At 45.1% G+C, this 102,515-nt stretch overlaps 2 protein-coding genes and 1 long non-coding RNA gene across 6 annotated transcripts; 1 reads left to right on the forward strand and 2 right to left on the reverse strand.

The window, feature by feature from the left end:
• Positions 1–5,503: 5,503 nt before the first annotated feature.
• EGFL8 (EGF like domain multiple 8) lies at positions 5,504–37,294 on the forward strand. Its single transcript, XM_087928537.1, has 9 exons — positions 5,504–5,767; positions 6,595–6,731; positions 11,301–11,420; positions 15,350–15,462; positions 21,040–21,135; positions 24,453–24,617; positions 31,977–32,053; positions 33,332–33,473; positions 36,137–37,294. Exons 1-9 carry the CDS (start codon positions 5,546–5,548, stop codon positions 36,184–36,186), a joined length of 1,122 nt encoding a protein of 373 aa, XP_087784663.1. The 5' UTR covers positions 5,504–5,545; the 3' UTR covers positions 36,187–37,294.
• LOC148126744 (uncharacterized) lies at positions 33,155–35,177 on the reverse strand. Its single transcript, XR_015742524.1, has 2 exons — positions 34,851–35,177; positions 33,155–33,551 (listed from the first exon to the last, which is right to left on the reverse strand). It is a non-coding gene; the product is annotated as an uncharacterized LOC148126744 (long non-coding RNA).
• Positions 37,295–39,048: 1,754 nt separating the features above from the next.
• Positions 39,049–101,201, reverse strand: AGPAT1 (1-acylglycerol-3-phosphate O-acyltransferase 1). Of its 4 annotated transcripts, XM_087928547.1 has the most exons (8): positions 91,327–91,721; positions 89,272–90,328; positions 56,717–56,906; positions 52,841–52,974; positions 50,811–50,986; positions 44,746–44,841; positions 42,890–42,962; positions 39,049–41,071 (listed from the first exon to the last, which is right to left on the reverse strand). In XM_087928547.1, the coding sequence occupies exons 2-8, from the start codon at positions 89,279–89,281 to the stop codon at positions 40,929–40,931; spliced, it is 822 nt and encodes a 273-aa protein (XP_087784673.1). In that variant the 5' UTR covers positions 89,282–90,328; positions 91,327–91,721; the 3' UTR covers positions 39,049–40,928. The 4 variants fall into 4 exon arrangements, with proteins under 4 accessions (XP_087784673.1, XP_087784672.1, XP_026577021.1 ...); XM_087928546.1 differs by lacking the exons at positions 89,272–90,328; positions 91,327–91,721 and adding an exon at positions 101,141–101,201; XM_026721236.2 differs by lacking the exon at positions 89,272–90,328 and having other exon boundaries at positions 91,327–91,720.
• Between the last annotated feature and the right edge of the window lie 1,314 nt (positions 101,202–102,515).

Raw genomic sequence — 102,515 nt, forward strand, 5'->3', positions numbered from 1 at the left:
TTAATACATATTTTTAACAGATAACAGATTAACAGAGTTGAAAGGGACCTTGTAGTATCATCTAGTCCAACCCAAGCAGGAGACCCTACACCATTTCTGACAAATGGCAGTCCAATCTCTTATTGAAAGTTTCAACTGATGAAACTCCCACAACTTCTGAAGGCAAAGTTGGTTGATTGTTCTCACTCTCAGTTTCCATCCATCCTTTTACGGATCTGATGGATTGTCAGCCGCCTTCTACCCACCTGTGGACTTTCTGTCCTTGACATGATAGCGGAGTCCCAATATCTCAGGGGCTGCCACTAAGAAGAAAGATTCAACCTATTCTCCAAAGCACCTCAGAGCAGGATGCAAAGCAATGGATGGAAACTAATCAAGCAACCTAGGATAAATTTCCTGAAAGTTAGAACAATTAATCAGTGGAACAATTTGCCTCTAGAAGTTGCGAATGCTCCAACGCTGGAAGTTTTAAAGAAGAGATTGGGCCACCATTTATCTGAAATGGTATATATAGGATTTCCTGCCTAAGCAGGGGGTTGGACTAGAAGATCTTCAATGTCCCTCCCAACTACGTTATTCTATTATTCCAGCTCCCAATTTTGGGGGCACCAGGGACTGGTTCCGTGGAGAGATTTTTCCAGGCCATAATATTGCGTGACTGATTTAACAAATATCTTGCTGAGCAATGGAAATTCTCTTCCCAATTAGGACTATCAAATAGATTAAATCCAGCAAGTTAAGACCTCGGCCAGTTCCCTAGTTCAGAAATAACACAGCAGGCAATACAAGCTTGATGTAGACCAAAACAACATAGATTATATTTAATTTGCTGTATATACCCCAAAAGAAAACACTCTGAATTTGACTATAACTGTCACTGCAAAGATGGGCCAGTAAACAGTTCATCAGTTACTTAGAATAACTTCATTGTCAGTTTAAATGCACACTAATTGGCATACAATAAAATGAAATTTCGTGGCATAAGATCAGCCTGATTAATTATCTAGAGTAGTATTTCTCAACTTTCTCAACTTTAAGATGGGTGGACTTCAAATCCCAGAATTCCCCAGCTGGCATCTTAAGTCTACCTCTATTTTAAAGTGGCCAGGGTTGAAAAAGTCTGATCCTGAGGTAAAATGCTTCAGCTAAAGATATAAGATCAGGAGAGAAAATACAGAAGTGTATCAGAAGAGAGAACAGTGAAGTAAAAGCAAAGGTCAAAGTGGAAATTTTCTTAGTCGACTCAACTTCTGTTGCTAAACTTTTTCCATGCTGGGCTGCTGAGATTAGCCTCCAGGGTGATATCTCTGCTATTTCTAGTTATTTCAGGAAGTAAAACCAAAATAGATGTTTACTCTGATGCTCTGCCATTGCTCTTTCACTGTGAAGTTGCTTCCTTGATATCAGTCATATAAATCAGTGCCGTAACTTGATTTAATTACTTATTAAACTTGTATGCCGCCCGGCTTGCTTAATGTAGCTCTTAGGAGTCTAGGTGGCTTACATTGATTAAAATGCTCTACAGGTAATCTGTAACTTGCAATCATTCGTTTAGCAACTGTTCAAAGTTACAACGGCACTGGAAAAAGGGGGCTTACAGCCATTTTCCCCACTTAACGACTGTTGCAGCCATCCCCATGACCACGTGATAAAAATTCAGATGCTTAGCAACCGACTCATATTTATGATGGTTGCAATGTCCCAGAGTGATGGGCAGAGGTGGGATTTAGCCGGTTCGGACTGGTTCGGGTGAACCAGATGTTAAGTTTACATCTGGTTCACGGAACCAGTGGTTGAACCAACCGGCTGGCTCCTCCCCTCCTGCCCCGCCCCTCTCCTCCCAGGGACTCCATGCGGTCCGTTTTGGATGCAGGTAAGTGTAGGGTCTGCGTGGAGGCTCGGAAGGGCAAAAAATGGGCTGAACCGGAAGTTCTGGAAGTCTGGAAATGGGCCTGTTTCTGGCTTTTGGAGAACCTCCAGAGCCCAGAGAAGGCCGTTTTCGCCCTCCTAGAGGCCTCCGGATCCTTGGGAAGGTGAAAAACGCCCCGCCCAGAAGTTCTGGTAGGCCACACCCACTATGGCCACACCCACCTGGGCAGCGAACCGGTTGCTGGGATTTTTGAATCCCACCCCTGGTCACCTTTTGTGACCTTCTGAGGGGCACATAACATGGCTTTCATCGCTTGCTAACATAGTTATTTTGCATTTTAATTTGATTTATTTTCACTCTTTTAAAAGGACGTTCAGGTTTATTGGCTTTTAACATTCCTAAACTGATAAACAGGCTGGAGACTAACTCCAGAGAAGAAAATTGTTTGTTAGTACAAATTGGGATCTGGTTTATTTCTTTTGTGAACTCCAAACAACCTTTTTCCTTACAATTTCCCCCCTTCTGATGTCAGACTTCATTTTAATGAACACGTGTGGTATTATGGGATGCAAATATATGACATGTTTGACTACATGTAACTGATTTTCTATGCAAAGGGGAGGTTACTTTTACCCTGTCCAATCAACTTTCCTCTTGCATTTTCTTTGTTGTGTTAACTCTAACAAAGGAAAGTAATACGGGGCGGGAGGTTCTCTCTTTCCTTTTTCATAGAGAGATTCCACTTTATCAGCGTTCCCTAATAAACTGCTTTTAAATGATCTTCTGACTCAGTTGCTTATATACCATTTCAGATGTGACTGTCCGGTCCAGAGGTGGTATTCAACCAGTTCTGACCAGATCTAGAGAACTGGTAGCGGAAATTTTGAGTAGTTTGGAAAACCGGCAAATACCGCCTCTGACTGGCCCCGCCCCCATCTGTTTTCTGCCTCCCAAGTCCCAGCTGATTGGCTGGGTCTTCTTTGGTTGCCCTGCACAGGAGAACGGAGCTGGAAAGCAGGTTAGTGGAGTGGGAAGAGAATAGGATTTTGCAGTAATCTTCCCCTGCCATGACCACCTAGCCCCGGTCACCAAGCCACGGCTACAGAATAGGTAGTAAAAAAAATTTGAATCCCACCACTGGCCCAGTCTTTTCTTAAAAACCTTCAGTGATGAAACACCTACAGTTTCTGAAGGCAAAGCTGTTCCACTGATTAATAGATTTCACTGTCAGGAAAATTCTCCTTAGTTTTGAGGTTGCTTCTCTCCTTGATTCGTTTCCATCCATTGCTTCTTGTCCTGCCCTCTGGTGCTTTGGAAAATAGATTGACCCCCTCCTTCTCTTTGTGGCAGCCTCCCAAATACTGGAAGACTGCTATCATGTCTTCCCACCATACTTATTTTCTCTAGACTAGCCAGTCCCAAATCCTGTAACCCTTCTTCATATATTTTTGACTCCAGGCTTTTAATCACCTTAGTTGCTTTTCTTTGTACTTTTCCCCAAAGCTCAACATCTTTTTTATAATGTGGTAACTAAAAATGGTTGCGAGTCATCAGGACTCCTGGTATGCTAAGGTTGTAAGTTGAGGACTACCTGCAGTCTCCCACAGGATTTGATTATTCTAAATTACTTCACTCTGATTCTCACCCCACTGGTGTGTTCAGCTACAAGTCCCAGAATTTCCATACCACTTGGATGCAGGTAAGTGCAGGGTCTGCGTGGAGGTTCGGAAGGGCCAAAAATGGGCTGAACCGGAAGTTCTGGAAGTCTGGAAATGGCCGAAAAAAACAGGCCCGTTTTGCCCCATTCTGGTATTTCCGGAAATAAGTGACGAAACGGGCCCCTTTTTTTTCAGCCTCCGAAGGTGGCAGAGGCTTCCTGTGAGGCCAGAAAATGGCCCAAAAATCAGCCAGGAGGCGCACGCATGCACAGCAAAGGTAAGGGACACTTGGGAATTCTGGGATCTGGAGTCCATTGTAGCTAGACTAAACAAACTGTTGTAAGTTAAAGACTATCTGTAGTAACCTTCCCTTCTCCTCTTCCCCCTCCCCCTCCTCCTCCTCCTCTTCCTCTTCCTGCTTTTCCTGCAATAACATCTGCAAATGCATGCAGGAAAAGGTCCGGAGACCCCAGAAAGCTTTCAGGACTGAAGTGGAGGCCACAACCTGGATTTCCTCACTCCTGGCTCTGGGGCTGAAGATGGGCGGATATACAGTATCAGCCAGGGACTGTCACTTGTTGAGAAGATGGAAAAGAGGAAGAAGAGGAGGAGGAAAAGGAAGAAAACAAACAGATAAGGCTGATGAAACTCACGGCAATATGACCAACAACAGGTAAAGCTGCCCGCCTGTCCATTAACTTAGATGCCAACCATTGAAACTACTGAAAGGACTTTCTGCTTTTGAACAGCTGTTGGGCCAATGAAGCAAAGCAACCCAGACCAATGGTCTCTGAAGATCCCCCTCTCTGCGTTCCCCAACGGGGGATTCTCATGTTGATTTTCCATCTCCTCATCTCAAGAAAGGCAATAGGGCGTCCCACAGATGAGGCTGGCCAGCCGCCACACATGTGTATATCGTAGCACCCAAACCAGCTGCTGTGTTGTTCTGCCTGCCATCTGTGCGTGGGGGTGTGGAAACGACTGGAGAAAGGCTTCACACATATGTGCCCCACGAAACACACCACAGGGGTGTGAAAGAAACAATGCCCTGGGGCAGAGAGCCCAAAAGCTTGCCGCTTGAACGGGATGAGTGTGTGGGCGGCAAATCTGAATGTTGGCTTCTGCAGAAAATATTTTGGCACGGGACAGGGGTAGCGGAGGTCAAAAGCCGGCCAGGTGTCCCCTTTCCCTTTCTCACTTGGTGGCCCTCCTCTTCAGGGAAACAGATGCAAAGTTCCTTCAGACCCAAAACAAAACCCATGCGGTCTCTTTTTCTTCAGCCCCGTGTGAAATATTCAAAATCCCCTGTAAAATTGGCAGAGCAGAGAGGAAGCCGAAGGATGCCCAGGATTTGAGCCAGCCACCTGGGGCCTTTCCTCCCAGTTCGGAATCGATGCGGTCCTTTTGCAGGCTCCAGCCCAGCCTGAGTCTTCACGGTCTGGTTTTGAGGGCCTGCCAGATCGGCGGTTGACGTGAGGGCAACCTCAGGCGATAGTGGAGCGGGACTGAAGCCATGCTGAAGCTTAGCGGGCTGGCCCACCCAGACTTCCCTCAGTTCTTGCATTGCGAGGCCTTGTGGGAGTCAAAGCGTCTGGCTGGAGATCCGCTGGTTCCTTTTTTGTTGTTGTTGAAAAGCCGACAGCTGTGGGTGATATTTTCTGTCAGGGCCTGAAACCAGTTCCTGCCTTTGTCCTATTGTGAAAAGCCACCACGGTTCGTTCGCAAAGGCCTTTGCCGTGCTCCCTCTCTTGCCGGTGACGCCCTGCCCTGCCATTTCGCACCTCCCTCTCTTTCACACCCCAAATATCATGGCCTGGGGGGCTCTCTCTCTCCCCCTTTCTCCCTCCAGAACGCCCTGCCACCCCCTCCCCAAGCCCCCTGAGCGTGACAATGGGCCCATGTGTTTCCGTGGGGGGGTGAGGAATTCAAAGGGGGCGGAAGGGACAATGGGCCCCTGTCTGGGCCACTCGCCTCCTTGGCGGGACCAGGGTCGGAGGGCCATGACTCATGCCAGGGGATGAAATGCCAGGGGGCACGAGGGGGCTTTGCCATGCTGCAGGGGTGTATGGAAGCCATCCAAGAGAGGTGGGGACTTGGCAGCATCAGTTCACACACACACACACACATACACACACGCACACCCCACCACCATCCAAGCCAGCCTGAGCCGACAACTTCACCGCAGTCAGCAGCTTCTGCTCTGGAGTCTCCAGGCGGATACGGAGAGCCACGGAAACAGGTAGCCGGTGCAAGAGGGTCTGTGAGCGTGCGTGAGAGCGGCTGGGCAGCATTTTAGGACACGGATCCTGATCACGCATGTATATGTATCACACTGCGAAGTGGGCAGGAAAAAAAAATTGTTAATATGCAGGCGCTGCTCCTGTTTTAGGGATCTGAGTTGCAAATCTCTGGATGACCAGCAGGGGCAGCAACCTTTGAGTGCTCTGAGTGGCTGTGTGATGGCACCCTCTAGGGGTCATCCAGAGTCTTGCAGTTCAGCCGTAAGTTGTTTTTTCCTGCCCTCTCCGCTCTTTTGCCTTTAATGGGAGCTTGAGAACTTGAAACTGGGGCTTCTTCTGGGCTGCAGAAGGGAAGACCCTCTCTCTCTCTCTCTCTCTCTCCCTCCCTCTCTCTGTGTGCGTGAGATGTCAGCATTCGGGTCATAAATCACGATGGCAAAACTTGGGGTCTATGTAGTAAGTAGGAAGGGGGAAATCTCAGCTGGCTGTGTTATGTGAATTTTGAGTAAGATCCTAACAGAGGAACTTGATGCTCTGTGTTGTCATCAAATTTCCTGGGTGTTTTGCAAATTGTGATACGCACACACACACTCACTCACACACACACACCACGGCAGAGCTATGGTTTCTGGAGAAGTCAAAGGATGACTGAGAGGCCCTTCTGAATTTGGGGGGGATTCCATGGAATCGTTTTCTGCTGGCTAAGCATTAGGAGTGGGCCAAAGAGACAGGAAATATAGATTCCACCCCCTCCCCTTCTGTCTCTGTGTTGGCTTTGTCATATTTTATTGTTGTCCTGCTGAACCCTTCTTCTTCGCTCCCACAGGTCCTGGGCTCTGAAGGCTTTCCTGCCCGCTGGGAAATGGGGAGGCTAGCCACCATTCCCATTGTCCTGCTTTGTGGGAAATTCCTTGTTCTATTCCTTCTGAGGGAAACGCTCGGCCAGAGCAAGCAGCGAGAGGGGTAAGGCGATTTAGAAAGAAGGGAACTAAGTAATATCGAGCTCATACAAGCAGCCTGAAGGTTCAAGCACTAAGCAATTCCTCTTTATTGTTCTTGGGGAGCATCTGAAAAAAAATGTATTTATGCCTTGAAAACAACCGAGAGACACGTTTGCGTAAAAACACACAACCCTGGCGTGAGGTAACCACTCGTTCGGCTGTGGTTGGCTGCTGTTGGACTTGGTGCCCGTGCTAACTCAGCAGATGAAAGTAAAGATGCAAAAAAAAAAAAAAAAAGGAAGTCCCTTGCTTTTGACAGGAACTAGTGTCTGTGGAATTCATGGCCACAAGAATATCCTGAAGATTGGAGCACTTTATTCTTTTTAAAAAAAAAAGATTCATCAAATAGAAGAATGATGGATAATTCTTTTGTTGCTCTTTTTCTCTTCTCGTGGCAGAGCTCTTGCTAAATTCTTTTAAATAGAGGTAGTCCTCCAATTATGACCAGTCAGTTAACGAATATTGGAAGTTCTGATGGACCTATCTGGGGGTGACTTACAATCCAGATTTGAAGTTCTGATGGCCAACTCCCTGCGGTCATGTGCCCATACTTTGGTTGCATGCAGGAGTGGGATCCTGCCTGTTCCACTTCTGGTTTGATGATTGTGCATGCACCCGTGGTGGGATTCAAAATTTTTTTTTACTACCGGTTCTGTAGGGGTGGCTTGGTGAGCGTGGCAGGGGAAGGATATTGTAAAATCTCCAGTCAGAGGTTGTATTTGCCGGTCCTCTGAACTACTCAATATTTCCTCTACCGGTTCTCCAGAACTGGTCAGAACCTGCTGAATACCACCTCTGGGAAGGACACTGCAAAATCCCCATTCCCTCCCCACCCCACTAACCTGCTTTTCAGCTCCGTTCTCCTGTGCCGGGCAACCAAAGAAGACCCAGCCGATCAGCTGGGACTCGGGAGGCAGAGAATAGATGGGGGGGAGGCCAGTCAGAGGTGGGATTTGCCAGTTCTCTGAACTACTCAAAATTTCCACTACCGGTTCTCCAGAACCGGTCAGAACCCGCTGATCACCACCTCTGTCGTGCACACCTAATGCGCATGTGCAGCTTTCCCCACACCAGCTGAGGCCTGTAGCACCAATCAGCTGAGAGGATAAAGAAGAGAAAAGCGCAGGGGCAGGTGGCAGAGCCGATCCTGCGCTTTTCTCATCTTTCTCCTGTCAGCTGATCCTCGGAAGCTGTCTTTTTTACGACTGGTTGGGCCGAACCAGTAGCCTACCACCACTGGTTGCATGGCAACCAGCCTCCATTTACCGCTGCTTGCGGTGTCCTGCCGTCACGTAATCATGTTTTATGACAGTTTTGATAAAAACTGCCTTTTTTACTTCTGATTTGGGCAAAACCGCTCTCATGGCAAACCGTTAGTTTGCTCAATGACCGTGTTGTTTGTTTAACTGCGGTGATTCATTTAGCAACCGCCACAAAAAAAGGTCCTAAAATCAAGTCAGTTATTTGACCACTTTACAATTATCATGAGTGATGATAATACCTTGATGAACAGGCTCCATTACGGTCCTAACTTGAGGACTCCCTGTCAGATCCATGTATCTGTCATTTCTTCCCTGTAGTAGGGATAATTGTTAACTTTACAATCCATTGATTGTTTTCTTGGCAAGTTTTTTGGAAGTGGTTTGGCCCTCGCCTTCTTCCTACAGCTCTAAGAGTGGTTGGCCACTAAGTTACTTTGTGCCTAAAGGCAAGATTTGAACTCACAATCTCCCACTGTTCAGTCTAGCAACTTGGAACATTGCTGTACACATTCCGGCTCTCATAATAGTGGCCATTTTTTAAATTAATGATTGATTCTGTGGCATCAGATGATAGACCTTGTCTCAGAAACCCAGGTGGTCCTTGACTTACGACCACAGTTGAGCCCCAAATTATTTGTTAAGTGAATTTTGCCCCATTTTACGACCATTTTTGCCACAGTTGCTAAGTGAATCACTGCAGTTGTTAAGTTAGTAACACGGTTGTTAAATGAATCTGGCTTCCCCATTGACTTTGCTTGTCAGAAGGTTGGCAAAAGGTCATCATATGAACCCCCCTGGGACACTGTAACCGTCATAAATATGAGTCGGTTGCCAAGTGTCTGAATTTTAATCATGTAAGCATGCGGATGCTGTAATGGTCATAAGTGTGAGACACAGTCATAAGTCACTTTTTTCAGCGCTGTTGTAACTTCAAACAGTCACTAAGTGAACCATTGTAAGTCGAGGACTAGCTGTAGTAACATTACTCATAGAAACTGCTTTATATTACTTTGCTCCCCAAGCAGGTAACTATTTAAAGGTAGAAAAAAATTCTGCTCAAAAAAAAATGTTAGTTCTCTGTTGACTATTGTTCCCAACTACTAATCGGACTTTATATTAGCACATCTGATACTCATAGAGGAACAGTAATATTTATTTCTCTGGTATGGAATTTTCACTGAGAATAAAATTAGTTAGAAGGACATAAGTTGCAAATTGCTACGAAAAAGTAAATCAAAGCAACTGGGTATTAAAAAGAGAACAGACCAAATCGAGCCCAAAGTTGAAAACGGATTTTTTTTCCCCCCTCTTCAAGAGACTTTAATAAACATTACATGAGGTAAATAATTGTTTCTATTCAACCTCATTTCTGTGGCAAGTAGAACTACTGTCAACTCGTAGAATATTCCTATGCCCGTTTTAGTAGTTGCCATTAAAAAGGGCGGGCAGGGGGAGGAAGGAAATTTGGAAGAGCAGTTTGAAAGAGAAAGTACATTCCAACTCTTATCTTTAAAAGATTGTAACTGAAATACCAGAGTTTTTGCCCGCAAATATATTTAATTGGAGAATGTGAATGATGACACCCAGCCTGTTATGGTACTCAATTGGAGAATCTGATTTCTGAGACACCCGGGGGGCAGGGGGGGACAGGGTCACAGGGGACTGCGAATTATGTATGCCAGAGTTGGCTTCATACAGGGCAGTGCCGGTAGGTTGCCTCAATTAAATCCTTTGAAGTTTTTTGAAGTTTGGCTCGAGAATCATGATTTAATTAGGGCGATTGCTGGAATCCTGACAACTACAGTATTTTTTATTTACCTCATCAATCTATGAACAACGCAAAACCTTTCTCAGATACAACCATCATTTCTTGAGAGCTTGTCATCTCTTACCTACCAAAGCAAAGGGTTTCCTGTCCCTGGAGATTGTCAAGAACAGATTGGACAGCCATTTTGTCCAAAATGGTATAAGGTTCTCCTGCTTGAGCAGGGGGTTGGACTAGAAGACCTCCAAGGTCCCTTCCACCTCTGTTATTCTGTATTATTATATATGGACCCCTAGATTTAAACACCTTTGGAAAAAATGTGTGTGGAGATTCTCAGTCATCCAAGTTATGGTTGTCCCAAAGGTGCTTTTTCAAGAGGACTTCCTCTGTTTTTCCTTGAAGACGTTTCACTTCTCATCCAAGAAGCTTCATCAGTTCTGACTGGATGGTGGGAGTGAGGGATGGAAGGATTATATCTGCAAGTCCTGCACACGGGTATGATGGTTGGGGAAGAATCCTTCCACCAACCACCTCTCCCTTATTCAGTCAGAACTGAAGAAGATTTTTGGGTGAGAAGTGAAACGTTTCTCCTCAAGGAGAAAACCGTTTGAAAAAGCACCACCAGAAAAAAAGATTCCTGATGTTGTTTCTGGATTTGAAAATCCTCTAGAAGGAGCGAGAGATACTTTGAATAGGGAAGCTCTCCACAGAGTTTTTTTTTCCCCCTCCTCTTTCTGTACCTGCTTTTCTCCGCTCCAAACCACACACTTGAACTCAGAGCTTCCCTTTTCCCAGGTGATGTGGGAAAGAGAAAATGAATAATTGCTAGAGGGAGAGAATTCAGGGGAGAGGGTAGTAGGTTTGGTGTCTGTTGGATCAAGTCGGGGTTGACTCCTGGAGGCCGTGTGGACCAGTGGTAGGGTTCAAATCTTTTCACTACCTGTTCTGTGGGCATGGCTTGGTGGGCGTGGCGGGGGAAGGTTACTGTAAAATCCCCATTTCCTCCCCACTCCACTAACCTGCTTTCCAGCTCCGTTCTCCTGTGTAGGGCAACCGAAGAAGACCCAGCCGATCAGCTGGGACTTAATGGAAGGCGGAGAATAGATGGGGGCAGGGCCAGTCAGAGGTGGGATTTGCCGGTTCTCCGAACTACTCAAAATTTCCGCTACTGGTTCTCCAGAATGGGTCAGAACCTGCTGAATACCCACCTCTGGAGTGGACCAGTCCCTGAAGTTTTCGTGGCCAGGTTTCAGAGAGCTAAGAGGAGACTGACTGGCCCAAGATCACACAGGTGGCGTTGGGCCTAAGGCAGGACTAGAACTCACAATCCCCTGGTTTCTAGCCTGGAGCCTTCACTACTCTATCAGACTGGCTCCATGAAGAAGAATTCAGCCAAGGGTTAAAACGTTCTCCTGCTGTTCTAGTTTTTTTTTTTCTCACCAATTCTGTATGGATTAGAAAAGAGAAACCTGCTTTTTCAGTGTCCTTTCATTTCTACCCGCAGACGAGTGTGTGCCCGGAATATGTTGAGAATCCCCTTAGCCTACAACGAGACGTACGCCAAGCCCCAACACCAGCCATATTTGACGCTGTGCCCAGGACCTCGCGTGTGCAGTTCTTACAGGTATGATCAAAGTTTTACTCAGACGAGGAGCCAGGAAGGATCTGTGGGTCCTATAACTGTGGCAGAGGAGAGAGAGAACTACAACAGGCTAGCTTGGTGGCTCAACAGTGAGACACTGATGAAGTGGGCACAGCGGCGCCTGCCTTTTCTGCATTGCCTGAAAAAAAGTACATCTTCCATCCCCTGTCCTTACCACTTTCTACAGACGGACGACCGAGAACATCCTGTCCTATGGCATTACTGTCTGGTTTGGAAGCATTATTGCTTCAGGTAGGAAGGCGGTGCAGAGAGTGGTGAGGACTGCGGAAAATATTATTGGTAGTTCACTTCCTTCTATCCAGTACACGGCATATAGGTGATGCTTGAGCAGGTTTGCGCACTGCGCAGGATTGTCTGGGACGCTACACATCCTCTTCACCGCCTGTTTTCCTTGCTACCTTCTGGGAGGAAGATTCGTGGTATCTCAAGCAGAATATTGAGATTCGGTCACAGTTGTGTTCCATGTAGCATCCACCTTTGTGAACGTTTCCTCTTTCCACTATGTACAGTATTTGAAATGGACAGTGATTTATATATGTGTGTGTGTGTGTGTGTGTATGTGTGTGTGTGTGTGTGAATGTACCCTGTTTCTCCAACAATACGGCTTCCCCCAATAGGAAGTCCCAGCATGTTTTATAGGCATGAAATGAAATTAAGCCCCTCCCCCCAAATTAAGGCCTATATAAATGGAGGGGAATGGTGGGGGGGGCTTGCCGTTAGGAAGTACTTTTGTTGCACACCCGGATATGGTGCTGCCTGCGTTGACCCCGATACGAAGTGCCCCACCAACGCCGAGGTCAACATCCAAGCCGTCACTGCCCGCCCGAAGATGTAAGGGGGGGGGAATTAAGTCACCCCCAAAAGACGGCCTAGCCATGTTTTCAGGGTTCAAAAAGAAATAAGACCTGGCCTTATTATATGAGAAACACGGTATGTATATTTGCATATATTAGTATAGATGATAGAGATAGATAGATAGAGAGAGAGAGAGAGATAGAGAGAGATAGATAGATAGATAGTGAGATGATAGAGAGATAGATAGATAGATAGATAGATAGATAGATAGATAGATAGATATAGATGTAGATGTAGATGTAGATGTAGATATGTAGATGGCATGTTTATACATGTGTTACTGATATATACTTTCTTTTGAAAGCAGGCAACAGAATTTCATTTTGAATGTGGGCCAGTGTGTTCACAGTAAAAAATGACAATAAAGGTTATCTTATCTAACATGGCATTCCTATTTAATGCCATTTTTTAGATCAGCTACCCCAATGCTTGTCCAGTCAAGTGTTCTACCATTCCCACGTAATACTTCCAATTATAACTGGATTTTGCGGGGTTTACAGAGGAAGCACTCCAAAGCAGCAAGGAATAGATTGCAAGAGCTGTGCAACATTTAGTAACGCTAAGAAGAAGTTTTGGAGTGTGCAGGATTGTGTTTCCGATTGCCAGGGAAGGCCATTTTGTCAAGCAAGCTCTGTGCTTGTTGTTCTGCCTCTGCTTCTGTTTTGTGTCTGATGTAATAATTGCAGCCTTTTTTTTTCAAACATGATTACTTTAGAGCGGTGATGGCTAACCCTTTCAAGTGCTCTAAGCACAGATATGTGCGTGCATCTCCAAAATGCAATGCGCGCGCACTCTGCACATACACCTCACCCCCGTATGCGTGCCGCACACACATGTACACGTGACCCCTGCATGTGCGAAGCAGAGACCCGAAGACCAGCTGGCCGGCGGGAGGTGTGCATGAGCATGCACGGCGGAGCTGAGCTGGGGCAACGGCTTGCGTGCCCAGAGAGAGGGCTCTGCGTGCCACCTCTGGCACGTGGGCCATAGGTTCACCAACACTACTTTAGAAGCATATATATGATCATTTGGATGTACGGACATCCCTCAACTTACAAGCACAATTGAGCCCAAAATTCCCATTGCTAAGCAAGACAGTTGTGAAGTGAATCACTGCAGTTGTTAAATTGGTAACATGGTTGTAAAATGAATCTGGCTAATCCATGGATGTTGCTTGTCAGAAGGTTGGAAAAGGTGATCCCATGGGATCCTGCGATGATCGTAAGTGTGAAAAAAGTCATAAGTCACTTTTTCCAGTGCTGTTGATCAGTTAGCGAAAGGTTGTAAGTCAAGGACTAACCTGTAATAAATGCCGCTTATACAATTGTTTAAGACAGCGGTCCCCAACCTTTGCAGCTTGGTGGCTCGATTGGTGGGGAAGAGGAGAACTGGGCTGTGCCAGTAGTGGGAGGGCATGCGCAGCTCAACTCACTCAAGTGGTGGGCCATGTATGCACAAGAAGCTTGACTAGTTGAGCCGCATGCAGGGGTGGGATTCTACCAGTTTGCACCTATTCGCTAGAACCAGTTGTTAACACTCTAAGCAGTTCAGAGAACCAGTTGTTAGAAGAAATTACTGGCCTAATCCTGTAAGGAAGCAGGAAGGAAACATTCTGGTTTTGCTTACAGAATCTGCCTCTCTGTTAACCCTTATTACATTCTTGGCAGGACTAGACTTCCTGTCTCAGGAACTTCTCTGGAATTTTTGTCCCCTCCTTTGCTGATACTTTGCTTGTGTGGAGTGACCATTCAAAGTTACAATGGCACTGAAAAAAGTGACCTATGACCATTTTCCACACTTACAACAGTTGCAGCATCCCCACAGTCTTGAGAGGCCAGGTGAGGAGATGCGTGCCTCGATGTGAGTGATATTGAGTTGGCCACATCCAGCCAATAACATGACCCCCAAGCCATGCCCACCACCTAAGCCACGCCCACCAAACTGGTGGTTAAAAAATTTGAATCCCACCCCTGGCTGCAGGCATGTGTTTGTGTGGCCCACTGCTCACATGAGTTGAGTTGCGTATGCATGTCACTCATGCTGCCCGGTTGTGAATAGGCCCCGGCTCGGTAGTGGGCCGTGGACCGGGTGTTGGGGACTGCTGGTTTAGGATACTAATTAAATATCCTCTGTTTTCCAATTATAAATGGTTGATTGGGACAGGTAGGACTTTGGACTGTTAGACATTACAATGGCACTGAAAAAAAGTTACTTCTGACCAGGGATGGGATTCAGCCGGTTCAGGCCAGTTTGGGAAAACTGGATGTTAAATTTACATCTGGTTCACCAAACCGGTAGTTGAACCGACTAGCCGGCCCCGCCCATCCCTCCCTTCCCCTCCCCTCCCAGGAGTCTCCATGTAGCCCGTTTTGGAAGCAGGTAAGTGCAGGGTCCACACGGAGGCTCTGGGAAGGCGAAAAACAGCCCTCCCAGAAGTTCTGGAAGTCCAGAAACGGGCCTCTTTCTGGCTTTCTGAGGGCCTTTGGAGCTTGGGGGAGGCCGTTTTTGTCCTCCCATAAGCCTGAGGGAAGCCTCCGGACTCTGGGGAAGGCTAAAAACAGCCCTCCAGGAAATTCTGAAAATCAGGAAGCAGGCCTGTTTCTGGCTTCCGGAGGGCCTCCGGAGCTCGGGGGAGGCCATTTTCACCTTCCCAGAGGCCTGAGGGAAGCCTCCGGACTCTGGGAAAGGCAAAAAAAATGGCCCTCCCGGAAGTTCTAGTAGGCCACACTCACCATGGCCATGCCCACCCAGCAACAGGACAGATAACTGGTTGTTGGGATTTTTGAATCCCACCCCTGCTTCTGACTATTGCAGTGTCCCAGCAGAAACACGTGTCCACCCTGAAGCCATTTTGGAGCGTCCAATCCCAATGATGGTCATAAGTTGAGGACTGCCTGTAATTAGCAGCTTTGGGGCTTCCTTTGCTGTAAGTGTTCCTGTGCAGGAACATAGAATAAATTTACAGAAAATAGATGGGGTTATTTGAGGTTCCGCCTACTCTGCTCAGGAGAATGAACATGGCTTCTCTTCTGTAGGACGACCTACCGGGTAGCCACGCGACAGGTGCGGAAGGAGATCTTACAGGCCCATATCATTTGCTGCCCAGGATGGAAGAAACGTCACCTGGGGGACACAAAATGCGAGGAAGGTGAGCAATCAAATCCCCGTAGAACAATTTCTGATGGACTTTCTACATGCTAAATACAATAACAGATGGTTAACGGAGGGATTTGAAGATGAGTGGAATGCTTAGTTTAACCTATTGACTGCTCTTTCTTCTGTATATCTCTATCTACCATACCTGTCAACCTATCAGCCACTCTCTCTCTCTCTCTCTCATCATCATCTATCTATCATCTGTAGGCCTTTCTTTCTTTTCTTCTTTTCTTTTTTCTTTCTATTATCTATCTATCATCTATATATCTATAGCCCTTTCTTTTCTTTCTTTTTCTTTCTATTATCTATCTATCTATCATCTATCTATCTCTAGCCCTTTCTTTTCTTTCTTTTTTCTTTCTATTATCTATCTATTTATCTTCTATCATCTATCTATATCATCTATATATCTATCTGCCTGCCTGCCTTCCTGCCTATCTATTTTATCTATCATCTATTTAATCTATTTATCTATTTATCTATCTATCTATCTATCTATCTATCTATCTATCTATCTATCTATCTATCTATCTATCTATCTATCTATCTCTCTATCTATCTATCTATCTATCCATCCATCCATCATCTATCTATCCATCCATCCATTATCTATCTATCTATCTATCTATCTATCTATTAATATATAATATAATATAATATAATCTATCATCTATCTAATATAACCTATCATCTATCTAATCTGATCATCTATAATCTAATCTATCATCTATCTATATAATATAAAAGGGCAGGACAAATTATTGTTTTTTTCTTTTTTCAGCAACAAGCTGGGTAGATTCTATATGTTAAATCTTAAATTTATTTAGTCTTTAGATGACTTTCTCCTCTTTCTTGGTAGACCAATTTTATTGTTATGGTTGTTTGTTAGTGCTAGATATATGTTTTTGTTTTATTTTGCTTTGTTTGCTTTTCGGGTTTGTATTTTACTTTTGATGATAAAAAAAAAAGAAAGATACCTAAAAACAAAAACAAAAAGAACAATTTCCAATGTACCCTTAGGGAGGAATTATGAAGCCCTTTCAGTGCTGGCTCTGATAGCAGCTATCCAAGCTTTCAACAGTGGCCATTGCCAGCTAAATAAAAGGGGATATTTGTAGAATATTTGTAGCTCTGGGTTGTAAGGAAGGGTCCTTGGTGCTCTCTGAGCTGGGTTGTTTATTGCTGGTGTTTCATTACTCAAACTAGGTAACATCATCAGTGCTAATTATCTAATTGAGACTAAGAACCTCTTAATTGCACTAAGAACCTCTCATTTCCAAGATCAGCTTGGAACCGAAGTGGAGTAAAAATATAATTTTACCTGGAAAGCAACTGGCTGAGCTTTCACTCCTGAACTTGATGGACAAAGCTTTAAGGAACTTGCTGGGAGTGGATGTACAGGTAGTCCTTGGCTTACGACCATAATTGAGCCCAACATTTCTGTTGCTAAGCGAAACATTTGTTAAGTGAATCTTCCCCCTTGTACAACCTTTCTTGCCACAGTTGCTAAGTGAATCACTGCACTTGTGAAATGCAAGAGCCGTGGTGGCGCAGTGGTTAGAGTGCAGTACTAAAGGCTTACTTCTGCTGACTGCCGGCTGCCTGCAATTTGGCAGTTCGAATCTCACCAGGCTCAAGGTTGACTCAGCCTTCCATCCTTCCGAGGTGGGTAAAATTGAGGAGCCAGATTGTTGGAGCCAATAGGCTGACTCTGTAAACTGCTTAGAGGGGGCTGTAAAGCACTGTGAAGCAGTATTTATTGAATTTATTGAGCCGCCCATGGCAACTTGAGGCGACTTACAGAATGTAAAACCATATTTAAAATTAAAAATTAAAAAATAAAAACTAACAAAAGGAATCAAATAAATTCATAAACTACAACAGAACAAATTCTGGAAAATAAATAAATAAATAAATCACCCACCAACTCCCACCCCCCTGCCCCGATGACAGCAGATCACATGATCTATATTATATTTGTGTGTGTGTGTGTGTGTGTGTGTGTGTGTAAAGAGAGACAGACATCCCGCTCTCTGAAACTAAAAATTTATATTGTTCACTAAGCTGTCATTAGCCTCTGCTAACATCGTCAGAGTTAGCAAACAACCATTAAGCCTTTCTATAACATTAACCAATGGCCATTGTGCGCATGACTTTCACAGCAAAAAGAGCTTCCCATCACACATCACAAGCAAAGCAACAAATGAATCTAGTAGACAAACCAAAGGGCCCTTTAAGACGGAAGTCCATCGGAAAGAGGGAGGGAACTAGAGAGAACGCTGTCAAAGTCATGCACACAATGGCCATTGGTTAATGTTATATGAAGGCACATATCTTTGACGATGTTAGCACAGGCTAACGGAAACTTAGTGAACAATATAAATTTTTAGTTCCAGAGATCGGGATGTGTATACATACATACATACATACATACATACATACATACATACATACCCTGTTTCTCCAACAATACGGCCTCCCGCAATAGGAAGTCCCAGCATGTTTTATAGTCATGAAATGAAATGAAGCCCCTCCCCCCAAATTAAGGCCTATATTAAAACATGCGAAATGGGGGGGAATGGTGGGAGGGGCCTTGCTGTTAGGAAATACTTTTGTTGCACATCCGGATATGGTGCTGCCTTCGTTGACCCCGATACGAAGTGCCCCACCAACGCTGAGGTCAACATCCCAGCCATCGCTACCTGCCCACCCAAAGATGCAAGGGGGGGGGAATTAAGTCACCCCCCCGAAAAGATGGCCTAGCCATTTTTTCGGAGCCCCCCCACAAAAATAAGACCTGGCCTTATTATATGAGAAACATGGTATATGCATACACACACACACATATATACCCTGATCTCTGGAACTAAAACTTATATTGTCCACTGTTGTATGTATATATATGTGTGTGTGTGTGTGTGTCTAAGTGCTATGGCTATTGCTATCAATACATGTTGTTTGCCAAGTGACCTAATTTTCATCAAGGAGCCACTGCAATGGTGACAAATCCAAAGATTGGTGCTATTGCTATTAATAACACAGTTGTTTAAGTGAGCCTGGTTCCCCCGTTGACTTAGCTCATAGAAAGGTCTCAAAAGGGGATTACATGACCCCAGGAGACGGCAACCGTCATAAATAAGAGTCACTTGCCAAGTGCCTGAACTTTAATCACGTGACCCTAGGGATGGCATGCAACCGTTGTGTGAAAAATGGTCAAATGAGTTCCTTTTTTTTCAGTGCTGTTGTAACTTTGAATGATCACTGAGTGAACTACTGTAAGTCAAGGACCCCCCTGCAGTTGCCATCCCATTCAAGAGCTGTCTTTAAGCAGGACCGGGAGGGTCAGGAGTTTGCGATCCTACTTGCAATCTGGTGCCAGTTTAGGAATCCCTACTAAGCCCTACTAAGCCCTTACTTCCTGGTGGCTACAGAGAAGTTTAGCAGCAGCCTTGGGAGAGGACGGGCCCTTGAAACCTCTGGTTGCATCAAGGGTGGGCTGCTGGGGGTTCGCAGGGGTTCAGGAGAGCCCCTAGCTAAGATTCTGTGCAGTTTGGAGAAACCCCCCCACACACAAAAAAAATCCTACTCCTGGCTGGCCCTGCCCACCCCACCCCGAGTCCCCAGGTGGCCCATTTTGGATGTCAGCTAAGTACCGCATGGAGGCTCGGGGAGGGTGTATAAACAGGCCTCCTGGAAGTTTGGAAAGGCCCAAAATGGGCCCGTTTTCGGCTTCCAGAAAGCCTCCAGAGCCCGGAGAGGCCTTTTTTCGCCCTCCTGGAGGCTCGAGGAAAGCCGCTGGAGGCCAGGAAGGACAAAAGCCAGCAACCTTCACCCAGCAACCTTCTCTCAAATTTTGGAAGCCCCACCCCTGGGTTGCGTTTAGAGCAGCTGATGGATTCAATGGGGCTCCGTGGTCCCCTTCCCACCCCATCGATGGAAGCTGGCCATGCAGGGGCCAGAGGAAATCTTTGCCAGTGTCGGTTGTTGCTCTGCAGGATCTGTTTTTATTTTGGGCTAGAGAATCTTGCCCCAACCGAATATTTGTATCTCAGGCTTGAACAAGTGGGGTCCTGGGTGCTCTCGGAGCACGCTTGTTTTTTCTTGCAGACGTTTCATTACCCAACTAGGTAACATTATCAGTGCTAGAGGAGAGCGGGTGAGCGTTTCCAGTGGCGGTGGTATTCAGCCGGTTCGCACCGGATCGGACGAACCGGAAGCAAGGAATTGGTGTGGGTCGACGAACCAGTACTATGTTCTGGCTGGCTACATCCCCAACCCGGTCGCCTGGTTGCCACTGGCTTGCTTCCCCGGCCCGCCCGATGCTCGCTCACCCCCGCCCACCTGACGCTCGCCCCTTAAAGTATTTCTTTCTTTTTTTCCCCTCTCCCGACAATCAGCTGTTCGTACGATCAGCTGTGCCGGGATTCCCCTTGCTGAGGCCCAGGAAGGCAAAATATGGCTCAGGTCCCACCACCCTCCATTTTTTGCCTTCCTGAGCCCCCAGAGGAGCCTTCTGGGAGCAAAAACACCCCCCCGATGGCTCCTCTGAGGCCTACAAGGCCCCCAAAACAGGTGGGGGAGGGGTGGCTGCCAAAAAAAAAAAAGCCATGCCCACCCAGTCACATGCCCACATCCACCAAGCCACACTCCACCAAGCCATGCCCACAAAATTGAATCTCACCACTGATTGGTTCCTTGATTAGGCTCAGCAACGGAAATTTCGGGCTCCATTTTGGTCTTAAGTTGTGGGCTATCTGTATTTCAGCCCGGTCAACTAATTTTTCTTTTTTTAAAAAAAAAAGGGGGGGGGGGAATTCTCCAAATAAAACTTAGAATAACTTTTTTTTTTTTGAAAACAGTTTTATTGATTTTAACAACAAACAAAAACACATAAAACATAAAAACATCATCCTTTCCTTCATGAGTTTACAGACAGTGTGTCAGTCGGTTTACCACTTTTTTTTGTGCATCCATTTCATAGTCTCCATTGTAGTTATATTACATAATAGCTCATATTATCAATCAACAATTATATAGCCTGATATCATTATTAAACAATCATTTGACTATAATTTTATTAGTTCATACTTTGACGAGATAACTATAGTTTATTTAATTTATTTTATAGCAAATCATAAAGTCAGACCAAGTCTATCTTAATAAAATTTTATAAAGGTAGTATCAAAGAAAAAAAAAGAAATATGTATTCATTGCTTCCAAAGGTTCTAAATATTCTATTATTATATTTTATTATCTAGCCATTGATAGAAAAGGTCCCAAACTTCATAGAATTGTTTGTCTTCTTGTTCTCAAACTTAGAATAACTTCGTTGTCACTTTGACTGTACCCAAAATCGGCATACGTTAAAATGAAATGACATGGCATACAACTCTCAAAGGATCTCCGCCTCTAATAACCTTTGTAAATATGACAAAACAATCAAACAAACAAATACAAAAGTATGCATGTACCCGCAGAGCTAGGAACACAAAGCAAGCTCTCTTGGGATTAATGAACAGGCTTGGTGCGTTACTTGTGTGAGCCTTCCCCTCTCCTTTCTCCCCCCCAGCCGTTTGTCACAAGCCATGCCAGAATGGAGGCAGCTGCATTCAACCAAATAAGTGCCAGTGTCCGCCCGGCTGGGGTGGACGGTATTGCCAGATTGGTGAGTGGAAGGCCGGGGATTCACTTCCTGATCCTGCGTCTTCTTCTCTCTTTTGCTCAGATTTTCTGGGTCTCCTTCTTCTCATACCAGGCCGATAGGCGGGTTTCTCTTTTCAGGTGGGCCAAATCTGACAAGGGAGCAGTGGTTTTTTTTTTTTTTTTTTTAAGAGCGGGGTTCTAGTCCTTATGACTATTGAGGGCTCTGTAGAAAATGTATGTAGCTTGCCTTCAGAAGTTGTGGGAGCTTCATCACGGGAACCTTTCTGCCCTTTGTCAGAAATGGGGTAGGCCGGATCTCCTGCTTAAGGTGGGGTTGGACTAGATGACCTATGGGATCCCTTTCAACTCTGTTAATCTGTTAAAAAAAATACAACCAGTTGCATAGAAGGGATCAAATCGCTCTCACAAGATTATGGTCCTTAATGCAGTGCTTCCCCAACCAGGTTAAATTGGGTACAAGTGATTTTTCTTTTGAGCATTGACATACAAACACTTTACTCATCACAAGTTTTTCCTGCAATCAAACAGATATTATGGAGGGTTGCCCCCCGCCCTCAATCAATTAAACTTTTCCAGCCATGACTTGTGTGTGTTTATGGAGAGCTACAGGTAGTCCTCGACTTATGACCACAATTGAGCCGAAAATTTCCGCTGCTGTTCTGACCCAACCGGGATCCCAGAGAGCAAACACAGACAAAGGCAGCAGCCCCCACCTTTTAAAGTTTAATAATGAATTCTGTTCCTTTACAGATAAAAGGCTGCTTTCCACTAATTAGCTCCGGCAAGAAAGAGGCTTGCCAAATTGTTCATTAATGTTGCCAAAAACCCAGAGATAAGAACTAATTTACAAGATTCTCCAAACATGAACTAAGATGTCCACCAGTTGAGCTTCAGAGCTTCTTTGCTTTCTGCAAAGAACGCTTTTTCAAACCTGGCCTTTATCCTCTTGAGGGAGGGGCCATTACCTTGCAGCCTTACTCCCGAGTCGCCTGTGCTGCTGTAATTGTTCTTTCCTCTGAGTAATCCTTCGTACACGTGCACTTGGCACAGGCTCCTCGGGAACCTCCTCGTCACTGCTCCCAGCCCCCACAATCTCTGAAGGCAGCAGTCCACTCCCTGATGGTCCTGGCCCCTCATCAGAGTCCTCACTCTCCTCAGCCATCTGCACCTACTGCCGGCTAACCACAACAGCTGCTAAGCAAGATAGTTTGTGAGTTTGCCGCGTTTTTACAACGGTTCCCACTGCGGTTGTTCAGTTAGTAACACGGTTGTGAAGTGAATCTGGCTTCTTCGTTGATGTTGCTTGTTGGAAGGTTGCAAAAGGGGATCACCTGACTTTAGGACACAGCAACCGTCATAAATATGAGTCAATTGCCAAGTGTCCAATTTTTGCTCTTGGGGGACGCTGCTACGGTCCTAACTGTCAGAAACTGTTTCAGTCACTTTTTTTTTTCCCAGGGCCATTGTCACTTCGAGTGGTCACTAAACGAATGGTTGTAAGTCAAGGACTACCTGTAACAAGAGTTTAAAAAAAACAGTACAGCAGTGAAAAACCAGGGCATTCTAGGGATGAGGGTTATCTGGTGAATAGCCCTTTAATGGCCTAACCCAGGAGTGTCAAGCTCGATTTCATGGAGGGACGCCTCAGGGTTGTGTTCGGCCTTGGGGGCCGGGTGGGCGTGGCCAGGGTGGGCATGGCCAACTCGACGTCACTTGTCGTCAGGGGCGCCTGTGGAGGCCCGAGCGCCCTGCCTGCTAAAACGGAGCTCGGGAGGCTGCGACCAGGGGTGGACTGCTGGGGGTTCGCAAGGGGTTCGGGAGAGATTCTGTGTGGATTCAGAGAACCCCCAAATCCCACTCCTGGCTGGCCCCGCCCAGCCCACCTCGCCCCTCCCAGGAGTCCCCACACAACCCATTTTGGATGCAGGTAAGTGCAGGGTGCGGAACAGAGGCTCAGGGAGGGCAAAAAACGGGCCTCCTGGAAGTTCAGGAAGGCCAGGAATGGGCCTGTTTCTGACTTCCAGAACAGTGGCCACCAATCAGTAGGCCAGGGACCACTGGTGGTCTGTGAGAAAATTTTGGTGGTCCGCAGAGAAATGTCACCCCCCTCCCCAAAGCAATTAATCCAGGCTGTGTGGGAATATAAGGCTGCATCGCCCACAGGGCCCATGGGAACGCAAGGCTTGCATCGTTTGCATTGCGAAGAACATGAGGTAGTGAGGGGAGGGAGGACAGGGTGGAGGGGGGAACTTGCCTCACTTGCCCCACACGCCTCACTTGGCCATCGGGCTCCTTCTTTCCACTTCATTCTTCTGCTTTTGGCTGCATGCAAGGAAAGCAGCAAAAGTCTTTCTTTCTCCCCTCCAAACTCCACCAGAAATGAGTCTTTGGGACCCTGCAAGGCATCCTACTCCAAGAGGCTACGCCGGCGTGACAAGTCTCACAAAGACTCATTTCTGGCAGAGTTTGGGGGAGAGAAAGGAAGACTCTGTTGCTTCTGCTGCTTTCCTTGCATGAAGCCAAAAGTCTCTCTCTCTCTCTCTCTCTCTGTCCCCACCCCCACCGAGAACGGAACTGGAGACGGTATCCTGCGATCCCAAATAAAGAATGATCGACCGGTAGAAAAATGGGGTGGGGAAATATTCCTTCAGACTTTTGGGGGGATTTTCCCAGGGTCTCTGGTCCACGAGACTTAAAATTATGAGTTTGGTGGTCCCTGAGATCCAAAAGGTTGACAACTCCTGTTCCAGGGAGCCTCCAGAGCTTGGGGAGGCAGTTTTCGCCCTCCTGGGGGCTCGAGGAAAGCCTCCAGAGCCAAGGGAGGACAAAAACGGCCCCCTGGCCGTGGTGCAGGAGGCCAAATAGGCCACGCCCACCATAGCCATGCCCACCCAGCAACAGGGCAGAGAACCCTTTGCTAAAAGTTTTGAAGCTTACCCCTGGCTGCGACGGCCTCCTGCAACCCGCTACCTCTAACCCTCTTGAGCTCCAATTTTGCTGGTAGAGGGTTGCAGGAGACCATGGCAGCTTCCTGAGCTCTGTTTTCTTTGGTAAAGGCACCGTGGGCCGGTCTTTTGCTGTTTTCATGGCAGCCCTGTGGGCCAGATCTAACAACCCCACGGGCCAGATTTGGCCTGCGAGCCTTGAGTTTGATACCCCTGCCCTAGCCAAATACAATGGTTACCATTCTTAGTCAGGGTGATGCGTGTATCGGGATGAATATTGTCCCAGAGGCAAAGATTTGGCCAAGATGAGGATATCCCAGTTAAAACTCACCATTCTGATCCCTCTTCCATTTGTGTTTCCGGGTTTGTTTAGATGTGGACGAGTGCGCCACAACGGTTGCTCACTGCGCACATGACTGTCTCAACACCGCCGGCAGCTACAAGTGTCAGTGTCGGGCTGGGTACGCCCTTGAGTCAGATGGCAAGAGCTGTCGCCTGCTTCCCACCGGCCAGGCCGTCCCTCTGCTCGGCACCAAAGGTGGGTGTTACGATAACCGAGAGCTTGCAGTGTGAAAAGGCTGGGTGTAAAAGAAACAATGGATGGAAACTGGTGAAGGAAAGAACCAACCTAGAACTAAGGAGAAATTTCCTGACAGTGAGAACAATTAATCAGTGGAACGGCTTGCCTCTAGAGGTTGTGGATGCTCCAACAATGGAAATTTTTATTATAGTTATTATATAATACACCTGGAAGGGACCGTGGAGGTCTTCTAATCCAGCCCCCTGCTCAAGCTGGAGACCCTATACCAGTGGTGGCTAACCTTTTAGGCTCCTGTGCCAAAATTTGCGCGCACGCCAGCGCGCAGGGACTCACATGCCAGCACCCAGAATGCAATGAGTCCCCCTCCCCACACCCCCGCTGCATGTACGTGCAATCCCCACCCCGTTACCTGCACTGCGCCTCACAGCTGGTTTTTCGGCCTCCCAGAGGCTTGGAAAAAGCCTCTGGAAGGCTTTTCAGGCCGAATTATAGGCCCATTTCATCACTTCCGGTATGACAGGAAGTGACAAAATGGGCCTATAATTCATCCTGAAAAGCCTTCCAGAGGTTTTTCCAAGCCTCTGGGAGGCTGAAAAGGCCTCAAACCAACCAAAAAAAAAATCACCTGTGAGGTGCATGCCAGGTCAGTGAGGTAAGTTTGCCTGCAGCTTGCGTGCTAGCACAAATGGTTCTGTGTGCCACTTGTGGCACGCGTGCCATAGGTTCGCCATCATGGCTCTATACCATTTCAGGCAAGTGGCTGTGCAAGTCTTTTCTTAAAAACCTCCGGTATTCAAGCCCCCAGAACTTCTGAAGGCAAAGCTGTTCCACTGGTTAATTGTCCTCCCTGTTAGGAAGTTTCTCCTTCATTCCAGGTTGCTTCTCTCTCCTTCACTAGTTTCCATCCATTGTTTCTTGTCCTGACCCTCTGGTGCTTTGGAAAATAAGTTGACCCCCCCTCTTCTTTGTGGCAGCCCCTCAAATGCTGGAATACTGTTATTATGTCCGTTGGTCCATCCCCCAAGTCCTTCTTTTTTCTAGACTAGCCAAATCCTCCAACTGTTCTTCATATGTTTTTGTCTCCAGGCCCTTGATTACCTCAGTTGCTCTTCTCTGCACTTTTCGCAAAGTCTCAACATCTTTTTTGTAATATGATGTAATGTGTAATGTGAATTATAGGCCCGTTCCATCACTTCCGGTATGACAGGAAGTGACAAAACGGGCCTATAATTCGTCCTGAAAAGCCTTCCAGAGGCTTTTTCTAAGCCTCTGGGAGGCCGAAAAAGGCCTCAAACCAACAAAAAAACCCAGCAGTACTCCAGTATTTTAAGAAGAGATCGGAAGTGGTGTAGGGTCTCCTGCTTGAGCAGGGGGGTTGGACTAGAACAGTGGTCACCCACAGGTGGTCCAGGAGAAAATTTTGCTAGTCCGCAGAGAAATGTCACCCCCAGAGCACCCCCCAAAGCAATTAATCCAGGCTGCGTGGGAACACAAGGCTGTGCTGCCCACATGGCCCGCGGGAACCCTCCCCGCCCATTCACTCCTTACCTGACAAATTTGCCTGCTAAGTTGCTATTTTTCCTTTTTCTTTTTCCCCCAACCATCAGCTGTTCTCTGTTCTGGGAGATTTAGATTAGCTAGAAAGCAGGAAATCATTGGATTTCTTGCTTTCTGGTTAATCTTTAGTCTCCCTTAGGACTGAAGCTTCTATTATTCAGGGCAGACTCAGGTAGCCGATGGCAGAGAAACAGATTTCTCAGTGAATCTGTGATTCTGTGAGCAACTCAATCTGCCTGCCTGCTTTGTCTGATTTTGGGTAAAAGTTGCTCTTTTTTATATTAAAAAAATTCCATATTTACATACATGGTGTATTGTGAGTTAATTTTGTGAGTTTGCTTGCTAGAAAATTTATGAGTTTGCTGGCAAGTAAATTTTATGTGACAGACTCAGCTAGCTGATGGCAGAAAGATAGATCTCTGAATGAATCTGTGGTTCTGTGAGAAACTCAATCTGCCTGCCTGCTTTGCCTGATTTTGGGTCAAAGTTGCTCTTTTTTAATAAAAAATATATATCAATATTTACATAAATATTTATAATATTTACATACAAGCCATGCCCAGCAAGTCACATGACCACCAAGGCACACCCACAAATTAGGCCAAGAACCAGTTAAGAATTTTGAATCCCACCCCTGCCTTTGTGTGTTTGGGTGTGTGTGTGTGAGAGAGAGAGAGAGGGAGAAGGAGAGGGTGAGGGAGAGAAATTAGATCTCTCTCTCTTTCTCTCTCTTTCTCCCTCTTTCTCTCTCTCCCTCTCTCTCTTTCTCTCTCTCTCTCTCCTTCTCTCCCACCAACATCAGCAAGCCACCGTCAGTCAGAATTCATATTAGTGGTCCCTAGGATTTAAAATTATGAGTTTGATGATCCCTGAAGTCCAAAAGTTTGGCGACCCCTGCACTCGAAAACCCAGTCGGTCCCTTCCAACTGTTATTCGGTTATTCTGTTGACCTTGGGGATGCATTTTGACGTCCCTTTTCTGCATGGCTTAAGAGTTAGTGAAGCCCTGAAGCTCCTGACAGTGGCCTGGCGGTGTCTGTTTCATCTTTCTGCCAACTTTCACATCCTCATCTCACGGCAGAGCAGAGCCTCACCCAACAGCTGGGGCCTTCCTTTGAACTCAGCAAGAGGAAGTAGAATCAGAGTAGAGCTGGAAGGGACCTTGGAGATCTTCAGGCCCAAGCAGGAAACCCTATACCACGTCCAATCACTTCTTAAAATCCTCCAGTGATGATGAAGCAGCCACAACTTCTGAAAGCAAAGTTGTTCCACTGGTTAATTGTCCTCCCTGTTAGGACGTTTCTCCTGAATTCCAGGTTGCTTCTCTCCTTGATTAGTTTCCATCCATAGTTTCTTCTCCTGCCCCTCTGGTGCTTTGGAGAATAGATTGTCCCCTCCTCTTTGTGGCAGTCCCTCAAATGTTGGAACACTGCTATCATGTCCCTCCTATGGAAAGGAAAGGAAAGAAGGACATACAACTAAGGCAGAATATCAGCAGATAGCCAGAATCTGCCAAGACGAAGCCAGGGGAGCAAAGGCTCAGAACGAACAAAGACTTGCAACTAAAGTCAAAGATAAAAAAAAAAAAGTTTCTTCCGACATATAAATAGCAAGAAAAAAATCAAGGAAACAGTTGGTCCACTAAAGAGAGAATATGGCAAAGAAGTAACAGCCAACAGAGAGAAAGCAGAACTGCTTAACTCATTCTTTGCATCTGTCTTCACACAAAAAGAAACTATAGCTCAACCCACCAAAAACATAACTGTAAGAGACAGACCAGAAATGAAAGTTAAAATAAGCAACAATAACAAAAAAATAGTAAGAGAACACCCGTCTGGTCTTGATTAAAACAAATCACTGGGGCCTGATGGATTACATCTCAGAGTTTTAAAGGAGCTGGCAGAGGTTATCTCAGAACCACTGCACCATATCTTTCAAAAATCCTGGAGCACCGGGGAACTACCAGAGGACTGGAAAAGAGCAGATGTGGTTCCCATCTTCAAAAAAGGAAAAAAAACAGACCCAGGAAATTATACAGCAATAAGCCTAACATCAATACCCAGGAAGATACTGGAAAAGATAATAAAAAACCAGATCTGCCAACATCTAGAAACAAGTAAAGTAATAACTAGCAGTCAGCATGGGTTTGTTAAGAACAGATCATGCCAAACCAATCCTTATTTCATTCTTCAACATAGTGACTAAATTAGTAGACCAGCAGACACAGTATATTTAAATTTCAGCAAGGCATTCGACAAAGTAGACCACAACCCACTTCTTCGTAAGCTAGAAAAAAATGGAATAGATAGCACCACCACAAGATGGACTCACAACTGGCTGACAAACCGACTCAACGAGTAGTCCTTAATAGGCCTAAGTCTACATGGAGGGAAGTAAGCAGTGGAGTGCCACAAGGTTCCATCTTAGGCCCAGTACTCTTCAATATCTTCATGAATGACTTAGATGAGGGAATAGAAGGGGAACTTACCAAATTTGCAGATGATACGAAGCTGGCAGGAATAGCTAACACCCAAAAAGATAGGCTCGAGATCCAGATGGAATTTGACAGACTAGAACACTGGGCCATATCTAACAAAATGTAATTCAATGTAGAGAAAAGTAAAGTCCTACACCTAGGCAAGAAAAACCAAAAGTACACATATAGACTGGGTGAAACCAGGCTCAGTAGCAGTAACTGTGAGAGGGATCTTGGAGTCTTAGTGGACAATCAACTAAATATGAGTGAGCAGTGTGCAGCCACTACCAAAAAAGCTAATGCAATTCTAAGTTGTATTAAGAGAGGGATACAATCAAGATCAAGGGAAGTACTAATACCCCTCTATAAAGCCTTAGTAAGACCACACACCCAGAGTACTGCATCCAGTTTTGTTCACCACATTATAAAAAAGATGTTGAGACTCTAGCAAAAGTACAGAGAAGAGCAACCAGGATGATTAGGGGACTGGAGGCTAAAACATATGAAGAACGGTTACAGGAACTGGGCATGGATAGTCTAGTGAAGAGAAGGACCAGGGGAGACATGATAGCAGTCTTCCAATATTTGAGGGGCTGCCACAGAGAGGAAGGGGTCAAGCTGTTTTCCAAAGCACCCGAAGGCCAGACAAGGAATAATGGATGGAAACTGAACAAGGAGAGATTCAACCTGGAAATAAGGATAAACTTTCTGACAGGGAGAACAATCAACCAAAGGAACAGCTTTGCCTTCAGAAGTTGTGGGAGTTTCATCACTTGAGACTTTCAAGAAGAGTTTGGACTGCTATCTGTCAGAAATGGTGTAGGATCTCCTGCTTTGGGGGAGGCGGGGTTGCACTAGATGACTACAAGGTCCCTTTCCAACTCGGTTAATCTGTAAATCTGTAGTTATGACAGCCCAGTCTGCATCTGCTGCTTCTGCTTTGGTTGGGCTGAGGTGCAGATCACGAGGGCCGAAACGCAGCGGGAAGGTGAAGCATCCAGTTTCACAACTTCTCTCTGTGCAAGAGGAAATGCTCTTCGCCAGAAACAAGGTTGCGGGTTTCTCACTACAGCTGGAGAGTGTTCGGCTTGTGCAATTTGCAACTCCTCCATAAATAAGGTTGACCGGGTGTTAAGCGTTGCACTTGATGAGCCTCTTTCCTTTTGGGGGGAAACAAGTTTCTAGCCCCTAAGACTTCACAAAATTTTTGAAAATGTCTACATACGTCATCGTTTGTTAAGTCTGTTTCTAGTCTCCTTCTCCATCCGGGGAACCTTTGATTCTCAGAAGGAAGTGAAGGTGCTGTCTTGGGCATAAAAAAATGAGATAGGAATCAAACTGCTTGACCAAAAAAAAATCAAAGCAATTTTACTAGATATATTTGCAAGAAAATGGAGCGTCCTAGATCAGCGAAACTGACATTTAATAAGACACGCATGGGATTACATGACAGCAGGGGTGTCGAACTTGGTTTCATTGAGGGCCACATCAGGATTGTGTTTGACCTCCAGGGCCATAGCCAGGATGGGCATGGCCAGCTCAATGTCACTTGTGTTGGGTGCACCTGTGGTGGCGCAAGCACTCTACCAGCGAAAACGGGTTCCCGAGCTCCGTTTTTGGCTGCAACGGCCTCCTGCAAAGCTCCGTTTTTGCTGGCAGAGGCACAGTGGGCCAGTCCTTTGCTGTTTCCACGGTGGCCCCACAGGCCAGATCTAAGCATCTCATGGGCCAGATCAGATCTCTGGGCCTTGAATTTGACACCCCTGCACTACAGGCTCCCACAGGTTAAGATTTGTCAACCATCCACAGATAAAAAGGACCACCTACAGGCAGGGGTGGGATTCACATTTTTTAACAACCAGTTCTGTAGGTGTGGCTTAGTTGGTGGGCATGGCTTTTTGCTCATGTGACTGGGTGGACATGGCTTGGGGTGGTCATGTTATTGGTTGGATATGGCCAACTCAATATCATCGAGGCACGCATCTCCTTGCCTGGCCTCGGGATGCTGCGTCGTAAGTGTGAAAAACGGTCATAAGTCTTTTTTTTCAGTGGCATTGTAACTTTGAATGGTCACTTTACACAAGCAAAGTACCAGCAAAGGAGGGGACAAAAACTCCAGAGACATTCCAGAGACAGGAAGTCTAGTCCTGCCAAGAATGTAATAAGGGTTAACGGAGAGGCAGTTTCTGTAAGCAACACCAGAATGTTTCCTTCCTGCCTTCCTTACAGGATTAGGCCAGTAATTTCTTCTAACAACCATTTCTCCGAACTGCTTAGTGTGTTAACAACCGGTTCTAGAGAATAGGTGCGAACTGGTAGAATCCCACCCCTGCCTACAGGTCAGTGGTGGGTTTCAAAATTATTTTACTACTGTGGGTGTGGCTTGGTGTGTGTGGCAGGGGAATATTTACCAATAGTCAAATATTCCGCTACTGGTTCTCCACAACTTGTCAGAACCTACTGAATACCACCTCTGGTACAGGTACTTACCGTTAACTCATAAAATATTTTTGTTTTTTTTAAAAAAAATTGCCACAGAAAGGGAGGTGGGAGCAGTGCGGCATCTTGGAAATTGAAAGTGCATTCCATAAATAGTTTTCAAAGATAGTAACTAGGTGACTGAAGTTTCTGCCGCACAAAATTCTACCTGGAGAGTAAAATTGATGACTCTCAGCTATGGATGTTTTCCATTGGCAAATATGAATTATGATACACCCAGGGGGGTGGGGGAAAACTAGGGTCAAGGGTGACAATGAATGATGTGTCTCAGAGTCTGCTTACACCCAGGCAGTGCCAGACTTGTTAACTCCCAATAAAGCCTTTTGAAGTTTTGGAAGTTTGGCTCGAGACTCATGATTTAATTGGGGTAACTGCCAGAATCCTAACACTTTGGTTTGTTTAGTGACCATTCAAAGTTACAATGGCACTGAATCAGTGACTTATGGCCATTTTTCACAGTTATGACCTTAGCAGCATCGCCATGATTAGGTGATCAAAATTCAGGTGCTTGGTAACTGCTTCATACTTACGACCATTGCTCTGTCCCGAGGTCAAGCGAACACCTTTTGCAGTTTTCTGATCAGCAAAGTCCATGGGGAAGTCCAATTCACTTAACAACCAGATTGCTTAGCTTTATCAACTGCCATGATTCGCTTAACGATGGTGGGCAAAAAAGGTTGTAAAATGGGGCCATACGCACTTAAACAAACGTCTCGCTTAACAACAGAAATCTGGGGGCTTGGTTGTAATCGTACCTTGAGGTCTGCCTGTTACCCATTTGGGTACAGCTCCCCCACTCACATTTTCTTCCTTTTTCTCCTGCAGTGCAAACTTTAGGGATTCAGGAGACAATTCCCAATGAGATCCAGGAGCTTCAAGCAAAAGTGGAACAGCTGGAAGAGGTGAGGCTCAGCTCTCTTGAAAGATACCACTCTAGAAGCAAGATTCTAGTCCACGTGTGTCAAACTCATCATGTCACGTTGCCCTCGTGTGAAATTTTGCGACCTTTCCCCCCCCCTTCGTGGAGCTGGGGTGAGCGTGGCCTGTGTGGCACATCCGGCCCACAGGCCACCCGTTTGATACCCCTGTTCTAGTCTCTCTTATTCATTCTTTTCTTTGTTAAATGTATGCGCCGTCCATCTCCCTATCCAAAGTGACTCTGAGGGACTTGGAAGCAGTCCCCGCCATTTCTCTTTTACTGCGGTGAAGGGGTTGGGGCCAGGGGTGGAATTCAAAAATCCCAGCAACCGTTTCGCTTGCCCAGTGGCTGGGTGGGTGTGGCCAAGTTGGGCGTGGTCTACCAGAACTTCCGGGAGGGCCAATTTTTGCCTCCCCCAGAGTCCAGAGGCTTCCCTCAGGCCTCTGGGAAGGCAAATGGCTTCCCCCAGGCTCTGGAGGCCCTCCAGAATCCAGAAACAGGCCCATTTCTGGACTTTGGGTCCTTCCGGAAGGTCTGTTTTTCCCCCTTCCCAGAGCCTCCGTGCGAATCCTGAACTTACCTGCAGCGAAAATGGGCTGCGTGGAGACTCCAGGGAGGGGAGGGGTGGGCAAGACCAGTCAGTCGGTTCAAATACCATTTCATCGAACCAGATGCAAATTTAACATCCGGTTCGCCTGACCCGGTCCGACCCAGTAGAATCTCACCCCTGGTTGGGAGCTAGAAGTAGGAAGATGCAGGGGTGTGAAAGTATGGCCCCTGTAGGACTTGTGGACTTCAACTCCCAGAATTCCTGAGCCAGCATGGGGCCACAGAGGCCCATCTCTGTTCTAGACCCACCCTAAGCCACAGCAGCTTTCTAAATCCATACTCACCGTGTTCTCAAGTACCTTTTCCATAACTGTTGCAGGTGTGTGGGGTGGGGGAAATCAAGAGGAACAATTCAAAGGCCACCTGGAGCTTCTCCAGCCCAGAGAGCACCTGATTTTTTATTTTTTTTAAAAAAAACAAACACAATTCTTGCATTTATTTCATAGATAAATATCTACAGACGCACACAAAAGGGTTCTCAATTAAATGACAGGAGTCCAGTCTCCCCAGGCAAACAGGGCTCTAGCTTTCTTACTTTTATTTTTGGTTAAAATGGGTCTGAAAATCGGTGGTTGCTCCACGGGGAAAGGAGACAAAGTGGGAAGCGAAGAAGGTTCTTAATCAGCGATTCGGGCCCCTCCCTTTTCCTCAGCGCCTGGAGCATGCCATCTCTATCTTGCCAACCTCCGTGGAGCCCACCCAGATCAAGGAGATGTGGAATCGCCTCCGTTACTTGGACCACGTGGAATCCCTCAGTGAGCAGCTCCTTTTTCTTGAAGAGAAACTGGGAGATTGTGAGTATCGGAATGTCCTACCTGTCAGGACTCCAACAAATCCATCCCCATTCAAATCATAAGTCTCTAGCCGCATCTCTGAGAGTAAAACAAAAAACAAAATTATTAGAAATGGCCATGTTGGCACTAGCTAGGTGCAGCTGGACACTAAAATACATCTTTCATTTCCCCCTTGACTCTGGTCTTCCCCCACACACCCCCTGGATGTATATTCTCTGTTGAGGTAATGGCAATACTTTCCAACAGAAGGAAACAGAGACTGTCTCACACTCTCCTCTGAGACTAAGGCTAAAACAACCCAGGTGTCTGGCTCCATCTTATGGCCGTTTGAGAAACCACACCCAACTACAGTTTTGCATTTTCTTAAAGATACAGTTTTAAAATGTCTATCCTGATTTATATATTTCTAACCCAAATACCTGTTAGGTGACTTATATTCCTAACATTCTCCAATGGGACACATCCATAACCAAGAGTCATCAATCATGCTCTCCAGTAATATTCTTGTACCCCAACAGCTTTGGGCTGCCAAGGTGATTATCTGAGGCATTTGCTTTCCCCCACTCCCTTTCTGCTGGCAACTAAAAGACCAAAGGAGTATTTTTTAATTGACACAACCCACAAATAGTTACAGACAGTCCTCGACTTACAATGGTTCGTTCAGTGACCGCTCAATGTTACAATGGCGCTGGAAAAAGGGGCCACCAGCCTTCGGATTTATCACCATTGCAGTGGCTACTTCACCAGAATTAGTTCACTTGGCAACCAACATGTATTGATAACAATAGCCATAGCACTTAGACTTACGTACCGCTTCACTGTGCTTTTACAGCCCTCTCTCAGCGGTTTACAGAGTCAGCCTACTGTCCCCAACAGTCTGGGTCCTTATTTTACTGACCTCAGAAGGATGGAAGGCTGATTCAACCTTGAGGCTGGTGAGATTCAAACTGCCAAATTGCAGTCAGCCGGCAGTCAGCCGAAATAGCCTGCAGTACTGCATTCTAACCACTGCGCCACCATGGCTCTATAATCTATATTGATCGTAGTCACATAAACGTCATTTATGGCGTCTCTGGCTGGTTTCTGACAAGCCAAGTAAATTGGGGGAAAACCCAATTCACTTAACGACTGGGTTATCTAATTTAACAACTGCAGTGATTCACTTAACAAATGTGTTAGTCGTAAAATCGGGCAAAACTCAAATTTCTCACATAATAACATAAATTTGGGGCTCAATTGTAATCCTAAATTGAGGACAATCTGCATTAGTTGCCTTGTAGCTTGGCAATTTTGTGAGAGAATCCAAGCCTTAAAAAACACACAGTCCCAAGTTCAGGGCCTTTCTACTTCCTGGTTTGGCTTTGTAGGGGAACTTACAATAATTCAGATGATGTTAGACAATGACTCTCATTGCTTGACCATTGGTCACAGGGCTAGCAATCCTAGGATAGATAGACTGTTGTAAGTCGAGGACCAGCTGAACTTCTATTACTAATAGAAGACTAAAAGTAAAGTATTACACTTAGGCAAGAAAAACCAAAAATACACAGTATAGACTGGGTGAAACCAGGCTCAAAAGCAGTAACTGTGAGAGGGATCTTGGAGTCTTAGTGGACAACCAGCTAAATATGAGCCAGCAGTGTGCAGCAGCAGCCAAGAAAGCTAATGCAATCCTAAATTGTATTAACAGAGGGATACAATCGAGATCAATACCACTCTATAAAGCCTTAGTAAGAACACACCCAGAGTATTGCATCCAGTTTTGTTCACCACATTATAAAAAAGATGTTGAGACTCTAGTAAAAGTACAGAGAAGAGCAACTAGGAGGATTAGGGGACTGGAGACTAAAACCTATGAAGAACAGTTACAGGAACTGGGCATGGCTAGTCTTGTGAAGAGAAGGACCAGGGGATACAGGATAGCAGTCTTCCAATATTTGAGGGGATGCCACAGAGAGGAAGGGGACAAGCTATTTTCTAAAGCACCCAAAAGCCAGACAAGGAATAATGGATGGAAACTGAACAAGGAGATTCAACCTGGAAATAAGGAGAAACTTTCTGACAGTGAGAACGATCAACCAATGGAACAGCTTTGCCTTCAGAAGTTGTGGGAGCTTCATCACTGGAGGCTTTCAAGAGACTGGACTGCCATCTCAGTAATGGTGTAGGGTTTTCTGCTTGGGTGGCAGGGTTGGACTAGATGACCTACAAGGTCCCTTCCAACTCTGGTATTCTGTTCTGTTAAATCTGTCCTACCCAATTGCTCACTTCACCTTAGATCAGAGGTCTCCAAACTTGGCAACTTCTAAGACTTGTGGACTTCCAACTCCCAGAATTCTGCAACCAGCAGAAAAGTTGCCAAGTTTGGAGACCCCTGCCTTAGATGAAGGCAAACATTTCACCTGCTAGTGAAATTCATTCTGGTTCATCAAAACATGAGCTGTCTTTCAGAAAACACTGCTTTTGAGTGGCTTTATTAAACATTTGCATTTGGAGTCATTTCACTACAGTTGATGTTGTGTTGATGTTAGCTCTGGTGCAGGCAACGGCTCCGGGCGTACATCAAATCCCTCTCCAAAGTAAAGCTTGGTTTGATTTCATTTCTAGGCTAATATTTTCCAATTCCCAGGCCTCATTGTTTCCTTTGGTGTCCTTACTCACAGGTGCCTGTCAAAATGATAAAAATGGCTTCGGCTACGACCTCACCCGGTGATGCCCGAATCTTGGACTCAAACTGGATCAGCAGAGAAACCAGCCTTTTTTTTCCCTTCTAACTCCACGCTGGCGGTTCTTGTCCTTAGAAGCTCCAATTAATTCCCTTTATTTATGCTAGCGGGCACGGCTTATTAATTGAAAACAAAACACAGCAGATTGCAACTCTGCTGGTTTAATTAAGAACAAAGGCTGCCTTCAAAATCCCACCAAAACTTCCAGATGCTCAACCCTAACAGCTCATGGCATCCATCCAGAGTTAAGCTTTTTTTTTTTATAGCTGCTTTAGCGGGATGAGAGAAACATTGTTTGAGAGACTTTTGGGGAGTTTAATCTCGTGATGGGGTGGGGAATTGGTGATTTGGTATATTCTGCAAGTTTGACCCCTTTGGTTCTGATGGAGCTGCAAAATTGATTAAAGGATCCAGGTTAAGCCAACAAGAGTTTTGATACCTCTTTTAATTTTCTCCCAATTGCATTTCCTTGCGGAAACGCACACATGCTATTCACGTGAGGCATCCATGCCTCTTTCCCATCTTTTTCAAATTCCTTTCTGGTGAGTTGTATAAACTGACTACGTTGCGCTAAGAGGCAATTCAGAGACCTCTGGCCTCCTCAGTGCCTTCCAGAAGGATGGGTGGGATTACAATTCACAAAAATCCCAGCCATCCTGCGGAAGATTACGCTAAAGGAATTGCTTGTGTGGCTACATTCCTTCTTTGGGTTTGAAAGGACTCCATTCTTACTAAGATCTATCTTTTATGCATATTTTTATTGGTTATTGAACACTGAATTTTAATCAGGAAGTTTCCCCGTTCCTGTTTTTCCCCAATCACACTAGAATTCATTGTTAGTAGTTTTTTAGACTTACTAAATCATTTGAGAGAGAGAGAGAGAAAGAGACCAAGAAGTCAATTTATGCCTATGAATTATGAAGGCAAACATCCTTTGAGTTGTGATGGGCTTGTTACCATGGTGGGCTATTTTTGTTCTATTTTAACATTGTTTTTAACTCTTTTAAACTGCCTAAAGCCAAGTGTGAGTGAGCAGCCATAAAAATGGAAATTAGAAATACAAGTAAATAAATAAATTTGCTGGATTTAACAAGATTGCATTATTCATGTTATTATTAACCATAGAATTGTTATTGCTGGGTTTGTTGAGAATTCTTGATGTTGTAGTCCTAGTATTTTAAATCACCAGATAAAGGTTATTTTAGATAGTGATTTGCAACTGTTCTCTTCAACTGTAAGCAATTGTCTACATTATTCTTCTCAAGATGTACCTTTTTGGTGTGCAAGACTTCAACTCCCATAATCCAATAGGATGTCTTGGCTAATGCTACTATAATTAGTCACATATAGCACATAAATAGCCTAAGAATAGAGGTTGTATTCACACAACAAACCACAAACCAGTTAACAAGCCACAATAGCTGCATTTATGTTACGGTATGTGTTAAGTCAAATCAAGCGCATAATGTGCTGGTTATGTTAAAAATCTAATGAAATTTACTTGATTTGGGCTTTTTCACGGTAGTTTGTAAACTATGAGTTATGATGTACTTAAGCAATTCCCAAATTTTCCAGAGTTAGCACAATTGTTAGAGTGCAATATTGCAGGCTAACTTTGCTGACTGCCAGACGTTTGATCCTGACTGCCTCAAAGTTGACTCAGCCTTCCATCCTTCCAAGGTCGATAAAATGAGGACCCAGATTGTTGAGGGCAATATGCTGACTGTAAACCGCTTAGTGAGGGCTGTAAAGCAATGTAAAGCGGTATATAAGTCTACATGTTATTGGTATCTTCTGAGGAACACCAACAAAACAGGACACTAAAATTACTAAATTTTTAAAAAATGTTGACTGAATCTTGTAGGATCATCAAATCTCAAGAGGTTTTAGTGTTCCAACCAAAATCTCTTGCAATTTTGGGTAGAAGACAGTCTTGTGAGATTTTGGACTCTTTTGTTCATCTTTTTTATTTTGGGGCCCACCCTGGGACCATTTGCAATGTCTTCATGGATGGTCCTGAGATCACAGATTTAGTTCTACCATCTTGAGCACAGGCTATACTGCTCCTGAATAAGAAGTTTTAAAAACAGCATTTCTTTCCACTTCAACAAAAGGCATCTAGCTGAAAAAGGTCACCTTCAATTAGGACAAAATCTCAGGAGGCACATTAGATCTGTTGAATCCAAATCAAGCTTTTCTTCAAAATAACTATGGTATTATTTGGAATATTCCAAGTTACGGCTTGACAAATGGCAAGTGCCTGTGTATCATCAGACCGCCCCAAGATTTAGCACAGCCAACCTTTGATTTATTGCAGTTTGCTGTTTGTTCCCAACACTGAATTAATTTTATTGTACTATATTGTGTCTTGACTATATAGATATAGTCCTCGACTTCCAACTGCAATTGAGCCTGCAATTACGGTCTTAAGTTGCGATGGTCATTAAGGAGGTTATCATGTGACCACACCCAATTTCTCTGTTCTTGACAATTATATCAACTGCAGCAGTCACAAAGCAAACACTGTGCTTGTTAAACAACACCATCGTTCACTAGGGAGGGGTTTTTTGTTTGTTTTTTGGGGGCAGAAACTGGAAGTACATGCCCGGTTTGAGGGGAAAGAAAAAACATTGCAAATAGAAGCCATGTGGACTTCAACCCTCCCCGAGTTGCCCTTGTGCTGGCTGAGGAATTCTGGGAGTTGAAGGTCATGGGACTTCAAGATATCAAGTTTGAGAAAGACCGCCTTAAAAGAGCTCCCGGAAGGACAGAAGCGATCGTGGAGATACATACGCACATACGCAGCCCTGCTACAAAGACTGAGGAAAAGGCACCACGTTTGTGTGGGGTGGGAGATGAACTTTTGAGGGTTTTTATTAAAAGCAGGAAGGTCTTGGGAACACGGACTGGATAACGTCTCTTCACTCCTCACACACCTCCCCAAGATCAAAACTCTCTTTTCTCCTTCCACCCCGCCCCCCACCCCCAAGAAGGGGCGTCTAGAAAGAGGAAAGAAAGCCCTCGGGGTCACCCACCATCCGGGGTGGGTGGGGGAGGAAAATCCAAGGCAGAAGAGAAGAAGTACATGGAATATTTCAAGGAACCCCAAGGCTTGCCACCCCCACGAATCGGTCTGGCCCTCCCTGAATCAGCACCCCCCGTACCTTTCAAACCCGCGTCCCGGAAGGGGCAACGGTTTCCCCTTCTTCCTGGTTTCCTCTCCTCCCCGAAAGACCCTGCCCCAAACACCCTCCCCAGTTGTTCTCCGGGATCTGCCAATGGCCCCCGCTTCCCTGTTATACTGGATATAGGCAGCAGCCACTGAACCCCTCCTCACCCTCGTGTTTCATTCCACCCCCAGTCCCGTAACAGGTCACACCCCTCCCTGCTTTTTTGCAACCCTTGGGGCCCCCGGCTTACGCTTAATTCGGCCTGGGGACAAGCCCTGCCTGCTCACCCTGCCCTTCTCCTCCCGCCCCCCCCTCAAGGCTTCCAGCGCTTTCCATTGGGGCTCCTTGAACCCACAGCTGCAGAGAGGCGACCGATGCCGGCTCTGCAACTTTTTCATCTGGCCGACTGGTCTGGCTCCCACCCTCGCCCTTGGGGAAGGGAGCTTAAAAGTATTCTCCCCAACACTGAAGGGTGCGGGCGGGGGTGGGTGGAAGAAAGGAAGGGTCCTTGCGGGCAGGGCTGACAAGAGACCGGAGACCCCCAAATCCTGCTCTCTCTCTCTCCGCTCGCTTTCCCACCCCCAAATCCATCCTTTGGCCTCCCTTTCTCCATCTTCCACCCCAAACCCACAAGCCCCTCTCCAGGGAAGACAATCCAAGCAATCTCACTCTGCTTTGAGTCTGCTAGCAGATCCCTTTGGCTCCCTTTTCACCCGTCGGGGTGTGTGTGTGTGGTGGAAGCGTCAAGAGAGAGACAGATCTCCTTTCCTCCCCTTCCCTGCCAGGCCCCCTGCCTGGATGGAAGCAGTCTGGTCCATGATGGGAGACGAATAAGGCTGAGCAGCCCAGGCCCTTTGCTATTGCATGTTCTGGTGGATTGGCCAGCATTTCCTTCCACCACCACCCCGGGGTGCGCTCCTTTCTCCTTCCCCAGGCGATGGCAGGTCCAGAGTTGTCACATACGGGAGAGGGAGGGCTCCGCTAGCAGCTGGGGCATCCCCACGGCAGGGCTCTGAGGCTGAAGTTCACCAAGATCTCCCTGGTCCTTGAAGCAAACCGGGGTAAACCTGGTCCATGGCACCCTCTGCAGGCTCAGTTGCTGTGGGGTTCGTGGTTCAGCCCGGGAAGGGGGGGGAAACTCCCCCGGAATGGGAAGCGCACTGGCCAAGTCCAAGAAACTGAAATGGAACAATCCACATGAACAAAACGGGGGGGAGCAAAGAGATGGAGGCAGGGAGCGGACTGTACCATCTGCTGGGGAGAGTCAGAGCTCTGACCCAGAAGTGAAGAGGGCAACAAGAGTGGCTCGACTTCCATTCCGCTCCTAGGTCCCCTTGCACACGTGGCCGAGTCCAGCCCCTTCCCCACCCGTTTCAAGCCCCACCCCCTTTCTTTGCCGCAAGGTGCTGAGCCCACCGCTCCTCTGCCGAAAACCGGATCCGATTCCTCTCCCCTCCCTCATCTTCAGGTTGACCGCCCGCGGGTGCCAGCTGCTCCCAGTCGCAGCCCGCCGTGCTCCTGGGTCAGACGTTTGGGGGGGAGGGAAGCGGTGGCGGAGGTCACTGCGGGGAACCCAGATCCGCAGAAAGCCCCTCAAAAGCAGCCAACATGGCTTGGCGCACTCGATCCGTCAGAGCCGGCACGTCGTCGGCTCTCAGCCCCTTCGTGGGCACGGAGGACAAGACCTGGACAATGCAGCGCCCTGCGTACGGAGAGAAAGAGGCAGCTTTTGAAAAGAAAAGAAAAAAAATAGCAAGACAACGAAAAGGCCCCATCAAAGGCTTCAGCAACTCTGGAAAGAGGCATATGCAGTCCAGGGAATGGGGAACGATTGGCCCCCTTAGGACGTGTGGACTTCAATTCCCAGAATTCCTCAGCCAGCCATGCTGGCGGTTAAAGTTCACAAGTCATAAAGGAGCCATCATTCCCCACCTCTTCGTGTAGTCCTTGACTTACAACCATCCATTCGAGGTTACAACGGCACTGAAAAAAAAAAAGCGCCCTTATGACCACTGCCTGCATCCTCATGGCCCCGTGATCAAAATTTGGACTCTTAGCACAACCGACTCATATTTATGACGGCTGCCCTGTCCTGGAGTCACATGATCCCCTTTGGCAGCCTTCTGAGAAACAGAGTCAATGAGGAAGCCAGATTCGCCTCACAACCGTGTTACTAACCTAACAGCTGCAGTCGTTCACTTAACAACTGTGGCAGAAAGGTTGTAGAATGGAGCAATGTTCACTTAACAACGGTCTCGCTTAGCAACAAGAAATTCTGTGGTTGTAAATCGAGGGCCACCGACCTCTTTTGAGGCTGGGCATCTCTTTCGACAGACTGGATTGTTAACTGCTGTTTCCATATTGTGTTTTTTTTTAAACTTGTCGCATTTGGATTGTTTTTATACATTTTCCTGGAATCCTTGAGAAGCGGCTAGATTAGAAAGGTCACATAAAATCCAAACAAATCTTTATATTTTAAAAACTTAAACCGAGTTGCCTTCTCTTTCTTGAGCAATTTTGAGCTGTGAGTCAAGGACTCCCCTATATAGCCGCCTCCATTACGCTTGTGGAATAGAAATGCAAATGTAACAAAGGGACCTTTCACCAGTTATGATGGACATGTGATATAAAGCACAGAAATATTGGAGCAGGATTCACATTCTAATACAGAAAATTCTTAAAGTGAACGTAAAGATAAAACCAGAAACTTTTCTTTTAGGTTTAATTGGAAAAGGCTTGGAATTTTTCCCTCCCGGACTTTGATGTTACCTACGTTGACTGTTTTACGCACAAAAAATGGAAGGACGTTTCGATCCCCACAATGAACAAATAACTGCAAAAGTTGAGGGATGGCTACATCTCTGCAAAGTTAGCAGAGACGGCTAAATTGACTGTTAGGATCAAAGAAAAATATACAAATACTTTTATTTCTACTTGGAAACCGCTTCTGGACTTTGTGTTTGAGGTGGGGGGGGGGAAGAAACCTTGATTTGGGGTTTTACCGATTAGACAGATTTTGTTCTTATAGAAATGGCCAGTTTATATTATTATATTACTTTATTATATGATTCTCTCTTTCACTAGTTTTATTGTGTTTTTTATACGAGGTTTTTACATTCTTGTTAAGCCGCCTTGAGTCGCCATGTGCGAATAGGTGGAAATATAAATTTCCTAAACAAAAAATAAATAAATAGTTGTAAAAAGTTGAGGTTTGATGCTACTGTCCTATTCTACTGCACCAGAGGGAATCGGAAGTCAATGCCTTTTCTTTTTTCCCCCTTTTCTTTCCCTCCCTTTTTTTTCCCTTACTAATCGCTTTTGTATTTTATATTTATAAACTAATAAAACGGTAAAAAGGGATCTCGTTATGCTTGTGGGCAAAACCTTGGGGTGGGCCCTGACGGAAAGTACCAGAAAAAAAAGCCCGGATCATTGGTGTCAGTGAGCGTGTGTGTGTGTGCGTGCGTGCGTGTGTCTTTCTGCTCCTCACAAACAAACAGGAAATCAGACATGGAGTCACCTGTGGTGAAGCGCCTGTCCTTCTTACTGTAGAAATCTCGATACGATGAGATTACAACAGGGATGAGAGGAACCTTGTGAGAAGAGAAAAGAAAGTAAACAGAGAGAGCTGTGGCAGCTGGAAATTGCCCTACTTATGTCGGCCATTTGGGCCCCTGAAACAGAGAGGGGTGGTGACTAGCAACCACCGGCCGCCATTAACGGCGGAAAACCACCTCCAAATCTCTTTGCATTTTTAATGCACACCCAGCTCTTCAAAAAACATTTCTAAAGACATTGTCTCTGTCTGCCTATTTTGCCAGAGTTCAAGCTTCTTATTTTATTGCTCAATTGTAAACATGTTTATAACACAGCTTATTGTGATAGAACTCAGGGTGTGATGCAACTATTTTTTTAAAAAAAAAAACACACACACAATGTAATTTCTAGGAGCTTAAGTTCCTGTAAAAAAAATTTTTTAAAGGAAAGCAATGCAGACAGGGTTTTTTTTCCCCTCCATTCTGAACCTAATTTAGGGCAAAACTTTCTTTAACATGATACGCAGTTGTTTTTTAAACGAGCGTATCAGATCAAGCAAATCTGCTTTTGGAGTCCTTGATACGTAGCCGGTTAACAAAACGGTTGGGGAGCAAACAACTAAGTTCAGGGTTCTCACCTCTCTCACACCCACAGATATGATCTGCAAATATTCTCTCCTGTCAGTACCGCTTAGGGGTATGAAACACTTCACAAATCTGCTTTTGTCCAGTTTATTTTAGCTCTGTTATAAACGGGAGGAATATAGGGTGCGAAAAATCCTCCTTTCCTAGGTCACAGTAATGCTATTTTACTCTATGGTGTCATCTGCTACTGTCTACCACTGACTTTTATTAAATATCTACTCCCTTTTCACCTCATTTGGGAATTCCAGCTCTAAAGTTTGCATTCAGGGTAAAACTGACTTTTTTTAAAAAAAAGAAAAGAAAATGAGGATTAAAATTCTCCCCATACTAAGAATTTTAAAAAACCATTTCTCTGGTGGGCTTCTAGTGGCAGGGACATCCTTTTCTATAGGGCCACCCTGAATGAGGACTGATGTCTATGGAGATTCTCAGTCATCCAAGTCAAGGTGTTTTTTACAAGAGGAAACCGGACTGTCTGTTTTTTTCTTTGAAGACGTTTCGCTTCTCATCCGAGGAGCTTCTTCAGAGCTCAGACCTGAGGAAGCTCCTCGGATGGGAAGCGAAACGCCTTCAAAAAGAAAAAACCAGAAAGTCCAGCTGCCTCTTGTAACAGCACCTTTGGGACTAAATGAGGACAGATTTACAGTCTCTCCACCCCGCCCTTTCTCACACATACACAGAGTTGCAGCTACTAAATCCTCAGTTCTTGCTCTGAGCTTGCCAAAGTCTGACTAACCAGGATCATCAATGCAATAGTCGGGTGGGCCACAGAACAGGTTTAACCAATGGTGGGGTTCAAATTTTTTTTACTGTCGGTTCTGTGGGGGTGGCTTGGTGGGGATGGCAGGGGAAGGATACTGTAAAATCTCCAGTCAGAGGTGGTATTTGCCGGTTCTCCAAAATACTCAAAATTTCCACTACCAGTTCTCCAGAACTGGTCAGAACCTGCTGAATATCCACCTCTGGGTTTAACCCAGTTAACCAAATACAATGTATTCAATCAAACACAACGCTTGTGTTGACCTAATATTCAACAATCCAAAGGCTCGGTGAGATAGTCTGGTTCATACCGTGGGCTCAAGTAACCCTGAACCTCCAAACTCCCCACTCTACCTGGGTGCATCTGGCAAAGAGCCGCCAGCCATCCCTTAGGGAGGAGGGGGGGAGGAAGTGAGTCAAAAGAGCCCCCCCTTACCTGGGTTTGCACTGCCAAATGGAAGGCGCCCCGTTTGAAGGGCAGCATGGAGCCGTTGTGATTCCTGGTGCCCTCAGGAAACACCCAGACCCGAACCTGCAAAGGGAGTCCAAGGAAAGGAAGAATTAAGACCCTTCCATGAAGACGCGCCAAGGTTAAGCAAAGAATCCATTGAGAAATGGGTGATCAGCCCTTCAAGGCAGTCCAACGCCAACCAGGACTATCAACACTACCCTTATTGTAAAGTTACGGTAACACAATCTTGCAAGCTCTTGCAAGATTGTGTTACCATATGATTCTTGACTCTTGACGAATGTATCTTTTCTTTTATGTATACTTGAGTATTTACACCAAGACAAATTCCTTGTGTGTCCAATCACACTTGGCCAATAAAGAATTCTATTCTGTTCTGTTCTATTCTCTTCTCTTTCCCCTTCCTTCATTTTACTTTTGCAAAAACTAGGGAGGGCCTAGCTACTCAGATATTTAGTATTTATTTGATTTATCAATAGCTTACATGAGATAGATACTTATAAGAAAAATAAAAAACAAGAGGACAGGGATGGTAGGCACGATGCTTATGCACGCCCCCTACAGGCCTCTTAGGAATAAAAAATTATTTATTAGAGAGTAGGTTATTTGTTTCTAATTGGAGGATAATGGATTGGTTAAGAATTTATTCCATGACTTTGCAGGTGACGCAGCATAAGGAGATTGGTCTGTAATTTTCAACTAGGCTGGGGTCTCCCTTTTTTGAAGATGGGGATGACTATGGCTTGTGACCATAGTTTTGGCAAGGAGCTGGTCCTGAAAGATTTTTCAAAGATTATGCTTAGAGGTTCAGCTATGGCAGTGGATAGCTTTTTTAAGAAGTAGGCACATATTCCATCCGGTCCAATAGATAGAGATGGTTTTAGATTGCACAGTGCTTTTTCAACAATGTCTTCTGTAAAATCAATATGTATTAGATCATTGTAGTTGTCTGTGGTTCCACTAGGAAGTACTGGACTTGATCCATTGCTGTTTACAAATACTGAGCCAAAGAATGTGTTAAAGAGGTTTGCTTTGATGATGTCGTCGTTGCAGTCTTTGCCATTAGGTCCTTTCAGGGGTGGGATGGACCTTGAGTCTTTCTTTGTTGTTTACAAAATTGTAGAAAGCACGGGTGGAATTTGTGTGTAGAAGGTTTTCCTCGTTTAATGTGATAATTAGTGCATTCAGTTTTTATCTGGTGACATAGATTTTTGTATCAGCTTTTGAAGTTGACAACATGACCAGATTTGGTTTTTTGCCAAAATGATCTTTTTTTAGATTGAAGCTTCCCTATTGTTATGGGTTGTCTATTTTTCCTGGTTTTGGGAGTTGTTATTGGTACATATAGTTTGATGGCTCTTTTGATTTCTAGTAAGAATATGTTGTAATGGTCTTCAACAGTATAGCATCCAGTGAATAGAAATTGCCAATCAAGGGAAGAGAGATAGTTGATTATAAGATCATAGTTGCCTTTTTTGAAGTTATAATTGGGGATTTTGTCATCGTGATGATTTTTGTGTGGACATATGTTGAGACAAAAGTCAATCATGTTGTGGTCACTGTTGGAAAAGGGTTATTTAATTTGTATTCCGTAAATTGAATTCAAACTATTGCAGAAGATGAGATAGAGGCAGTTGTTAAGCCTAGTATTGTTGGTTACTAGTTGTTCCAGTCCCAGACTTGTTACAGCATTGTAGAAGGTTGCATGTATGGGTTCAGTTGTACATTCGTTTAGGGTCCAGTTAATATGAGGTAGATTGAAATCACCAAAAAAGATGTGTGTGCTGCCCATGTTAGTAATGTATTTAGCTTTACATATTCGATGTCATAATCAGGGGCTCTGTAACATAGTAAGAACCGAAATGTGATATTTAAGGTCAGTTCACAGATAATGGTCTCAGGAAGAGCAAGCTCTTGGGTAACTTGGATGTCTTTTAGATGTAAGGACTTTTTATAGAAGATAGCAACACCACCTCCTCTACAGACTTCACGATCGGATCGGTAAACATGATAGTCTCTTACTGAGGTAATGGAGTCAGGGAGAGATGCGTTGAGCCATGTTTCACAGACAAATATGATGTCGAATTTAGCTGTATTTCGTAAGAGGAGAAATTCAGGTATTTTATTTACAAGGCTTCTTGCACTTAGTAGGCTGCATTTAAGGCCAGTTGTAGTTTGAATTGAGGTAGTTGGGGGCGTGCGTGCCTAGTCTTGGCTTTTTCGGCTGCTGCTGCACACTGCTTAGCAGTGCAGCTGTAACCTGAATCTAAACCAGGGATCTCCAAACTTGACAGCTTTAAGACTTGTGGACTTCAACTCCCAGAATTCCTCCTCCAGCCATGTTAGCTCAGGAATTCTGGGAGTTGAAGTCCACAAGTCTTAAACTTGCCAAGTTTGAAGACCCTTGGTCTAAACCGTTTAATAACTCTTCAGAGTTACAATGGCAATGAAAAAAGGTGACTTATGACTGTTTTCACACTTATGACCCCACAGTCATGTGATCAAAATTCAGAGGCTTGGCAACTGACTCCTATTTATGATGGTTCCGGTGTCCCAGGGGCATCCAATCAATTTCTGTGACCTTCTGAAAGTCATTTTTTAAAAATTTATTTAATGTATTGGCATTTATAGAGGCCATGCAATCTCCAATGTACAAATTTAGTTTAAATAAAGCATCAGCTAATATGTTAGGTATGTATGTATACAGTAAAAGATATGGAGACAATAAATAATGGAGCTAAAAGTATTAGATTAAGATAAGAACCATAATAAAATCATAATGCGGAGCTGTAAAATTTGCAATGGGATAGAGGTTATGATTCGGTATCTAAGGAAGATATCCATCTAAACTGCTCCTGGTGTGGCTGTGGTGAGGTCATCCTCCCAGGTGCCTTCAAATTTCCTGAGGAGACACTCCAGAAACGATACATGTTCTGGTTTGTTCTGGTGCGCCTCAGTTGCACTGCGGGCTCTCAGACAATGGGGAAGCCAGATCCCCTTACATAACAGCAGTGTTACTAACTTGGCAACTGCAGTGATTCACATAACAATTGTGGCAAAAGAAGTTGTAAAAACGGGGCAAAACTCACTTAAGGACCGCCACGCTTAAGCAACAGGGGGCTCGATGGTAGTCATTAAGTCAATGACTACCTAATATGATGCTCCGCAGAAGAGTAGGCTGAAGGGAGACGTCAGTTATTTGAAGAGGTCAAATGGAGGACCAAACGGACAAAGCGTTGAAAAATCCTGAGGAACGCATTTCAGTTTTAACTTTTTGGGAGGAATTTCCAAGGGAGCCAGAAGTGGAATTGTTGTAAGTTGAGGACCATCTGCATTCAGCCTAAAACTGAGTGGATCTACCAGGCAAATCCACTCAGTTCAAAGAGATGTAATCCAGTGTTTTTCAACCCTGGCCACTTCAAGATGTGTGGACTTCAACTCCCAGAATTCCTCAGCCAGCACGGGGAACTACATCTGGCCTTTCCTCCAAGGATTCCAGCCGGGTTACATGGCAAATTTACTTTAACCATACGACGGCACCCCTATGGGGCAGGCAGGAAAGAGAAGGACTTATGTGACTGACGGGGGAGACTAGAAGCTGGTCTGAGTCTCATCCAGCACTTCGCTGCTGCCCCACTTTGGCTGTGGGGCTGAGAGGGAGGGACTGGCCTAAAATCCACCAGTTGTGGCCTGGGGGATAGGGGAGGGCAGTGGGGTGGGTCAGAAGGTGGATGTTCTTGACCTCATTTCAACATATCCACTACAGGTGCTCCTCAACATACGACCACAATTAAGTCCTAAACTTCCACTGCTAAGTGAGACGAAGAGACAGCTGCTGTGGCCCATCAGTGGCCCGCCAGACTTGGACAGTGAGGAGGTTGGGGAAGAACTTGGGACCAGTCCTGGAGTCTGGGGAAAGCTCTGATGGGTGCTCTGCGTCGGAGGCAGAGAGGGGGCCAGGGCCGTCCGACATTTATCAGCTGCCTTTGGAGTTGGAGATAAGTGGGGAAGAAGAACAGCTGGAGCCTGTTCCAGATGCGGGCATGTGCAGAGCTGTCAGGGGAAGGGAACAACTAAGGAACAGGGGTCGACTCGAAAGAAAAGGTACAAGGGGACGCTGAATGGTCCCCCCCATAGGGAATAAGTAGGAGCAAAAGGGGAGGGGTGTTTGCAGGAGACCATTAGTTCGCTTACTATTGTAAAGATTTGCTTATCTGAGTTCGCGCCTCAACAGAGACTTCCTTGCCAAGTATTTCCTTTTACAGCCTTGCGACTAGAAGCTCTCTGCCTGGCAACTATCCAAGGACTGATAAGGTCTGCTCTTGCACTTAAACCTGGGAAGGGTTATTGCCGGGACTTTTCTGGGTGTGTGAATGCCAGGAATTCACATTAACCAAATAAAAAAGGGCTTTTATTTTTTCCCCGGGACAAGGGAGTCTGTTTCGTGATTCTGTTCAGCCTGGGTCAGAAAACAAGTTTGTTCCATTTTAGGGGCTTGCTCCAGTTAAATGAATCACTGCAGTTGTTAAGTTGATAGGACCGTTGTTAAGTGGATCTGGCTTCCCCGTTGACTTTGCTTATCGGAAGGTCACAAAAGGGGATCACCACAACCCTGGGACACTGTACCTGTCATAAATATGAACACACTGCCAAGTGTCCACATTTTGTCATGTGACCGTGGGAATGCTGTGGTGGTCGCAAGTGTGAAAAACGTCCATAAATCACCGTTTTTTCCCCCCCAGTGCCATTGTTAACTTTGAACAGTGACCGAACAAAGGGTTGTAAGTTGAAGACGACCTGTGCACAAAACACACCAGTAATTCACATTCTCAATAGGGAGGAAAAGCCCGCCAGCCCTTCTAAGAATTTGGCAAAGTGTCTCAAACTCACAACCAGAATAAGAGCTGGAAGGGACCTTGGGAGGTCTTCTAGTCCAGGGGACCCTGTACCATTTTGGGCAAGTGGCTGTCCAGTCCCTTCTTAAAAACCTCCCGCGATGAAGCAGCCACAACGACTGAAGGCAAAGATCTTCCACGGGTTAATTGTCCTCAATGTCAGGAATCTTAATCCTTAATCCCTTCTCTCTCCTTGATCAGTTTCCATCCGTGGTTTCTTGTGCTGCCCCTCTGGTGCTTTGGAGAGTAATTGGACCCCCTCCTCTTTGTGGCAGCCCCTCAAATACTGGAATACTGCTATTATGTCCCGTCCCGATGTCCTTCTCTTCACTAGACCGGCCATACCCACTTCCTGCAACCGTTCTTCTCATGTTTTAATCTCCAGGCCTTTTAATCGTCTTAGTTGCTCTTCTTGGCTACGTTTTTCCAGTCCCTCGTTCCCCATTCCGCCATTCTCCCAATCCCCTTTTCCCAGGTTCAATGTCATCTGCATATGACAGTGGTGGGTAACCTCTGGGGGCAATAATGGCACACGCGCTTGCCTGCTCATGCTTTGCGTGCCATCACCCGGAAGGCGACGCGCGGCGCGCCCCCCCCCATGCCTCCTGCGCATGCACACAACCTGCACAACCCATGCTGCGTGCTTCTGCGCATGCACAGCTGTTAGGCACACGCGGCGCACAGTATGCACAATAGACCTTTTCTGGGCGAATACTTGCGTGCCGGTAGTAATGGCTCTGCGGGCCACTTCCGGCATGCATGCCATAGGTTCGCCTTCATGGCTATATGGCAGGGGTGGGCAAACTTTTTGGCTTGGGGGCCTCATTGACATTTAAAATTTGACACCTGGTGTCGAAATGCCTGTCATTACAAGTCAAAATCAAATGAATGCAATCATTCAATCATTCACATCAAACCTTAATTCTGTACCAATCTTCGGCGGGCCGGATTCAAAAGACCAACGGGCCGGATGTGGCCCTCGGGCCGTAGTTTTGCCCAACCCTGCTATATGGCATCACCCTAGCCGAGACGCAACTCCATCCCACCAGCCTCCTTCCTCCAAATTTCATCACAGTTCTGCAACCCCCATTCAAAAACAAACAAAAAAAAACCACACAAAAACACAACCGCCCTCACATCTTGGCTCAGCATAGTTTGGGCGGCCTCAGACATGACGCTGATGGCATCGTTGGTTTTCTTGCGGTTGATAAAAATGATGCCTCCCAGCCAGCAGGCCAACCCCACCGTGCCCATGTACATCAGCTCCTTTTTGGCAATTGGCACACACCGGTCTGGCAACACCTCCATTAAACCTGTGGAGGGGAAAGGGGAAAAAAAAAAAGGATTAGCTATGCTGCGCTAGAAGTCATAGACCGGGGTAGGCAAAATGGCCGCTTTACGACCTGTGGACTTCAACTCCCAGAATTCCTGAGCCAGCACGTTCATAAAGGTGCCATAGTTGTTCGTCCCTGAACCAGACGGCCATGGCTTCAAGTGAAGGAGCCACAGAGAGAGACAGAATACAGGTAGTCCTCGACTTACCACAGTTTGTTTAGTGACCATTCAAAGTCACAGCGGCCCTGAAAAAATGTGACTGATGACTGTTTTTCATAGTTACGACCTTTTTAGCATCCATTTTAGTGGTCAGGGGATCAAAATCCGGACGCTTGGAAACTGGTTCATACTTACAACGGGGTTGCACCCGGCCTGGGATCAGGGGACCGCCTTGGGTGACCTTCTGACGAACAGAGTCGATGGGGAAGCCAGATTCACTTAACCACTGGGTAACTCATGTATTCAACTGCAGTGATTCGCTTAACAACCGCAGCGAGACACGTCGTGAAAGGGGGGCAAAACTCCCTTAACAAACGGCAATATAAATTGTGGGCTCCATTGTGGTCGTACGTCGAGGATTACCCGTGTATCTTTTTTAAAAAAATTACCTAGATTAATTTAAATTCAATTCTCAACTTCTCAAGAAGTGGAGGCTGTTAGGAATATAAGTCACCTATCAGCTATTTGGGTTGGACAATATATAAACCAGGATAGACATTTTAATACTCTCTCTTTAAGAGAATCCTAAAAGTGTAATTGGGTGTGGTTTCTCAAACGGCCATAAGATGGAGCCAGAAACCTGGGTTGTTTAGTCTTAGTCTCAAAAGAGAGTGTGTCTGTTTCCTTCTGTTGGAGAGTATTGCTGTTCCTCCATTTTTCCTAATTGACTGCTATTTCTGGATTTAATGTAAGTCTGATACTGAACTGTTTTTGACACTGGACTTTGATATTTGGATTATCCCTGGATAGAAAAACTGACTGATTTACCTGTGAATGACTTTGGACTGCCTATTTTGAACTTTGCTTACACGTTTCTGGAAGTAAAAAACCTATATTTACTGTACAGTGTATCTGTATGCTGTGTGTATATTATTCAAACACTTCTCTCAAATATGTCTCCCTGTATGCACTCATTCTCCTAACGGGGAATTACCTCAACAGAGAGAGGCAAACCAACTTTTCATTAACTAATGCTTATTAGAGGAGTTGTAAGCAAAAGAGACAGCATGAAAAATGCCAGACTATCTATCTATCTATCTATCTATCTATCTATCTATCTATCTATCTATCATCTATCTATCATCTGTCTATCTATCTCTTCATCTATCTATCTATCTATCTATCTATCTATCTATCTATCTATCTATCTATCTATCTATCATCTGTCTATCATCTATCCTAGATAGATCAAGTATCTATCATCTATCAATCTATCTGTCTGTCTATCAATCATCTATCTATCTATCAATCAATCATCTCTCTCTCTCTCTCTATCAATCATCTGCCTGCCTGCTTAGCTCCCTCTGCCCGTCTCTCCTGTCTCTGTTTCTCTCTCTCTCTCTCTCTCTCTCCTATCTGTTATCTTTCTGTCATTTCTCTACCATCTATCAATTTATCCATCTATCATCTCTCCATCTCTGTATCCATCCATCCATTCAGTTTATTTGCTGCCCATCTTGCAATGCAACGACTCGGGGCAACTTCCACCTGCAAACTACATTGCAGCATCTACTTAAAAAAAAAACAACCCACTAGCAACAACAAACGAACTGGTAGAGCCCAGATCAACTTCTTAGCTCCTTCCCATCCTCCCCACCTTCCTCCGGTCCTACCAAGCAAGTCAAGGGAGCTCTGGTGGTTGGACACCACCACGTAGGGCTCCTTGATGTTGAAGTTCTCGATCCCCCGCACGTCGATCTTGATTCCATAGAGATATTTTATGTGAAGCAACATGAATTGTAATATCCTGGAAGGGTAAGGAAGAGAGAAAGCATATCAGATTGGAACTTGACAACATTTAATCGTGAACATACACTTGACAACATTTAAGCCCATACACCAGCTTTTGGGAACATGGCGGTCCCTCCGAACGCCCAGAGGCTGCCTTTCACCACCAACGTGTGGAGAACAGCAACTTCACCGTATGTGGAGGGCTGGTATGGATTGAGTTCGAAGAGGGATCTGCAGACTTGGCAGCTTTAAGACTTGTGGAAGCTGGCTGGGGAATTCTGGGAGTTGAAGTCCACAAGCTGGAAAGCTGCGAAGTGTGCAGACACCTGAACGAAATACCCTGCCAAAAGCAAACTTCAACATTTTTCCAAAAAGGAAGGAGGAAAACCATGCACACACACATCCCCCCCAAAGATGAAATTGTTGCTCCCGAGTATTCCCACCGAGCTTCACCAAAGTAGGAAAAGCTGGCTTGGGAACAGGTTTAACTGGAAGACACAATTGTTTCAAAGGGCTTGTGCCTGAATTTAGATGTGATCTTCTTCCCACCCACCCCAATTTTATTGCTTCAATTTTGTTGTGGTGGCGTTGCTATTTCACCTTTGGGTATTTCTATTTCTTTTCCCAAAGGACTTGTATTCTTATATGGACTGCGCCAGCAGAGGCTAAACCAATTTCATTGTATACATGATGTACAATGACAAGAAAGGCTTTAAACTTTGACATTCAAAAGGCAACTGGGTTTTTTTGGGGTGGGGGGTGGGCTGTCTGTTTTTCCTTAAAGACGTTTCCCTTCTCATCCAAGAAGCTTCTTCAGTTCAAGTTTCCTTCTTTTCAAGGAAAAAAAAAACCCCAAAAGCCCTTCATGGCTTGGAACCGGGTTATCTGAGGGAACATCACTTGCCGGTCACACCTACCCGACCCATCAGAGCAGGGAGGCAGGGAATGTGGCGGGTCCCACCCCTGAGGGAGATACACCTGGTGGGACCCAGAAGAAGGGCCTTCTCCGTGGTGGCTCCGTCTCTCTGGAACATCCTTCCGCCAGAGATTAGTATGGCCCCCTCACTAATACTCTTCCGGAAGGCACTGAAGACCTGCTTCTGCCAGAGGGCCTGGAGAACCCAGAGCAGGATGGAGCCCATCAAACGGCTCGTGTGATCTGCTGGCGTTGGGGCGCGGAGTGGAAGTTGGAGGGTGATTTATTGATTCCCAGATTTTGTTCTATTGTACTTTATTAATTTATTTGATTCTTTTTGTTAGTTTTCATTGTTTTTTTGTTTTTTTTATCTATTTTAAATATGGTTTTACATTGAGTCGCCATGGATGAATAGGTAGCAATATAAATTCAATAAATAAATTGCCTTTTGAAAAAGCAACACCTTCTGTTAAAAAAGGACATATGTCAAAATTGAACATGCTCTCTCTCAACAGAGGGAGAGGAAGAGGACATAATCTACCTCCAGTCTGCAACACAATCCTTTCAGCAGGTCCAAGAAGGCTCCACACCCATTTGTATCACTCAGGTGACCCTGAGGACACAGATAAACCTCCAGGTGGCCTCAACAGCTCGCTAAAAGGGTGCAAATGACCAGCTGTCTGCAAGGAATATAAATCCTTCCGTTCTCCACCATCCAGCCAGAGCTGAAGAAGCGTCTGGGATGAGAAGTGAAACATCTTGAAAGAAAACCAAAAAAGTCCAAATTTTTTTTAAAAAAAACACCTTTGGGGAAAAAAGCACCTTTGGGATCACCGTGACTTGGGTGACTGAGGATCTCCGTAGATATATATATGACCATGGATATTCAACATAATTCTACTTATATTCTAGTATTTCCTATTTTCTTACTTATATTCTAGTTTAAGTCACCAAGAGTGATTGTGATCGCAATGGGGAAGAAATATTAGAAAGAAAACAAAGATATAATGCGGTTGGTTGGTTTGCGGCTTACCACGATACCGTTCACTAATACCAGCTCATAAAACAAACTTGGCAGCCTGCAGTGTCATGAACTCATCCCAACAGTGATTTATTCAAGAAATGATGAGCCAGCAATGTAAAACTCTAAACCAGACGCTCCAACGCGCAAAATAGTCTTTCTGAAACAGGGCAAAGCACAATCGCTCTCCCTTCAAGCCTGTTCTTTTCCCCGCCTTTCCATTTCAAGGAGACATTGGACGTCTCCTCTTAAAAACAGATTCCCAGCAACAAGCAGGCCTCAAGGCCAGATACAGTCTCCTTTTCCCTGTTTAGATTCCATGGAGCATTCTGTATTGGTCAGGATCCCATCCAAACAAGCAATTTGTGGACCTTGACAACAGGCGACAAGATGGTTAAGGGCAGTTAAACTGGCAAACCCCATTTTTTGGGGGGGACGCTCCCCTGTCTACAGAAAGCATACACAACAAAGGTTCCTCAACCTTGTTCCACTTTGAATATGTGTGGACTTCAACTCCCAGAATTCCCCAGCCAGCCATGCTGGGGAATTCTGGGAGATGAAGTCCACACTTATTCAAAGTTAAGGACAATCCTTGGTTTTCCCACAGGATGAGCGGAGTTAAACTACATTTCCCATTTTATACCAGCTAAGCTAGCTGAAGATGGGATCTGTAATCCAATAGGCAATAAGGGCATCCCTGTTATCTAACCAGCTGCGATCGGACATAGGCCTAAGTCCGATGAAGGCTTTCTCCTAGTCCAGGGGTCTGCAACCTTAAACACACAAAGAGCCATTTGGACCCGTTTCCTAAAGAAAAAAAAAACATTGGGAGACAATAATTTAACAGCCACTATGACTGGGTGGGCGTGGCCAACTCAATGTCATTCACTCCCACCCAGTTACCTCCTGCTCTGCAATATGGAGCGAGTATCCATCCTCCGCCATCACCCTTACCTTCTAAGGCCATGCGAGGAGTGACGGGGAGGGGAGGGGCCAGTCAGTGGTGGGATCAGCCAACGGAGGCACAGCAGAGGGCTGAAAGAGCCGCATGTGGCTCCAGAGCCGCAGGTTGAAGACCCCTGTCCTAGCCCAAGAAGGGCAGACTACGAGCACAGTGGTTGCCAACCAGTGGGCTGGGGACCACTGGGGGTCCATGAGAAAATTTTGGTGGTCTGCAGAGAAATGTCACCCCCAAAGCAATTAATCTAGGCTGTGCAGGAACGCAAGGCTGTGCACATGGCCCTTGGGAATACAAGGCTTGCGTCACTTGCATTGCGAACAACACGAGGTAGTGAGGAGAGGGGGGAAAGGGCAGAGGGGGGAACTTGCCCCATTTGCCCCACATGCCTCGCCTGGCCAACCAGGCTGCTTCTTTCCACTTCTTTCTTCTGCTTTTGGCTGCACGCAAGGAAAGCAGCAAAAGTCTTTCTTTCTCTCCCTCAAACTCCGCCAGAAATGAGTCGTTGGGACCCTGCAAAGGCGTCCTGCTCCAAGAGGCTGTGCTGGTGCGACAAGTTTCACAGAGACTCATTTCTGGCAGAGTTTGAGGGAGAGAAAGAAAGACTTCTGCTGCTTCTGCTGCTTTCCTTGCATGAAGCCAAAAGTCTTTCTCTCTCTCCCCCCGAAAACGGAGCTGGAGACGGTATTCTGTGATCCCAAATAAAAGAATGGTCGATCGGTAGGAAAACAGGGTGGGGAATTTTCCTGCAGACTTTTTGGGGGATTTTCCCAGGGTCTCTGGTCCGCGGGATTTAAAATTTGGTCCCTGAGGTCCAAAAGGTTGGCAACCCCTGCACTAGCACACACCTAAATCAGACTCACTTCATATTCTCCACGTTGCGCCCACGGACGGCACAAATCGGGATCGCAATGATAGCCAGGAAGAGGATGTAGCTGTTGTAGAACGTCATCTTACAGAAATACTTGAAAGTGGCACTCCATTCATACAGAAGTGGGACGGCCACCAAGAAGAGGATGAGCAGCCACTGGCCCAGCGAGATCTCCATTTTCTCTGAAGAAAGAAGGAAGGAAGGAAGAAGCTGAGTTGACTTCTGACGCTTTCCTAGGAACCAGGAGTAAATCGAGCCTTGCAAACTATTTCGTTAACTCTTCCCCCTTAACCTCGTGCTCTTCAGAGGGAGGCCGTGTTGGCTGGAGACAATTGGTAGTTGTAGCTGTTAATACACCTGGAGGTCACCTGACCAGAAAAGCTATAGAGCAGTGATGGAGAACCTTTTTGTTATGGTGTGCCAAAAGCGTGCGCCGACACCCACAATACAATGCGCCCCGCCCCCCTGTGCATGCAACACCCCTGCCCCCTTACCTGCACGGCGCATGCATGGCTCCCAGCTGATTTTCGGCCCGTTTGAGGCCATTTTCGCCCTCCTGGAGGCTTGAGGAAAGCCTCTGGAGCCACAGGAGGCCGAAAAACAGGCATTCCAGAAATACCGGAAGTACCATTTTTCAGCCTCTGGAGGGCCTTCGGAGCCGGTTTGAGGCCATTTTCACCCTCCCGGAAGCCTTGGGAGGCTGAAAATGGGCCTGTTTCGGAACTTCCGGAAGGCCCGTTTTTCGGCCTCCTGAGGATGCAGAGGCTTTTCTTGAGCCTCCAGGAGGGCGAAAACAGTTTCAAAAGGGCCAAAAATCAGCTGGGAGGTGTGCGCATGCGCAGTGCAGATAAGTTTGTCTGGGGCGTGCATGCCCGCACAAATGGTTCTGCATGCCATAGGTTCGCCATCACGGCTACAAAAGTTAGTCCTCAACTTGCAATAACTTCTGGAAGACCACTGAAAGATTCACTGAGTGTCCCTGAAGGTGCTTTCTTTCAAAAGGCAACGGCCTTTTTGGTGTACTTGAAGAAATTTCACTTCTTATCCAAGAAGCTTCTTCAGTTCTGACTGAATGGTGGAGAAGGGAAAGATTGATATTCCTTGCAGTCATCTGGTCCAATAGTGCAGGAGTATGAATGGATTTCCAGGAAAATGGCAGACTGCATGATTCAGGTGACCCTGAGGGCACAGAAAAAACCTCCCAGTGGCCTCAAATGACTCTCAGAAAGAGAACTAATGACCAGATGACTGCAAGGAATATAAATCTTTCCATTCTCCACCATTTCATCAGAACTGAACAAACTTCTTGGATGAAAAGCGAAACATCTTCAAGCAAAACAAGAAAGTTTAATTACCTTTTGAAAGAAAGCACCTTTGGGACATCCATGACATGGATGACTGAGAATCTCCATAGAGATTCACTGAATGCTTTCAGCAGCCTTGTAGCATCTGGTTACAACCCTTTTGCTCCAGGGCAATTTTGATCAACTTTAGCAACTTTTAAGTTGTATGGACTTCAGTCCCCAGAATTCCTCAGCCATCATCATACTAGCTGAGGAATTCTGGTAGTTGAAGGCGACACCTCCTAAACTTGACAAAGTTGAAAAGTACACTTCTTTATAGAGAATTAGCTTCACTGTTGACTTGCTTTGACATTCAAACAAAATTTATTCTCCAGTAACTTAAAACCTACGCAAAGTTAGATGTCACTTTTGAGGTTAGGCAGCAAGGAACCCAGATACTTACCAATTCTATGGCTGCAACTTTTCCAGGAATTAATCTACCAACCTTGCTCAAAAGGCATGTTTTTTTTTTAAAAAGCACAATCCCTCAGGGAGTTGTCAAGGCCCCAAAGTTAAAAACATTTTAGTCAAACTGCCTTTGATCTAATGTTTCTCTGCCGTTATTGATTTTTTTTCAATGCGTGAATCTAAATCCATGCCAAGAGGCCCCCTGCTGTCCCATGCAGATCGTAAGCAGAATTTCTGTTCTAGAACCTTCTGCAGCACACAGGACCTCTGCGATTAGGACCCACTGGCTTGTCTCTGCCCAGAATGACAAGTAATCCGCGTCTCTTGTCACCTTTGCCAACTCACAGCTGCCAAATCGCCGTAGGACACCAGATAACAAATAATCAGAGTTGAAAGGGACCTTGCGGTCCAACCCATTGCCCAAGCAGGGGACCCTACACCGTTTCTGACTGATGGCAGTCCAATCTCTTCTTGAAAGTCTCAAGTGATGGCACTCCCACAACTTCCGAGGGCAAAGCTGTTCCATTGGTTGATTGTTCTCCCTGTCAGAAAGTTTCTCCTTATTTCCAGGTTGAATCTCTCCTTGTTCAGTTTCCATCCATTATTCCTTGTCTGGCCTTCGGGTGCTTCAGAAAATAGCTTGACCCCTTCCTTTCTGTGGCAGCCCCTCAAATATTGGAAGACTGCTATCATGTCTCCCCTGGTCTTTCTCTTCACTCGACCAGCCATGCCCAGTTCCTGCAACCGTTCGTTGTATGTTTTAGTCTCCAAGTCCCCTAATCATCCTGGTTGTTCTTCTCTGTACTCTTTCTAGAGTCTCAACATCTTTTTTATAGTGTGGTGACCAAAACTGGATCCAGTACTCTAGGCGCGGTCTTACTAAGGCTTTATAGAGTGATATTAGTACCTCACTTGATCTTGATTGTATCCCTCTGTTAATGCAACACCTGTACATAGCAACTGACCGTGGAGACAATTTGCCGTGGGCAGCTGAAGGAAGAGTCATGTAGGCAAGTAGGTTAGTAGAGCGCAGAGCGCGTTGGGGCGGGTGGTGGGGAAATGTCTCAGCTGGGAGATTTCCATGTTCACACCCCTACCACTACTGCTGCCATGCTGAGCTTGGAGCACCTGCCGCCGCACCAGGCTTGAAGGCAACACAGCAGCACTGTGTGTGTGTCTATCTGTGTGAAAATGGGAAGGCCCTAGGTACCACCTCATTCCCACCGCTTGTCCCAACTGCCACCACTGCTGCTTCTTCCAGTCGGAGCCTGGAAGAATAATAAAAACAAGGACAAATAGGCTGAGAAACAGCTTCTATCCCAGGGCAGTAGCTCTTTTGACTTCTGCTGAATAGTGCAGTGTTGGTATAGTGTCGGGGGTTTCCAGTTCAATGTGTGAAGGGTGAAGGATGTGTGTTTGTGTTTGTTTTCATGGTCATGATGTACACCAAAGATGGTGTTTGATTTCGTTGTACAAGGTGCAATGACAATAAACTAAACTAAACTAAACTAAACTAAACTAAACTAAACTAAACTAAACTAAACTAAACTAAACTAAAACTAAATGAACTGTTGTTAAGTCAAGGACTCCCCTGTGGCTCATGGTTTGTGGTCGAGGTTTTCCAGCAGTGCAACTGGCCTTTCAACATTAGTTAATAGTTTTACTTTATTGTCATTGCACCTCGTACATCGAAATCAAACACCATTTTCAGTGCACATCATGGCCATGAAAATGAACACAAACACACATCCTTCTCCCTTCACACATTGAACCGGAAACCCCCGACACCAGACCAACACTGCACTGTACAGCAGAATTCAAAAGAGGACCTGCCCTGGGATAGAAGCTGTTTTTCAACCTATTTATCCTTGTTTTTATTATCCTGTATCGTCTGCCAGATGGTAATAGTTCAAAAAAAAAGGGTGCCCAGGATGAGATGGATCTTTGAGAATGTTTTGAACTTTTTGAACCATGTCACCCAGAGAAAAAAATAATCTTCCACAAATTTAGACGTAACATTTACAGGTAATCCTTGACGTGAGGCGATTCGAAGTTACAACAGACCTCCTCCCCGAAGGTACTAACAACCTCGTTCTGAATTCCAATGGCTGCCCCCCACCATGATCATGTGACCTCAGTTCGACCATTCAGCAACCGGTGCACATTTATAGTTGTTTGCAACATCCCATGGTCACTTGACTGTTCTTCATGGTTTTTTGTTTTTTTTGCTGAAAACCAACCTTTTCTTCTAGTTTTATCGACTGCCACGAAAAAAAAGGTCATAAAATCAGGTTGGTCACATGGGCAACCCATTTTATAATCATCACAACTTATGACCATAAGGGGCAGGCTCCATCATAGTCGAGGATGACCTGTACACTGTGAACTATTGCTTCCTTTTTATTCTCTCCTTTGGCGATGACCCAGGGTGGGATACAAAATAAACACAGTCACAAAAAAAACAGGTAAAGCCCCTTTTATTTCTTCACTTTGCTTCCAAGCTCCAAATATCCTTGACTGGAGACAAAAAAACTCCCACACGAGCAGTGACAAGAAGGAGGAAATGCTGTTTAAACTAAAAATGCACTTTAAATTATAAAGAGTAAAAAACAACACAAACAGGCAAGATAAGGGCTTGAAGACGTCCACTGATATCAGAACACACACTGGGAAGGACGCCAAACTCAGAGAGGAACAATAAACTAGAGATATTTCCACACGTTGTTTCTAGCACTGGCCCCTACGCATGTCCGTCCTCTTATCCAGTTGTCGCAACTGCAGCCCATGAAGAGGATCAAGGCCCTCTCCTTCCAAGTAGATCACCTCTCTCCCTTATCCTCTCCTCCCTGCGTGCCCTAGGATGGAGAGGGGATGGGCCTGGGTCCTCCTCTGACTGCTCAGCCGGCCTCTGCCCTTCCCCAGCCTCCTCCACCACCTCTGGAGCCACACTTCCACTCCCTGTTGGCTGTTCCTTCTCTCCCTCAGAGTCAGTCCCCACCAGGGACACAACACCTTTTAACCCCAAAGCCGGTTAGGTTCATTCAAGATGAAAAATCTTGAATCTTTAGAACAACGGCCTCAGCAACCAACCAGACAGCAAACATTTATCCTGCTATTCTACCAGGCTCTTTACATCCAATGGTTTTATTATTATTTTTTAAATTCTTTTTAACGTTGAAAAATGAGAATCAAGCATTCTTTAAAGCCGTGTTATCTCAACCTCGGCAGCTTGAAGAGGTCTTCAAGCTTCAACTCCCAGAATTCCCCACCTCCGGTATTTTTGCTTTTAGGATTTTGTAAGCGTTGCTTCACAGGGGTGGCATATAAATTTGATAACTACCTATCTACTCACCTACCCACCTAACTAAGTAACTAACAAACTCTCTTCCCAACAACCAAGATAGCAACTGGCAACCTTAAAAGAATTGTGCAAAGGAACAAGGCTCTAATCCTGGTAGGCAATCCTATAAAATCAATTTATGCTACGTCGTAATGCACTTTGGCCAAGAATGTTAGACATGCCCAGAAATTCCGATCGGTACATCGTATTTGAGGGATGAATGAACCCAAACAATTTTGGATTAGTCAAAGGAAACGGGGGGGAGAGAGAAATGGCTCAGGGATGCGTGAATCCAATCTGTGTGTCCTCTTGGCACCCTCACAGAGTTTCTGAGATTAAATTGGCTCGCGTCCATTGCTGCTGCTTCGTACTGTAGCAACAAAAGACATGTCAAAACCGAGATGACAGACGGAGTCACGAGCTGATGACTGGGAGAAGAACTCAGCCCTCAGACTGTCTGCCAAGGAGCTGAGGAATGGCACAACGGCACAACCAGGATTGTAAGTAATTGTTTTCCAAGAACAACATGCTCCCGGTCAGTGGTGCATTTCAAAATAGTGTGCCACCGGTTTGGTGGGCGTGGCTTGGTGGGTGCGCTTGGTGCACGCGCACATAATTTGCATGCGTATGTGCCAAGCGTGCACTTTGTCCATGTGCAGAGGCTTTCCAACTCACCTCCTACAACCCTGCACTGTCCCTGTCGCTTCAGCGGCTGGCGCGCAGCAATCTGTCGTGCTGCGCAAAGCAGCTGCGCTTCAAAGCAGGGAATAAAGGTCAGTAGGGGAGCCTGGGCAAGCAGGCCCAACAGCAGCTCCGGTTCGGTCTCCGCTGATGTTCGGTGCTACCAGTACTCCAGAACCGGGTTGAGCCGGTACAATAGCACCACTGTTCCCAGTAACACAATTGAAATTGGAGGGGTGGATTTACCAAACCCCTTTCTCTGGTGCTCTCCTGCGCACTGGTGATGTGTTTGTGCTGTTGAAGAAGGCCTAAGGCTGGGAGGGCGAACCTATGGCATGATTGCCGGAAGTGGCGTGCGGAGCCATTTCTGCCAGAATGCGAGCCCGTCGCCCAGATCTGCGTGCGTGTCCCCTGCCAGCTGATTTTTGAGTATCTGCCACGCATGTGCGGGGGAGGGGGAAACATGCGTGGGAGGGTCACAAGCACATGCGCGGGAGGGCTGGGGGGTTTGCATGTGCATTGCATTATGGGTGCAGGCAGTGGGTGCGCGCGCACCCACACTTTTGGCACGCCACGACGAAAAGGTTAGCCATCGCCGGTCTAAGTGTCAGCTTTAAAATTCAGCTGTCACATTTCATGGAAAGGGGGTGCGGAGGAGTTGAAAAGTTCAAGGTTATTCTGTATGTCGTATTAAGGAATTCCAGTTGAAGTTAATTGGTTCTTGTGATTTGTGAAGTGTAGAAGTAGGGGGAGAGAAGTAATGTGGGAAAATGCTTTCCCTTTGGGAAATTGCCTTTGACATGCCAGATCTGTTTCTAAATAAATCAATTGAAGAGAAAATGTCTCGGAGTGATTGATATCAGGGATGCTTTCTAGATGCCTTATATTAAGGTTATGTTCTCTTTTTTAGTGTCGTTTTTGCACCAAGCTTCACCTTAGCACAGTGGCCCCCAACCTTTTGGGTACCAGGTACCAGTTCTATGGAGAGGGGTTCCCCGCCCCATAGACTGGAGGGGGCCTGGTTTCGTATGCTGCCTGCATCCCGTGGATGGGGCCTTCGCTTGTTTATGTGGCCCGGTTTCTGGCATGCTGTGGCCCGGTGCGAATCCATGGACTAGGGCAGGGGTGTCAAACTCACATTGTCATGACTGAGTCATGTGACGTATTGGGATTTCCCCCCCCCCTTCGCTAAACCAGGCGTGGGTATGGCCAAGATGTGACGCAATTAGCCCACAGGCCGGGAGTTTGACAGCCCTGGACTAAGGGCTGGGGACCCCTGCCTTAGCAAATTAACAAACAAACAAACAAATTAAATTAAATTTTAAAAAATCACACCAAAAAATGCTGTCAGAAGTTATGGGTGCTCCATCACCTGAGGTTTTTAAGAGAAGACTGTACAGTCACTTGTCTGGAATAGTATAGGGCAGTGATGGCTGATGTTTTCGTCGTCACCTGCCAAAAATGTACGTGTGTGCACATGCATACTTGCACCCATAATGCAATGTGCGCGTGATCCCTCTGGGCCTCTGCGCATGCGCATGCCTCTCCTGCGCCCCCACGCATGTGCGGCAGATACCCGACAATCAGCTGGCTAGCAGGAGGCATGTACGCATGCGCAGTAAATCTGTTCTGGGCGATGCCGGCAGAAATGGCTCTGCCATTTCCGGCATGCATGCCATAGGTTCACCATCATGGGTATCGGGCCTTCTGGTCAAGCAGAGGGCTGGACTCAGGGGTGGGATTCTATCAGTTTGCACTTATTCGCTAGAGCCTGTTGTTAACATTCTAAGCAGTTCGGAGAATCGGTTGTTAGAAGAAATTACTGGCCTAATCCTGTAAGGAAAGCAGGAAGGAAACATTCTGGTGTTGCTTACAGAAACTGCCTCTCCGTTAACCCTTATTACATTCTTGGCAGGAGTAGACTTCCTGTCTCAGCAACCTCTCTGGAGTTTTTTTTCCCTCCTTTGCTGGTGCTTTGCTTGTGTGGAGTGACCATTCAAAGTTATAATAGCACTGAAAGAAATGACTTATGACCATTTTTCACACTTATGACTGTTGCAGCATTCCTACAGCCATGAGAGGCCAGGAGAGGAGATGTGTGCCTCGACGTGAGTGATATTGAGTTGGCTACACCCAGCCAATAACATGACTACCAAGCCATGTCCACCCAGTCACATGACCCCAAGCCACACCCACCAACTAAACCACGCCCACAGAACCAGTTGTTCAAAAATTTGAATCCCACCCCGGGTTGGACTGGAAAACTTCCAAGCTACCCTCTTTATTCTGATTGATTGCGTTGGCCATGGCCAATTGTCCCGTTTCCGCAATGTAGGCAATTCAAGAGACAAAACCTCCCAACTAATGTCTTAACGCCTCATCTTTTCCTGAAATCAATTTAGGCCACCCAAACGGGTGCTAGGTGAAGTCTAGTTCCTTAGTGGCCTCAAAGTGAGAATTCCCGGCAGACTTTGTGCCAGTCAAAATGGTGTGAGGATAACATTAAGCACGCAAAAAAGACCACAAATATGTCATCCGGCAAGGAGAGGCTGCTCCTCAGTGCAATTCTGGCTATCGTGACTTGTTCTTTGCCTGGACGTTCTCCCCCTGCCCGATTTACCCTTTCAGGCAAGCATAAAAAAATTGAAGAGCCTAGCAACAAAGAGAAATGGCAGTGGCTCAAATTGATCAGGGAGCAAAAGAGAGAGTGAGAGTGAGAGAGACAGACAGACAGATAGACAGACGAGGGGAGATCAACAAAGAGGCTTTGATTGCAAAATGGCTGCCGGAGTTCACCGCAACAGGAAAGTCACGGTGCACTTTTGGTGTGACAGACTTGTTTTGACAAGGCAGGGAGAGGAATCTTCTCCTTACTGATCCCTCTTTGTGTAAGAGAAACTGATCCAGCAGATCCTTTCTGAGCAGTTAAAGAGAGAACGGGGCAGAAAGGGGGGTGGGGTGGAGGGAAACAATGGATGATTTCTCTCAGATTTGGCTAGAAAGTGAAAAACGGGAGCTCGCTTGACAACACAAATCACCCATCTCTACCCAACATGACATATAGGATCGATAACCTCCGGAAGAGAAAGACACACAACACTGCCCACTGGCAAATGTTAACATTATAACAGCTGGGTTCATTAACCCATCGTGTGGCGTGTTCGTTTGTTTTTCACGTAGGGAGATGAGGAATTCAGCCATTAGAAACTGTCCATCAGGGTTTAGGACTTAAGCTTGGTGTGTGAACTAAGCCACCATCCCTCGAATAAGCTATGTTGTAGCAAACCCGCTTACTACAGGACAAAACAGGTAATCCTCGACTTACCACCGCAATGGAGCCCAACATTTCTGACAGGTGAAGCATTTGTTAAATGAGCTTTGTCCCTGTTTTACGATCTATCTTGCCATTGTTGTTAAGGGAATCCCTTGCAGTGGATAAGTTAGTTAACCCGGTTGTTGTGAATCCAGCTTTCCCATAGACTTTGCTTGTCAGAAGGTCGCAAATGGGAACTCGTGTGACCTTGAGACACAGCTATGGCCATAAATATGAACCGGTTGCCCAGCCTCTGAATTTTGATCACATGATCATGGGGAGGAAGAAAATGTCCATTGTGAAAAATAGTCATGAGTCACTTTTTTTTTTTCAGCGTCATTCCAACTTTGAACAGTCACTAAACCCAACAGTTGCAACTTTGAGAAAAGTAAAGTCCTACACTTAGGCAAGAAAAACCAAAAGTACCCATACAGACTGGGTGAACCAGGCTCAACTGTGAGAGGGATCTTGAAGTCTTAGTGGACAACCAGCTAAATAGGAGCCAGCAGTGTGCAGCAGCCGCCAAAAAAGCTAATGAAATCCTAAATTGCATTAACAGAGGGTTACAATCAAGATCAAGAGAGGTACTAATACCACTCGATAAAGCCTTAGTAAGGCTACACCTAGAGTACTGCATCCAGTTTTGGTCACCACACTATAAAAAAGAGGTTGAGACTCTAGAAAGAGTGTAGAGGAGAGCAACCAGGATGATTAGGGGACTGGAGACTAAAACATATGAAGAACGGTTACAGGAACTGGGCCTGGCTAGTCGAGGGAAGAGAAGGACCAGGGGAGACATGATAGCAGTTTTCCAATATTTGAGGGGCTGCCACAGAGAGAAAGGGGTCAAGCTATTTTCCAAAGCACCCTAAGGCCAGACAAGGTATAATGGATGGAAACTGAACAAGGAGAGATTTAACCTGGAAATAAGGAGAAACTTTCTGACAGAACAATCAACCAATGGAACAGCTTGCCCTTGGAAGTTGTGGGAGCGCCATCACTTGAGACTTTCAAGAAGAGATTGGACTCCCATTTGTCAGAAATGGTGTAGGGTCTCCTGCTTGGGCGGGGGGTTGTAGTAGATGACCCACAAGGTCCCTTCCAACTCTGATTATCTGTTATCTGTTGAACAGTCACTAAATCTGGGGTGTCATACTGGCGGCCCGCAGACTGGATGCGTCGCACACAGGCCACACCCACTCCAGCTCCGCGAAGGGGGGTTAAACATCACGATACGTCACGTGACGGCAACATGACCCCACGACTTTGGCACCTGTGTACTAAATGAACTGTTTTAAGTCGAGGACTATCTTTTGAATAAGCTAGGTTGCAGCAAACCAGGTTGTAACAGAACAGTACAGCATGGGAATTGAGCCAGGGAAGGCAGACATTTTCATTTAAGGAATCCTTAATTAGTTTAAATTCATGGAATCCGGTTGCTTTAAGCTGGGTGACAGCATGATTTATGATACAATGGGAAGGAAAATAAAACCCTCAATTCTACTAAGGCTCAGCAGAGGGGAGTTCTAATCTTACACACATAAGTAAAGACACCTGGTTGAGATAGGCGGAATCAGTGGTGGGATTCCAAAAAAAATTACCAAGGTAATTTACTGTAAAATTTTCATTCCCTTCCCACTCCTGGGAGAAGGACATACTGCAAAATCCCCATTCCCTCCCCGCCTCACTAACCTGCTTTCCAGCTCTGTTCTCCTATGCAGGCCAACCAAAGAAGACCCAGCCGATCAGCTGAGACTGTGGAGGCAGAGAATAGATGGGGATGGGGCCAGTCTGAGGTGGTATTGGCTGGTTCTCAAAATTTCCACTAAGCAGTTCTCCAGAACCTGTCAGAACCTGCTGAATACCAACTTTGGGCAGAATGAACGTAACAAGCTCACCTCGGAGCCCGGCATTAGATTGCTGGTTTCTTGAATAGCTGCGAGATGCGGAAGAATTAGCCGGCAGGTGTAGGGCCCAGGTAGAGGGCATGGCTTAGAAAAATGTGCTGAAGGAGCAGAGTTTTGAGCCTTAATCTGGATGACATCTGGGCAAGGCTGTATGGTTTGTCTGTCATATAATATATGTAGGTATGTGCACAATTTTTGCATTTATTTCTTCATTCATTTCATATGCCGATTAGGGTGCCTTTAAAGTGACAATAAAGTTATTCTAAGTCCCAAAGATGCTTTTTTTTTTTCAAAAGGCAACTGGACTTTCTGGTTTTTCTTTGAAGACCTTTCGTTTCTCATCCAAGGAAGCTTCTTTAGCTCTGAAGAATGAATGAGTGAAGGAGAAACTTCTTGGATGAGAAGCGAAAGGTCTTCAAAGAAAAAAACAACAGTAATAGGAAAAAGCACCTTTGGGATACACTTATGATGGTTGCAGCGTTCCCACGATCACGTGATTTACTTTTGGATGCTTGACAACTGATTCGTATTTATGACGGTTTGCAGTGTCCCGGGGGTCATGGGACCCTCTTTTGCGACCTTCTGACAAGCAAAGTCAATGGGGAAGACAGATTCACTTAATAACCACGTTACTAACTTAACAACTGCGGGGGGATTCGCTTAACCAATGCGGCAAGTCGTAAAATGGGACAAAACTCGTTTAACAAATTTTCAGCTCAGAGCTGAAGCAGCTTCTTGGATGAGAAGCGAAACGTCTTCAAAGCAAAACCAGAAAGTCCAGTTGCCTCCGGAAAAAGCACCTTTGGGACAACCATGACCCTGGATGGTTGGGAATCCCCTATAGACATTTAGCGATTATTTATTTATTTCTGTTCTTGTCATGTTTAGGTAAAGGTAAAGGTTCCCCTCACACATCCGTGCTAGTCGTTTCCGGCTCTAGCGGGCGGTGCTCATCTCCGTTACAAAGCCGAAGAGCCAGCGCTGTCCGACGTTGTCTCCGTGGTCATGTGGCCGGCATGACTAAATGCCGAAGGCGCACGGGACACTGCTACCTTCCCACCCAAGGTGGTCCCTATTTTTTCTACTTGCATTTTTCACATGCTTTTGAACTGCTAGGTTGGCAGAAGCTGGGACAAGTAACGGGAGCTCACCCCATGACGCAGCGCTCGGGATTCGAACCGCCGAACTGCCGACCTTTCTGACTGACAAGCTCAGCATCTTAGCCACAGAGCCACCACGTCCCTATTTGTCATGTTTATGTAGTGTATATTGGAGGGGACGACCCTTTGAGAGCTGCATGCAATGAAATTTCATGTTAATGTATGCTGATTGGTGTACATTTAAAGCAGAGATCTCCAAACTTGGCAACTTTAAGACACAAATCTTAAAAGTTGCCAAGTTTGGGGATCCCTGATTTAAAGTGACAATGAAGTTAGTCTAAGTGTAAGTCTACACCTGTGTTACACCAGCTTCCTCCTGCCACTCCCGTCACTTGGACACTTCTGCAGTGGCTGAGTGACCAGTGATGGGCAGAGTTGCCTCAGGTCTTCCCAGGTGGACTCAGTTCTCCAAGGTTAGTCCTGGCATCACCACGGCCTCCCCTTATTGCCAACCCGAGAGCCCTCGTTTGGAAACTGTCTTGTTTAGCAACGGTTTGCAGCTATGATGATGATGATGAAAGACTAACTACTGTACAACCAGCCTTCACATTTACATCTTTCCAAGACTGTAAAGCAAAGGAAAGAACGTAAGCGCCGTGGCACTGACACAATGCTTTGCTTAATGACCCATTTGCCTGGCCCAATCGCGGTTGTTAAATGAAGATTCTCTCTACTAAGGAGAATGTTACAGGTAACCCTCGAATTACAACAGTTCATTTAGCGACTGGTCACTAAAGTTACGGCAGTGGGGGGAAAAAATGATGTATGACCGTTTTTCACACTTATGACCGGTGGGCGTCCTCCCCCATGGTCACATGATCAAAATCCAGGCATTTGGCAATTGACTCGTGGGGGTCGCAGTGTCCCGGGGGTCATGCAATTTCCTTTTGCAACCATGAAGAAGCCAAAGGACTTCTCCTGGACTATAAATGCTAACACGCTTGTGAAGAAGGCACAGAAGAGGCTGTACTTCCTGAGAATGCTCAGGAAGATAAATTATCTCAGCATCTACTTCTGTCCTGCTACCGCAGCACCACTGAGAGTGTCCTGACATACTGCATTCTTGTATGGTATGGGAGCAGCTCTATAGCGCAGGGGTCCCCAACCACCGGGCCCTGGACCGGTACCAGTCCGTGGATCATTTTCTACCGGGCTGCCAGTTTGCTGGGCGCCGCCATCTTGTTTCGACGAGAAAGTGCTTCCGGGTGAGCTTTTCCAGTTGGAAAGCGGCGTTTGGGTCCTGAAGGAATCCTCGCGCCTTAGTTTCATCGAGGGGGGGGCGGCGGCTTCGAACGAAGAGCCGTCCCGATGGCGGAGGAGATTAAGAAAGCACAAAAAAGGTACAAAGGAGGAGTTGAAGGTGGTGGGGAGAAGCGGGGGACGGCTGGCTGGCCGGTCGCTCGGCTCGCCTTGCCTTGTCATGCATGCTGATGCCGGTACCGGGCCGCGGATCATTTTGTGATGCCAGTACCGGGCCGTGGCACAAAAAGGGTTGGGGGCCACTGCTATAGCGGACAAAAAAGCTCTACAGAGAATCATTAAAACTGCCCAGAATATCATTGGGCTCCAGCAACCAGCCCTGGATGACCTCTTCGCATCTCGCTGTTTGAGGAAGCTGCACAACAGAGACTCTTCCCATCCTGCTCACAATCTTTTATGAACTGTTGCCTTCTGGCAGAAGATACGGAACAGTTAAAGCTCGGACCACACGTTTTTCCGAATAGTTTTTATCCCAGAGCTATAATTGCACTTAACAATGAACTTAAGGACCACCATCAGTGAGCTGTTGGACAATATTTCTTGTTGTGTGGGTGCTTGTGTGTTTTTAGGAGGCGGGGAATTTGGTGGGTGGGGAGGTGTTTGGGGATTGTTATGTGTGCGTGAGTGTTGAGTCTGGTCTCTGGGTGTTATGTGAATTACGTTGTTTGTGTACTGTGCATATACGTACAATGACAATAAAGAATTCAATTCAAATCAAATCAATGGAAAAGCCAGCTTCACTTCACAACCATGTTGCTAACCTCACAACTGCAGTGATTCACTTAACAACTGTGGCAAGAAAGGTTGTAAACCATGACCAAAACTCACTTAGAAAGTGCTTCACCGACACCATGCCAACAAACAGTCTAATAATCCAAAAGATCTTTGATTGCGCAGAAACGGATAGACTCACATTGAAGTTAAAAAAAATAACGAAGACTCGGAATGTTACACAGTTTGGGAAAAATGGTATCAGTGGATAAACAATAGAAATCAGAAATGTACAGATTAGAAATAGTTAGGTATATGTATATAGGAGAAATTAGGAATGTATTTAAATGTAAAAACAAATTGATATCTTTGTACTTTTAAAGACGACCGAGTTTCATATAAAGTTATTTTTTAAGTATATTTGTATTTTAATGTTTTAAAGTTTCAATAAAGGTTTTTTTAAAATTAAAAAAAAGAAAAGAAAGTGCTTCACTTAGCAATAAAAATTTTGGGCTCAAGGCGGTCGCAAACCGAGGATTACTTGAATTGCCTCACATCCTACATGCCTAAAGCTAAATCAAAGGCCCTCTTAATTTTTCTCTCCTGAAACTTAATACGCTAGGAATTGAAAGCATTTGGTGGGAGATCTATACAGGTAGTCCTCGACTTACAACAACTCACTTAGTGACCATTTGAAGTTACAACGGCATTGAAAATAGTGACTTATGACTATTTTTCATACTTGTGGCTCTTGCAGCATCCTCACGGTCACATGATTTACATTCGGACGCTTGACAACTGATTCGCACTTACGACCGTTGCAGTATCCTGGGAGGGAGGGGCCCAGGGGATGCGACCTTCTGACCAGCAAAGCCAATGGGGAGGCCGGATTCACTTAACAACCGCGCTACTAATTTAACAACTTGCTGCGATTCACGGAACAAAAGCGTAGCGAGAAAAGTTGTAGAACGGGGCAAGACTCTCACTGAACAAATGTCTCACTTTGACAACATCAGGGGCGGTCCTAAGCCAAGGACTGCCCCGTGCTAATGGGTCCCATCGGAGGGAAACATCGTTTGCCAGGCCTCCCCGTCCTTCATCTCATGAAAAGGAAAGGACTGCAGCGTCAAATTAGATGGGATCGAAAATCAAGCACAGGAAATGGTCCTCGGGCTATTTTAGTGCCGAGTCGCGTTGAGCTTCCAGTTGCAAATAGCAGGAAATGTTCTTATTTATTTCTGGAGATCTGGGTATTCCAATTGCGCCGTTTCCCCTTTCATCCCCTTGGATTCGAACAAAAACACCATCCCTCCAAAACACAGGCAGTTCCTCCACTTACGACAGTGTGTTTAGTGACTGTTCAAAGTTACAACGGCACTGAAAAAGGGGACTATGACCATTTTTCAGGCTTCACGAACAGCGTCCCCAGGATCAGGGGTTCAGAATTAATACGCTTGGCAACTGGTTCATATTTATGACCTTTGTGGTGTGTGTGTGAGACAGAGAGAGAAAGAGAGAGAGAGAGAGAAAGAGAGAGAGAGGGAGAAAGAGAGAGAGAGAGAGAGAGAGAGACAGGGATAGAAAGAGGGGGAGAGAGAGAGACGGAGAGAGAGAGGGGGAGAGAGAGAGAGGGAGAGGGAGAGAAGGGGAGAGGGAGAGAAAGAGAGGGAGAGGGAAAGAGAGAGAGAGGGAGACAGAGGGAAAGAGAAAGAGAGAGGGGGAAGAGAGAGGGGGAGAAAGAAGGGGGAGAGGGAGAGAGAGGGGGAGAGAAAGAGAGGGAGAGGGAAAGAGAAAGAGAGGGAGAGAGAGAGAGGAGAGAGAGAGGGAGAAAGAGAGAGGGAGAGAAAGAGAGAGACAGGCAGAGAGAAAGGGATAGAAAGAGAGGGGGAGAGAGAGATGGAGAGAGGGGGAGAGAGAGAGGGAGGGAGGGAGAGAAGGGGAGAGGGAGAGAGAGGGAGAGAAAGAGAGAAAGAGAGGGAGAGGGAAGGGAGAGAGAGAGAGGGAGAGAGACAGACAGAGGGAAAGAGAAAGAGAGAGGGGCAAGAGAGAGGTAGAGAGAGAGAGAGAGGGACAGGGAGAGAGGAGGGAGAGAAAGAGAGGGAGAGGGAAAGAGAGAGAGGGAGAGAGAGAGAGACAGGGAGAGAAAGGGATAAAAAGAGGGGGAGAGAGAGATGGAGAGAGAGGGAGAGAAGGGGAGAGGGAGAGGGAGAGAAAGAGAGGGAGAGGGAAAGAGAGAGAGAGGGAGAGAGACAGACAGAGGGAAAGAGAAAGAGAGAGGGGCAAGAGAGAGGTAGAGAGAGAAAGAGAGGGACAGGGAGAGAGAAGGGTGAGAGGGAGAGAGAGGGGGAGAGAGGGAGAGGGAAAGAGAGGGTGAGGGAAAGAGAGAGAGATGTGATCCCCTTTTGCGACCTTCTGATCAGCAATGGGGGAAGCCAGATGCACTTAACAACCGGGGTTACCAGCTTATCAACACAGGACTGTCTCTATTGGAACGGTATCCTTTTCCAATATTCTTGGCTGGAAACAACGGGATTTGTAATCATCATGAAAGTCACCCGGAGGAGGGGCGGCTCCTTGCCAGAGAGCTGGTCTTGTTGCAGATAATGGGACCTCTTTTTAAGCTGACATAGTTTCAACTGCTCCGCCCTGAACAAGCTTAGATACGGAGGGCAACGTTCTCATAGCCCCCTCATGATCAGGGCGAAACTTCATTGGTTCGTGAATAAATAACTCTAGAAAATACTACAAGTTGGCCATGGTTTTTGATCCTCAGAGCTGAGGATTTCCAAATTTTGAACGCTGTATTAGGTTATAAGGCAGAGGTCTCCAAATTTGGCAACTTTTAAGACTTGTGGATGTCTGCAGCGGCTGAGTGACCAACGATGGACACATTTGCCTCACGTCTTCCCCAGTGGATTAAGTTCTCCAAAGTTACGACGCAGCTCTGGCATCACCGTGGGCTCTTCGTATTGTCAACAGATAGTCCTCATTTGGCAACTGTCTTATTTAGCAACGGTTCTTGTCTTGCCTTCTGGGTTTTTTTTGGAAAACAGTTTACCTCCCACTTCTTCTTGGCAGCCCCTCAAATACTGGAACACAGTTATCATGTCCCACCTAGTCCTCCTTTTCTATAAATAAACTTCATTTAATCTTTTATAACTTTAAAAAGACAAACCACAAAAAATATAAATCTTATACCTTCAACAGTTTGTGACATTCATCTTATACTAATATTTTGTGCATTATTCACAAATACAGGGGTCCCCAACCACCGGCCCGTGGAACATTTCCTACCGGGCCGCCGGTTTGCTGGGCGCCACCATCTTGTTTGACGAGAAAGTGCTTCCAGGTGAGCTTTTCCGGTTGGAAAGCGGCATTTGGGTGCTGAAGGAATCCTCGCGCCTTAGTTTCATCGAAGGGAGGTGTCTTCGAATGAAACTAAGGCGCGAGGATTCTTTCAGCACCCAAGACAAGGCGAGACGAGCGACCGTCCCGAAGCCGTCCCGAAGCGAAGCCCATCGACAAAGGTACAAAGGAGGAGTTGAAGGTGGCGGGGAGAAGCGGGGGACGGCTGGCTGGCCGGTTGCTTGGCTCGCCTTGCCGTGTCATGCGTGCTGATGCCGGTACCGGGCCGCGGATCATTTTGTGATGCCGGTACCGGGCCGTGGCACAAAAAAGGTTGGGGACCATTGCACAAATATATAGAATTTGTGCGGATATAAATCATTAACTTATCTAGTGCTTATCCCTATTTAGTCCTCCTTTTCTCTAGACTGGCAGTGGCCATACCCAATTCCTCCAACTGGTCCTCATATGTTTTTGTCTCCAATCCCTTAATTACCTGAACTGCTGTTTTTTTGCACTTTATCCAAAGTCTCAACGTCTTTTTTTTTTCTTTTTTGGAATATGGTGACCAAAACTGGATGCAATATTCCAGGTGTGGCTTTCCCAACTCCATAATCATGCTCAGGAAATGGTTTACAGAGATAGTGTACCAACACTGACAGGTAATAATTGTACGTGGGAAAGAATTGTGCTGAGGAGGCTGGAGAAACGGATGTCTGCAAACAGCTCTACTCAAATTAGGAAGACAAGTCAACCAGCCCTTGCTGGCAGAAAACCTCTTGCACGACCCTTGGTACCATCTTGAGGGGCAGAAGACGGGGTGAAGAGAGGAATCTCAGCCAGTTGCCTTCATAAGATTACATTATATGAATGAATTCAGCCTTCCAATAACGAAGGAGCTGCCACACAAAAAAGGAAGCATCTATTCTCCAAAGAACTGGAAGGCAGAACAAGAAGCAATGGTTGGAAATTTACGAAGGAGAGATACAACCTAGAAGTAAGAAGAAACTTCCTAACAGTGAGAACAATCAACCAATGGAACAGTTTTGCCTTCGGGAGTTGTGGGTGGCCCATCAGTGGAGCTTTTTAAAGAAGAGAGTGGACAGCCATTTACCTGAAATGGAATCAGGTTTCCTGCTAGAAGACCTCCAAACACCCAATCCAACTTATTCTGTTCGGTTCTCCTCTACTCCGATGTTTCTCAACTTTGACCAGTTTAAGTTGAGTAGACTTCAACTTCCAGAAATTCTGGAAGTTGAATTCACGCAGCTTAAAGTGGCCAAGATTGAGAAACTCAACTCAACTCAACTCAACTCAACTCAACTCTATTCTGCTCTACTCTACTCTACTCTACTCTACTCTACTCTACTCTACTCTACTCTATATACTCTACCACCATAGCTATATTGGGAGGAAGCAAGAATCTCACCATGGCATGGCCTTGAAATTCAGAACATGTTCACTGCAGGAGTCCCCAACCTGTGAACTTCAGCCCAAAACCAGGCCACGGCCTATTCGTAACCGGGCCTCACTCGTGTGAGCGTCACGTTTGCTCGTATGAGTAACAGAAGCTCGCCTGCCCCTCCTACAAAACCATCCCCTCTTTCGTCCCCCTCCCCCACCGACTCTGGGCCACCAACCCTGAAACTCGGATCCACTGAACCAGTCATATTTATCCCCTGATCCACTGTCAACTTGAACAACTGCCAATGAGGCCCAGGAAAGGTATGGAAGTTATTCAGTGAAGTCATCCGTTCTCTCCACAGGGATTGAGAAATTCAAAAAGAGATTCCATCTCGGTGATCAACAGAAAAGGGAGTGAGAAAGGACAGCTAAGTCATTTAATGTAAATGTCAGTTACGTTAACAAAACATTAATACGACTCCCTGCATACGGGATGAATTATATCCTTCGGTCACATTAACAATTAAAATAAGACAATAACTCCTGGAGAAATTCTGGGGGGTTACACCCATGCCGTTTAGGGCTTGTGTGAAATCACAGTCACCTAGCACGCCCTTCCAACCCAGGATTTTAGATTACAAAGTAGAAAAACACAAGTAGTCCTACAACCTGTCACGCCCTTGTTGGAGTCTGAGGGGGAGATTGAGCACTGACAGGGAGTAGGAGGGTGGCTCCGGTGGCTGTGGAAGAAATGGGGGAAGAGCAAAGTCCGGCTGGGCATTCAGACGAAGGCCCAGGACCACCCCCTCTTCATCCTAGGGCATGCAGGGAGGAATGGAGAAGGGAGCAACGTGGCTTACGAGAGAGGAAAAGGCCCTGATCCCTTTCATCAGTTGCAGCTGGGGGAACAAGATATAAGTGGGGCGTTTGCACAACAGCTTCTTGCTGGAAGCAAAGCATGCATTATCTTGGTCAAGGCTTATCTGGGTTTTGGCGTCCTCCCAACTGTGGGTGCTGTGTTATCCTTTGAGAGTCTGCAATTTATCATCCTGGCTTGCCGTGTTAATTACTTCAGTGTGGTTTATGTTGATTTTTTTATTTCTAATAATCTTTACTTTGGGTTCGGACTGCATTTCTGCCCTTCGTAGACTGTTTTTTTTTGAAGAATTTGATATCCAGCCGAGGATAACTGGACACTGGGGCCAAGTTGGAGGCATTAAAGGGAATTTATTCTACTTTGGTGACATTGTTATTTTTGTGTCACGCCCCGGATCATCACACAATCATTCGTTTGGTGAGACAGTTTGAAATGACAATTCCACTGAAAAAAAAAACAACTTACAGCCGATCCTCGCACTTAGAACCATTGCAGTCATGGGGGACATGTTCAAAATTCAGGCGCTTGGCAACCAGAGTACGCAGGGGTGGGATTCAATTTTTTAACAACCGGTTCTGTGGGTGTGGCTTATTTGGTGGGCGTGGCTTGGTGGTAATGTGACTGGTTGGGCATGGCCAACTCAACATCACTCACATCGAGGCACGCATCTCCTCGCCTCATGACTGTGGGGATGCTGCAACAGTTGTAAGTGTGAAAAACGGCCATAAGTCACTTTTTTCAGTGCCATTGTAATTTTGAATGGTCACTCCACACAAGCAAAGTACCAGCAAAGGAGGGGGAAAAAAACTGCAGAGATGTTCCAGAGACAGGAAGTCTAGTCCTGCCAAGAATGTAATAAGGGTTAACGGAGAGGCAGTTTCTATAAGCAACACCAGAATGTTTCCTTCCTGCCTTCCTTACAGGATTAGGCCAGTAATTTCTTCTAACAACCAGTTCTCCGAACTGCTTAGAATGTTAACAACCGGTTCTAGCGAATAGGTGCGAACTGGTAGAATCCCACCACTGAGCGTGCGGTTAGGGCAACTGCAGCTTCCCCGGATTATGTCATCCCCGTTTGTGACCTTCCCAGATAGCTTCCAACAAGCAAAGTCAATGGTGGTGGGGGGACTGGATTCACTTAACAACCACATTACTCACTTAAGAACAGCAGTGATTTGCATAACAACCATGACCCCCCCAAAAGTCGTAAAATCAGGGAAGACTCGCTTAACCTAGGAAGTGACTAAATTTTGGTGCAGTGGTCAGAGTGCAGAACCGCAGGCTACTTCTGCTGGCTGCCTGCAATTTGGCAGTTCGAAACTCACCAAGCTCAAGGTTGACTCAGCCTTCCATCCTTCCGAGGTGGGTAAAATGAGGACCTAGACTGTTGATGATTCTGTAAACTGATTAGAGAGGGCTGTAACCCCTGTGAAGCGGTACGTAAGTCTAAGTGCTATTGCCCTTCCTTCCTTCCTTCCTTCCTTCCCAGTGGTCAGAGTGCAGTACTGCAGGCTACTTCTGCTGCCTGCCGGCTGCCTGCCGGTTGCCTGAAATTTGGCAGTTCGAAATTCACCAAGCTCAAGGATGACTCAGCCTTCCTTCCTTCCAAGGTGAGTAAAATGAGGACCCAGACTGTTGGTGACTTTGTAAACTGCTTCGAGAGGGCTGTAAACACTGTGAAGCGGTACATAAGTCTAAGTGCTATTGCCCTTCCTTCCTTCCTTCCTTCCTTCCTTCCTTCCTTCCCAGTGGTCAGAGTGCAGTTCTGCAGGCTACTTCTGCTGCCTGCCGGCTGCCTGCAATTGGGCAGTTCGAGTCTCACCAGGCTCAAGGTTGACTCAGCCTTCCATCCTTCCGAGGTGGATAAAATGAGGACCCCGATTGTTGGAGGGAAATGTGCTGACACTGTAAACTGCTTAGAGAGGGCTGTAAAAGCACTGCAAACAAATGCTATTGTTATTTGTGTATAAGCAGGGCCTCCTGATCCAGGAATGAATGTAACTGGAACAATATAGGGTCCAAACTGCGCACCAGCTCCCTTCTAGGACAAACAGTGAAAAATCCCCAGATCCAGGTTCACAAGGATCCAAAACCCACAATCACTGAATCCTGATCAAAGTAAGTAAGCCAAAGTTTGTTCTTCCCTATCCCGGTCCCCATAAAGGACTGGGCTATAACATCACTTGGTTGGCCAAGATCAGAGAGGTATAACTAGTCCTCAACTTACAACAGTTTGTGCAGTGACTGTTCGAAGTTTGAACAACACTGGAAAAAGGGACTTTGGATTGTTTTTCACACTTACGACTGTGGCTGCATCCCCACTGCCTTCTGACAAGCAAAAGGCAATGGGGAAGACAGATTCACTTAACGACCGTGTTACTAACTTAACAACCACAGGGATTCACCTTAAAAACAGGGCAAGTTGCAAAATGGGACAAAACCCGTTTAACAAATGTTTCACTCTGCAACATAAATTCTGGACTCAATTGCTGTCCTACCACCTATATTGCATGGGTCCAACCACACCTCACCTACTTGAAGACCTTAACCAGCCTGAAGAGGCATGGATCTATCTAAATGAAGAGATACCCCCCCAACATTTTGGATACCAGGGACCAGTTCTGTGGAGAGAGGTTTTTCTGTGGACCAGAGGGGGTATGGTTTTGCGTGCTGTCTGCATCCTGCTGATGGGGCTACGACCCGGTGCTGGTCCATGGACCAGGGGTTGGGGGGAACCCCTCATCTCTAATAACTGTCTGGTTTGGTTCTGCAACCCAACAGGACAGACGTAGACTTCAGAGGATAATTAGGACTGCAGAAAAAACAATTGCTACCAACGTGCCTTCCATTGAGGACCTGTATACTGCACGAGTCAAAAAGAGGGCTGTGAAAATATTTACAGACCCCTCACATCCTGGACATAAACTGTTTCAATTCCTTCCCTCAAAATGACGCTATAGAGCACTGCACACCAGAACAACTAGACACAAGGACAGTTTTTCCCAAATGCCATCACTCTGCTAAACAAATAATTCCCTCAACACTGTCCAACTGTTTACAAAGTCTGCATTACTATTACTATTAATCTTCTCATCACTTCTTATCACCCATCCCCTCCCACTTGTGACTGTATGGCTGTAACTTTGTCGCTTTATCCTTACGATCTATACTGACTGTTTCCTAGTATGATTTGATTGCTTATTTGTACCCTATGACTATCATGAAGTGTTGTACCTTATGATTGTTGACTCTTGATGAATGTATCTTTTCTTTTATGTATACTGAGAACATTTACACCAAGAAAAATTACTTGTGTGTCCAATCACTTGGCCAATAAAAGAATTCATTCTATCTATCTATCTATCTATCTATCTATCTATCTATCTATCTATCTATCATCTATCTACCTACCTACCTACCTACCTATCATCTATCTATCATCTATCATCTATCTATCTACCTACCTACCATCTACCTACCTACCTATCATCTATCTATCTATCTACCTACCTACCTACCTATCATCTATCTACCTACCTACCTATCAATCTACCTACCTACCTACCTACTATCTACCCATCATCAATCTATCTACCTACCATCTATCTAACTATCTACCTATCATCTATCTATCTATCTATCTATCTATCTATCTATCTATCTATCTATGTATCTATCTATCTACCTACCTACCTATCATCTATCTACCTACCATCTATCTACCTACCTACCTACCTATCAATCTACCTACCTACCTACTATCTACCTACCTACCTACCTATCTATCTATCTATCTATCTATCTATCTATCTATCTATCTATCTATATCTATCTAAAACATGCCTTGGTACACTGACAGCCTCAAGACCAACAGGCTCAAATTTATCCCAGACAACTGAGCAAGACCACATCTTAAGTCACCCCATAGAACCTGAACAGACAGCTCATCTACGGGGCGGGGGGGGGAGGGTCTGTAAGATTGCATCCCCCAAATGCTGGGTGTAATCTTCACAGTGACCTTGCAAATGCTCCCCCAACCCTTCCTTACCCAGGAGGGTATCGGGCTGCCCTGCACAAGCCGTGGACCGAAAGCAATAAGGAAACTGTTTCACTGTTCTTATCTCCAGGATATAATCTCAAGAAAGTCTCTCACCCAATGCTCCATTGGATTGACTGGTCTCCCTCTAGGGGTCTTCTGTGCTGCCTTATCCTCAGGAAGCCCTCTGAAAACCAGGGGGCTCACCAGCCTCCACAAGCAGGCAAGCCGACTCCACTCAGGCCTGATCTGATCCTCATTGTCAACAAGCGACTTAAGATCTCCATCGAACTATCCTTCGGAGACCCCAAGTTCCCTCCGAAATCCCTCCAGGCCTATCGGAAGCTCTGGGGTGGATTAATTAAGTTGATCCTTCTTCCCAGACAGAAGACTCAATCATCATGAGCTGCTGCCACCATTGCTGTCGTCAAGCATAGGATCTTCCCAAGATCGTAGTCTATCATAGTTGCAATCCTAACTATGCCATGCAGCAGCTGAGAGCAGTACCTTCCAACTTTAAGCCTCCCGTCATCCGACAGCAGATTTGGTGCTGAGTCATCCTCCAGACAACCTGTGGCTCACAAGGCCCCATAACAGGGAAGCATACATCTTTTTCTGATTTGCCTAGCAAGTTGCTCAGGAGCAGGGGTGTCAAACTCAAGGCCGGCAGGCCGGATTTGGCCTGCAAGGCGCTTAGATCTGGACCATGGGGCCCTCCTGTTAACAGTGAAGAACCAGCCTGCAGCGCCTCTGCCAGGGAAAACGGAACTCGGCCCTCGGTGTGCAGCCCTCCCGAGCTCCGTTTTCGCTGGCAGAGGGTTGCAGGAGGCCGTCGCAGCCGGAAACTGAACTCAGGAGCCTGTTTCACTGGCAGAGCGCTTGGGCCACTACAGGTGACCCCTGACATGAGTGACGTCGAGCTGGCCACGCCCATCCTGGCCACGTCGTCCCCTCAGCCCCCCAAGGTCAAACACAACCCTAATGCGGCCCTCAATGAAATCGAGTTTGACACCCTCATCGGGAGGTTCTATTTGGAAAAACTAAAGACTTCACTGACTGATTGAAGACTCAAACACCATCCAGAAAACTTTCCAAACCCTCTATGAACACCAGCCTAGCCAAAAACCAACCCTAAGATACTCCAATGGTCCATCTTCAATAACCCCTGGAACTGCCATTTTTTATAAAAACAAAGCATCATCATAAACGTTTCAGTAAAGAAGTGTCTTTGACTTAGAACTATTCGTTCAATGACCATTCAAAGTTACGACGGCAATTTAAAAAGTGACCTAGGACCGTTTTTCGCACTTTAGAATTAGAATTTAGAATTTTACCTTTATTGTCATTGCATTCCACGAATACAATGAAATTTGAAAGCTACTCCAGCACAGTGCCCCAAACACCACATCACAATCACACTACAAGTATTTAAAAATTAAAATAATTACAATAATAATTAAAAACCTAGTCTAAAACCTATCTAAAACATTTAGTAAGTTAAATAGTTTAAAAATGCCACTGTTTACACAGGACTAGATCACAAATGCGCTGTTTGATTCAAGACAATTACTGCCTTGGAAAAGAAACTGTTTCTCAATCTATTAGTCCTCATTTTAAGACACCTATAATGTCTCCCTCATGATAACAGATCGAAATATGAATGTCCAGGATGAGAACGGTCTGTGGACATTTTTAGTGCTCTAGAGAGGAGTCTGGTCTTCGCAATCTCTTCCAAAGAAGAAACGGAGCAACCGATGATTTTTTTGTGCTGTGTTTATAACTCTCTGGAGCATCTTCTTATCCACTGCAAGAGCATCCAGCATACCACACGGTTACATAGTATGCCAAAATGCTCTCGATGGTAGAGTGGTAAAAAGTAACCAGCCACTTACAACCACTGCGGCGTCCCGATGGTCATATCGAATCCCACCAGGCTCAAGGCTGACTCAGCCTTCCATCCTTCCGAGGTGGGTAAAATGAGGACCCAAATTTTTGGGGGCAATGTGCTGACTCTGTAAACTGCTTTGAGAGGGCTGTGAAGCATTATAAAGCGGTATATGGGTCTAAGTGCTACTGTTATGATCAAAATTTGTATACTTGGCAACGGATTCATATTTACAACGGCTGCAGCATCCCGGGGTCATTGGGTCACTGTTTGAGACCTTTTTGATAAGCAAAGTCCATGGGGAAGCCAGATTCACTTAACAACCCTGTGACTAACGTAACCACTGCAGCGATTCACTTAACAAGTGTGGCAAGAAAATAAAACGGGACAAAGCTCACTTAACAACCGTCTTGCTTCCCAATGGAAATTTGCGGCTCAATTGTGGACATGTCAAGGATTACCAATTCTAAATCAGTGTATCAGTGCGAGGGGAGCCGAATGTCAACTCAGAAATATTCCTCTGGTCTTTTAGAGTTGTCAGCAGAAAGGGAGTGAGGGAAGGAGTGCATTCCTTAAATGCTTCATAGATCATCTCTAGGCGGCCGGAGCTTTTGGCACGCAAGATTATTACTGGAGAGCATGATTGATGACTCTTGGCTATGGATGTGTCCCATTGAAGAATACACATCTGGGGGTGGCGGAAGACCAGAGTCAAGGGAGAAATGAATGATGTGTCTCAGAGTCAGCTGCACCCAGGTAACGCCAACACGTTCACTCCTAATAAATGATTATTTTTAAACTCTGAGAGAGGCGGCTAGAGACTCATGATTTGAATGAGGGTGGATTGTCGGAGCCCCGACAAGAGTGTTTCTGAAACTTGGGCAACATCGGGATGTGTGGATTTAACCAGAGCTGAATGTTATATACAGGTAGTCCTGGGCTTACAACCACAACGGAGCCCAGAATTTGCGCTGCTAAGTGGGAAATGTGTTAAGTGAGTTTTGCCCCATTTTACGACTTTTCTTGCCACTGTTGGGAAGTGAATTCACTAACAGCTCTTAAATTAGTGACACACGGTTGTGAAGTGAATCCGGTTTCCTCGTTGACTTTGCTTGTCAGAAGGTCACAAAAGGGGATCACATGATCCAGGGACACTGCAACCGTCATAAATATGACCCAGTTGCCAAGCATCTGAATGTAAATCATGGGACCATGAGGATGCTGCAACGTTCACGTGAAAAAGGGCCATAAGTCACTTGTTTTCAGTACCGTTGTAACTTCGAATGGTCACTAAACAAACTGTTGTAATTCAAAGACTACCTGTACTGGATTCTTTCCACATGTCAGCCTCCAAGAATCCTCCTTCTGCTTGTCTTTCCAGCTGCCATAGAAACAGGGGGAGGGAAGAATAATTGGTCTTTGTGGGGAGAAGCGTGCTGGAGGTTTAAGCTGGCGAAATGTAAAAGTTGGGATGGTTTCTTGACCATGCTTACTTGCTTACTGCGCAGATGTAGCCTCTTATCTCTCTACATGACATTATACACACCTCAGACTGGATGGCCACTTTGAACTGTTGGGGGTGGGGACATGGGATAACTTTCTAAATGTGATTTTTGCGCCTATTGCCTCAGATCTTGTATTCTTCTGATGCTACCACTTCAGATTCAGTAAAAGTCCTTTTCTCTATAAACCTGCAAACTTGTGGCACGGAGACATTTATGTGGGCACGCGAGCCCCAGCCAAACTTACCTCCGCTGCGCATGCCTCCCAGCTGATTTTCGGCCCACTTGAGGCCATTTTCGCCCTCCCAGAGGCTTGAGGGAAGCCTCTGCAGCCTTGAGAGGCCAAAAAAACGGGCCTTCTGGAAATACCGGAAGTGCTGAAATGGGCCCATTTTCAGCCTCCAGCGGCTCCAGAGGCTTCCCTCGAGCCTCTGGGAGGGCGAAAACAGTCTCCCCCGGGCTCCAGATGGGCCTCTGGAGCCCGAGGGAGACTGAAAACAGGCACTTCTGGTATTTCCGAAAGGCCCATTTTTCGGCATCCTGAGGCTTCCCTTGAGCCTCAGGGAAGGCGAAAACAGTCTCAAATGGGCCAAAAATCAGCCGGGAGGCATGCGCAGTGCAGGTAATGGGGGTGTTGCACACGCAGGTGCAGGGGATGTGGGGCACATTGCATTGTGGGTGGCAGCACACGCACACTTTCGGCATGCCACAACAAAAAGCAATTGCCATCAGTGCTCTATAACAATGGAGTCTAACAATGGATTTTGAATGGAGATACACATCTGACACCACATCTATGATTCCCTCCAGTTCAATAACATAGTAAGAGGCCCACCCATTTCAGAATATACACAGGAATAATATACAGATCGTGTCACCAGGCCCAAGGTCTTGCCCCCTGGTTGTATGAAAATTTAACAGACTGTTGAAGAATTTGGCTACAATACAGGCAACTCCTCATCTTACAATTTAGTTGAGCCCGCAATTTCAGTCATAACTCATGCTCATAACTCAGGAGTCATTACGGTTTCTTCTGATGTGGAGACTTGGTAATCTGTTTTAAATACACCCTGCGGTGATGGTGACAGATTTCAAGCTAGGAAGGGAAACCCATTTGAACCTTTGTTATCCTATTTCTCAGCACTAAAATTACATCAGCACTGCAACTTTTTTCTTTCAGTTATCAAACACTGTGTGCATGCTTCCAGACAAATTTTTGCCGTATGACTGCTGCCTCCCAGTCAGGGAAAGATGAATGCCTATTTAACAACATGGCAAAATGTGGTCCAAGCCAGGGGCGTCAAAGTCGATTTCATTGAGGGCCGCATCAGGGTTGTATTTGACCTGAGGAGAGGGGGTGCTGAGGGGGGGGCATAGCCAGTTCCACATCACTCACAGAGAATCCGTTTTCGGCCATTACGGCCTCCTGCGGCCCTCTGCCACCGAAAACCTGCCAGCCGCCCCAAGCTCTGATTTTGCTGGCAGGGGGTTGCAAGAGGCCATCGCAGCCGAAAATGGAACCCAGGCGGGCAGCATGTGGCCTCCCCGAGCCCCGTTTTTGCTGGCAAAGGCACCACGGGCCAGTCCTTCACTGTTTCCAGGGCAAGCCCACAGGCCAGATCTAAGCACCCCGCAGGCCAAATCCGGCCCATGGGCCTTGAGTTTGACACCCCTGGTCTAAGCGATACAATGGCTGGAGGGCTTCACAGATGACTGAATGACCACCACAGCCCAAGAGGGTGCATAAATGGCTCCACAACAGCTTGGGAATGGGAACCGAGCACCCCGGGGGGCTCTCTTTGAGGCCCATGCTGATCAGCATTTTTAATGAATGATAGGAGGAAAGTGCTGAGGGGAAGATTATGAAATGTGAAGGTAACACAAATCTGGGAGCAGTGGCTAAGAGGGTAAAAAAAACAAACTAGAGCCAGTTTGATGTAGTGGTGAAGGTGCCAGCCTAGAAAACCAGGAGGCTGTGAGTTCGAGTCCCCACTTAAGTCATGAGAACCGGTTGGGAGACTTTGGGGCCAATCGCTGTCTCTCAGCCCAGTCTACCTCACAGGGTTGTTGTTGTGGGGAAAACAGGAGGAAGAAGAAACATTAAGTACGTTCATCACCCTGAGATACTTATAAAGCAATAAAGGCAAGATTTTTTAAAAAATCAAATAAATAAATAAATTAGGGAAGTGCGGGCCAGAAGGAAATGTAAGATTCTGCATCTAGGAAGGAAAAAAAAAATGAAAAAGTGCCTCTTTATTTTTATTAAATTTATTTGCCACCCATCTCAACCCCAAGGTGACTCTTGTGTGATATACAATGGAGCATTGGTTTTAATAGCAATACATGTGATCTGGATGCTGTTAACTGACAACTTAAACATAAGCCAGTACACTGTGATGCAGCTACTACAAAGGAAAAAGCTGTCTTGAAATTTATAAATGGGAGCACAAAATCCAGATCATAGATGAGAAGTGCTCTTCTGCCCTGATAACAGTTCAACACCTCTTCTCCCCTCATCGTAGTTTAATTTACTTCTGCCCTGACCATAGTTCAGCTCTATAGTCTGCTCTGCCCTGATCATCCATTCGGTTCAGTTCTGCCACCGCAGTTCAAAAAGGACAATGAGAAATTAAGTGACCGTAAAGCAGTGTTCTCAAGATACTAGGGAGTCAGTAAGCAAACATCGAAAAACATTTAAAGAATCTGTGGCTAGCCTGTAAGGTTTATCTAAAGCCGTGTTTCTCCATCTCGGTCACTTTAGGATGTGAATTCTGGCAGTTGAAGGCCTCCTGTCTTAAAGTTGCTGAGGTAGAAAAACATAGAAAGAGCTGTCACAAGGAAGAAAGAATGGACCTATGAGGACATGTGTTGAGGCCAGATCTCAGGAGGAACTTCTTGACTGTAAAGTACTAGATATCACCCAGCGGAACAGCCTGCTCCATAAGGAAGTAAGTTCTGCTTCACTGGCCTTTTCCACACCAAGGTTATCTGCGGGAGTGTTTGACATGTTCTATTGTCTTGACTATGAAAAAGCATGTCTCCCAAATATATCTGAGGCACAACTTCCTTGTTTTGAGACTGATCCATTGAGCTTCTGCATTCAGCCACCAATTGTTTGCTGATAGTGATCTTTATAACGACTTAACATTTTCCCTCCTTCCTTGTAAGGCACAACCGCACATAAAGTCCTATCTCTATATACGGTAGCAGTACTTGTACACCAGGATTTGAACCCATGGCCCCCCCAAACTCTAAGACCTAGATAAGTAATATGAGATGTAATTAAACTCAAACTCTAGCCAGTCCCAAAACTGAGGGATAACTGGAGTTTTGAAAGGTGACGTGCTGTTTGCCCCTATTATTTGATTTTATCCCACCTTTATTACTTTGTAAATAATTTTAAATGATCGATGTATCTATTGCTCCTTCTTCTTCTATTTTTCCCAATAGAGAATCACTCATACAATAACGGTGAAGTGGGCTAGGCCGAGAACGATTCGCCCAAAGTCATCCAAGCTGGCTTTTATGCCTCAGGCAGGACTAGAACTCAGTCACCTGCTTTCTAGCCTGAAGCCTTTTAATCACTAGACCAAACTTGCTCTCTATTCTAAACCACCATGCCAGAGTTTCATTTCAAGCAGAGAATGCTGATCATTATTATGAACCGATGTACTACTCTATCAGAAAGTACCAGAAGGAAACCCCGTTCCCACAATCACAGCAATGAAAATTTGCACACTCTTTACAACTATCCATGATCCAGTGCGGTGATCTATAATGTGACCCGAGCTTCACCTAAGCTGTCATAATTGAGCTTCCAAAATGTAAACTTTCTTCTACTTCGGTCATTCTACTGATCTATTTGTGTGTTTAGGATCACTGGGTGACCTGGTTACATATTCTTTTCCAAACAGACACAGTGAAATGTTTGCTCACGTGCTCAATAAGGGCATGACCCACTATACTGTTTGGGAGGATACTAACTTTTATTTGTTCCTTGTATCTCCATCTATTGATTCTGAACCAGTCGCTTATATCACATTTTTTATTACATTCCAGATTATACAGATCTTTCTGTAAGGTTCAGAGACATTTCCTTGTCACTTGTAGCTTACTAAGAAGAAATGGAAATGGCAAGGATAGCTTAATAGGCCACCATGGTTTTAATTAATTACGTTTTGATGAAGGCACAATATACTGACGTACAGTGTGCTCAATCGTAATTTGGCTCAGCTAACAGACTACATTAAACCAGGCTATAAAAATGGTTTATAAATCACATACTCAGCCATATCCAAGCAAACCCCGTTATGGTTTAAAAGTTATATTAAGTATTACATGCTGTGAGAATCCGGTCTATTATGGTTTATTCATCAGAACTAAATTAAAAGTGACTGGTTGCAATGCATGAATATAATCAGGTTGCCTAATTGAGAATAGCATTTAGAGCAATTTGGAATTCTTAGCCGCACAAATTTATAATCTTGCAAACTTGCTGAAGGGGTTTTGCCCCATCGCTGTGCAACAGATGCCATATTCTATTGACCTTCCATTGCGACTCCAAAAGGAAAAGTGAATTTAATTATGTCCACCTAAGAGTAGTAAGGCTATTACAGTACAGGTAATCCTCGACTTACAACTATAATCAGGAACAGAATATCCATTGCTTAACAACATTGTTAAATGAGTCTTGCTCGATTTTACGACCTTTTTTTAAAAAAACCATGATGGTTAAGCTAATCGCTGGAGTTGTTTAATGAATCCAGCTTTCCCTAAATTCGATTTTACTTCTCAGAAACCATCTGGGAAGATCTCAAATGGTAATCACGTAACCCCAGGATGCTTCAACTCTGGTTAAATACATGCTGGTTGCCACACTCTTGGATTTTGATCACGTGACCTTGGGATGCTGCGACGGTTATAAGCGCGAGGAACCATCACTAAACAAACGGATGTTTAGTGGAGGACTCCATGTCCTCATTTAAAACTTTATATTGTGGAAAGCATAGAGCTAAGTCCTCGACTTACACCCGTTGGCTTAGTGACCATTCAAAGTTACAACAGCACTGAAAAAAGTGATTTACGACCGTTTTTCAGACTTACAACCGTTGCAGCATCTCCACAGTCACATGATCAACATTCACAGGCTTGGCCACTGGTTCATATTTATGACGGTTGAAGTGTCCCAGGGTCACCTTTTGCAGCCTTCTGACAAGCAAAATCAATAGGGCAACCAAACCACGTTGTTCACTGCAGTGATTCATTTCACAACTGTGGCAAGAAAGGTTGTAAAATGGAGCAAAACCCACTTAACAAGTCTCTCACTTCGCAACAGAAATTTTGGGCTCAATCGTAGTCGTAAGTCAAGGACTTACCTGTACTCATCTCCTACATAAATGAACTCCGTGGCCTTAAGATAGGTGGACTTCAACTCCCAGAATTCCTCAGCCAGCCATGATCGGGCAACACCTATCTAGACATGCCTTCTCTTCTGTATCACTCATCCATATTTTTTTTTCAATGCCTTCCAGTCAGTGTTGACTCCTGTGAACTGCCTGGACAAGTTCCTGCAGTTTTCTTGGCAACATTTTCGGAAGTATTGCAACTGCCACTTTCTTCCTGGAGGCTGAGAAAGAATGATTTAGCCCAAGGTCACCCTGCTAAGACAGGACTAAAACTCATGGACTCTCAGTTTCTAGCCTGGTGTCTTAACCCTTATATCAAATTGTCCCTCCAGCTACCTTCCACATTTGTCATCTCTGAAAGACGTCTAGCACCGGAAAAGCCAGGAGGGCCTTAATTCAAGTCTTGCAACACTCTTACTCATGTGTAAAAATCTCACATTCCTACTCAGAAGCAGCCTTGAGCAATCCTTGAGCTTAGTAGCCTTAGATACTCCACGCAGGAAGACTTTTAGAGTAATCCTGATATATCTAGTAAGAATCTTGTAAGGGTGGCTGAAACATAAAAAGAGACAAAATACTTCAAATTCCATCAAACAGTGGCATGTAACTAATAAGAGGGTTCTTATTGCTTTCTCATTGTTGCTATAAGAGTATTCTTACTATTCCCTCATGATTGCTATGGATATTTTTACTGGGAGGGTTTTTTTTTTTTAACCAATTACCCCTTCTAATGCTGGATGTTGCAGGAGACTCCAAAGCAGTACAATGAAGCCCATACACATTGCTTTAATTTTAGAACCACACAACGCTCCGTCTTTCCAGCCATATCTACTACATAACGCAGTTCCAAACTCTTCCACGTTAGACACGTCTCTCAAAATTCAAGAGCCTTAGGTTTAAAATCCCAGGTAAGCCAAGACAAATTGGTCTTCCAAATAGGATTTTCACAGTCGATAAAATGGGGTTGATCAATGCCATCCCAGTAAGGCTGTTGCAAGAATTCACGGCACTTGGTTGCTCGGGATCACTATTAAAGGAAAAAAGAAACCACTGAAGAAAACCACAGGCCATTAGCGAGGCTTGTACAAAAGCCAGCCTAGAACCACAATAACTCGCCTATATCAAACACACGTGGGATGCTTATCTTTTTTCTTAACTAATCCACTGAGCTCCTCCTATGCCACAACTACAAGAAACTCCGCTAGAACATGATGTAAATGTTATTTTCCAGGTCTTGCACTGCATTATTATACCATCCTAGTTTTCCAGAACCCCACCCCACTTTGATCCCTTTTCTCACCTCCCAATTCCATCTCATGACTCCCCTTCCCCAATTCTCTCCCATTTTAATTTTTTTTTGTTTTGTTTTACTTTCCAGTCCTTATGACTTCAAGACCCACCGCCTTTCCTAAGGCTTCTCCTCAGGGCTTGCCCCACCTTAAAAACCAGCCCCCCACTGGGCTTTGCTCCTTCCATCACTACCCCCCACAAGTCACCCCTCCTTCCAATCTCCCTCCCTTCACCCCAATAAACCTCCAGTCACCCCACAGCAACCTTCCCACCCACCCACCCCAACCCATCCCGACTTCTGCTTCTCCCAACTACTGACCCAGATCCCTTCCCTGAAAAAGGGGAGGGGGGGAGCAGCAGGCCTTGGGACCCCAGAAATACACAAACTGGGTGGACTGGAGGGGGGGGCATATATTGGGGAGGGGAGGGGAGGGAAGAGATCAAACGCAGCACAGCTGACTTACTATCCCTTGATACAGGCAGAAGGCATGTATGCCAAGCAACGTCCGGCTAAGATCCAAGGCGGGGAGGAGGAGGAGGAGGAGGAGGGGCATCTGGCGATCAATTCCGGAGTCTAGAAGCATCCAATGGCCGGACTTGGCAATCCAGACCTAACTCCCCCATACCTTCGGATTAACCCCCACCCCAGCCAGCCCCCATTCTTAGGGAATGATGGGAGTTGAAGTCCAAACTTCCACGCGCACCCACCCCACCCCCCGCCCGGCTTTTACTTACGTGGCTGCTTTTGTGCCCCGCTTTTGGGGGGGCTGGGGGTGGGTGGGAAGCCGGTTTCGGGGCTCCTGGAGACCCCCCCTGGTCCGTTCACCCCCCGCGCTTCCAGAGCCAGGCCATGGCGGAGCCGGCTTCAGAGATGCGCGGATGGAGGAGGAGAGCCGGTTGGGCGGGGGGGGGAAAGAGAGAGGGAGGGAGGGAGAGAGAGGCTTAGATGCTGCTCCAGCGCTTGGGCGGCGGTGGCCTCATCCCGGCGTGGGCCACTTCCTCGGGTGGCTCCGCCGAGCGGCAGGAAATGTAGCGTCGTGAGGGAGGGGGGCTCTGACGGGCAGCGACGGCCGCCAATAGCGACGGCGTCTCCTTCCTCTTCCTCAGTTTGTCCCCACCCCGTGACCAGCGTCTCTCTGTCTCTCTCTCGCTCGCTCGCTCTCTCTTTCCCCCCCTCCCACCCCGCCCGCGGCTGTTCCTGCGGGTGGTGCGCTCCTTCTCCCCCCCCCGCCCACATCCCCTCCGGGTTCTTCTTCATTCAATTACTCGTTTGCTTTTCATTCACGCCGGGCTGTTTCCTTTACCTCCCCTCCCACCCTCCTCCTCCTCTCAGCCACCTCAGTTCCAGCGGGTCTACCTTCACCGGTCCGAAAAAGGCGGGTGGGGGGAGGTGGAGGTGAAAGCGGGCAAGGGAGACACGCGGGGATGTTGGGGGAGCTCCGACGTTCCCAGGCGGACACGCCCGAGACATCCTTCTTCCCATCGCCAGGGTTCAGACGGGGATCGCAGCCCGGCTGGATCACATGCTGTGCTGGGAGCTAAAGCCACTCTCGGCAGCGCCATCCTGGCTGCAAGATCCGAAGGCAGCTTTTAATAATACTAATACTAATAATAATAATAATAATAATAATAATAATAATAATAATAATAATAATAATAATAATAATAATAATAATAATAACAACAACAACAATAACAACAATTATTATTAATATTAATATAAGTCACCTAACAGCTATTTGGGTTAGAAATATATAAACCAGGATAAACATTTTAAAACAGTATCTTTAAGAAAATGCAAAACTGTAATTAGGTGTGGTTTTGCAAACGGCCATAAGATGGAGCCAGAAACCTGGGTTGTTTAGTCTGAGTCTGAGAAGAGAGTGTGTCTGAGTGTGTATCTCTGTTTCCTTCTGTTGGAAATATTGCCGTTGCTCCATTTCTTCTAATTGACTGATATTACTGGTATTTAATGTAAGTCTGATACTGAACTGTTTTTTGACACTGGACTTTGTTACTGCATTATCCCTGGATTGAAAAACTGACTGATTTACCTGTGAATGACTTTTGGACTGTTTATCTTGAACTTTGCTTAAACTTTCTGGAAGTAAAATCCTACATTTACTGTACAGTGTATCCGTGTACTGTGTGTGTATTATTCAAACACTCCTCTCTATACGTCTCCCTGTACGTGCTCATTCTCCTAATGGGGAATTACCTCAACACTGGTTATGGGCCCAGGCCATACCAGGCTCAGATAACTGAGAGTTAGTGTGAATACACAGTACTGTATACAGACAGCTGTTTACTGTTTAATTGTGGTTTACTATACTGGTAAAGATGGCACAAGACACTTCAACAAGTCTATCACTGATAACCCGGTTGGATGGAACAAACTATGTTTCCTGTCTATGAAGTGCAGTCTACTTCTGCGTAGAGAAGGTTTATGGAATGTAGTTCAAAATCCACCAGATGTAAATGCTTGGGATCCAGAAAATGAGGATGATGCCAAGAAGCTTGCTGACTTTAAACAGAACAACGAACGAGCTCTTTGTATAATCGGACTAACACTGAGTGACCAGCAGCTAGTCCATATTCGTGGAGAAGAGTCTGCTGCTAGGTGTTGGGAAAATTTGAAGAGGATTTATGTTCATGACAGTGTAGGTGCACACATACATCTTACATGTAAACTGTTTAGAGCATGTCTTCTGAAAGGTGGATATATGTTAGCTCATTTAAACTTCATGAAAAGAACTTTTCAAGAGCTACATGAAAAGGAACTGATATTTTTCAGAGCTGCATCAAATTTACATCATTCTTTCCTCATTGGATGAAAGTTATGATGATTACATATCTTCACTGGAAGTCCTGCCCAGAGATAAACTGACATTGACTGAAATAACTGGAAGATTGTTAGAAGAAGCAAGAAGATGGCTGGATAGAGACCAACTGAGGAAGGAACAAGCACAAGAAGAGAATTTGTCTTCAACTGCCTATACTGTTAGGAAATGTTTTTCTTGTGGGGCAAGGGGACATATAGCTAGATTCTATAAGAAAGGAAAAAGACAGAATACTAGTAAACACCAAAAGGCTAAGAAGAATGTTAGTTTAGCTATGTCTAGCAATTCAACTGTAAACCATGATTTGTGGGTTGTTGATAGTGGAGCATCACAGTGCATTACTAAAGATAGAAAAAGATTTGTAAAGGTGTCCACGAGTAAACAACATGTATCATTGGCAAATGGATGGAAGATTAAAGCATCAGGTGAAGGTACTGCATATTGTTCTTGTATAAACGAACATTTAACTATGTTATATGTACCTAAACTGAAATTTAATTTATTATCAGTAAGGGCTTTAGTTAATCTTGGTTATGTAGTAACTTTTAGGGGAGATAACTATATAATAGAGAAAGAGGGTAAAAGTGTTACTGCTACATTAGAGAATGATTTATATGTAATTCACGATGACCAGTTGAAGATGGCTAACTCAGTTTATAACAATGTTAAGCCACATGATGAATGTATACATTTACTACATAGACGTCTAGAGCACATTAATTTCAAAATGCTCAAACTGTTGAATTGTCAGAGGGAGTAAAATTGAAACCCTGTAGCAAGTATTTACACTGTAATGCTTGTAGTCAAGAAAAAAGTAAGGTTACTCCAGCAAACAGACTAAATGAGTTTAAGACCAAAGGACCTTTAGAGGTTGTTTTTGCTGACATAATTGGTCCTAAGAAACCAAGTTTAGGAGGTGCCTGCTATATTTTGAGTATTATGGACCATTACTCACGATATGGTTTCTGCTATCTTATGAAAAACGAAACAGAAACATTCCAACATTTCTTTAACTGGCTAAGGTTTGCTGAGAGAAAAATGAAAAGTAAAGTAATTACTTTAATAGCTGATAATGGGACTGAATTTGTTAACAAAAGATTCCAAACTATGCTAAAATTGGCTGGTGTTGAGCATAAACGTTCTGCACCTTACAGACCACAACATAACTCGTTTATAGAACAAAGAGGGCAAACATTACAAGCCATGGCTCGCACTATGTTATCTGATTCAGGTTTACCTGAAACACTGTGGGGTGAGGCCATAATGTGTAGTAATCATGTGTTAAACAATGTAATAAATACAACAACTGGAGAATTGCCATTCATTTGTTGGCATGGCAGAAAACCAAATTTAAATTACCTATACACATTTGGAGCTCCAGCATGGGTGCATATTCCCTCACAAGTAAGACTGAAAGGGCAACATAGAATTAAGAAGTTATTTTTTGTGGGTTACGAGGCCAACCATAGATCGTTTAGATTCTGGGATCAAGGCACAGCTCATGTTTATTGTAGTGCTAGTGCAAAATTTCTTGAGCACGTTGGGTGGGATAAACTGGAACAGGAATCCAGCAATGATATTATAATTGACACCCAAATAGTCCCTCAAGATGATATCAGTAAACAACAAATAGCCATTAAAGAGGAAGAACAGGAGGAAGTAGTAGAACAGGTGGAGTTTCCACCAGTAAGCCCTGTATTACCAAGACATTCAACCCATGTAACACGACCACCTGATAGATATCAGGCTAGTGTTGTATGCCAAGTGAATACAGTTCCAGTAATTCTAGTGAACTAAAACTGTATCCTACTAAGGATCAGGCTGCTTGGCAGAAAGCAATGGATAAGGAACTGGAATCATTAAAAAGACTGGAGGTATATGAAAACGTTAAGTTACCACCAGGTAAACATGCTATAGGATGTAAATGGATATATAAATTGAAGACAGGGATAGGACCCATAATGGGACCCATAAAGCCAGGTTAGTAGCACAACGGTTCAATCAGACAGCAAATGACTATGATGAGGTGTTTGCTCCTGATCTGAAGGCTACTACATTAAGGGCAGCATTAGTGTGGGCAGCTAAGGAGAAATACATTGTAAATCATTTGGATGTAGAGACAGCTTATCTGCATGCACCGTTGCAACACACTATATATTTAAAGAAACCTTTAGGACTCAAAAATGATAATACTGATAATAATGATTGCTGGAAATGGAAAAAGAGTCTTTATGGTTTGAAGCAATCAGGATATGAGTGGAACCAATGTATAGTTAAAGAATTAACTAAGATAGGCTTTGCAGCTGGCATGGCTGATCCATGTTTGTTTAAAAGAGAAAGTGATGGTATAGTGTCATTATTGTTATTATTTACTGATGACATAGCATTATTCACCAAAATTAATCACCAAGAAGCTATTGAGATAATTTCACTATTGGAAAAGAAATTTAAAATAAATCAATTAGGAGAAATCAAACAATATTTTGGTTTAAAGATAGATAGAACTAGGGGAGGATACAAAATCTCACAGGCAGATAAAATTAACCAATTACTAAAAAGTTTTAAAATGGAACTTGTAAGCCGGCTAAGACACCAATGAGCCAGGAGTTTAGCCATAGTGATGTTCAAAGTCCTATTTTTGATAAGAACATTTATCAGTCCTTGATTGGTAGTTTATCTTATCTCAGTAATTGGTCAAAGCGAGATATTGCATACAGTGTTAATCAATTAACGAGATTTAACCCTGAGACCACTGAAAGACACTGGCAAGCTGCTAAACGTGTGTTAAGATATCTAAAACAAACAATGCATTATGCATTGTATTTGGAGCCTAAAGATGAACTGAATTTGACTGCATATGCTGATGCAAGTTTTGCTACAGACATAAATACACAAAAATCTACATCGGGTACTGCTGTATTATTGGGAAAAGCATTGATTGGATGGAGATCTATTAGACAGAAACATCTAAGTTTGTCAACAATGGAGGCTGAATTCTCAAGTTTATCTTTACCATGTACAGATTTAGTTTTGTATAAGCAATTATTAATTGATATGGGAATTGATGTAAAGTATCCTATTGTTGTTTACGAAGATAACCAATCAGCAATACAAATGGCTTCAAATATTGCTGTTAAAACAAGAACAAAACACACAGATTTAAGATATTTAAATGTGGGACAATGTGTGCAAAGTAAAATGATTAAGCTAGAATACTGTATGTCAGAAAATAATATCGCAGATCATTTTACAAAGGCCCAAGGATCTATAAAGCATAAGGCATGCTGTGAAGATTATGGACTTAGAATGTAAGGTTGTATATATTGTCTTACCCAAAAGGGGAGAATGTTAGGAATATAAGTCACCTAACAGGTGTTTGGGTTAGAAATATAAAAAACTAGGATAAACATTTTAATACTATGTCTTTAAGAGACTGCAAAAACTGCAATTGGGTGTGGTTTTTCAAACAGCCATAAGATGGACCCAGAACCTTGGATTGTTTAGTCTTAATCTCAGAAGAGTGTGAGACTCTATCTCTGTTTCCTTCTGTTGGAAAGTATTGCTGTTGCTCCATTTCTTCTGACTGATATTACTGGATTTAATGTAAGTCTGATGCTGAACTGGTTTTGACACTGGAATTTGATATTTGGATTATCCCTGGATTGAAAAACTGACTGATTTACATGTGAATGACTTTGGACTGCCTATTTTGGACTTTGCTTGAAGTTTCTGGAAGTAAAAGCCTACATTTACTGTACAGTGTATCTGTGTGCTGTGTGTGTATTATTCAAACACTACTCTCTATACGTCTCCCTGTATGTGCTCATTCTCCTAACCGGGAATTACCTCAACAACAACAAGAAGAACAATAATAATAGTTATTATTCACAAAAAACAACAGTGTACACAGCAAACGAGATAACTATGCTGGGTTTCCTATCACAAATCACTAGTCGAACACTTCTCTTTTTTTTTTTTTTTTTTTTTTACTGGGGTAAAGAAAAGAAAGGTAAAGTGGATTTTATTTTTTTTTTTTTTTTTGTTTTTTTTTTTTTTTTTTTTTTTTTTTTTTTTTTTTTTTTTTTTTAAAAAAAAAAGGGAGGTAAAACCGGAAACCAGATAACCATGCTGGGTTTCATATCACAAATCTGGTGCATGCTGGTGCCTCACTCCCTCCTCCAACTGTTCTCCATAATCATCTTAGTTGCTCTTCTTTGCATTTTTTCCAAAGTCTCAACATCTTTTTTTTTTTTTTTTTTTTTTTAATTTTTTTTTTTTTTTATGGTTTTTGTTTTTTTTTTTTTTTTTTTTTTTTTTATTTTTTTTTTTTATTTTTTTTTTTTTTTTTTTTTTTTTTCTTTTATTTTGGTTTGTTTTTGTTTTTTTTTTTTTCTGACACACACGTTTACTGGTAATCCTTGATGCCAGAATGTTGCAGCATTCTGGTTACATCACAATTCTATAGCATGATAAATCCTGTGGGTACTGGAATTTCTTTCTCCCAATAGGTCAAGCTATGAATTACTTGGAAAATCAGTGACTTGGGTTGCTTTGTTTTAGAGCAGGGAGATGGGATTGGATTTTTCAAGAGAAATTCTAGAGAACAACATCACTCACATCGAGGCACGCTATTTTTCACACTTACGACTGTTGCAGCATCCCCAGAATCCATGAGAGGCCAGGCGAGGAGATGTGTGCCTCGATGTGAGTGATGTTGAGTTGGCCACGCCCAGCCAATAACATGACCACCAAGCCACACCCACCACCTAAGCCACACCCACAGAACCTAGTTGTTGAAAAATTTGAATCCCACCCTTGCTGCTATCATGTCTCGCCTAGTCTTTCTTTTCATTAAACTAGACATATGCACTTCTAGCAACTGTTCTTCATATTGTTTTACCTCCAGTCCCCTAATCATCTTGATTGTTCTTCTCTGAACTCTTTCTAGAGTCTCAACATCTTTTTTATTGTGTGGTGACCAAAATTGGATGCAGTACTCTAGGTATAGTCTTACTAAAGCTTTTGTTGTGGTTCTTGTGCAGACGGCAATGGAATCGGACAGTGGGGAAGAACAGAGACCAGTCAGGGAGTCTGGAGAGGGTCCTGCATCCGATGCAGAGATGGGGCCAGGACCATCTGGGAGTGGGGTGCTGACTTCGGAGCCTGGCAGCAGCGAGGCAGAGGACCCGGGAGAGCCTGTTCCCAGTGTGCGTATGCACAGAGCTGCTAGAAGGCAAAAGCAACTGAAACAAAAGGGTCGACACGAGAGTAAGGCTGGGAGGTGATTGCCCCTCCCATAAGGTATAAAGGTCAGGCCAAGATGACAAAACCTTTGCAGGAAGCAAAGTAGTTCGATCGGTTCAGAGTCATTCTTGAAGCTCTTTGTACTTCGGTTGGTTTCTTTTCTAGTTCATTTGATACTTCTGTTTTTTGCAGCATTTCACAGAACTGAAAGGTGTGTGTTTATTCTTGAGATCAATTGTGTGTGGGAATGAAAACAATTCCCAGCATTGCAAATATAATAAGTCTTGCTTTTAAAATAAGAGTGTGCATAATTACGGTTTAGGAAGCTGGGTCAGAAACAGCTTTATAGATTATACTAGTATCTCCTTTGTTCTAGATTGTATCTCTCCGTTAATGTAATTTAGGATTGCATTGTCTTTTTTGGGGGTGCCGCCTCACCCTGTTGGCTTTAAGACAATTGTGTAATTGCCAGGGTCAGGATTACCTGTATTGGCTTATTGGTATTCATTGGCTTTCTAGATTAACCAGCATGCATCAATAATAATGGTTCATGTTAAACCATTCTTGAACATCTGGCACCTCTCTTTTCATGTAGGAGTCTATAATGTTTATTGGATGATCCTAAGTGTTTTTTGGCAGCATATGAAATGAAGGAACTTATGTAATAGTTTGCACACTTTGTTAAGTCTTTTTTCTCCTACGCTTATATAGACTGATCTCATTTTATCTATTGGCCCCCGTGCCGTGGTGCAGGAGGCTGACTAGGCCACGCCCACCATGGCCACGCCCACCAGCAACCAGGTAGAGAACCAGCTGCTAAATCTTTTGAAGCCCACCCCCTGCCTGGTTCGTATTATCATATGTGGTGGACATGCCCCCAAAGCAAAACAAATAATGGACAAAAATACATCCATGGTTGGAAAAAATGGTAAAGCAACATATTGATTTAAAACCCGAAATATTTTTAGTGGCATGTTACCGGATAAGCATAACAAGGGGAATACATATTTGATTTGACATGTATCGACTGCCACCAGAATTGCATTTGCACAATGAAAATACGAAGAGATCCCTACAGATGAAAATGTGATTAAAATACTAGAATGTGCAGAAAAGGATAGATTAACACTAACAATTAAGGAAAAGGAAGACACTGAACATTTTTTGACTTGGGACTTATTTTATCGAGCTGACAAAAACAGAAATTAGAAACATGGAAGTATAAGGAACAATGAAAAAAGGGAGGCTTGTTAAAATGGATAAGCAAATATCAATATTATTATTATGGTCATTATGATAGAATGAATATCAATATAATGAATATTGTTGATTATCTTTGATTATCTCCTAAAATTATTTGCACCCAGACAACACATTGTTTAAACCAAAAATGGAATTTTTATATGTTATAAAATCAAAAATTTTATGTTAAAAAAAAAGAATTCAGAATAGAATAGAATAGAATAGAATAGAATAGAATAGAATAGAATAACAGAGTTGGAAGGGACCTTGGAGGTCATCTAGTCCACCCCCCTGCTGAGGCAAGAAACCCTACACCATATCAGACATCTAGTGACTACAGGTAGTCCTCAACTTACAACATCTCGTTGAGTGACCATTTGGAGTTACAAAAGCCCCCCCAAAAGGTGACGTAGGACCATTTTTCATACTTATGACAATTGCAGCATCCCTCACCATCATGTGGTCAAAATTCTGAGGCTTGGCAACTGACTCATATTTATGATGGTTGCATGTCCCAAGGTCATGGGAATCACCTTTTGAGACCTTCCCCCACAGTCAACGGGGAAGCCAGTTTCACTTAACAACTGTGTTACTAACTTATCAACTGCAATGATTCACTTAACAACTGGGGCAAGAAAGGCCGTAAAAAGAGGCAAAACGCACTTAACTAATATCTTACTCAGCAACAGAAATTTTGGCTCAATTTTGGTCATGTCGAGGACTGCCGGAACAAGGTAGCCAAGTTCTTATCTAGAAATTCTTTTCCACTTCCTTCCGTACCATAATCGCTTCCTAATCTTAAATACATCTTAAATGTATCTGCAACATGTTCCAGACATGTACACTCAGCCTATCTAGCATCAGTTTTCTTATCTCTTCTATCTTCTTCATAAAACTTCAACATTCTTGGTCAGCTTTTGGTTTCAGAGTCCTTTTTTTTTTTTTAGCTTCCTTAGCTGTTTTTCCACATAACACATTGAACTCCAAATGAGCCAGCCACATTTTACCCAGAATGTTGTGTGAATTCTACCTGTATGGTTAGTTTATGATTCAATGGGTTAGGCGAGTCCAAAAATTTGAGTTAATGCATAAATATAGCCAGGATAAAGTTAGCTGTGGATAAGCAGGTAACTGGTGCAACGGTTGCCATTATCTAATTTACTCTTTTAAACAATTTTGAATTTTTTTTTAAATCATAACCTATTTCAGAGATATTACCTTACCTAAACAGGCAAACAGATCCATCACCAGCGAGCAACAGGATAATGGAAACAGGACCAATAGTCCGTTTCCTAATAGTTTCCCCACAATTTAGCTTTACAAAAGAAGCTGTGGTTGTAACTTAATTAATTCCTTGTGAAAAGGATCTATTTAAACGTCACCAAACCAGTTTAGTCGATTGGTGTTTCACAGGGGTTGGATTCAATTTTTTTAACAACCGGTTCTGTGGGCATGGCTTAGGTGGTGGGCATGGCTTGGGGATCATGTTATTGGCTGGGCGTGGCCAATTCAACATCAATCACATCGAGGCATGCATTTCCTCGCCTGGCCTCTCATGACTGTGGGGATGCTGCAACAGTCGTAAGTGTGAAAAATGATTATAAGTCACTTTTTGCAGTGCCATTGTAACTTTGAATGGACACTCCACACAAGCAAAGTACCAGCAAAGGAGGGGGGAAAAACTCCAGAGAAGTTTCTGAGATAGAAAGTCTAGTCCTGCCAAGAATGTAATAAGGGTTAACGGAGAGGCAGTTTCTGTAAGCAACACCAGAATGTTTCCTTCCTGCCTTCCTTACAGAATTAGACCAGTAATTTCTTCTAACAACCGGTTCTCCGAACTGCTTAGAATGTTAACAACTGGTTCTAGCGAATAAGTGCGAACTGGTAGAATCCGACCCCTGGTGTTTCATCTATAATAAGTTTAATTTATTCTTCCAAAACAGAGGTTTTAAGCACAACCGATTTCTGCATTGGATAGTTGCAGGGAATCGTTTTCTACTGTCTAGTTTGCCAAAGTCAACTGTTATGCATGTTCACATGAGAATAAAATTTACATTTAGTGGGCACCTGACTGAATCTTTTTTTGTCTAGAGCAGGGGTATCAAACTCAATTTCATTGTGGCCCGCATCAGGGTTGTGTTTGACTTCACGGGGCTGGGATGGGCGTAGCTGGGGTGGACGTGGCCAGCTCAATGTCACTCATGTTGGGGGTGCCTGTGGGGGACCCGAGCGCTTTGCCAGTAAAAATGGACTCCCAACTTCCATTTTCGGTTGCAGTGGCCTCCTGCAACCCTCTGCCAGGGAAAATGGAGCTCATGCAGCCCGCCCAAGCTCCGTTTTTCCTGGCAGAGGCATCGTGGGCTGGTCCTTCACCATTTCCATGGCAGCCCTGTGGACCAGGTCTAAGCACCCCGTGGGCCAGATCGACCGCAAGGGCCTTGAGTTTGACACCCCTGGTCTAGATTGTTAATATTTCTGTATATCTATTGAAAACATCTTTATACTCCTTTCCACTGAAAAAGTTCACAGTTGAAACTGCTTTTTAAAGCAGCATAAAATGTATATTGAAACACAGATTGTTAATCTTTTTGAACCATG

Source organism: Pseudonaja textilis, chromosome 2 (genome assembly GCF_049901715.1).
Source record: "Pseudonaja textilis isolate UNSWEBS1 chromosome 2, rPseTex1.2, whole genome shotgun sequence".
Classification (NCBI taxonomy): domain Eukaryota; kingdom Metazoa; phylum Chordata; class Lepidosauria; order Squamata; family Elapidae; genus Pseudonaja; species Pseudonaja textilis.

Coding starts and splice junctions, on each gene's coding strand:
- EGFL8 (XM_087928537.1), top strand. CDS start 5,546: ATGAAATGCCAGGGGGCACGAGGGGGCTTTGCCATGCTGCAGGGGTGT. Junction 5,768..6,594: donor ACGGAGAGCCACGGAAACAG/GTAGCCGGTGCA, acceptor TCGCTCCCACAG/GTCCTGGGCTCTGAAGGCTT. Junction 33,474..36,136: donor TGAAGAGAAACTGGGAGATT/GTGAGTATCGGA, acceptor CCTTACTCACAG/GTGCCTGTCAAAATGATAAA.
- AGPAT1 (XM_087928546.1), bottom strand. CDS start 101,162: ATGGATCTGTTTGCCTGTTTAG. Junction 56,907..101,140: donor GGATCTGTTTGCCTGTTTAG/GTAAGGTAATAT, acceptor TTCTTTCTTCAG/AGAAAATGGAGATCTCGCTG. Junction 50,987..52,840: donor GAGCTCCCTTGACTTGCTTG/GTAGGACCGGAG, acceptor TCCCCTCCACAG/GTTTAATGGAGGTGTTGCCA.